General features: G+C 42.3%; 3 protein-coding genes across 8 annotated transcripts; 2 read left to right on the top strand and 1 right to left on the bottom strand.

The window, feature by feature from the left end:
* The first annotated feature begins 14,465 nt into the window (after positions 1–14,465).
* Positions 14,466–25,410, top strand: LOC121878561 (RNA polymerase II transcriptional coactivator-like). 2 transcript variants are annotated; one of them, XM_042384891.1, is made up of 4 exons: positions 14,466–14,665; positions 19,671–19,770; positions 21,358–21,553; positions 22,574–25,410. In XM_042384891.1, exons 1-4 carry the CDS (start codon positions 14,481–14,483, stop codon positions 22,654–22,656), a joined length of 564 nt encoding a protein of 187 aa, XP_042240825.1. In that variant the 5' UTR covers positions 14,466–14,480; the 3' UTR covers positions 22,657–25,410. The 2 variants fall into 2 exon arrangements, 1 of the variants encoding a protein (XP_042240825.1); XR_006091178.1 differs by lacking the exon at positions 22,574–25,410 and adding an exon at positions 19,423–19,480 and having other exon boundaries at positions 14,528–14,665; positions 21,358–21,399.
* Positions 25,411–29,286: 3,876 nt separating this feature from the next.
* Positions 29,287–62,314, bottom strand: LOC121878560 (beta-1,4-glucuronyltransferase 1-like). 2 transcript variants are annotated; one of them, XM_042384889.1, is made up of 6 exons: positions 62,241–62,314; positions 61,485–61,536; positions 46,589–46,744; positions 39,711–40,757; positions 38,597–38,722; positions 29,287–37,855 (listed from the first exon to the last, which is right to left on the bottom strand). In XM_042384889.1, exons 3-6 carry the CDS (start codon positions 46,604–46,606, stop codon positions 37,643–37,645), a joined length of 1,404 nt encoding a protein of 467 aa, XP_042240823.1. In that variant the 5' UTR covers positions 46,607–46,744; positions 61,485–61,536; positions 62,241–62,314; the 3' UTR covers positions 29,287–37,642. The 2 variants fall into 2 exon arrangements, with proteins under 2 accessions (XP_042240823.1, XP_042240824.1); XM_042384890.1 differs by lacking the exon at positions 46,589–46,744.
* On the top strand, positions 47,810–112,347 carry LOC121878559. Of its 4 annotated transcripts, none has more exons than XM_042384887.1 (10): positions 47,810–48,599; positions 104,055–104,185; positions 104,560–104,716; positions 105,043–105,287; positions 106,708–106,902; positions 107,238–107,333; positions 107,675–107,902; positions 109,569–109,718; positions 110,103–110,265; positions 111,132–112,347. In XM_042384887.1, the coding sequence occupies exons 2-10, from the start codon at positions 104,060–104,062 to the stop codon at positions 112,115–112,117; spliced, it is 2,346 nt and encodes a 781-aa protein (XP_042240821.1). In that variant the 5' UTR covers positions 47,810–48,599; positions 104,055–104,059; the 3' UTR covers positions 112,118–112,347. The 4 variants fall into 4 exon arrangements, with proteins under 4 accessions (XP_042240821.1, XP_042240820.1, XP_042240819.1 ...); XM_042384886.1 differs by lacking the exon at positions 47,810–48,599 and adding an exon at positions 69,795–70,376; XM_042384885.1 differs by lacking the exon at positions 47,810–48,599 and adding an exon at positions 97,636–97,714.
* The last annotated feature ends 8,956 nt before the right edge of the window (positions 112,348–121,303 follow it).

Here is a 121,303-nt window from a genome sequence, read left to right as displayed (position 1 = left end):
AATCAATCACTAAATTGTATATTCTTCTGGGACTAGTCACTTTCGTGTTAAGTGCGTCTCTCTCCTCTGATTTCTATTATAATGTAATTTTAATTCCATTTTTTTCTACATTTCTATATTTCTGCATTACTATTTGCTTTTAGACTGACAATACACACTGAAACGCACAGCGCGAACAGACACGTAAACACGCGAAGAAATATACACGCAACACCATGCAACAGAGCAGAAAATATATATTCATACACCATGAATGTCATGTTCATACAACTTACATAACTGGTCGATGGAAAACCTAATTTTGACCAAAGTTTAATCTAAATGTTATCAGGGTCTCAAAACTTGGGGTATTTCAATTTCTCTTTACCATTACAAAACTATTCGATTACATATCAGAGGATCAAGCGATGAAAACTTAACTTGATCTAGAAGCGTGTTTCAACGCCATGAAGGTGAGCCCAGCAGGCTAGAATAGTTGCATTACTTGGGACACCGCCAGTGTTCGCCACAGGTTTGTTTTCTCTGTTATTTAAGAATTACTTACACTTGTTTTTTGTCTTCTATAATCTGCCTCCGTTTTATGACCATATGGGTGATGATAGTGACGTTTAAATAATAATCACAAGTGAAAATGACTAATCCGTACCGTACCGTACCTGTTAGCTACTTGGGTGGTAGTGTGGGGTTTCATGATGTTGTCTCGCACTCAGGATGGGTTGGAGAAAGGAAACTCACAATGCTCTCTCTGTATATATATATTGTATTGGATGTACAGTGCAGCTTGGTGCTGGGAAGTTGCAGCATGGTTACAAGTGTGGAGTAGAGAGAGCTGGTTCGGGAGCGTGCTCAGAGGAGGTGTTGCTTGCTGAGTGGCTGTAGGTAGAAGAAGGGGCAGGTCACGACGAGAGGAGGTCTTATATAGCGGAGGTAGGCGTGGCTAGTAGCCAACCTTAGACCACGAGGCATTGGCTGGGGAATTCGAAAAGGGGTCGGCTAGTCAGCGACAAACGGCAGTTGTAGTTGTAGGGGAAATTTCCACGACAATACTCCCCCTTCCCTCCGGGCGGTGCAGGAGACTTGTTGTCAGCAGGGTTGTATCCCACATGTGAGACATAACGGGCGAGGGTGTGGATGAGCCGGCCGGCTACGGGAGACAACTTTGTCTAGAGACACGAGATGTGGGAGAAGAAGAGGGAGAAGGAGGGTTGTGAAGGCGAGGAATGTGGTGCTTTTCTTGCGGCAGGTGCACAGTCCTCAGTAGTGCCTGGTGGGGTGTGTGGGTCCGCGTCAGGAGCAGGGGCCACGTCAGGAGGAGGGTCCATGGCAGCAGCAGGGTGCAAGACTGGCACAGTGGGTACCTGAGGAAGAAAAGAGGGTGCCCAGAAATGTTGTGGGCGAGGTGGTGCTGCAAAGGGTAATGGTGGGTAGACTGGCGGAGGAGGTGCGGGATTAATGTGTTCAGGGTGGTGGGAAGGCTGGCGTGGGGCAGTAGCCTTGAATGCAGAAACCGCCTGACATAGTGTTTGTAGTAGGTCGTGACAGGCAGCAGGAGTGAGGTGGCCAAGGTCAGAAGTAAGGCGTGTGATGTGCTGCTTGATAGTAGTGGAGGTTATGGCGCCTACCCGTCTCCGTCGATGTCGCTTCGCCGTGTGGTTGCAGGGAGCCTCACAGCGTCTAACGTTAGCACCAAAACATTGATGGTACCAACAGGGGGTAGATACACTGTGCTGGGGGCTGGGGGCAGCGTCTGAGGTAGGACGGGTGTGTTGGGGTCGGTAGGACGTGGTGCTTGGGGCAGGAAGAGGAACAGCTGCATGCTTGGAGGAGCAGAGCTGCTCTAGGGTGTCTAACCCGCGGTGTAGGGACTGTAGCTGTAGAGCCGATGAGAGCCGCCGCCGTGTGGATAAGCCAGTCTTCAATGTTGTGATTGAAGACTGGGAGAGTGATCAGTTTCTCCTCCATCCTGTGTGAGTGCGATTCTCTGGGGGTCACCATTTGTGGGGGTTTCAAAGATGTTGTCTCGCACTCAGGATGGGTTGGAGAAAGGAAACTCACAGTGCACTCTCTGTATATGTATTGTATTGGATGTACAGTGCAGCTGTAAGGGTGGGGGCACGCTGCCACCATTGTAAGGGCGGCGACTCTAACTACTACTTCTCACTACTGAACCACCGAGGCCACCCTTATCTTATACTTCTCTCTGTCTTATTTCCTTCATTGGTTCTGTCTACATATTTCAGTTCATGGTTACTTCATAACCTCAGTTCTTTTGGTAGCATGGCGAGGGCTAGGCACATGGGTACTGTAATTCTGGTATCAAGGTCACTTGGACAAAAATAAAGGTGGATACCGAGGTGAAATGAATACCCCTAATATACTCTAAGAAATGGTTTATTAATATGAAATCAAAGTAGGGAAAAATATGTCATTAACATACAACTCCAAGGTTCAGACCCCTTTGCTTTACTCCACTGCAATTCACTTAGATACTGTACTCTTATTTCTCACAACCTTATTGGTATTACATTACATTACATACAGCTCCGAGGATCAACTCCTTGGCTTCTCTAAACTGCCATTCCACTTGGATATTCTTGTTTCTTACAACATTACTGGAGTTACATGGCATTACATTACATTACCAGACAAACTTACATCTGATACCTTCACTAGACTGTTGTTAGTACATATGAGATGCCCTCACAACACACAACACGTTATTACTGATACCAACAAATTACATGGGTTCACTACCCACCATGGGATAATTATTTTCAGTTAATTATCCCCAAACATATACAACAAACACTGTGGACTATATAACCTCCAGGAGTGTCCCAGGGTAGGACACTGGCGTCTCACAACTGACGACCGCTGTTATGGTCGGGTGTAGTTGGACACGTGGTGACAGTCTGGGGTCACAGCCCCACGATGCTGACTGGGGCAGTTTAATCTTGCTGAATCAGTGACATCGTCCACTACAGCTAACTGCTAGGTATCCACCGACTCCGGGCAGCTGGTGGGGTGTTCAAATAACCCACACACTGGATCTGAGACAAAAAGTGGAGAGCGTTACGGGGAGCATGGTAATGACTCAATCACAACAAATCTTTTGTCTCTCAACGTCAGACGACATTTACGTTACTAGTAATTCTTACACTGAGTAAATGACAATTTCACTGTTACAACATGAACACTGATACTCACAAAATTGACTAAGTCAAACTGAATGGCTATATCGGCTGGAAACACTCTCTTACATACCTGAGACAAAGTTGGAGAAGCGTTATGGGTAGGCTTCTCCCTCCTCGGCATGGGTTTTTATACCCGTGAGTTGCCAGAGATGGCTACTCGCGCATTGACAAAAATTCCATACAAACCAACAGTTACACATTCAAAGATGACCCTCATTTGACAAAGGTCTGGCGAATCACTTAAGTTGATTTACATAAACTAATTAGAGATTGAGTTTGCCAGTAAAAGTGGAATATACATATTGACAACTGAGTACAAAAGGCGGGACTTACGGAGAGGGAGCCTTGGTGTAAAACGCGTTTCTTCCTAGGGATGTTTTGAGAACGTGAAGTATAATAAGAATCAACAGGTTTAAAACAGACCAGCAGTCAATGTGACCATGACACAGCTTGGTGCTGGGAAGTTGCAGTGTGGTTACAAGGTGGAGTAAAGAGAGCTGGTTCGGGAGCGTGCTCAGAGGTGTTGCTTGCTGCGTGGCTGTAGGTAGAAGGGGCAGGTCACGGCGAGGGGAGGTCTTATATAGCAGAGGTAGACGTGGCTTGTAGCCGACCTTAGACCACGAGGCGTTGGCTGGGGAATTCGAAAAGGGGTCGGCTAGTCAGCGACAAACGGCAGTTATAGGGGAAATTTCCACTGCAGTAGGTCATCATGTCCTTAAATGAACTCACACTTGGTGCCGTCTCATCATTGATACGTTATTCCATTGGTTCACAATTCTTTTCCAGAAGTTCACCCTGACAATTTTCTGTACGTGTGACTTCTTTAACTTGAGGATATATGACATTTTTAGTGTGGCGGGCATCTGCTAGTCCAGATATGGATACTCGACTGAGTTATATATTTTGGAGTACTTCAAAATAGCCCTTGATAAAATTGTCAAGAACAATGGGGGGATCCTATACATGTCACTGACTTCCTTCACTCGAAGTCACCACTAGTGGTGGCAGTTAGGTAAAACAAAAATAATAAGGTAAACTTCCATTAAATCACCCTCCTTGCCCATCTATAGTATAAACTAGGCAGTGAGGACGGTATAGCTTCTCTAGGTACTGGCAGTGTATTAACATATTTCGGGGACCAGTCCAAATGATAATAATCAGTGGGGGGAGGGGGCACTTCAATACTGAAAAGTCTTCTGAGGCAAGGTCAATCATCTGTGAATGACTATTGAGACTAAAAATACTATACCTATAAACTATACCTGTAAGTTAAAACAGTATTCTATAAATCATACTAGTACAAAAATTCAGGTGTTCTTGTTGGCAAGACTGATTTTTATGGCAGAGACAAATTATAAACGTCTCCTCCACACAAACAGAGCTCTTACTTTTAGTTTTATCCTCTTCGCCACTGACCGCCTCGTTTAGCCCCTTGGGGCAAGTACTGGGTATGCACTGGCTCCTGAATGTATCTGAACCTACTCCAGTGCTGGTCAAGTCTGGTTTTGAAAGAGCTCACCGTCGTTCTGTTAACGGGTGTAAACAGTGTACCTGTATTGTAAGGGCGAGAGACCGCTGTCACCAATTATAGGGGATTTACTTCCTATAATGCTTTACCTGACTTTCTTTTCTCTGTCCTACTACTTAAACAATTACTGTACTTTCTGACTTCACTTCTGACCTGTGGTAGCATGACTCGAGGGTAGGACACGTGGAAACTGTTATCATGGTACTGTAATAATTGTTTATCAGACCACAGCTTAGAGCCCAGAGAAGAACAGCACATATAAGTGACCGGACGCGCAGGTGTGTACACCCTCGTAAGTTGGCCCACCCTTCATAATTAAAGTGAGATTAAGACCTGACCCAAGAGAAGTCACGGTCACAATGAACCAAAATTCTCACCGCGGCGTCAATATTTAACCCAGTGATATGACCGTGTTACTCAAGAAGCTACCCTCCAGTGAGTACACCTGTCACCTGGCCAGAAACACCCAGATTAATGACGACAACTTCCGGCTGGTCACCGCCAATATAAGGAGCCTGCAGCTCCTTCCACAGACATTATTATTAGAACAGGGAAGGGGCCGACAGCTCACAGTGCCGGATTTAGACCTGTGGAGGCCCATGGGCAGCCTCTTTGTGGAGGCCCCCCTCATTATAACTACCAAGAGGGTGGGGTGGCGAGTGAAGTGAGCCTAAACATCTGGGAGTTCCGGGGGGCGCTGTAAGACCCCCGGGAAAATTTTGAAATTTGAACACTTCTTTGGAGAATTTTGAAGCCATAGGAAAACCAGGTATTCATGAATTTCAAGGAGTAGCTAGCCTAATTTCTATTACGCTTTTTGCTGAACATAGTTTTACGTGATGGAATAGATAAACATGAATTTTAAAGAATGAAAATAAAAATAATCCAAATGAATAAACAAATAAATAAATAAAGTATTGTAATATGTGGAGGCCCCTGGGCAGCTGCCCACTTTGCCCACTCCTGAATCCGGTCCTGGACAGCTCCTTTCCAGAGACAGACAGGGGGAGGTTGGGAGGGAAATTTCCCTCCCCAACACCAAGCCCCAGCTAGTAGAGTCTTCCCACAGGAGACATAATCCAGCACTCTCTTCAGCAGCACCTGCATACATCCGCCAGCCGCTGGGCGTCACACGTGAGTTACTTACTATGGGAAGTGTATCCATTTCATGTTTGTCATTGTCATTGTCTAGTAACGTAAATATAATGATCTATTAATGTGTCCATACCACTGAGTTAACTAATAAATAGTTGTACTTAGAAGTGGTGTTTAGAGGCTTTCCCCCAAAGAACATATATTAACGGTTAAATACCTATTTGGCCATGCTACTAAAACTTTCCTCACTTTACAATCCTACAACTATAAATTCTTCCTATATCTTCAATACGAGTTTTCACTTGTTATAGTACCAAGATATAGGGAGATGTAAAGATGAACACTGTAGGAAAATAATACCCCTCACATACAATAAACATGGTTTATTAAAATAATGCTAGACTTCTGACGACTTCCAGTAACACGCTAGTGCCAATATGAACTCTATGGCAATACTCAGATACTTGTCAACAAGGTACATTACATATTCCACAATCACCCATATTTGGTGTACCTTTAAAAAACATATGCACTGTAAGTATACATAGAGTACACTTGGGCTCCCACAACAACACAGAGTATAAGGGCGGGGGATTTTCTTCTTCTTATCCCTTATATTCCTATTTCATACTTCTTTTTTTCTTATTTCCTTCATTTGTTCTATCTAATTATTTCATTTCATATAGTTACTTCATAACCTCTGACCTTTGGTAGCATGGCGAGGGTTAGGGAACATGGGTTCTGTAATTCTGGTATCAAGCTATTGGACAAGAATAAAGGTAGATACTGAGGGAAAATGATACCCCTAACATACTCTAAACATGGTTTATTAATATTAAATTAAATTTGGTTAAAGATGTCATTAACATATAACTACAAGGTTCAACTCCTTGGCGTTACTCATCTGCAATTCCAATTAGATACTCTTGCTTCTTACATCATTACTGGTTGTACATTTAAAAGAACACCCCACATGACAAGTTACATATGGTACCTCCACTAGAACTGTTGGTAGTACATATGGAGGATGCACTCACAACACATAACACGTTATTACTGGTACTATCAAGTTTTATGGGTTCACTACTCAACATGGGATAATTATATTTCGGCTAATTATCCCCCATCATATATAGCAAAATTACTGTGGCCCATGTAACTGTAAGGAGTGCCCCAGGGTATAACACTGGTGTCTCCAAACAAATGAAGATCGCTGTTATGGTCGGTTGTAGTCTGACCCCCGGCGAGAGTCTGGGGTCTAGTTCCCAGGATGCGGACTTGAGCAGTTTAATCCTGCTGAATTAACGACATCGTCCAATACAGCTAACTGTTAGGTAGCTACCGATCCCCGGCAGCCGGTGGGGTATTCAGCTAACACACACACTGGGCCTGAGATAATGTTGAAGAACGTCAGGGAGAAGTAGTGATAATAACTCAATCACAAACAATCTTTTGTCTAACAACGACAGACGACATTCACGTTATATTAATTCTTTCACTGAGTAAATGACAATTTCACTGTTACAACATGAACACTGATATTCACAAAATCCACTAAGTTAAACTGATTCAACATGGTGTTCGGGGAATCTTACACATACCTGAGATAAAGTTGGAGAACGTCAGGGAGAAGTGACGTCTCTCCTGCGCACGAGCTTATATACGGCTAACCGGCAACTCAACACATGCCAGACATGGCTACTCACGCAATGACAGAAATTACATTTACCTCAATTGCTCTACATTTAAATATGAAACTCAGTTGCCACGGGTCAGGCGAATTTCTTAAGTCGATTTACATAATCTAATCAGAGATTGAGCTTGCCAGGAAAAAGTGAAATTACACACGCTGATAACTTCAGTTTCCCAACTGGGCGGGACTTCTAGACAAGGAGCCTTTTTGCATATACGTTGAGATCTTGGAGATTAGGAGTGTGACATGTTCTTCTCAGGAGATTAATGACTTTCTTAAATAGACAACTGACAATAACTAAACTACAAACATCAGGTTCTCTGATGTTTGGGCAACAAAACAATCTAACTTTAGTAGCAATTGGAAACTCCTGGCTATCCCCGAGGACGAAAACATGAGACGCCCTTCCTACAGTCAGACTCGACTCTCACTTACTTGACAAGTGTTACTAACAACAAAGACAGTTGAAGCTTTCAACATCACTCACAAAGGATCTTGAATGCTTTAACTGTAATCAAACATATCTAAGTTGCCTCAAAACAATGGTGCTTGCTCTCACATTCAAATTTGCTTTATAGGGAGGTTGGATTCAGGAAGTCTGAGAAAATGGCCGGCACCTTAAGCCAAAGAAAACGCGTTTCTTCCTAGGGATAACTCACCAGTTATCCACATGTGTTGCGGGCGTGGAGCATAATATGAATCATCAGGTTTCAAACAGACCAGCAGTCATTGTGACCATGACAAGAGAACCAGAGAGCTTGCTCTTGTTGATAGAAAAGGACTCGTAGCACTGGTATTCCAAATAAATATCAACTTCGCTACTCTGTTACATAGCCAAGAAAACATGGCGGCCTTCACACTATGTTAACTCCAGACACTCATACAATTGGAGATGACATACCAGAATACACAGGCAAAATTACGACCCACGCACTACTCAGAGGTAGACTCATACCAACAGCGACACTGCCTGAGCTGGTGTTGTTGCTTACGTTGCTGGGTCGACCACAGATGGATGGTGGACGCGTCTGGCGCACGTCCTTTACTTTTATCCTCTTCACCAAATGATCGGCTCGTTAGCCGCTTGGGCGATCGGTCACGTCTCTGTTACGCACTGTTGGCAAGTACTGGGCATGCACCGGCTCCTGAATGTACCTGAACATCTCTTAGCACTCTGTGATGCACTATGTCAGGGCCGGGACTCTTATGGACCTTTAGCGTTGACAGTTTATTTCTTATACCCTCTTCTGTGAACGCAATGTGGGTCAGTGCTGTGTCAAACCGTCTGTCCTCAAATGTGGAGTGACGATCGCCCTCCTTAAAGATAGGACTCACACAAGCCATTTTCCAATCACTGGGGACCTTTTGTTCATCCAGGCATTTACAGAACAGGATCTTCAGGGGCTCGGCAAACTCGTTGCACAACTCTTTTAGCACTCTAGGATGCACCATGTCAGGGCCGGGACTCTTATGGACCATTAGCTTTGACAGTTTATTTCTTATACCCTCTTCTGTGAACACAATGTGGGTCAGTGCTGTGTCGAACCGTCTGTCCTCAAAAGTAGGAAGGTTAATCGAATCCTCTCCTGTGAACACCGAGGAAAAGAAGCTGTTCAATGCCTCAGCTTTACCCTGGTCAGAATATGCGTAACTACCTGTAGTGGACATTTCCCCTACAATTACAACTGCCGTTTGTCGCTGACTAGCTGACCCCTTTTCGAATTCCCCAGCCAACGCCTCGTGGTCTAAGGTCGGCTACTAGCGCCGCCTAACAAGGCGGTGGTCACCTATCAAGCCACGCCTACCTCCCCTATATTAGACCTCACCTCGCAATGACCTGCCCCTGCCCCTTCTTTTACCTACAGTACAGCCACGCAGCAAGCAACACCTCCTCTGAGCACGCTCCAGAACCAGCTCTCTCTACTCCACGCTTGTAACCATGCTGCCACTTCCCAGCACCAAGCTGCACTGTACATCCAATACAATATATATACAGAGAGCGCATTGTGAATTTCCTTTCTCCAACCCATCCTGAGTGAGACAACATCTCGAAACCCCACAAATGGTGACCCCCAGAGAATCGCACTCACACAGGATGGAGGAGAAACTGATCACTCTCCCAGTCTTCAATCACAGCATTGAAGACTGGCTTATCCACATGGAGGCAGCTCTCATCGGCTCTAGAGCTACAGACAAACAAAAGTACGTCGCCCTGGTCTGTTCTCTGCCCACAGAAGTCGCCAAGCAAGTATCAGAGACCATCACCAACCCTCCAGCTGACAACAAATTCGTTGCCCTACGGGATGCTCTAAAGACACGATACTAGCGGCCCCACACAGCTGTGCGCCATACGTCCGCGCACAACTCCGCGGCCACACTTTCACTTTCCTCCGGTCTCGTCAACCAGATCAGCGCTCCCCAGAAGACTAACGCCTCACAAGACATGCGGGACTTGCTACTGTCCCTACACAGCAGGTGAGACACCCTAGAGCAGCTCTGCTCCCCCAAGCAAGCAGCTGTTCCTCTTCCTGCCCCAAGCACCACGTCCTACCGACCCCAACACACCCGTCCTGCCTCAGACGCAGCCCCCAGCCCCCAGCACAGTGTATCTACCCCCTGTTGGTACCATCAACGTTTTGGTGCTAACGCTAGACGCTGTGAGGCCCCCTGCAACCACACGGCAAAGCGACATCGACGGAGACGGGTAGGCGCCATAACCGCCGCCAATATCAAGCAGCAGATCACACGCCTTACTTCTGACCTTGACCGATTCACTCCTGCTGCCCGTCACGACCTACTACAAACACTACATCAGGCGGTTTTTGCATTCAAGGCTACTGCTCCACGCCAGCCTTCCCACCGCCCTGAACACATTAATCCCGCACCTCCTCCGCCAGTCTGCCCACCATTACCCCTTGCAGCACCACCTCGCCCACAACATTTCTGGGCACCCTCTTTTCTTCTTCAGGTACCCACTGCTTCTGACGACCCTGCAGCCGGACCTATGGACTCAGACACCCCACCCGGCGCCAATGAGGATTGTGTACCCGCCGCAAGAGAAGCACCACATTTCTCGCCTGTAAAACCTTCTCTTATCCACAAACCTACTTCTCCCACAGATCTCGTGTCTCTAGACAGAGTCGTCTCCCGTAGCGGCCGGCTCATCCACTCCCCGGCCCGTTATGTCTCACATGTGGGATACAACCCTGCCGACAACAAGTCTCCTGCACCGCCCGGAGGGAAGGGGGAGTATTGTAGTGGATATTTCCCCTACAACTACAACTGCCGTTTGTCGCTGACTAGCCGACCCCTTTTCGAATTCCCCAGCCAACGCCTCGTGGTCTAAGGTCGGCTACTAGTTCCGCCTAACAAGGCGGAGGTTAACTATCAAGCCACGCCTACCTCCGCTATATAAGACCTCCTCTCGTCGTGACCTGCCCCTTCTTCTACCTACAGCCACGCAGCAAGCAACACCTCTTCTGAGCACGCTCCCGAACCAGCTCTCTCTACTCCGTGCTTGTAACTACGCTGCCACTTCCCAGCACCAAGCTGCACTGTACATCCAATACAATATGTGAGTTTCCTTTCTCCAACCCATCCTGAGTGTGAACCAACATCACGAAATCCCACATACCATCTTCAAGCCTCCGGTCTGATACTCCTAATCGCGTTTTTAATTTTGACTTTGCATTGCGGTAAAACGCCTTTGGGTTTCAATTGATCTCGCTTGCAACCAGCTTCTTGAACTCCTTTACAGCCCCTCTCTACTCTGCTTTGTTTGGTTTCTGGCTCTTACATACATCCTCCTGTCCTGCTCATCGGTTGACCTAACCCACGTTAGGTGGGTAACAATATACGAAACATGATTTACAGCTGGCCGAAAGAATAACCAACACATAATATCTTAACACAAAATGCTCTACACATAAAGATGCAAGATACCTCCAACATATACTAAATACATCTAGACTATTTCCTCTCACGTTAGGTATACATAACACTGGTCTACAAAAAAATATTTGTTTTTTCTGGCATGAAACCTTTTAACTGTTTTTTACTAACTTTAAGGTGCTGAATCCAAATCTGATCTCAGATTTGCTCCATCACGTAACGTGCCAGAATTTACTGAGCTACCAGAGATTGAGGATATAGACCGGAATTCACCTGTTTCTACTGATGAAGATGAAGAGACTGATCTTTTCAAGCCATCTGGTGAAGATTGTGAAAAGCCAACGTTGTTTACTCAGTCAGAATTGAATGATCTGGTCAGAGATCTAAATTTGCCAAAACAGTCTGCTGAATTGTTAGCTTCCAGGCTTCAAGAGAAACGACTCTTAAAACCTGGCACGAGTGTCTCCTTTTATCGCAACAGAGAAGAGCAACTGCGGAAGTACTTTCATTCATATGACCAGCTTGTTTTTTGTAATGATGTAGAAGGACTTCTTCTCTCCATGGGACTACCAGCATATGATAGTAAGGATTGGAGACTTTTTATTGACAGTTCTAAAAGGAGCTTGAAATGTGTTCTTCTTCATAACGGAAACAAGTATGGTTCAATTCCAATCGGACATTCTGTACAAATTAAAGAAGAGTATGAAAACATTAAGACTGTTCTAGAGAGGTTGCAATACCATGCTCATGAATGGTTAATTTGTGTGGACTTGAAAATGGTAAACTTTCTATTGGGCCAGCAAGGAGGGTACACAAAATACCCCTGTTTTCTGTGCTACTGGGACAGCAGGGCTACAGCAGACCATTGGGTGAAAAAGAATTGGCCACCAAGACATAGTTTGACGCCTGGTGACAAGAATATCATTAACGATCCTCTGGTTGACAGGAAAAACATTGTCCTTCCTCCTCTGCACATAAAACTTGGTATCATGAAGCAATTCGTCAAGGCTCTTGATCATAGTGGAGAGTGTTTCAGATATATATGCTCAACCTTTCCAAGTCTTAGCGACGAGAAGAAAAAGGCAGGGATTTTTGATGGACCTCAAATAAGAACACTACTCAGAGATCCACACTTCCTTGCAACAATGACTGAGGCACAGGCAAGAACTTGGAATGCTTTCTCTAATGTGGTGCGGAACTTCTTAGGGAACAAGAAAGCGGACAACTATCAAGAAATTGTGGAAGAGCTGCTCTTGAGTTTACAAGCACTTGGATGCAGAATGAGTATCAAGGTTCACTACTTACACAGTCACTTGGACGAGTTTCCAGAAAATCTGGGAGAAGTGAGCGAGGAGCAAGGGGAGCGCTTTCATCAAGACATTAAAGTAATGGAAGAACGTTACCAAGGTCGATGGGACTCGAACATGATGGCGGACTACTGCTGGAGTTTGATGAGAGACATTCCAGAAGCTGTACATAAGAGATCGGCCAAAAAGAGGAAGTTTATGTAACTGTAACTTGATCTTAATACTTGCACTATTTCTACCGTACATTAATTGTTTTTTTTCACCCTTCAATGTTACATTTAAATATTATATGTGCATTAACTTTCCAATTTGATATTAACAATTTTTGGTTATAGAAAAATACAAATTATAATGCTGAAAAAATTTATGTATACATGTTTAAACCGTCAATTTTGATCCAAAAGTTTACGTTTCCCAGCAAAAGTGCAATATGGTATATCTCAAAAACCTGATGTGATAGACAAAAACCAAAGTCATATTTGGATTCTGCACCCCAAATTTACTTAAAATCCGTTTAAAAACCTTGTGCCAGAAAAATTGTGTTGACCGGTGTTATTGACTGGAGTCCCTGAGCGGGTATACGAAAGAAAATGGAGGAACTACAATATCCTTATGTGGATAGAGAACGGAGTTTCTGCTGGGGGACACAAACATTTCACATGTTTTGTGGGCGCTGTCGCATAATATGAATAATTAAGTGTTGAACGGACTACTACACAAACGTGATCATGGCAGTGCTATGAATCAGAAGTATTTCCGCTCTATTGTTCGGATGAGGTTGTTAGCCATGGTACCAGCTGTTGCCGGGTGAATCATACATGATCTTGCCTTGTTCATCTTGGCAGAGTGAGAGTTGTGAACTCTTGGAACATTCTACCAGAAAGCGTTGTGACGGCACCGAGTGTGAGCTCTTTCAAGACCAGACTTGACCAACACTGGAGCGGGTTCAGGTACATTCAGGAGCCGGTGCATGCCCAGTATTTGCCAACAGTGCGTAACAGAGACGTGACCGATCGCCTAAAGCAGCTAACGAGCCGATCTTTGGTGAAGAGGATAAAAGTAAAAGTAAAAAGCATTATTTTCTTCTACCGAGTTTGCTGCATTTGTGCATTATTGGTTAAAAATGAAATGCCATTAGTAAACTTTCTTGTTTATCTAGCGTCCATTAATTTCAAATACACAATCCTTCACAAAACGCGTGTTTAGTCTAAAGATAGATAAGTATTTCACGCATTGTACCTCTAATTGCGTATAGCTATTGTAAATTTGCAATTACTAACAAGCGCTTCAACACTTCAGTTGTTGAAACAGCAATACATACTGTAATTATCAACGAGTCAAGACTTCTGTTGAACAAAGTACCTTTGGTGAGAAGTAATGTCTACATAGAAAATAAAAGCAAATACTTGAATATTTATACGTAGCATGAGTTTTTTGGTTACCTTTATTGTTTTCAGAAACCATTCTGAGGACAGTTTTGTCAACTCTTAAAATTATTAACCCGTTTAAGAAAATTAAATCAGCTTAATAAGAACTTAATAATTTAACATACAATTTAAGAATTATCTTAAACTTATATATTTGACAAATACCGTTAAAATATAACTTGCATATTACAAAATTCTTCTTGACATCTAATGCGTGCTATATACTTCTCAAAAATAAGTACTGAGCCTAATGTCATGTGTCTTACCAATATAAAAATTATATATATTATATAATTCAATAAATTTTTCAGACAAAAAATCCCTGAAAGTTTCATACTACAACATATGAAGACTACATTATTGGTGGTATCACTTCCCGCGCCTGTCCTCTCCCGCGTCTTCCTGCTCAGCTCTCGTACCGCGTGCCGCCATTGGATTGGACCTTCAGTAACTCTTAGTTCGACATTAGAAGCAGTACCTGCAGTGTCCACATTTTTACAGGGAAGAATTAGTTTCAGAGTATTACACTGGTAAGAATACATACACTTATTGTATTATACTGCATTGCATAGCGTAAATAAGGTACACCTTACATAGTACAGTACAGTTTGTATTGAAACGGAGTTTTATTTTTCATCGACTCCAGTAACACTGGTTTGCTCCAGTACTCTTTTTAAGTCTAAGAATATGGCACTTGTGATAAGTTGAATTATCAGACAGATGGACATTAAGTGTGTGTGGTAGAAGCAGCATTGCGTTATGTCTTGGTAGAGGAAATTATGAGGTGTAAGTATTGGGGTGGGGGGTCTGCCCGTTTCGTCACCAGCCCGTTTCGTCACCACTATTTTTAAACCGTTTGGTCATCACTGCTTTATCTTTATCCGTTTCGTCACTGCGTTCATTCCCATCAATATATACACGAAAATAACTTGCTTGGGATAGAAAATGGTAAAAAAAAAAATTAATTATTAGACGAAAATTAAAAATCAAAACCTTGTTAATACTCCTGCAATCATCTCCCTGCTCGGTGGTTTGTGAAAATATTTACCAATGTTTAATCGGAACACTTGGTTTACAAAATTGTATTCCGAAATTATGCCTCGGCATTAACAAGGCATTGGATCATGCAAGCATCTCGCTAAGACAATTTATTAAAGACTAAAATAAAAACGTTATTACTCATGCAAGCATCTCACTTACAATTTGACTAAAACGAAAAAAAAAAATACTCCTGCAACCACCTAACATAAACAATATGTGAAAGACTAAAACTTAGTCATGCAAGCTTGGCAGAAGACAATTTTTTTTAGGAAATTAGAAGTGGTGATATTTTTTCTTCATATTCATCCCACAACTTCCAGAGATTAGACTTGTTTGTCATGATTTGCTTTTCATGTGCATGATTTTAGCTTTTGCTCAGACTAGATAAACACTGGAGCCAGTGCATACACAGTACTTGCCAACAGTTCTTAAGAGACGTAACCGATTGCCCAAGCGGCTAACGAGCCGACCAGTGATGAAGAGGATAAAAGTAATATATACACGAAAATAACTTGTTTGAGATAGAAAATGGTCAATACTCGGAAAATATCACCAGGGATATAAATATTGATCCATATATGGTTGGAGAAAAAAATAATAAATTATTTCTTCTATAACGTTTCCGTCAGAAATTTATAGTTCGAAATTTTTTTTTTTTTTTAAGAATAAAATTAGCCAATCGGTGGGAGTATTTTTTTGTCAGTTGTGTGTGCGAATCCGCGTGAGTGTTTGCGACATAATACTCGATTGCCAGTGAGCGTAATTTTTTATTCCCGATCAGTTTCAAGATGGATAATGTTTGAGAAGGGTGTTACATTGGCTGACCGGCATGTTATTCACCCTGTTTTGGAGAATGGAGCAGCCACTTATATTTTTAGGGCTGACGGTGTTATTGCGTCATCTGTAAAGTGTCCAAAATGTAAATCGGAGTGTCCGTATCGTGCAGAACGCTATACATGGTACGTATTGTAATAAGAGACACCCTAGCAAAGCCTCACTTAAGGTAAGTTATATCTTCACTATGCCTCGTATCCGAAGGAAACGTTATAGAAGAAAATTTTTGTTTCTATATCTAACCATATATGACAAGATATTCAGATCCCTGATGATATTTTCCGCATATTGACCTAGAAAATAATAAAAATACACCAAGAAGATTTATTAAAGCCGAAAATAAAAATATTGTCAATACGCCTGCAATCATCTCGTTGCTCGGTGATTTGTGCGTTGGTGCCAAATCGCCTTCATTTGTTCTGTATTTTGTTTACCAATGTTGAATTGTTTTCTTTATCAAATAATTAATATTAATGTACTGTATAATACAATACTTCTCGTTTGTATACATGTATAATTTCTATTCGTGTAAAATAATAAATTACAATTTATCCCTAATACCAGCGACTGTTAGTGGTCAAGAGATGGATTTGATATTTGTAACGAAATGGAGTTTTGGTGACGAACCGGGTCGGTAACAAAATGGGGTGTATCCAAGTATTGTTTTGAGCTCCACCATACTCTCGCCTCGAGCTCGACGAATCTTCTCGTGATCATTTTTTTTTTCATTAGTTTAGTAAACGAGTATAAAAATGATGCAATTTTACTGTTTCGTAGTGGACACTGTCTAAGTTTGTACTGAAAACGAATGATTTTCACCAAAACTGTCAGAATCTAAAAAGCAAAGAAAACTAGTGAAAAAATTTTTTTTCATGGGAAAAGGTTGAAACTAAACTAGGTGTACGTACTAACAGGCCACGTCCTAACCTAATTGGTCGTTTCCTACTTAGCCAGATGTGAAAGGTCAACCGTAATTGGTTCATTGTTTTCCAAATAAGAGCAATGGATGCACATTATGTAAACGAGAGCAACATTGCCTGTCACCATAACATCAAATTGGGACTTGGAAAAATTTGTGATTATTACAACAAATAAATCTCGAATATCGCGCTTGTTTTTGGAATGCCCCACTAAATTCAAGTTCATTCTTTCGTTTCTCGAAGATCTCTATTAAATGGAAAGAGAAAAAATCGTTAAAAGGGGATGGGTGGTTTACGAAAAAGGACTGAATAGAATAGGAAATCATTTTGGTATTTTAGGTTAGGTTGGTTAGTTTTCTTCATTTTATGAAAGAAAAATTGCAGATTTTAAGAATATTTTGCTACTTGCAAGCTACAGAATGATAGAATCTTTTGGGTACCAATTGCACAATATAGTATTGTACTGTTCAGTATTTGTGAGGGATGGGTTCCAAGAAATGGCGGGAATTGGCAAAACCGTGAATAACAACTAAAACTACCTTAGTGCACTACTGTATACCTATACCAAACAACTGACCAGTCGCCGCAGCTCGTCCCCTCTTTTAACTTAACTAATAATAAAACTTTGTCAGGCTCCTCACTAATTTCTGCCTTTTAAATTTCACTCCACTAGCAACACTGACACTAGGCAGTCTTTTAGGGGCCATTTCACAAAAACACTAAAATATTGAGAGTACAACACGAGATGTGTGGGGGTGACTCGTGCTGCGAGCAAAGGCTCGCAATCTAGCCACCAACTGCTTACGGCAAATCGTCAAAATCACGAATTACAAATGAGCGAATGGCAAGGGTTTACTGTACACTACACTGAAGTACATTGGTACTGTTGCCGAGATTTTTTAATCTCGGCTGCCACACTTGACGTCTCCGGGTGGATGGAGTGTATTCATTTCGAAGAACAATGGGAAACAAGATACAGGAGGTCCCCAATTTACGAACGCCTGCCAATACGAACGGGGTTAAGCTTGAAATTTACAGTACTGTACTGTACGTATTTTATTTACCTGATGACGACTTATTTTTTCTTTCATTTGCTGTATTTTGTCTTAAATTAAGTGGTTTTAGATGTATATAAGGACTTAGGTTATGATATAGGGGGATTCTAAACATTGTTTTGTTGGTACAGTATGCATATAGCATGTTTTGACTTGCGTACAAATCGGACTTACGAACGTCCTCTTGAACAGAACCCGTTCATAACCAAGGGACCCCCTGTAATGAGAATTGGGATGTTCTTGAGTTAATAAAGATATATAATACTGTATATGAAAAATATTTGAAGTTCTTGTTAACTCGAACCCCAGTACCAGAGAACAGTACTGTACACAGTGTACACTGTATTGCCTTTGGTAGTAGTACTGTAATTAAGATCAAGGTTCCAGGTTAACCTACCCTATAAAGAAAGATGTCTTAGTGTCCGAGTTTGGTCTATTCATACCCTTTGATCACATCAATTGATGAAATGGTGCTGAATATGACAACTCAGTGAGTGACTTGTTAATTCAGTGTGCAAATTCTATCCCTTTTCTGGGTTTAACTTCTTTTGGGCCAGAATTGTCAAGGGGATAGAAGTGTTTTGCCTTTTGGTCTTATCAAAATGGATTTTTATCGATTTCACATTTTTTAATTTTTTTTATATTAATTACATTAACCACATAGTAGCTAGAGCTTCATCCTTATCCTAACCATTATGCACCCTCAGCCAGTCTTTGAGGGCATCTGGGAGGGCCCATGACACTTCGGTTCAAATTATATTTTGTCAAACTTCTGCCTTCCAAAGCTCAATTACAGTATACTGCACTCCAGACTTGCACTGTTTGCAATTTTCTGCCTCGGTGTTTTCCTGTCCTGTAACTAACAGCATTTCAAGTACAGTACAGGTAATTGTTTATTTTTTAGCAAAGAGTAATAGATTTGCCCAAATCTCTTGTTTGATCTTTCCTTTTGCATTTTGTGCATTAAAATGAGGGTTACCCTTACTAAGGGCAAAGTTCATTAGGAGAAAGGTAGGAGAATAAAGGTTCAGATGAGTAAAAATGTAATGGTGCATTTTTAATCTCTTGTATTTAGCTGTACCATAGCTTTGCTATAGCCATGAATCCCATGCAGTACAATTGTTTCCACAGTTAGGTGAAAGCTTGTATCTACCTTTACAGCATGCTGCACAGTACTGTATTGTATAATTTAACTGAAATTTAGTTAGGGTTAATGCCAAAACCAATTGGAAAACCTATATCCTTAGAATAAATAAATAAAAATATTAATTGGGATAGGCCTTTCCAGACATTTTATTTACTTATCCTGGGAAGAAGCCCTTTTTTGTGTGTAATGTTCATTTAGTCTGGCTAAATTAGTCAGAAATGGCAAGAAATTTCAGGAAATTTTAAGAATGTGTGAACACAGTGAATTCAACATTGTGTTCTCCTGGTCAGGTTGCGAGTGCTGATAGTGGGTGCTGAATCACCGATTGTCAACAATTGACAGAAAGTTGTGAGTTAATAATGGATTCTCTTGTTGGAGTTTTTGAATCTATAAGCTTTTAAAGCATCCTCATTTGTCTTGGCAATCTGTATTTCTACAAATTTACCTATAATTGTGAAATTTATATTTCTTAAATTTCTTGTACCTTAATATTTTATGATGGTTACTAAAATAAGTGTTGCACATGATTTTCTTCTAGTATGGCAAGAGGCAAAGACACTGCCAGAATGGGTAAGCAAAAGAACAAGAGACCCCCAAGTGACAAAAGTGAATCCGATTCAGATTCAAGCTCTGAAGCTGTAAGTTTATCCTTAAATATCCTTTTGTTTTGTGTTTAATGAGATAGTACTGTATATACATAAATTGAAGCTGATTGACCTCTATAAACTAATGGATTTTTTCTTCATATTGCAGCATCACTGTACTGTAGTTAAATTTTACATTGTTTTAATGCAACCGCTGCTCAGTGCATTTTGGTCATTGTGTTGGTAGGTAATAGTCTTCAACAAATGATCCTTGTTAGAATCTTAAACATCTACAGGATATATATATATATATATATATATATATATATATATATATATATATATATATATATATATATATATATATATATATATATATATATATATATATATATATATATATATATATACACACACACACACACAATTTTTTTGGCAAATGAAATTCGTCATAAATTAATATTGAATGTTCAAGAAAGCTTAAAAATTCTGAACAGTGAAGGGGTAAGGCTAGTAGTTTATGGTTGGTGAATGGGTAAGGCTGCTAGTGTGTGAATGGAGAAGTCAGTTGATAGTCATGAAGAGGAGACTTAGTGGCACTGAAGATAAATTTTTCCCTATTACTGTATCGCATATAGTATACTGTATCGCATACAGTATACTGTATCCATTTGCAAATCAATTATTTGATTGGTTTGACAGGAAACCATCATCCATAATTCTTTGGTATTTGAAGTTTTTGTGCAGTGGTGGTGATGCTTACAGATACAGTAGCTGGAAATACAGTATAGAAATTCTTAAGCTAGATTTTTTCCTGTACAGTCAACCCTCGCTTTACGCGGTCCCACATTCCGCGTTTCCACGTTTACCCGGTACCCTGCCGAAACAGGAATGCTCACATTCCGCGGTGCGTGTACCCCTTTACGCAGAGAGCGGCTGGCGAGCCGCGCCATTTTTGGATCCAAACCTCCCGCCATCTCTCCCGCCATCCGCCATGTTGTGTAAGTGGTGCGAGCAGGGTGCCACACGGTCGCCCAGTCATCAAAACATTACCGAGTTCTTCACCCGCCACCCACCACAGCCGGCCCAAGTCAGTGATAGTGATAATTATAGTGAGGATATGGACTTATATGGACTTTGAGGGGTTTGACAAAGAGGCCCTGCAAGCCTCTGTGGTGGATAGTGATACAATTGATACAAGTGATACAGGTGAGGGCCAATAATCTGCCCTCTGCCTCGGAACCAACCCCTCATCCCCGTGTGCCCAGCCATCTTTTCTACTAATGTAAGTGTTAAAAAAACTAATATTATTGATATTTCTCTTATTAATTGTGTGTGCATACCATCATAAAGTTAAGATAATATCTTTACTACAACATAGTTGTGTGTCGTCAAAAAGTGGAGTTTGGGGGTCGGCCCGGTCTCTATTTCAATTAATCCCATATGTTATGTTGTTCACTTTCCGCGTTTCTCACTTTCCGTGGTACCCTGTTGGTTGAATTAACCGCGTAAAGTGAGGGTTGACGGTACTCTACTGTATCAGCTATGCAAATGTTGACAAAAATGTGTTCAATGTGGAAAGTGTTAAAGATTTTTCTACTAGATGGAGATGGTGATTTAAACTTTATTTTTTTATTACAGAAATATGAACCACCACCAAAGATGCCAAAATCAGGTGCCTCAAGTGCTTCACTTCGTCTCACAAATGACAATGGTGAAGGCTACTTTCAGTTAGAGGGAAACAAGCGTGTCTCGATCCGACAGTTTAGGGGCAAAGTGTTTGTTGATATTCGTGAGTTCTATGAAAAGGATGGAAAGTTTCTTCCAGGAAAGAAAGGTGAGAACTAAATATTAATACAATACCAGTACAGTATATGTATTTAGCTTTTGTAAGTAGTTATTAGAATATTGAAAGAAAAACCTCATATTTTTTCTTGAGGTAAATTGAAAATAGTGAAAGAAATTAATGGAAGAATTGAATTATCCTTTGTTAACCCTAGATAGCTTTCGTGTAACTCCTTTCTGTTCCTTGGATTTTAGAAGACCGTTTCCTTCCAAACCTGTATTTCACTTCTACCTGTCACCTTGTAAGCTCAGTCCTTCCCTTATTTATACCTCCCAACTCAGTATCTCCTTCCTGTTGTTCTTTACTTGATTTACTTCAAATACACTATATATTTGTTTGCAATATTCTCATATTTGAATGTTCAAACCTAGTCCAGTGACCTTCTTTAAAGCAAGTTAATATTTCAGTTTACTTAACTTCCTATATAGTACGCCAAAGTCCACTGTATTAGACTCCTTCCTCTTAGATACTGTTTCAGTACTGTTCACATCATTAACTTTAATTTCTTTTTACCAACATTGTCATTTACAATCTTTTGCAGTATGTATGTATGTTCATAATGCACACAGCACTGCATTATCCAGAAAGATGTGATGCCACTGGCTATATCCCACTGTCCATTTCCACCAGCCTCACTTGTCTTAATTTCCCACATTCTATCCATTCATACCATTGAACAACCACAGACAAGAAGATCCCTCTCATCCCTGTTCTCATGTCAAAGTTCTTATTTAACCCTTTTTCTCGGTTTGGAAAGTGTAGGATCCCCACCCACCTTGATAAGGAATGTGGATTGTCATTACCTAGTGGATTGTATGTACAGGTGTTAGTCAATAAGTCAATTTTATTGAATTACTAGGTGGTAGTAGTCATGTTCTATGCGCTGTAAAAATTTGGTTAATGCTTGGCTTTGAATTTATTAATTAGAGTACTTGTAAATTGAGTTACCAGTAATTCTTGTAATTTTTGATTGAATACAGTACAGGTATTCTGAAATTTGTCTCATTGCAGGTATTTCACTGAGTCCAACACAGTGGATCAAACTGAAGGACCTAATTTCATGCGTGGACGAGGAAATTAAGGAGCTTGCATAAGCAAATTACGTATTGCTAACTTTCCTAACAAGATTCTTCAAAAAACTGCGGCTTTATTAGTTATCTGGAGAAGAATTTGATAACTTACTTTCCCGGAGTTTTTTTTTCTGACTAAGAATGTATTATTTTTTTGTTTCATCAGTTAATTTTCTTCTATAAAATTTCATATACTGTACAAGGTTGACAATAATATTTTCCTTTTTTTTTTTTTGGAAATAAAATTATATATTTTTTGGAACAAGTGAAGAAATCTTAGTTTAGGAAAATAAAAGTTGATAATGTGAATTTTGTGTTTTGGGTGTATATGAGCCTTGTGTGAGGAAGTTGATGCTGTAACAAATTATCTGTTTGTTCCTTTTTCTTATATTTACTTATTTCTACTTCTTACATTTCTTAATTCTATTATCTCCTATTTTCTTCTTTGTTTATTATACTTGTAAGACTAGTGAGATGAGGAAGGTTATGGTGGCTGGAGTGGAGGGGACTGAGGGAAGATTGGGGGGTCAGTCGGTTCTCGCATCAAGGGGAGGCCGAGATGGTGGATAGCTGTGTACTGCAATACAACACTTAACAGGATAGATATGGGAGTTATTATATGTTACTGCATAATACCAAGACATTTATAACTCCCTTTCTTAAGAGAGGGATGAATTAGGACTTGTATTAATGGTTACTGTACTTATTGAATACTTAATATGAGGGTTTGACAATTATACTTCAAAACAATAAACCTATCTTCCTAGCTTGTTGACCAGGGTCATCTGACTAGCAATACATTTCGGGATACTGATCAACCTAATAATGTACCGGCATTTTAGCCGCCATTCGAGGTGGTGACACTCACGACACACACATTTAACTGACCAAACACACAGGCTTTTTCAAACTGGGTGGCACAGAGGGACAGCTTCATGACAACATGCCTCATAGGCTTCCTCATTGGCTGAAGGCAGACCCAAGACATTTCTATTCGCTCGAACTTGGCGGGAAACTCCTGACATTGTTACAATACTTCCCCCACAGATAATTTATTACAATGCATTGGTGATGCAGGTTTTGGAAAGGTGGAAATTAATAATTTGATGAAAGAATTTTGCTAAATGGAGAGCAAATTAATTTTAAGGAAATGGAGTTTTGGGAATGCATTATAATTATTTTTCCCATGAATATAACAATTGTTAACTGGAAAAGTGTACAGGTATGGGACCATTTATCCAGCACGATTGGGACTTGGGGGTTGCCTGAGGTTTTTTTTTAGGGCGAGGCCTAAAATGTACAGTAAACCCTCTTAACTGGCTGTGAAGCCTCTTTTCAGATCACTAAATTCGGCCATAAAAGTGGTTTTGCTTGTGCACTAACATTAAAACTTAAAATTGTAGGCCTATAAACTGCTAATAACGGAAGCATATAAATAATACACGTACAGTTATAATGAAAGCCTTAAAAGGGCAAAAAATAATACAAGTTGGGTTAATGAACTGTTTTGCAGTTGCCTCTGATATTTGTATCGGCAACTGTTCTCTGCTGTGAGTCCTTTGACTTCTCCACACAGCTTCAAGGATGTAAACCTGTAGATCTGTAAAACTTTATACAGGAAGTCCCAGCTTAATGTCATGATTATGTTCCTGTAAACCACAACGTTAACGGAATTGATTTTCCCCCATAAGAAATGGTAAAGTACTGTAGTTACATTTCCCAGCTTCCACATAGCCAGCATCTTCTCAATCACAGAACTTCGAGCACGACTTGTCTTTGTTGTACCGGTAGAAGTACCACTTCCAGCATTAGCATTAATCTTGTCTGAGCTGGTCCGGATAATACCCACAGTTGTGGGAGTTAGGCCTAACGCTACACTAATGTCCACAGCATGTTCATCTTTCTCAAAACCGTTTAAAACCTCCATTTTCGTAACAAGGCTAATGGTCTTGCATTGCTACTTCACAACACTAGCATCACTAACTCTTGATGGGTGCTTGGTAGTCATTGTGATTGGATACAGTATTTATAGCAAGAACACTTAAGTACGTACATACGCTGTAGAAGCTTAACAAAGATGGGAGAAAGCTTGGGGATACTTCGTGGGAGAGCGTAGCGTGCCATACCTTAGTAGTCTGTGCTGGGTGACAATGTTATAATGAATCTCTGGTCTTAAAACAACGTTGTCGTAATCATGGGTATCTAAACAGTAGCAATGTTAAAACGAAAAGATGTTGTCCTGGGCAGCGTTAAGCGGGGACTTACTGTGCCTTCTGATAATTTTTAATGGTACAGTAAAAAAAAAAGAAAACAATTGAGTTGAAAAATACTTTGATATTTTTTCCCCACTTTCTGTATGTAACTCAAGTAAAGAAATTGAGAAAATTGCTTATCTACCCAAAATTATGAGCTGAGAAATAACAAAACTTTTACAGTGCTGTAGCTCAAAGATGGTTGGAAATATCCCCACTCGGCCCGGGAATTACTTTTGTCACTCATTTTAAGTACCTGTAATTAGTCATGGAACATAACTAGTTTTTGGAAGGTTCCAGATACTAGGTTGCCAGTTAATGATCCCATAACCTGTAATTACTTTAAATTTATGGTTTAGTTTTGGTTTGCTATTTTTCTCATGAATGACAAATTAATTAATTTTTTTCAAAATCATAAGTTGGTTATTGACATAATGTAATTCTTTCTCACTTGTCATTTCTCCTATTGTGTTTTCACTGCCCTTATGTTTTGTGTAAACAAATCATTAAAAGGAAGTTAACAATGGTTTATCTTTTTCTATTTACATAATGGTTGACAACCCTGGTGCAAGCTAAATCTGGATGATGAAAAGCTGTTCACAAGTGAAAAGTATCCAAGAACTTAATGTTAAAGATATATCTTGCACACATTTGAACTCGGCCGAAGAAGTTCACATTTAATGTATATACTATACAGTACTACTTACAATACATCTGACAGGTCAGGATTAGGGCCACTTTTTGTAGTAGAGCAGTCTCTTAAAAAAGGTAAAAAAAAAAATTAGTTGGTTTTAAAAAAGACCAAAGCTTTTGAAAATTTAATTGCATCACTTCAGATATACTGCATATTGTACCGGTATTTATTTTTTTAAGGGGACATTAATTAGGAAGAATACATCAAATATTTGGGAATGAAATAAGTCTTTCCTTCAAGTTTAATTTTATTGCTTTGATAACATTTTTTTTCAAGAGCTTCTGAAGCACAGATGAAAATTTGATACATTAACTCAAAATCTACCAATCTAAGTGTGATAATCATTCCCTTTCATATTTCGAAAATAATGTTTTTCAAAGACATGGTTATGGCACTCCAACATTGTACAGTACAGTAGTCCATTCAAGTGGTGAAATCCCAAAATTTTATAAAACCAAATAGTACTTTCCTATTATCTTTTATTTGCCCAAACAATAGTACTGTAGGTCATCATTATCTTGAATATTGAAACAGGAGAACATCAGAATGAAATACCCAATCACTAGTTTACCATAATCTTGATTGGTTCACCAAAATTTTATTATACAAACTGTGGTTCAACAGTCATGGGAACTCGACTCACTTGTAAATTAGAATTTTTACCAAAATGATTCATCATGGCTTTTTTGTTTATCCAATCTTAATTTTCACAATTGTTTGAACGATGTAAAAAAAAATTTAATTGGTAAAGCTAAAAACCCTGATAATGAAGTAAGTGAGGTACTACCTTTATAATAGATTCAATGTAAGGTATTCTAGTTGTACAGTATTACTAACATGATAAGGTGACTTATGCACATCATTATCTCTGCCTAAATAAAAAAAATTCTATCTAATAATGAACAAAATAATTCCTGTCAGCAGTTCTGGATCATAGTACTGTACTAGTAGATAGTTACCAGAGGTCTAAATCATACTATCATGTGAAAAGTGTTCATAGATTTTTTTTCTTCAGTAACCTCTTCAAAGTTAACATGTACGTATTAACCCATTGGAAACACAGCCCAGTTATTCTTTAATGAATTACTAATACACAAACCATAAAAAAGAAAGTCGTTCCTTTTCGTTTCCCATTACCAATTATTAAGACGTACTGTACCTACATTTAATGAAAAAGTTTACATGCATTAATTTCTATTATCAAGTTCTTAGTGGTCTATTTTATTAAATTCATTTATAATACATAAAAGATTTGGTACTGGACTCATCTTCTGTAGGAAACTTATTAAACTATTCACTTTTTTTATACATAACATCAATGGTATTTGTATAACAATATACTTTAGTTTACAACCAATAGTCTTAACATGATTATCACATTGCCTAGTGAAAGCAGAGAAGTAAAATGTAATACAGTATGAACAATTTTACAAAATATATTACTGTACTGTGTATTGCACTTGTCATGCACATGTCTACCAAAAAAACTTAACAAATTAAAACAGATTTATCACCCAGGATCATCGACGAGATCACACTCCCTTATGCCGGAGGTACTTGGAGGAGTATTGCGTAGAGATGTAAAGAAAACATGATTTTTATGTTGGGCGGAAAAAAACTTTTTTTCATAAATTTTCCTGTATTTTTGTAGCCCTTTGTAAATTTACATTTTGAGTTGCTTCCAATACAAGATATTATAGTGTTTTTAGAGAATTTACACTTTTATTTACAATAACTACTGTATTGCCAAAAGTAGTATAGAGTACAGTGGTCCCTTGGTTAACAAATGCTTCGGTTAACGAATTACTTTCAACAAGAATCTTCAATTCGGTTAACAAGCAAAAATTCAATAAACGAAATTCTTACAAAAACATGTTAACATGTTTTGGCTTGCTCATCGGCTGGTAGGTTAGTCCGCCAATACAGTAATCGGTTCTAGGCTTACATTCGTTTCCATTTGAGTAAATCTCAAGAAGGTTGTGCTATTCAATATTTTTATATTAAAATTATTAGTCATTTTAACACTTATTTAACATAATTGCAGTACAGGGAACTAGTTTTTGGTATGCCCATCAGCCACTTCACTCACCCACCAAGTCTCTGTTCAGTGGAGGAAACATCTTGCTTCTGGGTCTCTTGAACACAGTAGTTTTACGTTTTTACAGTATTACAATTATTGGTCATTCTGAAATTTATTTAACATATTGATAATATATTGCACAGTGCAGTGTTGATTTAAATAACATAATCTTGAATTACACCTAGTGAAATTAAAATTTTATTGGTGAAATAACTGCATCAAGCATGGTTCCCTGAAAGGTGATTTCTTCTCCATCCCCACTTCCTTCTCTTCTCCCTTCTCCTCCACCCCACTTCCAATTCCTATCATCATCAACCAGGAACCTTCTACATACACACCTCAAAGTAAGTGTACTTTACTGAATTTTTTTTTCACTTTGTATGTACTTTTCAGTGAGCTGGAACCAATTACCCAATATCCCATTGAAACAATGGATTTGGTTCACGAAATTTTCGGTTAACGAACGACCTTCTGGAACGAATTGTGTTCGTTAACCGAGGGACCACTGTACTAGAAAGTACTGTACTCTGCAAAGGTGTTGTACAATCATCAGCAATGTTTTCATATATATTTACTATATTCTTCAGTAAAGTATTTTGATAGTTTCAAAATATACTTTGTGTAAAATAAGTTATTATTAATAAAGAAAAATAATTTAAGGAAAATAAATGTAATCCAATTATATAAGTAATTACACAAATTCAAGAGAGAGAATGACAGGTACAGAACTTGTCAATCCTATTCAGAAAAAATGAATCGTTTTTTTTCTGTAAAAAAAAGTTTTATTCCGCTGGAAAAAGATTTTACATCACAAGAGGACGACTAAGGGATTACTATTACTTCACTGATCAAGTCCCACCTAAAGTCTCATATGATAGCAACAAACAAGTGTTATATAGTAGTATATCAATGTGCAGACTTTCAGCAGGTGAATACATGTGAAGACATTACGTATGGAAGATACTGATGTGCACCTAAGCGAAGAAAGGATAGAGGTGAGGTTAGGTCATAGAATAGTTATTATTAACAGCAGTTGTATAGCCTATAAAAATTGTATGCTGGTGTTAAACTACAGTGAAGTTAAATTGAAACTATGAAGCTCAGTATTGTTAGTATCTTAATGAAAGAAAAAAAAAGATTTACTTTAAAACTGTATAGTAGTTAGTTTAGTGACCTTTAATCTCTTTATCATGGAGATAAAGATATACTGTATTGAGATGGGGCAGAGCATAATGTCTGATCTGTTTATGGGAAGATGGCAGCACATCAAGTTTTGTGTGGTGGCACTCACAACCAATTACAGTACAGGGTAGTACTGTACTTATAGTGACAAACATAACCAATGCTCAGTAAATTGAAATGTGTCAAACTAGTTTTCAGTTATTGAGTAAAAATAATTCTGATACTGTACTTGAATTTATCAAATTTGCACATTTTAAAGCACTTAATATTTTCATGTTCCAAGTGGAAGCTTATTGGGTAGTGGCCACAAATACTGGGAATAATCTACTCACAATGACTGCTGCTGTTGTGCTGTATGCAAACTCTTCATGAATAGGTATTGACCAGAGACAATGGTAAATCAGAAAAGGACAATTAAATGGGATAAAGAATAAAAAATCAATCAGTAGATTCATTTGATGCAATCATTTAATTTCTTCTCAGCAAAAATATGCTGTATTTTATACAAAGCATATTTTTTGACAATAGGAAATAGTACTGTACTGTACAGTAATTTTTTCCAAGAACAGCAAAAATATGTTGCTCCTTATGAAATTGGTTTCAGTGAATTACCAATTTTTTCATGATGTCCTTCAATGATTTGAAAATGGTAATGTGAATAATTGTGATATTTATATATTGAGCAACAAGTTAAAGTGTGATTTAGGTGTATTTGAGGGTGTAGAGGCATGACATCTGGATATGATTTGGTAAAGAACTTTCATCAGTCCATTTGGATCTGAGGATGAATTCTGGGATTCAGAGTAGAGGAATACAACCTCTGAACAGTGATTAGGTTTTTGTGCATAATGAATTGTCTAAGACATATGTAAAACATTGATATACAGTCTCCAAAGTGTTCTTATAATGAGTTTACAATTTTAGATCATCAGCATCTCAATACAGCATTACTCGACTAAAACTGGAATTTTAAATAGGTAAAGGGTTAAGAATCATTAAAAATCAAGGAGTACTTCACGAGTAAATTATCTTTTTCATTTTTAATGAATTTAAATAAAAAAAAAAAAAAAAAAAAAAAAATGGAAAAAAGCTACAGTACAAAAGCCCTCAATTATTAAATCATGAGCCTTCATTCTCTTGATCGTACAGAAAATTTTGTACCTTATTTTTGTTTTTTATGTACAGGTACTGATTTTCTTCCTAAACCAAATACAGTTCTGTACATAATACTACAATTCTTGCATATGAATCCAAGAAAACCTTTTAATACAGGTACTAAGGAAATGATCATGGCATTATAGATTACCAAGGGCTGAGCTTTATCTAAAGTTGATAAATTGAATGTGGATCTGAGTTCCTAAACACTCCTAGCTAATTTATCCAAGGCTATATAAACATATGCAGATACAATGACTACAAAGTTCTCAGTGGAATGAATAATCTTGTAAAAAAAATAAAAATAAAATAAAGAGACCCAGAATCCAACCTCAGTCTCAGCTACAATTATATTGTAATGGCAGGTTCTCAAGATTATATAGACATGATTTGAGTATAGATGAAGTTTATATACATGACTAGGCTATTAAGCCTTACCATGTAATAGCAGAGCAAGTAACATGCAACATACCTTACATATGTACATAACAACAGCATTGTGCGATGATTCTAAGGTCACTTTTGCGAATAATACTAAAACGCTGTCTAGCGGTCATTATGGGTGACCTTCTGTGTTTCTCATATCATGCTATTATTTTTGTAAGCAGTTGTAATCTACAGTCTACAGTGTTTTACTCTTTGAAGCTTTTCCTGTACAGTGCAGGGTGGCTGGAAATGGGCAACCACATACAGTACATTCATTTCTTACTGCAGTTAAAGAAGTGTTCTACAGTGGTACTCTCCCACCACTACAAGGCCTCAAATCTGGTGTACAGCATCCCTGTTGTTTCACACAAGCCAACAACACCCATCAGCAACATGTCCTTCCCAGAAAAATAACTTTACATTAGGCTCTGCAGTCTTTCACAATGCTATCCATACTGTATCTACCCCATTCACTTCTATTTCATCCTTCATCTCTGTCTTCCTTTCTCCCTTCCTTTCACCTCTGAATTATACACTTATAGTACTAATATTTCACTTCCCATTCTCGTGATACTGTGTCCTATCACCAGAGAAGACTGATCCACTCTGCTTTACATTCTTTCCCTTCCACATCTCCTTACAGTATTTCCTCTTCTTAGCACCCTATTTGCTCATTCACCTTGCATCTGGAGTTATGTTTCACACCCATATAATGTTGGCTTAACTATTCCCCTGTACATCTCTGTATTTGCCTCATGGCACAGTTCTCTCTCTCCAAGTATTTCATAATCTACCCCCTTACTTTTTTCTTTCTGGTACTCTCTGGTTCTATTTATCACTAAATGTTGCAAACCAAACATTTGTTTACAGATTACTGCTTGATCATTACATTCTTCTACCATTGCATATTCAATGAAAGCTAGACAGGCATTACATACCATCATTTTATGCTTAAAAATATATTTACTTTTTAACATATGAACTGTATCATCCAAGCTAACAGGCAAGATCATGAAATTTACTTTCAATAATATGAGCTAAACTTCAGTTTCTAACAATACATTACTATACACTAAATTCAAACTTGTTACCAACAAAGTGGACTATCCTGAAGTCCCAAATAATTTTAGATGGCTTAACACATGCAAGCAATTGTGATAGTGGAAATATCTTTAACCTCATATTTCTACTGTGTTGCAGAAAGTGAAAGTGGGTCTCATAAGCAGTGCAGATACTTTATGGCACAATGAATACTAAGCCTCATTGCACAAGGAGGCTATGTGCCGTAAACCCATCACTGCAATTGACCGCTTTCACTTCCCCAACTAAAGTCAGGTACCCATTCACAGCTGGGTTGACTGGGGGTGCCTAAGGTGCAAACCAACAACCTATAGGATAGAAGGCGAGTTAGATCCACTCGGCCGCCACACCCCAAATAATGAAGTCAAAATTTATAATCACACCTACTTCAGCTTCATATGGTCAAATGTTCAAGTGATTAACAGCTTGAAGGTTTAAAATGAAAGAGAATGATATAATGGCAATGAGAGGTTCTGATTAAGCATTAATGTAAAATATACTCTTCGCTTAACACAACCAATACCATCCATACCTAACCGTATTGTCAACAGCATTCTTTTTATCAACAATAACTAAAGACTGAGAAGAATGCCATGGCTCTAGGAACTGGTGGTGGGGAACACAGTAACTTGCTTGGATTACTACAATCTTAAATAGAGAACATTAACAATAACATATATAAATTAACAATATTCTACTTCGGTGGTTAGAAAATGCATGCAGATCTTCCTGTCGGGAAAAGAAATTGTATACTGTATATTGCAGTGTGCCCTTTACATCCTATAAGGAAAGATGAAGTAAGGAAAAATTTTAATATTCTTGGTTAACTTTTAGGGGTAATTTGGATAACTTTAGTCTTATTTTGTTACAGGCAGGAAACATTTTTGAATAAATATGCTTCAACAATGGAGTTATTTGATCCAATGATGCAGATACGGTAACACTGCAAAAGTTTATCTGTGAAACCAATATACTGTATAACAAATCTTGTGTAATTTCTCAACATGAAATAAAAGAATGTTTCTGGCATGTACCTGGATTAATCTTACTTGTAAAATGAATGTACAGTAGTTGCAGAAGAGTGTAGATTTTAACGAATCTTGATTTATGGAGATGCATATGAAAGGCATAATTAAGTTTTCATTTTATCAAGATGGCATTCTTGATGGACACGAGCAAACTTTTTGGTTAGAAAAATTTGTGAGAGTATTTGAGCATTAGAATGTCCTGCACTCCACTTCTAATGCTATCAATTTAGACATACACTAGGCCTACTAAGAGTAGAAACAGGTGTTTATGTCAGGAATGTGGACAATAACAAATGGCACAGAGTCAAAATGGAAGCCTCTAGTCTACTCACATTCAAGGGGATTATAAGAAGGAAATTGAAAAAAAAATCAGAGAAAACACCCAATAACCATCACATACCAGCAAATACAGTATATGCTCGAGTAGCGTATCTTGGATTTCAAAGACTGAGCACAAATAGATCTCCATCACAATGAAGGTGGGGAGCAGCAATACAGGGACAGTACTTAATCCACATTAGTGCCATGCCTCAGCCAAAGCAGACACAAAATGCTTGCACCACTAGTATCAATGATATGTAAGTGTGGAAGGTATCAGTAATAAGCCCGCTATAAAGCATTCCTGACATTCAAGTACAGTACAAAGCAATGACAATGACGGCATTACTCTTACACTAACTTGATCTTCAAAATGTGAAGGAAAACAATGTCTCCACAGGTAAATAAATAATAATAATAATCAAACTAAGATAGCGAAAGAATCGGCTATGGTTTTTCTCTGCAGACTGTATGGGAAAAACTCGGTAGACAACGGATATTTTCAGAGTGGCTTGACAATGTAGTTACAACTGGAATGTAAACAATCTATGACATATATTGCCATACTTACATAAAGAAAAACAAGGTGCCTTAAAAGTCAGGAATCAATGTTATTTTATGTCATATTAGCAAGTACCACCACCACGCTCATAACAAGTTTGTAGGTGATAAACCATTGATGGATCGAGCGACCTGTGTAATGCACTCTTAGAGGTGGTCATCATCCCTAATTGATAGCTACAGTTTCTACTGACTCCTGACATTTTAGTCACCCTATAGTTTAAAATATTAGCATGATTACCTTACAGAAAATGGGATGCAGTACTGTACAGGTATTTACTAAACAATTCAATTCCACTTAAACATAATACGGCAACTTTCAACTTTTCCCTACTTTATTAATGAAAATTTCAAATTTACTCTCCATATTAAATGCGACCTCTAAATACCGTAGTGGAATAATTGATACAGTGAGGTGTCCGAAATGTTTTTTTCTTTAAATAAAGGTCAAATTTTTCAGGGAGTGTGGGACAACGAAAATTGAATAATATGCATTGTAAAAAGTCATCTGCTTTAAATTGACACAAAAACAGTACAGTATAAGAGGAAAATATTGTCATAATGGTTGGTCGTATAATACAAGCACAGTCTACAGCTGGTACATTACCTCACTGTAAGTCATGGTGATCAAGTGCTATGACAGTCACCGTTTTCCTTTTCCCGGATCGGCAGTTTGTAGCCTTCCGAGATGACCATCCCTAATGTGGCACTATTTTAGATGAGTGTTTGGCAAAATCACAACACAATGAGTTCTTTACTGGTTCTCACTAGCACAGAATTTTTGTGAAAATCACAGTAAAGGCCCATGAATTTTCTGAGTGAAATTGTTTTAACAATGGGGAACCAGTCTTGGGTCTCCTTGTATGGTGAACCAATCAGTGTGAGCATAGTGTAACAAAACTTTCTCAGTTAGTGTGCATCGCTTACCCACAAGCTCACAAGAAAACTAAATGTATGAAAATTTTAATTTTTGAGATCAGAAAAGTTCTCAAATGAATACTGTATTCTTATGGTTCCCATTAACAGACATCGATAACAGACTATAATGATGAGACACATGCCTGACTGCACGGAAAATATGATACACGAGAAAAGATCTTCCAAAAGTGGATATCATTCTTGATAGTTCCCCCATTACCAGATTGAAGCCCATTAGCTAATGGGAGGTATCTGTTCAACAGAGTTTGCTACCTGGGAGGTTTTATTGCAATATATCGGTATATATTTTAGTTATTTTTTTATGTACACATGATGGTGTAAACGTATAAACAAAAACCCTGGAAGAAACGTGATGGAGAAGTTACTGGACGATAAAACTTTTAGTTATACAATTGCTGTATTTGCACATTTATCTGAAACACAGTAATACAGTACTATAATGCACTGTACTTTAGTGCACTCTCTTTTGTCTCCTATAAAGTGATTTTAATGAGAAAAACTGGAAGATCCTAAGGTTCATTTCCCAAATGTATATTGATAATAATATGATTACAGTATATAATAACTTTGAAAACATCATTGTTATGCTCCCCTGATCATATTACAGGTGCTGTAGGAACAACTTACATGTACATATGTAACAGCCACGACACGATCCTCTTATTACCGGTAAATCCCAGATCAATTTATCCTACTGTTATGTAAACCACAACTAATGCAATCCATAAACTATCCCAACTATTATTAAATAATTATGAAAAGAGCACTTGGGGGAACGATATCTGGAGGTACAAATAAAGAAGTGATTATGAAGAACAAAAACAATTGTTGTATTCATCCAACGATAGAGCGTGAAGGGCATCGATGACTGACCAAGGTACAGTACTAACACATAGATAATCCTGTACTGTATGTATTACGAGAAAAATACAGTATATATTGTAAGTAGGTAAGAGTTAGTAATTATTTTAAGTTTAACAATAATTATAGAGGCATAATCAACTGTAATAAGAAACTTTTGATTAAATAAACTTAACATACAACTCAATAAATCTGTTTAGATGCATCTGGAAAAGGATGATACATAGTACAACAATTGTTCTTTTTCTTGAGAAAGTTTAAGAGAAATATAAGAGTGTGGAGTAACCATATACCGTACCGTACTGTATACTTCCCCCCCTCTCAAAATTTAAAACTCCGATGCCGTAGTACTGTATATATCTTATAAACCAACATTGTATCTTATATCAGACATCAGTTGGTTAAAAAAGTTCAGTAGTTGAAGAAAATTGAAAAATATTTTGCTTTCTGGTCATACTTCCAATTACAGGTACAGTACAATGTATTCAACATGTAACCTGAACAACAAACTTGCAGTACCCCCAGAAAAGCTTTTAATTGAAATAAGGAATTCATTCCAACATTTTAGATACCCTGTAGTGTAATATCATGAATCACAGGTACAAAGACGACTGGACTGCATGTGTTAGGAACAAGAGAAAAGCTGAAAATTAATGTCAGTAAGAAATATTGTCCATTACGTGAAGTTAATAATGGCATCCCAGAAGTTAATAGTCACAGCTCAGTATTATGAAAGGAAAACAGAGTTTCACAATTTCATCAACCCTGACATTCTTTTTTACAGTTGAGGCAGATAGTTTAAAATTCCTAAAATATGTGCTGTGCCCCCCCCCCCTCCCCCCAGACTTCACGAGTTAGTGCGGTATACAGTAATGATGTGGTCGGTGGCCAACTCAGTGCAAAATCCAGCAAAATAATACCCCATCTACCTTGTCTGACCACAGTACTGACCTCGTGTCTCATAGGCTAGGATTCTAGAGGGCTACCAACAAGAAACAGAGCATTCAATCCAATTAAAAATAAGCTAAGAGGTCTCTGTTTGACTTAATGTTTACACAACCAAATATGACAACGTACAAGAAAGTGACTTGTGCTTAATAGTTTAAGTATCAAATGGCACAGACAAAATCCCTTGGTCATGAATCAACTCTCTCAGTGACTATCATTTTAAAATACGTGTCTACAGCACCATCATCAGATTTACTTATAACCAAAAAAACTTCACATTCTCTAACATTTACTGAAAGCCCTTTTCGAGTTTTCATATTTTAATAGGCTCCTGTATCTTAAAATATTATGGTAAGATTTCCATTCAGTGTTTCAAGGAATCTTACAGCAACAATGATTAGCAAAGAATGCAGAATGATTATCTTTCAACTCTGAGGTGAATCCTGACAAAAATTTATCTTTTTTTAAGCTCTTTTTCTCAGCAGTCTTATAGTATTGAGATTTGTGATTTTGTTTTATTTTCTTAGGCTCCACAAAAGTGTCAGCAGTGCTCTGTAGTATTATAAAATTCATACATTCTTCTTGATTGTCCAGCATGTGCTAACCAAAGCAAATAGTCACCAACCCTTGTACATTCAGCACGAAAATTAGTCAATTATTTTGTGCGCTTACCGATGGTAGAACAATACTTTCGTGGCGTTGCATCCAACCAGGTGGGTGGAGTAAACCACTAGCTGCTGGATGCTAAGAATCAGAGTATTAGTTCATGTTTGGCCACCTTGCATCACGGCAAAGAGAGGCGTGCAGTTTTGAGAAAGATATACAGTACATGACTTTCAATAGAAGTAAGTTTCCTTCAACCCCAATTAATTTAAAATAAAAGTCTTCACCACATCTTATAAGTCTATTCAAAATTAAATAATTGAAAATAAAGGGCAAAAAATCATATACAGTAAGTATAAAACTACAGTTATAGAAGATTAAACAAAATGTATCTAAGACGTGTAACTCATTTAACAGATAAACAAATAAAAAAATAAATCGTGTAAATTCCAAGCTTCCAAATGGTTATACAGTAGTAGAATAGAGCTAACTCGGTGGTTGTAGCGAAAACCCCCAATAAAATATTTGCAACATAATGAAGTGGTTTACCTCGCACTAGCAAAAAGCTCCTCACCACAGCCAGGAAAAATCAAGAGGCCATCAAAAGTTACAACATGAAAGAACAAATAATCCAGAAGGAGCAATGATACCCACAACCTGGGGAAGAAGCTTCACAATGCCCTACAATAAGCACCTCTGTTACCCGCATCAATTTCATCACACTTAGTGGAAAAATAGTGACTTTTCAGTTAACACCAAAGACTGTATTATATTCACATGGAAAAGGTTATGTTTCATTGTCAAAACATTTATATTATGTCACTGATATTACAATACACTGGTTACGTCTCTTTGTGTTAATAATTTATCATCACTGGTCTGGTCAGTGACGACGGCATTTATCACTTGGCCCGAATTTATTTTGCATTTCTTCCATGATCTGGTCATAGATTTTGGAATTCTTGGCAACAAATGGATCCCTCCAGGCATCGTCTTTAGCCTTATTCTTATTCCTTCTCTTGATTCCCGGAGCGTGGACGAGGAACGCTCTATCCAGGATTACCAGATTGTATCCCCTGAGACATAATTCATGCATCTGTTGAGGTGAGACACACAATAAAACAATTGTTAAGTACAGACATTTACAGCAAATTGTGATAATCACATTGAAAACGTCTAGAGTGCACGTACTGAGGCATACAGTACAGTGCAGTACTAACAATGTCACCTGCTTCCTTCACTCACAGCTTTTCCCACTGTTAGTGTTCACGTTTTATCACAAAGATTTCATTTATAAAATGTAATACAGTACAAGCCAATAAACATCAATACTTAAAGTTATGAGTGAGGTGAAGTAAAAGTGTTTTCTTTTTACCTAAACTGAGACACAAATCAATAGGGAAGGTTACACAAGTGGTTGGTTAGGGAGAGAGGCCAGCCATCAGCAAAGCATACTGTACAGTACTGACGGGAGTAGGTTGTACAGTAAACATGGATCTCTTCATATGGAGATGGCCAGTTGCATGGTACTGGACTGAACACGAATATTGTGAGACTGGAGACAGTGAGTGAAAAACTTGATGATGGTAAATATACTGAACATCCTCTCAGGCTGGAAATGTACTGATGGAAAAATTAAGACAGATTTACTGTGGCCTTTAAAAAAAATATAATGGGGTTATATTCAATTATTAAGATGGAAGAATGGTTGATTCCAGACACTTAACCAATTATAGTGGTCTTATATTAATTTATATCCGCATAAATTCACCAGAGTATATAGTACTGTAGTGTATAAAATAACTGGATAATCTTCAGAAGGCAACATATACTATACCTGTGTCATTTTGTCTTGTAAGCCCTCCCAGGAGAGACGTTCATCATAGAGAGGCTCATCTTTGGTGCAGATGTAGATAGGTTCCCACCGGTGGTAAGGGAACTGTCGCTTTACCACTGAGAAGGCCTGTGTGCCAGAACATCCATCAGATGACACTTACTTGAATGCCTTGTAATCACGTTATGCATTGTGAACAGTAAGGGCATAATAATTGCTTATTTCACCAACTGTTTTGGAACATGAGTACGGTACAGTATATCAAAATGGAATACTTATAAATCATTCTCCGTAAAAGAGAAACACTTTTATACTTAAACAAAAGACTCCCGACGAAAAAAATGTCTCGAGTGGAGCTGCAAAAACTTTACAAAACATCACCAACTGTAGTACAATACAGTATTACACCTTTAAGAAGATTCGTAAACAAAAAGGCCAGAGAACGTTTAGAGTGGAGGACTGTGGTCGCCAACCCTTAGTTATGAAGACAGTACTTTTATTGACTGAAGAGACACACCCAATACATGAACTAACCAAGGTTGCATCAGACTACATACATATGGCCAAAACTGACCTTGAAGTATCCTGGAATAGACTAATAAGAGCAATGATTCATGAAACTGTCCTTGAAAACCCTGAGTACTGTACACTAATTTCTGCGGCTGATCCAGGTGAAAACACTGATGCCGTGAAGCCCTTAGACTCTCCCACTTACTTACTCTCTGACTTATAAAAACACATTTTTCCTTCCCTTCTCTTTATCTTTTCAACCTTCAATCTTCTTCTTCCCTTCCTCTTTAGTTACCACGTGAGCAAAATTTACAGCCTCTACTGGAATATCTTTTGAGGTATACCTTCAACCTTATCTGGTCTGATTCAAGGATTCTCTCAGTCAAGAGTTCATGACTATTTACTGCTTACAGTTCTCATATTTATAAAAAAGCTTTACTTTTTAAATCTCGGCATCAAAACTGTATGAGTCGCCGGACCCATTACGTTAGTTATAAAATAAAGATGTAGTTGTACAGTAGTAGTAATAATGAAGGAACATTTTACTGTACTAGCCGGAGAACTGCGGTGATAAGTAAGTGAACTCGTAAGAGGTGGAGTGACATACCTTCAGAGTACCTGGAGTGCCAAGCTGACGTATCCAATCTGAGAGTGCAGGGAATCGTTGGCAGTGAGCACATACATGGCGGTGGAAGTAGACAGCGTCATTCTGTTGGTACTGCTGCACCAGTTCCTCCTTACTGGTTGGCACTACTGAGGCCACCTCAAACACTGGCACCACAAACACCCGGGGTGACAGATTTGACACTCTTGTCTCCTTCCCTGAATTTATCCGTTGGATCAACCCCAAGAACTGTTCCACTAAGCCTTCTGATGGATAAAGTTCCACATCAGATGGTAGAACAAACACTGTGGGGGCTGCCGATCGTGCCACGTTACGAGCAACATTTACTGGGTATGGAAGGCCTTCTGCTGTACGGTACCCACGCACTAACGCAGTTTTGTCTTCACTACAGTCAAAGGTGTCTTCCTTCAGTTTCAGGTGCCAGTCAGCGGCAGGAGGTACATCACGGGGCCAGAACAGGTGCCACGAGACCAGCTCCTTCACAGCAGGAGGGCCACACACACGAAGACGGGCCACTCGTGCTGCAGCTAAGCAGAAGTCTGAATGAGGGACAAAGAGTGCAACAGAGAGAGGTCCTGCCCAGCGAGTAGCAAGTTCCCCTACATGGCTGATCATCTCAGGCGTCGTGTGTGTTGTGTAGGTCACCGACTCATTAACAGTGAACGTGCGAGCGGCAGGTACCCAGTCATACACCACACTGTAGGGGCTGCCATTACCCAACTGGGGGGAATTCCGAAGTTCTTGTTTGCGGCCTGAGGGCACGAAGGTCAAGGTGGAGCACAGGAGGTAGGCAGCATCGATATCTTGGCGGGGCTCGTCGGTGGTTTCAGAGGGGGTATCCACAGAGTCTTGTGGAGGGCAGGCTAGCAGGGCACAGGGCGCGGCTAGGAGCAACCAGGCTCCCACTACCACCGCCGCTCCTACACACGCCCACCGCTGCCACCGCCGCCACGCTCGGGTCCACACCATGCCGGGTAGCGACCCCCCACACGCCCACCATCTATCTCCACTCTCACCACCCGCCACCGCCTGTACCAATACAAATAGAGTAATAATAAACAAATATTACATAAATTTGGTATAATAATGTACACATGGGTGAGCGTGTGCGTTCATGTATATTAATGCTTGCATAATGTGCTTGTATGTGTGCGTGCATGTAGATGTAATTATGTGGGCGTGCAGCTGAGTGCCTGGGACCCCCCCCCCCACACACCTGGAGGCAGGAGGCAGCGGACCACTCAACACCTTGATCAATAACCCGTAACACTATCATGCCTACTGTTGCATGGCGCCCTCCTCTTCACACCATCATGGGGGGGGGGTGGGGGGGGGATGTGAGGTCATGGTCATGGGATGATAGTGGCGACAAAGTTCATGGGGTTAAGTATGTAAATTACTAAATTAAACTTAAGTGACAAGTGATAACATAAAACCACCAAAAAACAAAGAATTCGATAAATCAACTGTGTCTCTTACACTTTAAAATGATATGAATTAATTACCAAATGTTTGAAGTAAGATTTGTTAACACTTTCTCTTCAAATCAATAACAATCACCGCAATAAACGCTTTAAAAAATGTTCTGTCAACGTTTTGTTTGTAAACGTTGAGTAGTTGACGTTTTCTTTTAAAAATTTTAAGGGGTTACTCTAACAAACGTTTCAACACAGATATATTTGACGCTTTTTTAAATATACAGCTATTACTTTTGTTATGAGATGGTCAAGTGTAGCGGCGGTGTTTGTGGTAGAAGTTATGGAGGTGATGGTGGTAGTCATGGTGGTGGAGGAGGTGATAGACGTGGTGGTGGTAGTGATGGTAGTAGTAGTAACCAAGGTGTTGGCAGAGAGGTAGTGATGGTGATGGTAGCGGTGGTAGTTGTAATCATAATACTGGTAATAGTAGTGGGTGGTAGTCATGGTGGAAGGGATATACTGCTACACTGAGCTAGGCTAGAGATGCAGAAGGACAATCAATAATAAATCGATAATAAAGTGGACACAACAACTATAGCGGGAGTCAAAGTTTTCTAGCGAGATATAAAGTTTCCTATATACATCGTCTTGATGGGATGTTACACCATTACTTTTAAATCAATTCTTCCTCACTCGAATGTTTCTGAGTCTAGATTAATAAAAGATTTAGTTTATGATGAAGATTTACATGATGAAGTCTTTATGAGAAATATACATCGTGTGTATCCCTCGTGCATCTAGGACTCAAGGTCAAGCTGCTTACAAAATCCGTATGCACTTTTAAGCTTTAATAACTTTGTATACACATTGGTAGAAATAATCTGTAAATGGTTTATAAAAGGCAAATTTAGATTTTTTTAAGAGAGAGAGCAAAAATAAATAGCAAGTACAGTATATGGAAATCTCTATACCAGTGGTTCTCAACCTTGTTTGCCCCATGCACCCCTTTCACCATATGTCAGAATGTCATTCCCCCCTCCTTTCCAAGATTGTCTGCCTCAAAAAGTGCATTCCAAATAATATGCATACAATACTGAAAATCCTTTATTTTTTCCATATTAGTACATATACATTTGCAATTTTACATGGATTATTTTTATAGTGGAGTTTTACAAATTAAATGCCAATTGAAAATGTTGATGGATTTATAAAACTTGAATAAAAGTAAAATAGTTTTTTTTTTATTTATAATGAATTACTTAACAGACCAAACTGAAGCATAATGCAATAAACAAAAGTTCAATAGAATACCAGGATATTGTAAATTTGTAATTAATTTTATTCAGATGAAGATTACAGTCAATGAGAAACCTGTGATTGTTTTTTCTTCGCCAATTTTGGGATACGCGGAGGAGTGCTTGAAAGGGCACAACGCAGGTCATTTTCTACCTCTAATCTACTACGTTGCTTCGTTTTAATTTGCAACAGAGTTGAAAAGCCTGACTCACAAAGATATGTCGACACAAACGGAAGCAATGCACGGATAGCTCTTTCTGCCACTTTTGGGTAGGAAGCACACATCAAGGGCCAAAATTCTGTGATAGATTTCTCATCGAACATATCTCTTGCTCCCGAATCAGTTTTCCCCGCCCCTGAAAACTTGAATTCCCCCCCTGGGGGGAATTCCCCCCCTGGTTGAGAACCCCTGCTCTATACTGTACAACACAACATAAATTCTACGGATACTCCCCACCGCGTTTCACTTACTGGTCTTACAGCCTGTCTCATAAGAACATAAGAAAATAAGGAGTCTGCAATAGGCCGGTTGGCCTGTGCATGGCAGCTCCTGTCGAGAGTTATTACCACTCTCTATCATCCATGAATCTATCCAGCCTCCTTTTGAAACTTTCAAGCGTTCCAGCACTTACTACAAAGTTGCTAAGCTTGTTCCACTCGTCCACCACCCTATTTGTGAACCAGTTCCTTCCTATCTCCTTCCTAAACCTAAACTTATCCAACTTAAATCCGTTGCTCCGAGTCCTATCCTGCTCGGATATTATAAGAACTTTATCTATATCCCCTTTACTGATTCCTTTCATCCACTTAAATACTTCTATCATATCTCCCTGCACTCTTCTTCTTTCTAGGGAATGCAAGTTTAGTTTCTTTAACCTATCCTGATATGGAAGGTTTCTAAGTCCCGGAATCATTTTCGTCATTCTTCGCTGCACCGACTCTAGTGAATTGATATCCATTCTATAATAAGGGCACCAGAACTGAACAGCATAATCGAGGTGCGGCCTGACATCATAATAAAATAGTGGTTTTGCTGTGAGCTAGAAAATATACGAATGAATTGTACTAAAAATATTACATTTATTTTATATATTTCATTAATAAATTGTTTCTACCATATGTGTAGATAAAGTTATTGAAGTTTAAAAGTGCACTTGGACTTTTTAAACAGCTTATACATAATAGATCTTCGAAAACATCCAATTACATTTTTGTGTAACAACATTTTCTTCTAAGATGTATGATATATGGATTTCATTGACAAGAATTACGCACGGTATATACCTTAATATATTATAAATAGGTCGTCAAGAATTATATAATCACGAATAAATTATAATGACATAATAGTAAAGAGGGTACACACGTCCATAACATTTGGAGCACATAGCCAGAATGGATATATCGATTTCAGTTAAGTACCCGCAGAAAATTGTAAAATCGTGTTTTTCTGAAATGTTTACATCCTCGCGTGGAACGTTGGTCGTTGTCTGGCGGCCAAGAAAATATTCCTTCCTGGGGCGACTTTATGGTCAACCCGCTTCCTCTAACAGCACTCGTATGTTAGTCACCAGGCAGGAGTGAGTTAATAACTTTCACCCTAAGGCGGATAATATTACTAGATATTCCGCACGTTAATTTTTTGTCTACTATTAAGCGAGCGTACATGTATTTAGTATACAGTATAGTATAAGTTTAATTCTTATATTTTATATGGATATTATTTTTATGCCTGAGTTTAAGCCAATCAGGTACATTCTTAAAAGTTTATTAACGAGGAATATTCATCATAAGTATTGACATACTATCAGGGGCCAGGTACGTCAACTCCACCAGCCGAGATGGTCGTAATGAACCCGGGAGGCGCCTCACACAAACACATGGCCTTGACCTCTCGAGCAGCACTGTGTCGCCACCTTCAATCTGTAGCGAAATCAGGAAGATCTAGAGGTGAGAATTTTGATACGTGACGACTCAACTTAATGATAGGTGAGAATCTGTGTAGATGTTCGGTTAGGTTATGGACAAGTATAGTATATGTGGTTTATTTCTATTTATTTTCTTACCTCTCTTCCTTGTAACTTTCTAACGGCTGTCTTTCACCACACTCCCTTTTATTTCCTTCCTTTCTTCGAGGTCTCTATACCCCTTGATCAACCCCTCACAGCAGTGGGATGAGATGAATAAACGAGATTTCAGATATTGAAAAGTCTCCCTTGCTATTCCATACGACAAACCGGGGAAAAGACTGAATCACGCTTTTCTCGATATTAATTCTTCACTTAAAGCTCTAAACACATAAAATAAAATATAAAACAAAAACCTAACCCGTGAAATATATCCCACTAACACACGAAAGGGGTTAGGGGGTTACATAGACACTGTTCTTAAGAGCGCGAGACCCTGACCATCGACAGGACTCAAGCCAGATGCTCACTGGCATAGTGCACTCACCGCCCACCTCCTCCACCCACCTCTACTTGTGTTCTCAACCACTAGGGTTCCCCCCCCCCCACCACCTCTAGTGTCCTCCACACCGCCGACAGACCACTGGAGGCCTTTCAGGAGAACACTTGACCGGTGCAATAAAAATGAGGTTCCTGACTAAAGTTACCAACTGCCGGATCGGTATTCATAAGCCTCCTCACTGAGTCTCACGCACATACCACACGCAAGCACCTAGACGTCAATATAGATGACAAACTGAGCTGGCAAGCACACGTCAGTACAATCGTCAAATCCTTCAGCTATCGTCTCCACATCTTCAAGACCCTTGGATTTCCTGCGTCTGAGCTCAATAATATTTTCACAATCTTCTTAGTTCCTAAACTCACCTTCGCTTCCCCTGCTTGGTCTTCTTTCTCAACTCTTAACCAACCAGGACTTTTTTAAAACGCTCAGGATTATTCTCTTCTCTTATACCACACACCAAGAGGCGCTAAGTACACTGGCCCTCTCAACTTTATCTGATTATCAGCGTGACCTCATTTGTCAGTCTTGAACAAAGGTGCCACACCATCCTCGCCACCGGCACTCGCTACCACCTAAGGTCCCTCATCCGCGAAGTGCTATACCACTGCATAACCGCATCCAGCCTCTACGACCTCGTACTGATAGCTACAATAACAGCCCCACTCCAACCAATGTACAAATCTTCAACGCTTCATATATAGCTTGTGTTTTCACTCCTTGCCTTTTGTACTTTTTGTGCTGCAAATGCACCAAATTTTTTTTATTAAACGCCACTTATGTCCTTAGGGTATTTTCAGCTTATGACTGCTGTATTTGTCAAGAAACCATTAGTTATCATTATTATTATTACTCTTACATACACACCAGTACCCAGCAAGACGACATAATCGTCTTCGTTACAGTTTAATAAATCTGACGTTAATAATATCTAGGTTAAGGCAACACCATGATGACACCCTTGCCACCTGGGTTATATTGTACAGTACTAACATTACGTGCGACAACAGGTCAAGTCATTAAGCTCAGATCACTTAATCAATTCATGCACAGCTTAATAACGTCCATTAATAAGAAAATATTGTTATAATACTTCCCGACACCATCTACTTACAAATATAATATTTGTAATTAATATTCCTATATACACAGTGAGTGTTAATGACCACCTGCAGGTGCGGGAGTCTGGTGGTGACTGAGCCGTGCTCGTTACACCTAGCATGTGGCCTCGCGTCCCGGCACGTTGATTTATGTTAATGACTTACCGATCACTGACTCCATACATGATATTTGTACGTCACTCATCACTGTATTGTCTGTAATATACTGTATATATATATATATATATATATATATATATATATATATATATATATATATATATATATATATATATATATATATATATATATATACACACACACACTATATAAACGCGTCAAAAGCGTCTTTTTACGCCAAAAGAATAGCATTATCTGATATATCGTTGTGCACCACTAATAAATGTACTTGCAACATTACAGCCTCCAGACTGACTGTTCCCTGACATCTCTTCTGTAAATTACTGAGAAACAAAACAATACGTTTGTACTCCTCACAAGCCACAAGAAGGGCAACTGACTACTTGTCCATCCTACACACACCGCCACACTCCTACGGACACAGGGAGGAACCTACCTTGTGGTTGAGCAACATCCAGGGGGTGCGGTAGACTGGTCACATCCTCAGGTTGCATGCTGGACACCTGGCGGCCGCGGGGAAGGCGTCCGACTTTCTGTTTTGGCAACTCTGCCATCTACTGCAGCAGTTCTGCAGCGTCCGCAAATTCTGAGTCTGGAAAAGAAGTCACTAATCTCTCACAGTTACTGGCAGGTTTTGCGCCTTTACACTCCAGTAACTGTATAATATTTTAGTAGTGTGTAACTCCTTATTTTAATATTGTTGTATTATGAGCATAACACGTATATGGGAGCTTGTATTACCGAGGTATTTATTTTCTGGGGACTCTGGGATCAATATCGTCGTACAGGGATCGCTCGTACACACCATTCACTGGCCCCTCTACCCCTCGTAATCAATATCACTCTGACGTCATTTCTGGCAGCCACTCACAACCTTAAGATTTCTCCCGCCAAGTTTTATCATTGGTGGATGAGCTGTTCTTCTGTACTGTTGTGCTGTGGGCGCCTCAGGTTGTCTTGTGTGTGTGTGTGTTGCAGTGCTACATCACACTACGGTTATAAACGCCAATATAACACTACTGTCATACAGCTTAATCAGTCCAATATAAAAAAGTGGCACTAAAATTTGTGATAAATTTATCAGTATATAAGAATCACATTGTAACAAAAATAATATGTTCGCAAGATGAGCGGGGCGCCAATAAATGAACAGCAGTTTGTGGAGAGCGCTTGCGCACCCGCTGGCCAGCCACCGACCACAGTGGACTAATATTGGCAACCTAAACGCTGGTAGCAGACCTGAAAACAATCAGCTGATATCTAAGTCACTACCCCTAGCTCCCTCCACTCCGTCCCTCTGAGCTGTTCATCAGGCTGACGATGTGACGGCTGGTAGACGAATGTTTAGGGAAGACAGCTGCCAGACTACAAGACTATAAAGACTTGTAATTCCGTGTTTTACTTATAAGATGCTGACTCCTTAATACTTCACTTATACAGGAAAAACAAAACTTCCATTGAAGATGTTCTCTCATGGTTATATAAAACATTAAAGTAGTGGTTTTAGTAGGAAGTTAGTTATAATAGAGGCACACATACATACATACGCAATCACTTTATAACCATAATACTGAACATTCTCCCGCTTAGACTAGCCGCCACGTTGTCTTAAGAGAAGTTTTAAAGGTATATAAACATGAGGGAGGAGGCCGCATGAGTACTCCTGGCTATATACACACACATGAATACCTCCGTTTTTATGAATCAACTCCCAACCTCCATCACAGAAAACGGGCATCGCCAAACACAGCCAAATGAAGAAAATGGGTCTTGTTTGGAGTCAGTTGGCTTCTGGGTTCCTTTCGGTCCAGCCCCAGTGAGTTGGCCCAGGCCAGTGGGTTCAGACAGACCTCAACCACCACACGGAGAGGATCAACACCGCCACACCTCCGTTCCCGCGCAAACTTAAAAAAGTGTTTACCCTAAATACATAGTGTTCCGCAGTGACCTAAAACAGTGAGGTGTCGCTGGGAAGAACTACGAAAGAACAACAACTAAATACACCTTAAAAAAATAATTAGGAAGTGAAATGTAAACAGAACCTGAGGTATATTAAAACAGATAAGCTTAAAGGTGCGTTAGAAAGAAGCTAAGTTGCTCCTCAGGCGCACGTGATGCCTAGACGAGAAATCCGTAATAATAATAATAATAATAATAATAATAATAATAATAATAATAATAAAACAGTCAAGTTCTCGATAAAGCAACACGATTTTAGTTGGGATTATTTCCGCTTTGGATCTTAAAGTCATGGACGGTGTTGAAGACCGACAGAGAGATCAGTTGTGTGGAGACCGATAGAGTGGAGACCGATATAGTGGAGACCAGCAGAGGAGACCGCCTAGAGATGAGTGTTGTTGGTGCCTTCAGACAACAAGAGTAGAACAGCCACCGACAGACAGCGGCCCAGCACACATTACCTCCCTCACTCGTGTACTACTGACAGGGTAAGTCCTGCTGGGGAGAGAGGAGAGGGAGATGGGGAGGAAGGGGGATTAGGAGGGAGATGGCTAGGGAGGCGGGGAAGGAGGAGGTGGAGGAAGGATGATGGGGTGGGGGTGAGAGGGGTATTATCGTCTCCATCACACACACACACACACACACACACACCACACACACATACACACACACACACACACCACACACACACATACACACACACGAAGATTTATCAGTGAAATAAACTTACATTGACAACTTATGTAATATGAATAGTTAATTAAGTTTATATTGTATAATAATAATAAACTACGTGCATAATGTATAGGAATATCTATGAAAACAATTAAAAGAAAAATAAGAAAATACATTAATATTCATATTAAAACAAATTATACCTCAAAATAATAAAACTGATTAAAAATAAAACCATATCTTATCAGTCTTAATAATCACAGAAAATAACATTATATAAATAACAATGAAATCACGTCACGCAACCACTCGCCAGGTATAATTAATTCACAATAACAACCACGGCCTCTTTAAGACTGTTAGCCAATTGCGACGGTTATTAATTTCCTGGAATATACATATTAATAATAGCTGTATTAATAATGTATACAGCGGTGGTAATGATGTGCGTGTGTGTGTGTGTGTTCCCAGTTTCTTACGGTGAGGACACACACACACACACACACACACACACACACACACACACACACAAAAGCAAGCACAAATACACTCAACCACTTAAGATTGTTCCACCATTGGCAAGCACAATATTTATCGATTACACCTTAACTAATGACTGTTTCGTGCTAACTGACTTATAACTGTTAGTATGTTTCTATATCTGTTACCACTTACCAACAGAGGCTAGTACAATATGTTTATTTGTGTTACTTGCTATTACATGTCTATTTATTTTCGTCGATTCGTTAGTATACTTTCAAACAGGTACTAGGAGGAGAGCGGGATTGCTAGCTAGGGTACATTACTAACCTGCAGATGGTGCAGGGTACAGGGTGAGGGAGGGAGGTCAGCGTGGCCCTATAATCTGCCCTATCCAGCCCTCACCCTCTTGTGTTGGCCCCCTCACCAAAGCCAAGTACTGAGGCCCCCTTCTCCTCTCCTCCCTCCCTCCCTTTTATCCCTCCTGGTTGTTACTGTTGTCTCCCTACCTTGGCCTGGGAGGGACATTAAGAGGAAGAGAGTGAGGGACAGTGAATTGGGAAGGAAAGTGAGAGAGAGAGAGAGAGAGAGAGGAATAATTGAGAGGGAGGGGGAGGGGGAGGGAAGGTGGGATATAAGAGGTGAGAGAAGTTAACCTCACCTTCCTCTCCACTTAAAATTAGCCACACAACATGATAGCGTCCAGGTGTGTGGTAAATTTACCTGTATAACTCAATAACATCCACAGGGGTCCGTCAGTGAGTCAGCTTTAGTTCAATAAGTTCACTTGGTCCGTCAGGCTAAGTGATCACCCTCTCACTCAGCTGATTGTCTGACCTCAAGGAACATCTCTACAACAGTTTGGACAATTTCTATCAAACTAGGCATACATTTAGCCTTGGGAGACTCACACCGCATATACGTAGAAAGGAAATGACTCACATCTTCCAGCAGTGATGAAGGTAGTGTGTGTGTGTGTGTGTGTGAGCGTGTAGGTGTTGTGTATGAGCGTGTAGGTGTTGTGTATGAGCGTGTAGGTGTTGTGTATGAGCGTGTAGGTGTTGTGTATGAGCGTGTAGGTGTTGTGTATGAGCGTGTAGGTGTTGTGTATGAGCATGTAGGTGTTGTGTATGAGCGTGTAGGTGTTGTGTATGAGCATGTAGGTGTTGTGTGTATGAGCATGTAGGTAGGCATGTAGGTGTGTATGAGCGTGTAGGTGTTGTGTATGAGCGTGTAGGTGTTGTATGGCATGTAGGTGTTGTGTAGCATGTGGGTGTGTGTATGAGCGTGTAGGTGTTGTGTATGAGCGTGTAGGTGTTGTGTATGAGCATGTAGGTGTTGTGTATGAGCATGTAGGTGTTGTGTATGAGCGTGTAGGTGTTGTGTATGAGCGTGTAGGTGTTGTGTATGAGTATGTAGGTGTTGCAATAAGGTTAGTCTTGCAACAGGGTATGTGCTTTGTAGAAAAGTGTATGTTGCAATAAGGTGTGTGCGTGTGTGTGTGCGTGTGTGTGTGTGTGTGGTATAATTACCCCCGCGCCACCATTATAGCATCACCCTCCTCACCCCCACTACGCTCATCTATTTACAGTACTGTTGTGGTCAAGTGCTTCCTCCTCCCTCAAGCGCCCCGCCACACCCGGAAATGGCCACATATCCAACCACCACTAACTCTACATCTAAAGAAAAAAAAAAATGAAACACGAACTCTAAAAAAAAATAAAAAAAAAACACGAATTCACCTGAAAAATAAACTCCTAGCGTATCATAACCTAACCAAACGCTACCTTAACCTAACCTAATGTAACCAGGTAGCATAAGGTTGTTTAATCATCAGGTAAAATAAGCTTCAGGGGGAGGGAGGGGTAGGGAAGGCTAAGCTTCATGTGATCCAAATACCATAACATACTGTGCATTAAGCTTATCTATGTTGGTACTCTGAGTCTTATTAACAAGATATATGTTGTGTAGGTTGAGCACACGATACCACCCGGGCGGGCTCTCGGTAGACATGTGAACCTCAGGCGGCCATCACACGCTGCTGGTGCCTGCTGGGAGAGGGTCTTGTGGTAAGGAAGGAAGGGAGGGAGTGAGGGAGCGAGGGAGGGAAGGGAAGGTGGGGGGAGGGAAAGGTAGGTAGATAGGAAAGTATAAGTATGGAAGGAAGGAAGGGAGGGGAGGGAAGGAAGACAGGGAGGTAAGGTAGGTAGGTATGAAAGGGGGGAGGGTGGAAGGGAGGGAAAGGAGTGGGTAGGTATGGAGGGAAGGAAGGGAGAGAGAGACAAGCCGCACATCACGCTGTACTCTCTAATATATACGTGATTGATTTAATTAATTCTCCCCAGGTAATTACTTCAGCCAAGGAACACACACACACACCTGGTCAGCCTTTCACCGGAGCTTTAATTAGGATCTGGCTAAAGTTATCCTCACTTATCCTGTCCTAACCTGATCTAACTTACTGTAACTTATCCTTACTTAATCTGGCTTTAGTTTAAACCTAACCTAATCTTACTTCATTTAGTTTTAACCTAACCTAACATAAACTACCTTAATCTAACCTTAACATAATGTATTCACTTATATTCTATTCTAACCTAACGTGACCGAACTTAATCCCAATGACTTAACCTGACCTGACCTGATCTTACCTTACCTAACCTAATTGAACCTAATCATAATCTGACCTGATCTAATCTAACCCAACCTCACCAGACTGACCCTAATCCCATTTGACCTAACATAATCTAACCTCACTGAACCTAATCATATCTGACCTAACCTAACCTAACCTGACTGAACCTAATCATATCTGACCTGACCTAACCTAACCTAACCTAACCAGATTGAACCTAATCGGGTATGAGCGAGTCCCCAGCCAGCGCACTTAATACTTTATACACCAGCCATAAAGACGTAATCAGCTGGTAATATAATGGAGTGACCGAGCCATTAAGGAACCAGCCTCGTGCACCGCTAAACAAGGGTGTACCAGCGTCGTGCACCACTAAACAAGGGGGTAGCAGCCTCGTGCACCACTAAACAAGGGGGTACCAGCCTCGTGCACCACTAAACAAGGGTGTACCAGCCTCGTGCACCACTAAATAAGGGGGTAGTAGCCTGTGCACTACCAAATAAGGGGTACTCCAGCCTCGTGCACCGCTAAACAAGGGTGTACCAGCGTCGTGCACCACTAAACAAGGGGGTAGCAGCCTCGTGCACCACTAAACAAGGGGGTACCAGCCTCGTGCACCACTAAACAAGGGTGTACCAGCCTCGTGCACCACTAAATAAGGGGGTACCCAGCGTGCACCACTAAACAAGGTAGCCTCGTGCACCCTAAACAAAGCAGGTGCACCACTAAATAAGGTACCAGCCTCGTGCACCACTGAACAAGGGGGTACCAGCCTCGTGCACCACTAAACAAGGGGTACCAGCCTCGTGCACCACTAAACAAGGGTGTACCAGCCTCGTGCACCACTAAACAAGGGTGTACCAGCCTCGTGCACCACTAAACAAGGGTACCAGCCTCGTGCACCACTAAACAAGTACCAGGTGCACCACTAAACACCAGCCTCGTGCACCACTAAACAAGGGTGTACCAGCCTCGTGCACCACTAAACAAGTGCCAGCGTCGTGCACCACTAAACAAGAATTACCAGCCTCGTGCACCACTAAACAAGGGGTGTACCAGCCTCGTGCACCACTAAACAAGGGGTACCAGCCTCGTGCACCCACTAAACAAGGGTGTACCAGCCTCGTGCACCACTCAAGGGTGTACCAGCCTCGTTAAACAAGGGTAGCAGCCGTGCACCACTAAACAAGGGTGTACCAGCCTCAGCACCACTAAACAAGGGTATGAGCGTCGTGCACCCTAAACAACCAGCCTCGTGCACCACTAAACAAGGGTACCAGCCTCGTGCACCACTAAACCAGCCTCGTGCACCACTAAACAAGGGTGTACCAGCGTCGTGCACCACTAAACAAGGGGTACACCACCTAAACAAAGGTGCACCAAAAAAGGGGTACCAGCCTCGCACCACTAAACAAGGGGTACCAGCCTGCACACTAAACAATAAATCGTACCAGCAACTGTGCACCACTGAAAAACCAGCCGTGCACCACTAAACAAACCAGCCTGTGAGGGGGTACCAGCCTGTGCAGGTACCACGTGCACCACTGAACAAGGGGTACCAGCCTGTGACCACAAGGGGTACCAGCCTGTGCACCACTAAACAAGGGGGTACCAGCCTCGTGCTCCACTATACAAGTGCCTCTGCACCACTATAGGGTACCAGCCTGTGCACCACTAAACAAGGTACCAGCCTCGTGCTCCACTATACAAGGGGTACCAGGTGCCACTATACAGTACCAGCCTCGTGCACCACTGAACAAGGGTACCAGCCGTGCACCACTAAACAAGGTGTACCAGCCTCGTGCTCCACTATACAAGGGGTACCAGCCTCGTGCACCACTATACAAGGGGTACCAGACAAGGGTGTACCAGCCTCGTGCTCCACCATACAAGTACCAGCCTCGTGCACCACTAAACAAGGTGTACCAGCCTCGTGCTCCACTATACAATACACGTGCAGGGGTACCAGCCTGCACTATACAAGGTGTACCAGCCTCGTGCACCACTATACAAGGGTACCAGCCTCGTGCACCACTAAACTACCAGCCTCGTGAAACAGCCTTAAACGTACCAGCCTCATGCACCACTATACAAGGGGTACCAGCCTGTGCCCACTATGCAAGGTACCAGCCTCGTGCAACACTATACAAGGGGTACCAGCCTCGTGCACCACTGAACAAGGGGGTACCAGCCTCATGCACCACTATACAAGGGGTATCAGCCTGTACACCACTATACAAGGGGTACCAGCCTCGTGCACCAATACAAGGTACCAGCCTCAGCACCACTAAACAAGGGGTATCAGCCTCGTGCACCACTAAACAAGGGGTACCAGCCTCGTGCACCACTAAACAAGGGGGTATCAGCCTCGTGCACCACTAACTCATTAAAACTCATGGCAATACCTCATCACATATTCATGGTTATTCATTACTCGTCACAAATCACTAAACAAATTCATGGTATTAACTCGTTATACTCATCTACAACAAGTACATCATACACTCATAAGGTCCTCCTTACTCACGGCATCAATTCATCATACTCGCGGCACCAACTCATCATACACTCATGTTTCCTCATTATTCACGGCATCAATTCATCATACTCACGGTACCAACTCATCATACACTCATGTTTCCTCATTATTCACGGCATCAATTCATCATACTCACGGTACCAACTCATCATACACTCATGTTTCCTCATTATTCACGGCATCAATTCATCATACTCGCGGTACCAACTCATCATACACTCATGTTTCCTCATTATTCACGGCATCAATTCATCATACTCGCGGTACCAACTCATCATACACTCATGTTTCCTCATTATTCACGGCATCAATTCATCATACTCGCGGTACCAACTCATCATACACTCATGTTTCCTCATTATTTACGGCATCAATTCACCATACTCATGTTAATAAACCCATTAACCACACTATACTCTTCCTCATTAAAATTCATTAACTACCAATCATAACAACGCCTCATTATATAATCATCAATCCTCCTTCAACTCATGGCAGGTCATTATAACCCTCATGACCTGGGTACTTCAAGACGTAAATTATTATCCTGGCCATGAAATTCTCTCATTAATGATCGTATCGTGTAGAAATAAGACACTGGACCACGGAAACTATGCCTTCGATTAAGTAGGTTGTGTAACATATGGGGTAAAAGAGAGGGAGGGAGGGGGGGATGTAGGAGGAGGGATGTAGGAGGGAGGAGGGGGGTGGAGAGGAGAAGGAAGGGAAGAGAGGAGGGACGGATATGTGTTATTATTGAGTCAATTCAGGAGGTTCGAGGTTGGGTTCAGGCTGTTGTATTTTTGAATGTGTGTGTGTGTGTGTGTGTAGGTAGGTGTGTGTGTGTGTGTGTGTGTGTGTGTGTCGCCAAAGCAGATCGTGCATAATACTTAAAGAGAGGCACATCATGTTCAACATCAACAGAATAGAAGAATACACACAATAATATTAATGTGTTTACGACCGACACACACACACACACACACACACACACACACACACACACACACACAGTCAGATGTTTCTCACCTTCTGTGTGTACTGTACGTGACTTACACATGATATGACCACTGAACCCTACGTGCCACACAACTACCATACTGAGAAACTAACTAGCCTGTCCTTAAATACCCAACACAATAAATAAGCTTAGGTCATGCTAGGTCATAGTAATTAAGGTCAGAGGACATGTAGTCGATAAATTAACAATAAAAAAAAAGTTATTCAGATGGTAATTACCCCCAGGGCGTGAAAGAGGTTGACTAATTACAGGTGAGCAAAAAAAAAGTAGCCCCGTGTTAACCTGTGCCGTAATGGTGTTCTTGTTTGGTCAACTCCCTGGGCACCTCGGCGTCTTCCTCCGGCTCACATTACCGTCTAGGAACATTAAATCCGGACTGTAATTAAGACTGAGTTACAACGTTTATTAACCCGAGTTACACCTATGACACGAACCATTACTCTTGATAAATGGTTCCTTCACGCCCACTGATAGTTCCTTCACGCCCACTGATGGTTCCTTCACGCCCACTGATGGTTCCTTCACGCCCACTGATGGTTCCTTCACGCCCACTGATGGTTCCACGCCCATTACCTGCCTCTAATGGTTCCTCCACGCCCACTACCCGCCTCTAATGGTTCTTCACGCCTACTGATGGTTCTCCATTACCCGCCTCAATGGTCTTTCCACGCCCACTACCCGCCTCTAATGGTTCCTTCACGCCTACTGATGGTTTCCTCCACGCCCATTACCCGTCTCTAATGGTTCCTCCACGCCCAGCTCACCCGCCTCTAATGGTTCCTTTCTTCACGTTTACTGATGGTTCCTCCACGTCATTACCTGCCTCTGATGGTTCCTCCACGCCCACTACCCGCCTCATGTCTTTCCGTTTACCGATGGTTCCTCCACGCCCATTACTCGCCTCTGATGGTTCCTCCACGCCCACTACCCGCCACTGATGGTTTTTCCACGCCCACTACCCGCCACTGATGGTTCCTTCACGCCCACTACCCGCCCTGATGGTTCCTTCACGCTCAACTACTCCGCCATTGATGGTTCCTTCACGCCCACTACCCGCCCTGATGGTTCCTTCCACGCTCACTACCCGCCAATACGGTTCCTTCACGCCCACTACCCGCTGCAATACCACGTATTTCTTCATGCCCACTACCCGCCATTGATGGTTCCTTCACGCCCACTACCCGCCTCTGATGGTTCCTTCACGCCCACTACCCGCCTCTGATGGTTCCTTCACGCCCACTACCCGCCTCTGATGGTTCCTTCACGCCCACTACCCGCCTCTGATGGTTCCTTCACGCCCACTAACCACCTTTCATTTATCTTGGACACTAGAATCAAGAAACATTTCCTTTCTTTCCTTCTTTCAATGTGTCCTTCATCTCTTAACCCCCCTCATGACGTGCCAAAGATCAGGCCAAGTGTCACCTTGACCCCTCCACAGTAAGGTCAAAGGTCACCTGGGCTGGGACTCTTGATGGTCATGTAAAAAAAATTATCTGGGTCACAAATGTCGAGGTGAGAGGTTAATTCTTCTCTTCTCTTCTCTCTTGTTGTCCTGTTACCGTGTGTGTGTGTGTGTGTGTGTGTGTGTGTGTGTGTGTGTGTGTGTGTGTGTGCCTCGCCTACATCATCTTGGTGTTGTAATGAACTACCAACACGCCACCCAACAAACACACAAGACACACAAATACACAAAGAAAACATGGACAACACGCACCATGTATGCAGGGATGCAAGCAATCATGAATACACGTAGACACAGGACACACACACACACACACACACACACAGACAACACTCTCGATCACAATATAAACTTACAAATAGACACAGACAGAGACAGAGACACGGACGGATATACTTACAAACAGACAGATAGACGGACACAAACGGACAGACAGAGAAACAAACGGTCCGGTAACTCAGGAAGATAAGTAATTCAACACAAATTTGAGAACTAATTTCTAGACCAACAGTTGACGGGGAGGGGGAGGGACGGGGGGGGGGGTGACCTTACTGGCTGGATGGGACGGGCATGTGTTCCTCATCGTCCTCAAATGTCAACGAACGACACTTGGAATACCTTGGACTGTGGGGATGACGGGGGACCTTTGTCAACCTTTTGAGTTCATGTCCTAGTTCTTGGTGAGCATTACTGATCAATGATGTGTTGAAGGTCACGCTGCTGTTGTTGTTATTATTTTAGTGTGTGTTTGTGTGTCCCTTGATATAACAACGACGCACACCTTATTAAAACACACTCACCACACACACACACACACACATACACACACACACACACACACACACACACACACACACACAGGGTCGACCATTAGGGCCACTAAGATCAACATCATTATCAGACCAACATCCACTCCACTACAATTAATATAATCAGCTGTTTATCTTTCACGACGACGGTGACACGACAAAGATGGTCAGGAATTGTCAACAACATCCTCTCCTTTTCCTCAATCATGTAATTCTAAATAAACGACAGACTGAAAACGTAAAAAAAAAATAAATAACAATAATGGAAAATTGGAGTTAATACATATTATCACTGTGGATAATCACAATAACCGGAGTGGAGTGGAGTGGTGGCCTCCAGTATAATAAACGTGTTTTTAATCATGTTACTGAGATATAATTCACCATCTAAAGCAGAGTTTCATCAACTGTAGAACAATCATATATATGACCCATATATATGACCCAGATGTTGCCAGGTGTCCAGGGAATTTTGTCCACACCTGTACATAGTCCCTGAGGATGGTCTGAGGCAGGTGGTGAGAACAGGTGGTGAACGCAGGTGGTTACGGCAGGTGGGATGCTAAGAGATGGTGCGGGTTATGCCGTAGATGATGGCGCCGGAGTTAAAACAGGCAACTCCACAGGTAACGTCGCAGGCGTTGACGAAGGTGATGACGCAGATACACCAGATAAGTGAGAGAGAGGCAGGGCGAGGAAGGTCAGGCAGCAATTATAAATGACGGCCTTTGATGGCTGACGTTGACTGTGTGGCTGTGAAACATTAATCTCACTGCTGTTATTACATCATTGTGTGGCTGTGAAACATTAACCTCACTGCTGTTATTACATCATTGTATGGCTGTGAAACATTAACCTCACTGCTGTTATTACATCATTGTGTGGCTGTGAAACATTAACTCACTGCTGTTATTACATCATTGTGTGGCTGTGAAACATTAACCTCACTGCTGTTATTACATCATTGTTGGCTGTGAAACATTAACCTCACTGCTGTTATTACATCATTGTGTGGCTGTGAAACATTAACCTCACTGCTGTTATTACATCATTGTATGGCTGTAAAACATTAACCTCACTGCTGTTATTACATCATTGAAACATTAACCTCACTGCCACAAGCATTGTGGCGGCTGTGAAACGTGTGTGTGCTGTGAAACATGCTGCTGTTATTACATCATTATGTGCTGTGAAACATTAACCTCACTGCTGTTATTACATCATTGTGGCTGTGAAACATTAACCTCACTGCTGTTATTACATCATTGTGTGGCTGTGAAACATTAACTCACTGCTGTTATTACATCATTGTGTGGCTGTGAAACATTAACCTCACTGCTGTTATTACATCATTGTGTGGCTGTGAAACATTAACTCACTGCTGTTATTACATCATTGTGTGGCTGTGAAACATTAACCTCACTGCTGTTATTACATCATTGTGTGGCTGTGAAACATTAACCTCACTGCTGTTATTACACATTGTGTGTGTGTGTGTGTGTGTGTGCGTGTGTGTGTATTGTCTATGATAACCTAAACGACATTGACCTTAGTTATTGAGGCGCAGTAATACATTATAATATCAACATAATCCTCTTCCTCACACACACACACACACACACACTGTACCTCTTAAAGAACGTAATTCCTTTAATTACAATACCTACAACTAACAAGAAGATACGACACGTGACAAATTTTTTTACGTAATGCAGTTTACATGGTGCCAAGATGGTCGTGTGTGTGTGTGTGTGTGTGTGTGTGTGTGTGTGTGTGTGTGTGTGTCGTATTCTCATCGCGTTGTTGCATTTATCTCCAATAATAATTAAATATTCATCATCTTCTTTTACTTATTATTATTAACATCATTATTGTTGTTTTATTATTATTATTTTTTTTTTTATATTATTATTATCATTAATTATCATTTCTATTATTACTATCATTCTTATTACTATTTTCTTCTTCCTCCCCCTATTATTATTATTTATTACTATATTATTATTATTATTACCATATTATTATTATCATTATTATCATCATCATCATCATCAACAAGACCAGGTGAAGAGACCAGGTAAGATCAAGCATACAGAGCCAGTCACTTACCTGGCCACAACACCTTTAACAAGAAAATCAGATAATCACATAATTTACCACCTAAGAACACCACTACACGCATGTAGGATATAACGAGGAAAATATTCAATGAGATGTTGTGTTTTATGGTGACAGCCTTCAGACCCACGACACTGTCATTATGTGTAGACAATTATGACAATCTCAGACATGACAAGGTGGAGGGAGAGGGGTGTACGGGGGCCCGGGGGGTGTAGGGGGTGACAGAGGGGTGTAGGGAGGTGACAGAGGGGGGTGTAGGGAGGTGACAGAGGGGGTGTAGGGGAGGTTGAGGGAGGAGGGAGGGAGGAGGTGTAGGAGGGGTGACAGAGGGGTGTAGGGGGAGGTTGAGGGAGGGAGGGAGGGAGGGGATCGTCAAGGTTATGTATCTGATCAATGGCAAGATAGTAATGCATACATGAGAAAGTGTGTGTGTGTGTGTGTGTGTGTGTGTGTGTGTGTGTGTGTGTGTGTGAGTGTGTGTGCGCGTGTGTGTGTGTGTGTGTGTGTGTGTGTGTGTATAATAATAATAATAATAATAATTAACGGTTTATTGAAAAACTTCTGCAGCCCGAAGGCTGAAAATATATATTGGACAAAAATGATTTATTACATACAGAGACATCGGGTAGGTGGGTCGATTAACAAAAGCTTTCATTATTGAAAGAAGAAGGAACATGAATTGAACATACAAATTATTATAGTTTACTGTTGATGGCCCGGGCCTGGGCTGGTCATTGAGTCACCAGGTGGTGTGGTGTTCACGTGGTGTAGTAACTCGTCCTCGGGTGTTGGTATGAAGGACCTCACGTGGTCATGGAGACACTGGGTTGGTGTGATGTTCACGTGGTGCAGTAACTCGTCCTTGGGTGTTGATATGAAGGACTTCACGTGGTCATGGGAACACCATGTGGTGTGTGGTGGTGTCACAGTATCTCACTCTGCTGGGTGGTGTTGTGTTATCTCGTAGTCAGGTGCATAGCCGGCCCTCTGTTGTTCCCAGGGTGGATTAACACCGTCTGGCCAGATGATGGTTCTCAAGGGTGCTTATCTCACTGGTGGGTCACGGCTCTCACTGGTACTGTCTAGTGCTGAATTCACTGGCTTAAACACTATTCAATACTGATCCCACTTCTTTCCGAAACGAAATTGTCACTTTTGATTATGTCGATATCCCAGTGGTGAGGATGGGTCGGGGAGAGGAACTTCAGGAATGGGGCCGAACATGGCCAAGGGGGGCCGCTGCTCAGCAGGAGCAGCGCCTGATTAGTCTTGACCCTACGGTGATCAAGGATGTAGTGTGTGTGTGTGTGGAGAGGGGGTACTACAGGGGAGATGTGACCCCCTTCACCACCTCCAGGTCCCTCCCCCCTACCCTCACAACATCAACCTCTCCACCACCACCCTCCCTCCCACCTCTTCACCGCCACACCCCTCCCTCCTACCTGTCCTCCCCCCCACCTCTCCACCACCATCTTCCTCCCCCCTACCCTCATCTCACACTGTTTTAAAACCCTTTCCCACAGGTCTACTATAAATAACTCACTGTTTACATTATATTCAAAGATTATCCTAAATAACCTCAATGTCTGTACGGTGAGATAACGACAATAATACACTGGGGTACTCACCATCAAGACGCTGGGCGCTGCTTGGTCATATCTGTCTGCTTCTGTACCTTACCTGTTGGGGGAAGAGAGAAGTGATACTCTTAACTCTCAATGTCTCCAATTGTGTGTGTGTGTGTGTGTGTGTGTGTGTGTGTGTGTAATAATAATAATAATAATAATAATAAACGGTTTATTGAAAAGCCTAAGTCTGAAGGGTGAAAATATACATTGGACATAAAATGACTTATTACATACATTGGTGGTTTAACAAAAGCCTGTGTGTGTGTGTGTGTGTGTGTGTGTGTGTGTGTGTGTGTGTGTGTGTGTGTGTGTGTGTGTGTGTGTGTGTGTGTGTGTGTGTGTGTGTGTGAGTGAGCTGTGGGTGACGTGGTAGTGCCAGCTGGGCCCACACGTGCAACTGACAAGGAGGAGGAAGAAGAGGAGGGGAAAGAGCAGGTGGAGGGAAGGAAAGAGAAGGATGGGCGGGAGGTGGAGGGGGTCAGGAGGAGGTGGAGGGAAGGAAGGGAGGTAGAGGGAAGGAAGGGAGGGGCCGGGAGGAATTTGTTATGTTTACGTGCATTATGTCACTACCGACTCACATCCTCTCCGTCACTCACTCACGCACACCGACGCTACTCCTTCCCTCCTTCTTCACACCGTTAACCTTCTTTCTGGCTTAAATCACCCAGTTCACACACACTATCCTATTCCACCACCTCACACAACGTACACTCGGTCATGCTACACAGTATAGTAAGTCGATCGCCTCTTACTCACACGTGTACATCACCACAACGGCGAAGAACTACCACACCCACTAGATGCTGTGAGGGCACTACTGTTGCCCGCATCTCACCGGCTAAATATAACCTCCACCACCAGCGTAGTTGGCCATCCCCATCAACCCTCCGTTTTCTATCCCAACCCCGACGATGTTTTTTTTTTTTTGTTTCTTTTTCGCTAAATATTCTAATTCTGTGTGTTGGTGACCCAGTGTCTAGAAAGCACTTACCTTATGTACCCAATATTTTTTAGTGTGACTGTTGGGTTAGGTTCGGGAGTTAGGATAGGAGTTGTAGATTAGGTTATGTTTAGTGTGTTAGGCTAGGCTAGGTTAGGTTAGGTTAGGTCAGGCGTGTGTTAAACGTGTTGATTATTCAGTATCCAACAAACACACAGCTATACTGCCTCACCTCCTTCACTCACCTGATGTAGTACAAGAGTTCAGATACATTAGTAAAGGGATGTGTTGTTGTGAGGTGAGCATTCTTACCATCTGCGTGTGTGTGTGTGTGTGTGTGTGTGTGTGTGTGTGTGTGTGTGTGTGTGTGTGTAAATTTTATTGAAACATCCTGTACTTCTAAACGAATAATTGAGAACAAACTTAACCAATTCTCTTAAACTACAGCATTAAGATGGTAACCCCGATGGCGTCTAAATAGCTCCGAGACTCTACTATATATAAACACGAGTACGTAGTCATTACTCCATTAAGATACGATAAGATAATGGTGGGAATATTTTAGAACTGAGGAGCTTGGCAACACGGAACTGAGAGATGGTTAAAAAATGGTTAAAAAATATCTGTGGCACTAGCTCTATATGTCACTACGTCACTGAAAGCCGAACTGACTGACTGACTGACTGATTCACTGACGGAGAAACAGAAACGTATGTGTTGTTTATAATGTTATCCCGTGGAGAGATCCGACACCACTATGCTGGCAACACTACTGTAACAAGACGCTATTACTGCCACAACAACACATAAGTATAACCATTACAACACGCAACAACAGCCCCCACAACACAATAACAATAACATCCACAACACATAATATATAACTACAACACAATAACATCCACAACACAATAACAATAACCACAACATCAATACCATAATAATAATAATAAAATAACATGTAAATTAGTATCACCACAATATATAAACAACCACAGTACAGCACCTCCATCACTATCTCCATCACTATCTCCATCACCACCACCAACATCACCAACACCATCACAATCACCACCACCACCAACACCACTATCACCACCACCGCCACCACCGCCACCACCAACAACACCACTATCACCACCACCAACACCACTACATCACCACCACCGCCACCACCAACAACACCACCACCATCACCACACAACACCATATCACCACCCACCACCACCACCATCACCACCAACACCACCATCACACCACCGCCACATCACCAACAACACCACCATCACCACCACCACACCACCACCATCACCACCAACACCACTTATCACCACCACCACCATCACCAATAACACTACCACACCATCACACCAACACCACCAACAACACCACTATCACCACCAACAACACCATTATCACCACACACAATCACCACCAACACCACTATCACCACCACCACCATCACCAACAACACCACTATCACCACCATCACCACCAACACCACCAACAACACCACTATCACCACCAACAACACCATAATCACCACACTACCACCCTACTGCCAAAACACAAGATCTTAAGTATAGTAAATTACTTAAGTGGTCAAGAGTGCCAAGGTTACTACCCCTCTTCCTCACCCCTGGCACTTCCGAATGGCACTCACACATCAGGAGAAAATGGCATGCAGTTTTTACCCTACAAATTATATTATAAACCATGTGAGGTAAAACTATAGAGTGAGTAATGAGGTGGACACACACACACACGCACACACACACACGCACACACACACACACACACACACACACACACACACACAGGTAGGGAATACATACGGTACTGTAATATTTGGGTGACCTCAATACTCAAGTTTAAAAGGTCAAAGGTCAATCACCTATTAGATCTCTTCAAAGACAGACCTTTAACACCTCCAAGCCTCTAGAGTCAACGATGTGGATTAATTTTGACAAACGAGGCTCTGCGGGAAGGTTAAATTGAAAGCTCAGTATTATGACTAAATTAGTAAGTTGTGTGTCAGGAAGGTGGCTGTGTGATGATCCCCCACCCTCCTGATGACCTGTCCACCACCACCACCCTTATGAATCTGTTTCGCTGCGTCACCTGGTGTTGTTCTGGCGTCACACAGGGATGTATTAGCGTCACACCACTGTATCTTCTTATCTGCATCTATAACTGGTATAATCCTCTAAGAAACCTCCCCATAACTGGTATCCTGACAAACCACTCTATAACTAGTATAATTCTCCACTCTATAACTTATAATAACCCTCTGACAAACCACTCTATAACTCGTATAATTCTCCACTCTATAACTTATAATAGCCATCTGACAAACCACTCTGTAAATCACAATTGGTATAATCTGACAAGCCACTCAAACCACTGCATATAATAATAAATCTCTCCTCTATAACTAACATATATAATAATTTTCCCTCAATGTTCATCCTTTCAAACTAGACACTACAGCAGGAGGATATTACAGTAGCTCAGTCCACAACTCCCTCTACTCAACGTCCCACTACCACGGTAAAGATATGTAATTTTCTCTTCCAATGTCAACGTGTGTGTGTGGGGTGGTCATTCTGCCTTTCACCTGTAACTCATAAGATTAAGGAATATGTGGTGGGTGAGGGAAGGAGGGTAGGGGTAGGGGTAAGGGAGGGAGATGAGGGAAGGGCGAGGGTTGGGTAACGATAGGAGGGGGTAAGGGTGGAAGGGGGAAGAGGGAGGGTAGGGAAGAGAGGTGAGGGAGGGAAGGAAGAGAGGGATGGAAGGGTAAGGATGGGGAAGGGTAGGGGGAGGGAGGTAGGGAAGGAGAGAGGTGAGGGAAGGAAGGAGGAGAGGGATGGAAGGGTAAGGATGGGGAAGGTAGGGGTGAGGAGGGTAGGGGGGGGAGAGGTGAGGGAGGGAAGGAAGAGAGGGATGGAAGGGTAAGGATGGGGGAAGGGTAGGGGTGAGGGAGGGTAGGGTAGGGAAGGAGAGAGGTGAGGGAGGGAAGGAAGAGAGGGATGGAGGAGTAAGGATGGGGGAAGGGTAGGGGTGAGGGAGGGATGATAAGAAAGGAAGTGAGGGTGAGGGAGAGAGAGGGGGGAGATAGTGGTGTGAATCTGAAGCCCACAAGTCTACTTCTGTCTCCACTCACACAACTAAAGGCTTAAAATGACAAGTTGAATTCTCTTTACAGCGTCTATTCATCAGCTATAACGCAGAAATATTCACAAACACGATCTAGGTTGATGAAACAATGCATAGAACTCATCCAGTATTAAAAATAAATAATAATAAAAGATTAATATCACCAAAATATCTCACTATCTCCCCTCTCTCTCTCTCACTCAGTCTCTCTCTCTCTGTTTCTCTCTCTCTCACGGTCTCTCTCTCTCTAAAACAAGACACATCCGTTCCTCATTCACCACCAGGAAGTGAACATCTGTATCAGCTCCCTCTATCGCCCACAGGAGTCCATGCATCACGCTAATACGGATAATTACATACAACTAATCACAGGCATTGAGCGGCGCTACGCCATACTCGAGAAATTAAGCGACAGAGGCTCCGTTTTCTATGTCGTGTTTGTGGTGGTGGTTGTTGTTCTTGGTGGTAAATCCGAATTCTCGAACGATGTGTTGGATTTGTTGCTTTGGTGGCTTTTTTTGTATAGTGATTGGAGTTTTTCTAAGGATTTGTGGTAGATTCTAAGGAGACTGGGAGGATTTTTAAGGATTTTGAGGAGATTTCAAATGATTGGAGGATTTTAAGCAACGCTGATTGAATTGAAAGGAACCCTGGCGTACATTAAGGAACCCTGGCGTATATTAAGGAACCCTAGCGTATATTAAGGAACCCTAGCGTATATTAAAGAACCCTGCCGTAGATTAAAGAAACCTGGCGTAGATTAAAGAAACCTGGCGTACTACAAGGAACCCTGGCAGATTTCTAAATGAACCCCGGCGGATTTAACGTAGCGAGGTAGTTATAATGGAAGGGTCAGGCCAGGTCACCCGGGGTCGCGGGGGTAATGAGGGGTTACCTGGTTAATAGAGGGGTCGTGGTGAGGGATACACCCGTGTGCTGACCCGCCCAAGGTCAACCCAGCAGGAGGTAGGCAAGCAAGAGGGAAGGAACATACATGCAGGAAGGAAGGAAGAGAGAGAGAGAGAGAGAGAGAGAGAGAGAGAGAGAGAGAGAGAGAGAGAGAGAGAGAGAGAGAGAGAGAGAGAGAGAGAGAGAGAGAGAGAGTTAAGTGGCGGTGCAAACAGGAAGGAAGAAAGGAGGAAGTCAGATAGGCAGAAAGGAATGAATGAATGGATGAAGGAAGGAAGGAAGGGAGAAGGTATTATTATAATAACAATAATAATAGTAACAAAATATTTCCTAACACGTAATAATGATAATGAACACGTAGGCACTAATTAAGGTCACCCGCTGAGCTTGTAGAAGCATGTACCTGGGTCAGCTAAGGTGAGGGCGACACTCCCTCACTCCACCAACCCGTTCCACTCTCCCTCAACCCCCCCCACATCTCACAAGACAGGTGAGGACTAGCTAGCGGCTAGAGGGTCACGGAGATAGTGTACGAGGCCGCCTCACCTTGTCGGCTTAACAGTAGACGAGAAACACGAGATGGTGGTAGGTGATTATCCCGTGTGTGTGTGTGTGTGTGTAGGTTCAACAGGAGACGAGATCTTAGTGAACACGCCACCCACCTACATCATCCCTCACCAAGGTAGTCTTACAGGTGATAATAATACTAATAATAATAATGATAATAATAATAATAATAATGCCGCTCCTCCAACAATCTCAAGATATATAATAAGACTCTCCCATATTTTCCCCTCTTTCTCTTATTTTCCTTCATTTCTCTTCTTTCATCTCAAGTGTTTCAACTACTTAGGTCATCAAGCATCATTCAATGTCTTTTAGTTTCAATATTAAACAACTTAAAAAAAAAGCTCGATTACTTTTCAATGTTGTCACAGTGTCAATATTCTGCCTCATTATACAAATGTAAAAATAAGCCCCGCCCAAAATCTCCCACGAGGGCTTGTGATTGGTTGGACTGAGCCTCCTAGGGATGCGATGACCTGGAGCCCAACTAGCCGTCAGTTGTCAATCAGGGGGAGGAGAGGACGTGTCTCGCTTATTTTCAAGATGTGGGATAAACAAACTGAGGAGTACTGTGTTGTTGGTGCTGCTGCTGCTGGTGTAGGTAATTGGATACAACTTTACGTAACTCAACCAAGTTCTATTACTCAACCAATTTTCTATCACTCAAACAAATCTGACATACAACCTCGTCTGTCACTCAACCAAGTCATAACCACTCCTACACCCCCAGTTGCTGCTACTGTTCGCTGGCGTCAAGTTGATTACGAACGACACGAAACTCGTATCCAAAAACAATCTAGTTCAAGCCTTCCTTAACTCTTTTTTTTAATAAGTCGTAAGAGAATGAAACGAGGAATAAATACAGTCGTTGTGTAGGTAAATAACAATACATTTTATCCTGTTAAACATTGAAATAATCTACAGTTTGTATCTACGTATTAGTAAAAAAAAATACAATTGACTCATTTAGGCCACCGACTTGACAAGCAATGGGCAAAAGAGGGAAATACTCCAGTGTAATCCATGTGACAGTTTTGTGACAGTATTTAAGCTGCGGAACTGCCTGAAATTTGCTACATAAATGCTGGTGGGTAATCACTACATGAATGTCCAGACATTACCACATAAATGTTGGGCATTGTGCGAAGTAAGTACTAGGAATTTGGCTACGTAAAAGCCAGATATTTTACAGGATAAAAACTGTGAAATTTGTAACGTAAAAAGTGGATACATTACCAGATTAATGCTGAATATTCTGCTAGTAATTGGTTGATATTCTACTGTAAAAAATACTAGGTATTTAGTACTCACAAATTCTGGGTATTAGGCGCGGACATAGAGAGGTTTTGCCGGAGCTACGTTCTTATGGGTAAGAAAAACAGCCAGATGTTTGACAGTGACTGATGACTACCACAACACAAGCAGAAGAAGTGGGGCAGTTTTACCACGACAAATTCACATCATCCTGTCAGTCGATATTCGCTGACACACACACACACACACACACCGGCAATGGTCCTCTGGGTGTAGCTTCTATAACGGGGATCACCTGAAGAGTCGCCCCCTTCCCCCACTTATTCCACAAGAAGGTTAACCACCTTAACGCCGCGGTGTTGGTTGCAATCCAAAAATTTTTTATTTGGGTTAGGAAGTGAACGAACGCCAGGCGATGTTAACTGCTCGATCTGGCGATTATTTTTTATAGTAGAGTCGACAGTCTCAGTGTGATGAGAGCTCCACCAGGAACTCCCGCCCCCATAACAATTTCACGTTCGGAGTTAGTGGGCGTTTTAGCGGCGGTAATGACAGTGTGTTCCCCCCTCTCTACTCACCCTGTTTCCGGAACTCTTTTGTGAATCCTGATAACACACAGGTGGGCGCCGGAGGGATGGATTGATAGGTAAGGGAGTATTTATATGTGTTAAATCTGGCCTGACGGTTCCCCTCACGTGACGCCTCCTGTAGCGGGAGTGAGGAGGAGGGGGAGAAGGATGGTCACGGGAGGTTCTGGTGGTCTTGCATTACCCTACGCATAGTAACGAAGGTGCTGGATCCCCACTATCAGGTCCTCTCATCTTCACTACACCATTACCAAGTCTTCCTATCGTCAGTCTCCTCTACTTGTTACTTCTTCTTATGACATCAGAAACCACGAAGATGAAAATAAAAAATAAATAAAACTCACAAAGGCGTAGAGAAACTAATGGTAAATGGGAATATGTAGTGATGCGTTCTCTTAATGTCTGCCGTACATAATTCTACCATTGAATAAGGTCACATATAATCTACAACCCCTGTTTTTTCTCGTTCATTTTTTCTTTTGTCATATGTCCCTTCTTTCTCTGTCAAGTGCCCCTTCTGTGTCCCCTGTCATGCACACTCTCTCTCGTTATGCACATCTCTTCTCCTCTGCTCTGAGCACCTCCGTCCTCTTAACCACACATCAATGTACTTTCGTGTCACGCATTTTTCTCTTCCATACTCCAGTCCGCTGTCATGCGACCCTCCGGCACGCAACGTTCACTTTACCACGCGCCTCTCTATCGCATCATATGTTTTCCCTGCGCCTCTCTCCTCTTCTTCCTGCAGCTATGCGCCAGTTCTCCATCACGCGCTTCACTCTTCTCCCCCTGCCATGTGCCTCTTCTTTAAACACCCTGCCATGCGCCACCCCTTTGCCATGCGCCCCTCTTCTCCTAACCTGCCATGCGGGGTGAACAAAGACGAATCGATCCCCCGAGGATGTAAACACACGGGTGGCCTCCCTGGCTGCGTCTCCACCTGCCCTCCCGGCCACCTCCTGCACAGTATCACCGGCGTTGCCATGGTAGTGTTGCGTGTTCCCCGTCGCCCTGGATCCCTGAATCACCCACACCAACCACATCTAGACCCTAGAAATCCCAAACACCATCCTGAAGACGACGAATCCCGTGTCATAAACAGAGAAGTCGTGCCCTGAATACCCGCCGGTGAAGACGTTATCACTAGAGAAGAAGATTTCGTGCAAATTACGTGAATGACGGTGACCACACATCTAGGGATTAGCCCCCACCTTCCTCTGTGAATATCTAGCTTGTGACTACCACTTCCGGGGTATATAGAAGGGAAAATTACGTAAAATGATATGAACACAGATGACAGTACGTGTAGCTAGCTGGCTGTTAACAAGACGTGTGGAGTGTGTGTGAGTTATCTACAGCGAGGAGGAGGAGGAGGAGGAGGTGGAAGGGGGGGAAGACAGTGACCATGTGTGCAGCAGTAGCAGTCATCGAGGCCGGGAGAGGGAGGCCCGCACCACACTGCCCCGTCTCTGACAGGTAAGCCTGCTGGTGCTGCATGGGTAAAGGGGGTTCCAGTGCCCCGCTGTGATGCCTCAGGGGGTCACGGGGGCCCCAGTAAGATGATACAAGGTAAGCACTGCCTCACAACACCACATAAACCAGTAATTACACCCCAGGGCTCGGGATCCTCAATAACTCGTACGTTAAAAATTTCCCCTAATTAGAGAGATGAGAATGGACCTCACCGGCTCACCTCTGAAGCAACGACACACAAATTAGATAGAAAAAATGGATCCCAAATTGCACCAAGACTCTAGATTAACTACTTTAATATATTGTAGCCGCCAGGGGGAAATATGTAAGGCAGGAATCTTAAGTGTGTTGGCCTACTACACGTCTCCGTTTTCTGTGTGAGCCTGTGCGTGACCCACCACCACCACACTGCTAAAAACCCTCACCTCTCTCTCCTTCACACACACACACACACACACACACACACACACAGTAATTCCCTGGTCACCTTCCTATTAGTGCTTCTCATATCACACCCTCATCTCACCCTCCACACATTACAACTTTATTTTTTGTGATCTATACTGACCGTGAAGTATGGACCGCTGGCTGAGTGACACATACAACCACATTGATAGATGAATAGGCAGACAGAGACATCCTTATACTATCACCACACCCACGGTACCACTACACCCTCACACCCACAGTACCACTACACCCTCACACCCACGGTACCACTACACCCTCACCCAGTACCCTCACTACACCTCACACCCACAGTACCACTACACCCTCACCCACAGTGCACCACTACACCCTCACACCCACAGTACCACTACACCCCTCACACCCACGGTACCACTCACACCCTCACACCCACGGTACCAATTACACCCTCACACCACGGCACCACTACACCCCTCACACCCACAGTACCACTACACCCCTCACACCCACAGTACCACTACACCCTCACACCCACAGTACCACTACACCCTCACACTCACAGTACCACTATACCCTCACACCCACGGTACCACTACACCCTCACACCCACAGTACCACTACACCCTCATACCCACAGTACCACTACACCCACACCACCAGTACCACTACACCCTCACACCCACGGTACCACTACACCCACACCACCAGTACCACTACACCCACACCACCAGTACACCCAGAAGCCCTACACCATTACAACATTTAAGGGCACATGACCTGAACACCTGTCTTTAGTCATGACACAACACAGGTCCTGAAGGGCATAACCATTAACCTATACAACACCTTCATGTCTGGGAGCTTTAATCATAGAGTCATAGTAATAGTTTCTTGTTATTACTTCTATTACTACTATGCTTATTACTATTAAGACATACTACTACTACTACTACATTTACTCTACTACTACTGCTACTACTACAATTGATATTACTAATACTATTTCTACTATTACTACTTCTACTAATACAGCAACAACAACTTGTACTGTCATTACCATGTATTATTATTACCTTTTATTATTATTATTATTATTATTATTATTATTATTATTATTATTATTATTATTAATTGTGTTAACGTATGAACGTTTATCAAAGACTCGTGTATTTAACTAACTTAGAATACGCACCTACAAGACCTTAAGTGATGTTAAATCGTAGTAATACATCACGACATCAACAACCCACAAGACCTTAGTTTTTAAAGCGCAGTAATACAACCCCTCCCCCCCTCCACCTCCCTCTCCAGTCTTGATACACAATAATGAGAGAACACGAAGGGTGGTGGGTGGGTGGGTGGGTGGTGGTGGTGGTGGTGGTGGTGGTGGTGGTAGTGGTGGTGGTGGTGGTAGCGTGTGTCAGGGGGAGATGCTGTCCCCGCCAGCCTTTAATTCAAAGTGGATTATCTTATTCCTTAACTCGGGAGATCAAAATTGTTCAATGGGATTATATCTGTTGATACCGAGGCCTGAGTCACGCTGTGGCCTGGTGACTCTTTAATGACTTGGTGACTTACAATAACCTAGTGATCCTCCAATAACAGTGGTGACCTGTATGACCCAGCAGGGCCAGTAAATTCAACTTTGACCTCCCCCCCCGCCACACCATGACCTACTCCCCCCTCCCCCACCATCATTGTGACCTAACTTCCCTCCACCACCGTGATCTATCTCTCCTTCCCCTCACCACTATCACCATGACCCCCACCATATGACCTCTCCCCCACACCCCCACTACCATTTGACCTCTAACCCACACCCACTCTCTGCATCACCATGACCTCTTTCCACACACCATCATGACCTCTTCCCACACCCTCCAACACCATCATATAACCCCTTCCCCACCCCCACACCACCACACCCACACCATATGACTCAAATTCACTACCCCCACCCTCCAATACCATCATATAACCTCTTCCCCCACCCCCACACCACCATGACCTACACCATATGACTCCACCCCTACCCCTACCCTCCAATACCATCATAACCTCTTCCCCACCCCCACACCACCATAACCTACACCATATGACTCCACCCCCTACCCCCACCCCTCCAATACCATCATATAACCTCTTCCCCCAACCCCCACACCACCATGACCCCACCCCTACCCCCGCGACCTCACACAACCTCCAGCCCAACAGATCCCCGGAAATAAGATGAGGGTTATCATTGTTGACGTAATAATAACCACTTATTATACTATTGGGCGCGTTATTGGTATATTGGCTGGACAACACAAAACACGCAGCGTTAACATTTTGTGAAGCCTTGGGTGGTTCTCGGGTTTATCTACTTCGTTATTGTTGTTATTGTCATTGCTGTTGTTATTGTTGTCGTGTTGTTCTTGCTTCTTGTTATTGTTTTGGATGTTGCTATTGTCGTTGTTGTTCTTGCTATTGTTATTGTTGTTATTGGTATCGTGATTGTTTTTGCTATTGTTATTGTTTTGGATGTTGCTATAGTCGTCGTTGTGTTTGTTATTGTTGTGATTGATATTGAAATCGTCTTCGTTGTTGTTGTTGTTGTACTTGTTATTGCTGTTACTATTATGATTGTTGTTGTTATTATCATTGATGGAGGGGCACAGGTAAGTCACGTGATCCCCGCATCTTGTTGTCGACGGTCGTAGTTTCAATTATTATTTCACTGATAAGATTCACGTCTGGTGTGTTATTTCCGCCGAGATGACGAGGACCCCAGGAGCCACGCACCGCCCATCTCCGACCTGCTGGGGGGTGGGTGGGTGGGGAGGGAGGAATTTCTGGTGGAAGGAAGGAAAAATTGAAGGGTCTATTTTTCATGCTGCATTGACCCTCATGGACGAATGGATGGATGGAAGGATGGATGGTTCAGTGTGTGTAGTGTGTCAAGGAGGTCACATAGTAGGTCTGGATATGGTGACGGAGACAACGAGACAGACAGACAGACAGACAGATAGACAGACAGATAGACAGATAAACACACTAAAAAATTTCCACCTCATCCATCACCTCAACAGACCATCACACACACACACACACACACACACACACACACACACACACACACACACACACACACACACACCTGCCACTCTTGTTACAGCCGTGTACACAAAGGTAGTCACTCCTCGTTATCGACTCACCACATCACCTGACACACACACTCCTCCTTCTTACCCTAATGTCCTATTTGTGTATATAACTTGTCACACATTAGCGAGTAACTCTTAACACGCACGCACAAACACTCATACGCACGCACATACATACACATAAATACACATACGCCGACATACCCCAAATACACAAACACATACATAGAAAGACACACACCCAAACACATACATAGAAACGCACACACAAACACACACACACACACACACATGCACAAATATACATACAAAACATATACACACACACACACACAAATATACATATAAACACACACACACACACACACACACACACACACACACACACACACACACATCTACTTTGGCTACGAGTGGAATTTCTACACACTTAACCCACCATCACCCAGTGTTACGACACTGTACGTATACACACACACACGCACACTCACACAGATACATTCAGTATACACTGTACACACAGACACACACACACATATACACAATGAGTCTTGCCAGATGTATACCTACTACGGTGAGTACAGTATTGGGAGGGCTGAGTACAATACAGTCTGATAAGTAATAATAAAGTGTAAGTAACAATGAAGTCTGATAAGTAACATTAAAGTATAATAAGTAACGATTAAGTCTGATATGTAACATTATAGTCTGACAGGTAACAATTAACTCTGATAAGTAATAATAAAGTCTGATAAGTAATAATTAACTCTCATTTTGTTAACTGGATCAATTAAAGTTGTTCGACTCATGATAATTGCTCCGTCTGTCTCTGGAGGGAGGGAGGGAGGGAGGGGGGGGGGAGGTAGTTTCTCTAAATACTGACCCAACACGCTCATCTGTGTGTGTGTGTGTGTGTGTGTGTAACTCTTGGAGGAGCACCACACACGAAAGTGGCAATACTTTCGAGTTAGCCCGACTGCATACCGAGGCAGACAAGTGCCAATGACTGAAAGACGCTGCCTCTGCCCCTCCCGCACTAGATGTAGCCCCCCACATGTGCAACTTCTGTGAACGACCCTGCCGGTCCCGTATCGGCCTCTTTAGTCACCTCAAAACTCACCAACCTTGGTGACATCCTGAATAACTCATATCATTGTATCATAGCTGCATAATCGTTATACTCGATTCCAAATGACAGCAAACTTGTATGTATGTATGTATGTATGTATGTATGTATGTATGTATGTATGTATGTATGTGTATAGTATATATGCATGTTTGTGTGTGTGTGTGTTTTTTAGTTTTATTGTAATTACACATAAAACATAAATTAATGGCCGGTATATTATGCAGCAAGACAAACACACTGACTCACCCTGCAGGAAGATCACGACCATTCCGCACATAATCTTATAAAACACTAATTGATCCAGATTATACTCATTTAAACATCTTACCTATAATCTCTTTCTTTATAATCGGGACGAGTTTGTTTTAGCGATATTCACATGAGTTATAAGAGAAATTATTAATATAAGACTTTGATAATATTACAAAGTTCATCGTGGATTTGAAAGCGACGACGTGGCCCAGATCGACGAGACCCAACTAGACGTGGCCCAATTCGACGTGGTCCAACTCGCTGTGGCCATGCTCGACGCACACAACTCATTATTACCAGTTAGTTAGTTGGATTAGTTGTACTGTACAGCTTATTGATAAAGGTTGTAATGGTGGTGATGGTGGTGAGAATTGATGTTGTGGTTATTACTATTGGATGCTACACACACACACACCTACATTAATCTGTATGTTCACTGTATGTTCCTTTACCTTTCTCTAATGAAGGCTTTTGTTAAACCACCAATGTATGTAATAAGTCATTTATGTCCAATGTATATTTTCAGCCTTCGGGCTGCAGAACTTTTTCAATAAACCGTTAATTATTATTATTATTATTATTATTACACACACACACACACACACACACACACACACACCACACACGCACACTCTAACTTCCCATTTCCTCCTATACTACCACTACACCTCCTCCCACACCCACACCAGGTAAAATTCACTGCACCTCACCTGCTAATTTAACACATTAACCTGTTTTAACTACGGCGGGGTAAGTGGCACCTGGGTTAATTAGCCGAGTGAAGTAGTTAGTTATTTTATGAAGGAGGTGGTGGTGGGGTGTTGGGGAGGTGGTGGTGGGGTGTTGGGGAGGTGGTGGGGAAGGTGGTAGTGGGGCGGTGGTGCGTTGGGGAGGTGATGGTGGGGTGGTGGGGATGTAGTAGGTGAGTAAGTGACCACGTGAGTAAGTGACCACGTGAGTAAGTGACCACGTAAGTGACCACGTGAGTAAGATGGTGAACTAACGTTGATAATTTGATAGATATTTATTAAGTAAAATCGTCATACATGTTTACAGTGATTCAGCATGTATGATAATAATAATAATAATAATAATAATAATAATAATAATAATAATAACTCAGGTAGCAGCAGGTGAGGCCTCTGGGTGATACACCATCATGACACCTGCGGCCCTGTGACAATAGTTGACCTCCTGACCTTCAACTCTGACCTATCACGACCCGAATCAATAAGCGTCAAGGGATGGCCCCCATCATGTTTATGTGTGTGTGTGTGTGTGTGTGTGTGTGTGTGTGAAGGTAAATTGTACACACCCACAATCACACCTGACCTCTGACATAACACTCCACCAATACAGGTATACGAGTACCTCTCCCTCTACCTAAACAACACACAAGATCACAAAACAAACGAGTGACATATTTCACATAATACCAACTACCCCTTCCACCCTACCCCCAGAGACCAACAGAGATGGTAACATGATCCACAAAATAGTTTCCTGAAGGTGTCATCAACTTTGTCCCCTAAACAAGCAGTGGGGGAGGATGGTATCTTTCCACATTAAACACACACACACACACACACACACACACAGACACACACACACACACACACACACACACACACACACAGACACACACACACACACACACCAGGTATGCAGGTCAGCTCATTCTCGCCTCCCACCATCCAATATAATAATTTCAGTCCCATTCTTATCGCCCTCGTAACTCTTCTCTGAAAATCTATATTATTGACCTCTGGTGATGGTGAAACTTTGTTTTTTTTTTTTTTTTTGTCTAGTGTTTGGATTTTGTTATGTTATGCATTATTGATTTTATACATACATACATACATACATACATACATACATACATACATACATACATACATACATAAATACATACATACATACATACATACATGCATACATACATACTGTACATACCCACACACTTAAAAAACTCATATAAACATATACACACTCACACACACACACACACATGTAAATGAATACACATTAAAAACCCACACAAACATACACACTCCCACATATGACCTTCACCTCAGCTCTCAAAAATACCAACCAACATTCCACGACATTACAAATTACTGTTTTAACACACACACACACACACACACACACACCTGCCTAACCTAACATAACCAGGTGTGTCTTAACATAGTCAGGTGTAAGACGTCAATAAACCTGAAGTTGGTGGTGGTGTTCTGTCCAGGTGGTATCATTCTGGTGGTGTTCTGTCCAGGTGGTATCATTCTGGTGGTGTTCTGTCCAGGTGGTATCATTCTGGTGGTGTTCTGTCCAGGTGGTATCATTCTGGTGGTGTTCTGTCCAGGTGGTATCATTTCTGGTGGTGTTCTGTCCAGGTGGGTATCATTCTGGTGGTGTTCTTGTCCAGGTGGTATCATTCTCTGGTGGTGTTCTGTCCAGGTGGTATCATTCTGGTGGTGTTATGTCCAGGTGGTATCATTCTGGTGGTGTTCTGTCCAGGTGGTATCATTCTGGTGGTGTTCTGTCCAGGTGGTATCATTCTGGTGGTGTTCTGTCCAGGCGGTATCATTCTGGTGGTGTTCTGTCCAGGTGTATCATCTTGGTGGTGCAATTTCTGTCCTGGTGGTATCATTCTGGTGGTGTTCTTGTCCAGGTGGGTATCATTCTGGTGGTGTTCTGTCCAGGTGGTATCATTCTGGTGGTGTTCTGTCCAGGTGGTATCATTCTGGTGGTGTTCTGTCCAGGTGGTATCATTCTGGTGGTGTTCTGTTCAGGTGGTATCATTCTGGTGGTGTTCTGTCCAGGTGGTATCATTCTGGTGGTGCAATTCTGTCCAGAAGGATAAAATTGTCTGGCATATTGTCTGGTGGGTTTTTGTCTTTGTATATCTTTTGGCCAAGTTTAGGTAGATGACGTCACGCCTCGCCCATTGCTTCTTGTATACCGCCCACACTTGTCTTAGGATCTGTCAAGTCACGCCCACATCTCCAAACACCCACCCACAGATTAAAACATCCATCCACACCATCATACACTTACCCACACCACCAAACACTTAACCACATCACCACCAACTAATCCACATCCCCACCCACACCACCAAACACTGACCCACCCCACTACCCACTTGCCCAAACCACCACCCATATCACCAAACATTGACCCACCTCACTACCCGTTTACCCACACCACCAGCCACATCCACAAACACCCAGAATAAGCCTCAGATGCAGTAACCAATCACCAACCAATCACAACCCAATCACCACAATTACCAACCAATCACAACCAATCACCACAATCACCAACCAATCACCACAATTACCAACCAATCACAACCAATCACCACAATCACCAACCAATCACCAACCAATCACAACCAATCACCAACCAATCACAACTGTACCTCACGCAGCATCTAAACACTGACTCAGCTCTCCACACCACGATTTATGTATCACCTTAAGATTAGGCACCGCAGCTTAATTTACAGGGGGATTAGGCACCCCAGCTTAATTTACAGGAGGATTAGGCACCCCAGCTTAGTTTACAGGAGGATTAGGCACCCCAGCTTAATTTACAGGAGGATTAGGCACCCCAGTTTAATTTACAGGAGGATTAGGCACCCCAGCTTAATTTACAGGAGGATTAGGCACCCCAGTTTAATTTACAGGAGGATTAGGCACCCCAGCTTAATTCACAGGAGGATTAGGCACCCCAGTTTAATTTACAGGAGGATTAGGCACCCCAGCTTAATTTACAGGAGGATTAGGCACCCCAGTTTAATTTACAGGAGGATTAGGCACCCCAGCTTAATTCACCGAGAGATGAGCTTATATATTTCACCAGAATATTAACCACCCTAATGCTAACTTAACCTAACCAAACCCAAGCTAACTTAACCCAACCAAAACCCTCCCAGGTAGCGTTAGGGTATTTAATCTTCAGGTGAAATAGGCTAGGAGTGGCTAATCTTCAGGTGAAATAGGCTAGGAGTGGCTAATCTTCAGGTGAATTAGGCTAGGAGTGGCTAATCTTCAGGTGAAATAGGCTAGGAGTGGCTAATCTTCAGGTGAAATAGGCTAGGAGTGGCTAATCTTCAGGTGAACAGGCTAGGAGGCTAATCTTCAGGTGAAATAGGCTAGGAGTGGCTAATCTTCAGGTGAAATAGGCTAGGAGTGGCTAATCTTCAGGTGAAATAGGCTAGGAGTGGCTAATTCAGGTGAAATAGCTAGAGTGGCTAATCTTCAGGTGAAATAGGCTAGGAGTGGCTAATCTTCAGGTGAAATAGGCTAGGAGTGGCTAATCTTCAGGTGAAATAGACTAGGAGTGGCTAATCTTCAGGTGAAATAGGCTAGGAGTGGCTAATCTTCAGGTGAAATAGGCTAGGCGTGGCTAATCTTCAGGTGAACCCAATTTATTTACCCGAATCGGACCAATCAAAGTTTAAGCAGCCATCAACCCTTGAATGAAAGTTACTCAACAGGTAGAATAATCATTCAGGTTAATTCTTCAAGTGTTCTCTTGCTCCCCGGGTCACTATACGATTAATAATGTAATTAATCAGGTGTAAAAGTGTGACAAACCCAAAGTGCTCCCTCCCTCTCACTCTGTCTGTCTGTCTCGTGTGTGTGTGTGTGTGTGCGTGTGTGTGTGTGTGTGTGTAATGTTTATTTGAATACATATATGTGTGTGTGTGTGTGTGTGTGTGTGTGTGTGTGTGTTGTAATGATTTGAATACATATGTGTGTGTGTGTGTGTGTGTGTGTGTGTGTGTGTGTGTGTGTGTGTGTGTGTGTGTGTGTGTGTGTGTGTGTGTGTGTGTGTGTGTGCGTGTTTGTACGATAAGTGGGGAAGTGTATGTGCGTGTGTTATGAGACAGAAAGATAATGTATGAGAGTGTGTAACTGTGTGGTAAGAAGTGTACAGGTGGTTTAATTCACACACACACACACACACACACACACACCCTCATGTCTATTATAAAGAAGGGGAAAGGAGGGGGTGAGTTTTTCTCCTACTTGCTACACGTTAGGTCGCCCCCATGCTATAAACACCTCCCCTCTCTTATGTACAGTAAACTACCTATTTCTTTCCTCACCTGCCCTAACACATGCTTGAGTCCATGATATTGTAGTATAGCAAAACACCATATATCTCTAAGTCTAATTCTAATATATTTAAGTTCCTAACAGTAATAGCGACTCCAGGGGATTTTTTTTCTTTTCGTATTGTTTAATATCTAACGGACAACTCGAAATAACGGACTTCCCCTCTCTATACGAGTCCGCTAAAATAGAGGATTCACTGTAAGATATAAAAAAATATTATTATATGACTCATTAGTAAAGACTGTCTCAGATCCGTGTATTTCCCATAGTAAAATAATAATAATAATATTTATGGGCGGATGTAACAACTGGTCAAATGTTATTGTCCTCAGATATGACACAAATGTATAACAGGATGTAGATTAGTATCCTTTAGTGTGGTGGTGGTACTGTTGCCTGCTGGTGGTGGTACTGTTGCCTGATGGTGGTGGTGCTGTTGCCTGATGGTGGTGGTGCTGTTGCCTGATGGTGGTGGTACTGTTGCCTGCTGGTGGTGGTACTGTTGCCTGCTGGTGGTGGTACTGTTGCCTGCTGGTGGTGGTGCTGTTGCCTGATGGTGGTGGTACTGTTGCCTGCTGGTGGTGGTGCTGTTGCCTGATGGTGGTGGTGCTGTTGCCTGATGGTGGTGGTACTGTTGCCTGCTGGTGGTGGTACTGTTGCCTGATGGTGGTGGTGCTGTTGCCTGATGGTGGTGGTGCTGTTGCCTGCTGGTGGTGGTGCTGTTGCCTGCTGGTGGTGGTACTGTTGCCTGCTGGTGGTGGTGGTACTGTTGCCTGCTGGTGGTGGTACTGTTGCCTGCTGGTGGTGGTACTGTTGCCTGCTGGTGGTGGTGCTGTTGCCTGCTGGTGGTGGTGCTGTTGCTGCTGGTGGTGGTGCTGTTGCCTGCTGGTGGTGGTGCTGTTGCCTGCTGGTGGTGGTACTGTTGCCTGCTGGTGGTGGTACTGTTGCCTGCTGGTGGTGGTGCTGTTGCCTGCTGGTGGTGGTGCTGTTGCCTGCTGGTGGTGGTACTGTTGCCTGCTGGTGGTGGTACCTGTTGCCTGCTTGATGTTGCCTGGGTGGTACTGTTGCCTGCTGGTGGTGGTGCTGTTGCCTGCTGGTGGTGGTACTGTTGGTGCTGGTGGTGGTACTGTTGCCTGCTGGTGGTGGTTGCCTGCTGGTGGTGGTACTGTTGCCTGCTGGTGGTGGTACTGTTGCCTGATGGTGGTGGTGCTGTTGCCTGATGGTGGTGGTGCTGTTGCCTGATGGTGGTGGTGCTGTTGCCTGATGGTGGTGGTACTTTGCCTGCTGGTGGTGGTGGTACTGTTGCCTGCTGGTGGTGGTGGTGCTGTTGCCTGCTGGTGGTGGTGCTGTTGCCTGATGGTGGTGGTACTGTTGCCTGATGGTGGTGGTACTGTTGCCTGCTGGTGGTGGTGCTGTTGCCTGATGGTGGTGGTACTGTTGCCTGATGGTGGTGGTGCTGTTGCCTGCTGGTGGTGGTGCTGTTGCCTGATGGTGGTGGTGCTGTTGCCTGATGGTGGTGGTGCTGTTGCCTGCTGGTGGTGGTGGTACTGTTGCCTGATGGTGGTGGTGCTGTTGCCTGATGGTGGTGGTGCTGTTGCCTGATTGTGGTGGTACTGTTGCCTGATGGTGGTGGTGCTGTTGCCTGATGGTGGTGGTACTGTTGCCTGCTGGTGGAGAGGTGGTACTGTTGCCTGCTGGTGGTGGTGGTACTGTTGTCTGCTGGTGAGGTGGATCAATGCTGGTGACCACTACCACACTGAGGCGGCTCAGCAATGGCCTCTCAGTGAATACATGAAAGTGAAAGGTGTGTGTGTGTGTGTGTGTGTGTGTGTGTGTGTGTGTGTGAGTTTATCCAATATCCCTGACGGCATGTTGACCCTTTCAGTACGATGATTTTACCCCTTGAGTACATTGTCATCTTACTTAAGGGTTGAAGTCATCGTACTCAAGGTGTTAAATAATCGTACTCAAGGGGTTAACTCATCGTAATCAAGGTGTTAAATAATCGTACTCAAGGGGTTAACTCATCGTAATCAAGGTGTTAAATCGTCATACACAAAGGGTTAAGTCATCATACTCAAGAGGTTAAATCGCCATGCTTTTGGGGTTAACTCATAGTACTCAAGGTGTTAAATCATCGTACTCAAGGGGCTAACTCGTCGTACTCAAGGTGTTAAAGGGCAATGCAGATACACCACACTGTATACTTAACCTACGACCTACGGTAAACCAGGAGGTGAGCTCTGTATACACTCGGCCATCGCACCAAAAGACTCACTATACCGTGTACAATATTATATGGTGCCTGAACACTATCCCTCGACCACACACGTATGTAAGCTAGAGCTGTGGTATCACGTGATTGCTAAGGCCATAAAACACTGCCACGTGAATATTAAAGTATGGATGACATGGCAATTAAAAATATATTTATTACATATCGTAGAAAAAACACGTCAACGGCCTACCATAAAATATGATTTATGAGGATCTATATGTTATGTTATGTTATGTTATGTTATGTTATGTTATGTTATGTTATGTTATGTTATGTTATGTTTATGTTAAAGTATGTTTATGTTAAAGTATGTTTTGCTATGTTTATGTTATGTTATAAACTGAAAAACACGATAGTCCTCACATTACGGTCAGGGGTGTACAAGTTTTGCCAATCATATCTACAGATGACTGCACAAAAGATACTGTCATTGGCTGGGAGCGCTTACTAGTGTTCAAACATGGGGACTTCATGCTTGATTCACCAGTATAGCTCCTCTAGCCAATGGCAATAGAGGTTAGGTTAGGTCAGGTTAATTTAGGTTAGGTTAGCTTAGGTTAGCATTAGGGTATTTAATATTAAACTGAAATAATCTGGGACTAAACATCAGGTAATCCTCAGACACATAACTACGGTCACAATAAAAGCCTCTCCCGTCACTCATAGACACACGCACATACAGACACACACATACACACAGACATACACACACACACACACACAAACACACACACACACACACACACACAAACACACACACACAGACATACACACATACGCACACATACATCAGAGCGCGGGTGTCAGGCGAGCCTTGTGATCTGTGAAGGCAATGAGAGACTCAGACCTGCAGACAAATGTCGTAAGGTGAGGGTGACGACAGGTACCAATTAATTATTATTACCAGATAGTGGTAGTCACGACACACACACACACACACACACACTACCACGAAATACTTAAAAGGAGAAAATTCAGAGTTTGAAAGCTGACACGATATGTGTGTGTGTGTGTGTGTGTGTGTGTGTGTGTGTGTGTGTATTAACCACTTACACTTCCTACCACATATACACCTCACCTCGTTACCTCAACACACAGATGACAGCGGCGTGACTTTATTAACACGCGTTTTACTTCCACCAGCACAACAACGGGCGCCACTAACTGTTTTCTTACTTGTCTTTGATTATGTGGTATTATCTCGTATTAACCTACATCCCTCTGATCTGGGAGTCAAGCTTAGTTCTGTTGTGATGAATCGTTTCTAGTGTAATGTGTGTGTGTGTGTGTGTGTGTGTGTGTGTGTGTGTGTGTGTGTGTGTGTGTGTGTGTGTGTGTGTTGTGAGAGATACTTTATTTCACTCCTCTCTCCCTCTCTCGGTTTGATATTTAATTAACAAACAAATGTCTCTATAACCTAAAAATTTTAATGTTCATTCTGAAATTCATCGCCTTCCCCCCACCCCACCCCAAGTACTCAGGCTTGTAAACCTTAACCTTGCTGACTAAATTACCAAGATATATCATGCAGAGGTTCATGGAAAGCATCAGACAAGTACGACTAACAAGAAAAGTTTTGAGGGAAGTAAAATATTAACGGTAGCAAGTTTGTGTTCGGTTTGTGACAGGACGTCTACTACCCTCCACCACCCACGCCAATCACCCACACCTACGAGGACGTCTACTACCCTCTACCACCCACGCCAATCACCCACACCTACGAGGACGTCTACTACCCTCTACCACCCACGCCAATCACCCACACCTACGAGGACGTCTACCACCCTCTACCACCCACACCCCCAAGGACGTCCGCCATCCTTAGCTACCCACACCTCCAAGGACGTCTACCACCCTCCACCACCCACGCCTCCAAGACGTCCACACATACACGAGGCACCTCCCCAACACGAGCCTCCGTCACTCTCCCGTTGTGTGTACATCATCAATATTCCAGCCGGACGCCATTGACGCGGTGCTAAGCGATCATTTATTACGTGGCGCGAAGGTCAGGAGGTGGAGGTGTGGCAGCTTCAGCACGCACACACACATCGACGTCTCACGCAATGCTCTTAATGTAGTTCTTTGTTCAATTTCCAATTTTACTTGTATCTGGATAACTATAAATAATGTTCATGGTAGTGTAACATATCTATGGTTTTGAACACAATGTGCCTGGCAGTGTAACAAGATATCCATGGTCATTGTACACTACTCATGGTAATGTGCATGACAGCATTACATGTACAAAAGGTCATGATAAGCATAAATGTCCTCAGTAAACTTCGTGACCTCTCGTACGTCTATGGGAAAGGGTCGCGGAAAGGGGACGTGATTGCTGCCCGTATCATCATTGGGTATGACTTTGCTTGGGAGATTGGTATCCCCGCATCCCCTGAGCAACGCTCTTGTGCACTATGCAGAAGACCCGACAGCAGCACCCTTATCCACTACCTCCTAAGATGTCCCCACACACAACGCTTCCGTGACGCCTGCTGGACCACCACTCCACGACCCCCTGACGGAGACACGATGATCCGCCCCATACTGGCCAGATATTTTGTAAATAACATTGATTATGTGTTAAAGGAATATCCTTCCTTCCTTAGGCTTTAGTAAGCCCCTTTATAATATTTATACTATATATACTTGTCACACTTGCCAGATGCTTCTGGTGTCATTATACAGGGGTACCTAGTGACAGCACTAGGATTCCGCTTCCTCTATCAAGGAATAAACAATTGAAATTGAATTGAAATTGATAAGCATAAACATATGGGGATCTACGCACACTGATCATGAGAGGTGTAGCCTGACCACAACACTGCCTCCAACACACACACATACACACGTCCTGACAGCAGCAACATAAAATGCGTGACGGTGTGTGGGTGTGCATGGCAGCGTCAGATAACTGTGCTCGTTATATCTAGTCGTGGCGGTCAAGATAATCCCTTCAATCTATAATCCATCTCCAAACGTGACCCCAACACGACACATCTGACTAATATCTCCTCCCAACACGACACATCTGACTAATATCTTCCCCCAACACGACACATCTGACTAATATCTTCTCCCAACACGACACATCTGACTAATATCTTCCCCCAACACGACACATCTGACTAATATCTTCCCCCAATACGACACATCTGACTAATATCTTCCCCCAACACGACACATCTGACTAATATCTTCCCCAACACGACACATCTGACTAATATCTTCCCCCAACACGACACATCTGACTAATATCTTCCCCAACACGACACAACTGAGTCATAATACCCTCCCTCCTCCCTACACCCTCCCTCCTCCCTACACCCTCCTCCTCCCCACCCTCCCTCCTCCCCACACCCTCCCTTCTCCCTACACCCTCCTCCTCCCCACACCCTCCTCCTCCCCAACCTCCTCCTCCCCCACACCTCCTCCCTCACTCTCCCTCCTCCCAAAACCAAACCAAACAACCTAACCTAACCAAAACCAACCAAACCAAACTAACCTAACCTGACCAAACCAACCAAACCAAACAAACCTAACCTAACCAAAACCAACCAAACCAAACTAACCTAACCTAACCAAAACCAACCAAACCAAACTAACCTAACCTAACCAAAACCAACCAAACCAAACTAACCTAACCAACCAAACCAACCAAACCAAACTAACCTAACCTAACCAAAACCAACCAAACCAAACAAACCTAACCTAGTAGTAAAGAAAGACGCAAGACGAGGACCTAGGAGACAAGGGGAGCCATTCAACTCGTGCCAATCCCTCATACGCGTGGAGTTGATTTTTTTTTTATCAAGCCAGCCATAACATCACAGTGATAAAACAGTATTATTTTCCTATTAGCTGTGGTAGTAACGATAGCTCCACCCTTCTCCGCCCTACGATGTTACCTAACTGCTTTTTGTAAGTTATGACGTCACGATCTCATTGGCTTTGTTACTACCATAATTCTCTGTCTATCTATCTATGTCTGTCTGTCTATCAATCTCTCTCTCTCTCTATCTCTCTCTCTCTCTCTCTCTCTCTCTCTCTCTCTCTCTCTCTCTCTCTCTCTCTCTCTCTCTCTCTCTCTCTCTCTCTCTCTCTCTCTCTCTCTCTCTCTCTCTCTCTCTCTCTCTCTCTACACCACATTTAATTCTCTCCTCCATTATCTCGGTCTGTTTATTTTCCTTCTTTATCGTGTCTTATGTTCAGTCTCCTTTATAATAATCACCTCTTTTTTTTTTTACACCAATAAACCCACTAAACTTGTTAATGGTGCTGATGACTCCAAGTACAGCATTCTCTAACACTCTGCCAATTACTGATCAATACTTTTTACGCCATAAGTTCAGCTGGCAGGACACACACACACACACACACACACACACACACACACACACACACACACACACACACACACACACACACACACACATACACACACACATACACACACACACACACACACAGAGTCCTGCTGGTCCACGATTCCTGAGTGTTTATCAATACTGTCATGACTTTGAGTTGCTGAATCATAAATACTGGGACTCAATGGGACATATTCAACTCCTCAACACATCTGGGGAGAATGGAGTCTCTTTTAGAACATTTTGGACACACAGGAATGTATTTGGGATCTCAGGGACACAGGGATTTGTTTATAACCTTTTAGGACACAGAAATCCTTTAAATGGGATTTCTGAGATTCACAAAGGAACGTCCTCAATACTTCTGGGATATATGGGATCTTATTTACGATATCTGGGACATAGTGAGTTATTTAGGACACACAAGGATATAGTACGACAAATCCAGCTGTTAAATCCACTGTCAGTAATCCGTAATCCATCGGTATCTTTTAAAAGGATTTATCGTCTTAAGGTCCAAAAGAGTTCGTGTGAGTCGACCTGGATACAAACTTCATATAGGCGACCACCAGGTAAACAAACAAGAGCAATTAATACCTGACTCACCTGTGTGATTGTGTGAGAGAGAGAGAGAGAGAGAGAGAGAGAGAGAGAGAGAGAGAGAGAGAGAGAGAGAGAGAGAGAGAGAGAGAGAGAGAGAGAGAGAGTTATGCAGCTTAATTAATGATGTGGTGGTCTAATATCTTGTTATTGTTGTTGTTGTTGTTTGTTTCGTTGTGACAAGTTATAATTCGGTCAACTGTTTAATTATACTATGAACACACACACACACACACACACACACACACACACACACGCACTCTCATACACACTTATACACACACACACACTCTCTCTCATAGACACACACACAACGAACAAGTAATTACAGAGAGAGAGAGAGAGAGAGAGAGAGAGAGAGAGAGAGAGAGAGAGAGAGACCACACACACGATCTCTTAATCATAACCGGTTTAATTTATGATAATTGTTGGTGGAAAATCTTTTGAGAGATGAATCAATATATTTTTTTTTATGTATTGAGGGACGAGTTGTGTTATTGTGTTGGGGCACGGGTGACCCTCCTCCACCTTCTCTTCCTCCTCCACCTTCTCTTCCTCCACCTTCTATTCCTCCATTTTCTCTTCCTCCTCCACCTTCTCTTCCTCCACCTTCTCTTCCTCCATCTTCTCTTCCTCCTCCACCTTCTCTTCCTCCTCCACCTTCTCTCCCTCCTCCACCTTCTCTTCCTCCTCCACCTTCTCTCCTCCTCCACCTCTCTTCCTCCTCCACCTTCTCTCCCTCCTCCACCTTCTCTTCCTCCTCCACCTTCTGCTCCCCCTCTTCCACCACCTCCTCCTCCTCCTTCTTCTTCTCCTCCTCCTCCTCCTTCTTCTTCTCCTCCTCCTCCTCCTCCACCTCTTCCTCCACCACAACCCTCACCCTGACACACCTAGACAGACAAAGAAAGATATTGGTACACACACACACACACACACCAACAAATACAACAACAAAACCACACAAAAAACACCTTAAAGTAACAAGAAAACAATAACAACAAAAGAGACATGGAACAAAGACATAAACAAGTATAAAAGAATCCGACAAAGACACGTTGAGACAAACAGCAGGAATACCGAGAACTGGTCATGGCTGTGGTAGTGAGTAGGTAATTGTTTGTCTGATGGTGCACGAGTCACTCTCCTCCTCCTCCTCCTTCTCTTACTACTATTCCTCTGCTTATTTCCCCTTCTTCTCTTTCCCCTCCTCCTATTTCTCCTTCTCCTTATACTCCACCTCTATTTCCTCCTCCTCTTCTACCTTTTCCTACTCCTTCATCTGTCCACTTATCCTCCTGCCCCCATCTCTTCCTCCTCCTTACGCTCCTCTTCCTCCTCCTCCCCCAGGTGTGTTAGGAGGTAAATCGTCCGTCCGGTAACCCAGGTGAGGGTACGCAGAGGTAAAAACTCATTCGGGAGGTTGAAACAAAACAATGTCCGGATAAACACGAAAAGGCGACGTATATTGAGCTCACTAACGCAACCGAAAAAAAGAAGGGGAAGGGGGAAGGGGACGGTAATGGTAGTCAGGAATTGATGTTTTTTGCTCTTTATTTTTTTTTAACTGTGAGGTTACCAAATACCACAAGGTGCGTGACAGCTCTATGCATGCTGGTCTTGATTGACTAAGTAACCGACTGACTGACTGACCGACCGACTGACTGATTGACCGACTGACTGACTGACCACAGGAGCTTCATAACACTTACTGAACATTTTCTTTTTCATAATGGCACGTAATAGCACCTTTGTGGCTGTTATGTAGCGAACACACACACACACACACACACACACACACACACACACACACTGTCTCTCTTTCTCACTTATACACCGTTTATCTGTCTGTCTGTCTTTTTGTCTTATCTGTCACATATAAACACATACCCACAAACACATACATTCACACAAACGCGTACAAACACATTATCACTCTCCAATTCACTGTCTGTCTGTCTGTCTGTCACAAACACAATATTAATCACTCACTAAACGAATGAATATTTCTGTCTGTCAGTCCGTCTAGCTGTCTGTCTCATACACAGTCTTATTAGTTCTTTCAATAACTTACTGTCAACTCGTCTATATGTCTGTCTGTCTCTCACACAGTACACCCAGGTGGTATGTAGTGCGTGTTGTTGTTATACCGCGTGAACCGTCTGTGTTCGTTATGTTACAAATTACCTTTATAGAGCAGGTAAAGACGAGAGACAGTTAAGTACACACACACACACACACACACACACACAGCTAGGATCCTCATCAAACTACGTAGTCAATAAAAAAATAACGAAGAGAGGTACAGTAACTTCCAAGAACTGTAACGATAAAATACAAATTATGTATCGGCCTTTGAGATATAATACAGAAATAACTAACAAGTATAGGACAAAAATGTGTTGTTGAGGTGTAAGGAGAAGTATACGTAGATGATTTAGTTAAAGATCTTGGTGATAATTGTGATTTGAAAAAAGGTAAAGGAATGATTGATGATGATGATGATAATAATAATAAAACCATAACAAGAATAATAATAATAATAATAATAACAAAACAATAATAGCAAGAATAATAAAAACAAAACAATAATAACAATAATAATAACAATAACAACAATAATAATAATAACAACAATACTAATAATAATAATGATAAACTAAAATTAAATATCCATGATTGATGAGATTATCCCGAGACTCGGCAGGATTCACCATATTATCCAGGATTCGTCAAGCGGGTCTTATTACCGTGTTCGCTGAGCCAATTCCTTGATTACTGTGTCGAGTTGGGCCACGCAATGCCTCCCTCCCCTCTCCCTACCTAACCCCCCTTCTCTCCCACTCCCGAAACCTCCTCTCCCACCCCTCTCCCTTCCTCACCCCTCTCCCTATCCCTCCCATTCCCCTCTCCCTTCCCGAACCCCTTCCTACCCACTCCCCAACTCTCCTCCCTCCTCTTCCTCAACCTCTCCCTTCTTCCTAACTCTTCCCTCTCCCTCCCCTCCCTCACTCAAGCCCTTCCCTCTCCCTCCCCTCCCTCACTCAAGACCATCCCTCCTTTCCTTCCCTTTTCCTATGTATTTAATTACCCATCTACCTACTTGTTTATCCATCTACCTCTTCATCTATACCATCTCTTTCTACTCCATACCTGAAGACAGTGATGTAAGTCAGGTGTGTGTGTGTGTGTGTGTGTGTGTGTGTGTGTGTGTGTGTGTGTGTGTGTGTGGAGTACTTTTATGTCTTCACCACACACACACACACAGGTGAATAATTAACCTGGACCGGGATAATCTACCTCATGGAGTTGTGTTTGGTGATAAATTATTCAGCTGGGGCAGTCATGCTACCCTCCCTTGTTAAGAGAGAGAGAGAGAGAGAGAGAGAGAGAGAGAGAGAGAGAGAGATGGTGGGTGTGGAGGTGAAAGAAAGTGTACATTGAAGGACTGCAATACTAAATTTGTGCCAAGAATCGAACCTTAGACCTTTCACTTATCAAGCAAAAACACAAACAGGCAAGCAAGCAGACAGACAGACGGACAGACAGACAGACACATAAAAATATAAGCAAAGGATTTAACTGGAAAAACACACAAAATTAAAAAAAAACAAAAAAAAACATTCCTTTCTCTCCGTTTACAGACACTAAACACACTAACCAAACAAACACTGCTGTATCTAGGTGAAGGTCGCTCCTATAATTAACTAACACGTAATACTGACACTTAAACACACGTCCACCACCACCACCACCACTACCACTGCTAGCTTGGCCACAACGGAATGTATAAAGGTCGAGGTGATAATGGACGACTTGCACCTTATCACAGTAAAGAGCATTCCGGTGGTGGTGGTACTGATGGTGGTGGTGGTGGTGGTACTGATGGTGGTGGTGGTGGTACTGATGGTGGTGGTGGTGGTACTGATGGTGGTGGTACTGATGGTGGTGGTGGTGGTACTGATGGTGGTGGTACTGATGGTGGTGGTGGTGCTATTGATGGTGGTGGTGGTGGTACTGATGGTGGTGGTGGTGGTACTGATGGTGGTGGTGGTGGTAACGATGGTGGTGCTACTGATGGTGGTGCTACTGATGGTGGTGGCACTGATGGTGGTGGTACTGATGGTGGTACTGGTGGTGGTGGTACTGATGGTGGTGGTGGTGGTACTGATGATGGCTACTGATGGTGGTGGTACTGTTGGTGGTGGTACTGATGGTGGTGGTACTGATGGTGTGGTACTGGTGGTGGTACTGGTGGTGGTGGTGGTGGTGGTGGTGCTACTGATGGTGGTGGTACTGATGGTGGTGGTACTGATGGTGGTGGTGGTACTGGTGGTGGTGGTGGTGGTGGTGGCTGAGAGGAAGGAGATAGTGACAATTGATGTGTCATTCTCGAGGTATGAATGAGTGTGCTGGGTCATTCTACCAGCCCCAAACACACACACACACACACACACACACACACACACCTATCCTCATGCTCAGGATAGGTTAGGTAAGGTCACATTTGGTTGGGTAAGGTTAGGGATGGGTAGGATTAGGTAGGATAGGTTACATTAGGTTAGGGTAGGGAGAGGAAGGAGGGTAGGGGGAGGAGAGGGAGGGGCATAGGAAGAGGGTGAGAACAGGAGAGGAGATAGGAGATAGGGAGTGAGGGGGGGAGTAAGAAGGGGGTCATGTGTCTTAGTTAGGGATTACCTACAGGTAAGTGTTAGCAGTGTGGGTGTGTGTTACAATTATTTTTACATCTCACCAAAAAGTGTTCTTAGAGAGGGGGGGCGTAATAGTGTGTGTGTGTGTGTGTGTGTGTGTGTGTGTGTGTGTGTGTGTGTGGAGTGAGTGTGTGTGTGTGTGTGTGTGTGTGTGTGTGTGTGTGTGTGTGTGTGTGTGTGTGTGTGTGTGTGTGTGTGTGTGAGTGTGTGTGTGTGTGTGTCTGTGAGTGTGTGTGTGTGTGTGTGTAAGGGGGCAGCATCAGTGGGCCGGTTAAGGAGTTTTGTACTAACATAGGAACTCTTATGGCAGGCTAATCATTATATAGCGATTTAAAGGCATAACACAGGATCTGGGTGAAGGTCACACCTGATTGATCATTGGTGACCTTGTTATGATGACCTGTCTGGGAGTGATCACAAGGTCACGTTCACATCACCAGGAGGGTTTTACTTCACCGAGACAAGTCGTATAGCCTCACGCTCAACATTAATCCCCAAGAGCCAGTTAGTGTACGGGGTTCGTGTTAGCGGGGTTCGTGTTAGCGGGGTTCGTGTTAGCGGGGTTCGTGTTAGCGGGCAGTTTGTGAATGTTGAATAATTAAGACGATTACACAGCACACGACTCGCATCACTTGTAGAATCTGCAAAACACTGGCTGGGGTCTGAGCGGCCGCCTCTTACCCGGAATTAATGGATATAAATGACCAGAATTATTGCAGACAACACAGAAGGAGTTGCTGGGCCAGCTGGGCTCACTCGGTGCCATTCACTACCTGTTAATCTTCATTATTCTCTGATGACTGTAACCTGAATGGTGTTTACCTTATGCTCAATGAGTGGTCAAAGTGGTGCTTGACTTGTGCTTGGTGAGTGGCCTAGCTGTGTAGCCTTCATCTTGTACTCAACTTGTGCTTGGTGAGTGGCTGTGTAGCCTTCATCTTGTACTCAACTTGTGCTTGGTGAGTGGCCGAGCTGTGTAGCCTTCATCTTGTACTCAACTTGTGCTTGGTGAGTGGCCTAGCTGACCTACGTATAAATTACAGACATTGATATAAATCTTAATTAAAACTTTTAATCTGTATGAAAGAGCCACATCACTGTACTTGAGTGTGTTTGTGTGCTATATATTGCGCGAGACTGTGGCCCTCACACACACACTGTTGCCATATTAACTCCAGCACAACAGTAATTTTCCCCGAGGCAACATGGCATAAACGTGCGTCGTTCGTAATAAGCTAACACATAACATTTACCTACATTACCATAATTTGCTCTACGCATTACGTTTACTGTAATCCATAACTTTTACTGTAATTCTTGTTATTCTCTTTTTTATCGCTAGTAACACCGTATATGTCATTAATGTCACCCATAATCAGGTGGTGGTTGGTCGTTTTGTTTGAGTGCTTTGAAGGGTGTGTGTGTGTGTGTGTGTGTGTGTGTGTGTGTGTTGACAGATCAAAGTTTAAGGTATTATGGGTACTGTCTCCTCAAATCAACCACCCTAACGTTACCTGTGGATATGGGTAGATTAGCATATGGTTAGGTTAGGTTAGCATTAAGGTGGTTATTCTTCAGGCGTAATAATCTATTGGGACTAATCTTCAGGTTGATCAGAGTGTTGTATTATTTTGTCTTTACATTATCTAATATAAACATCTCTTAGTCTTAATGGTCCAGTACTTGTTATATATTACTGCATGGGATGATTTACTCACCTAACCTAACATAACCAAACCTAACTTAAACTAACCTAACCCAACCTAACCTAACATAGCCTAATCTAACCTAACCTAACTTAATCTAACCTAACCTAACTTAATCTAATCTAACCTAACCTAACCTTTCCCACATTTTTATGGCTTTAGCGACGCGTTTAAGTGAGTCATCCCTGTTTCGTTTTCTTTACAAGTTCTTGAGCTCTTTGATACACGACCCATCTCTCCCCCTTGAAAGTCGCCGGCACACGCTCCTTCTCTCATTAACATGTGGGTATAACTGGGCACCGTTTCTCCTCACTGGCATGAATCATACCTGGGGCATAAAAGGGGCACCGTTTCTCCACACTGGCATGAATCATATCGGAGGCATAAAAGGGGCACCGTTTCTCCTCACTGGCATGAATCATACCTGGGGCATAAAAGGGGCACCGTTTCTCCTCACTGGCATGAATCATACCTGGGGCATAAAAGGGGCACCGTTTCTCCACACTGGCATGAATCATATCGGAGGCATAAAAGGGGCACCGTTTCTCCTCACTGGCATGAATCATACCTGGGGCATAAAAGGGGCACCGTTTCTCCTCACTGGCATGAATCATACCTGGGGCATACTTCTCCTACCTAATGCGAACACTTCACCAAGAACACTCGAGCACTGCCACTCCTCAACCAGTCACTCAACACATAGTCGCATCTCCGCACTACATGATATATCCTCAACACGCCAGCCAGCCAGTCAGTCACCCAGCCAAACAGACAGACAGACAGACAAACAACTGCCACCGTCTTAAAAGTCACTCGGGTGTTGATAAGATGTTTTGGCTGGTAAGATACAATTTCCGGGTTGGTTATCACTTTAGCTGTATTTTTCGCCTGTTGGCCTAAGCCTCAACTTAACTTGAAATCAATATCACTCACGCCTCCCCAGACTTGTTGATACCCCCTCCCACGCCCTGGTGCTGGACAGATACACGAGGTGGCCAGACAGTCCCGATTCTCTGTGGCCTGATACACAGCTGCCAGGTTGTGAGGTCTTGGAAACACATCAGCCAGCGGGGTTCTCTATAACATCTGAGAGGAAGATATGCAAGAAACACCGCCGGAGCAAACTCAACACAAGAGGTCGTCCCGCTAAACAAAGCCAAGACGTGCGCGAGGTTGACCCAAAACAAACAACATAAACCAAGTGGACAACGTAAGCCATCCTGACACACCAACAATGGCACACGCGACCTGCAGGAGAGACGGGCACGGCGCCGTTGTGCTTGCCTGCCTGCCCCCTGGCGTGGCCTTGGGACATCCCTTGGGGTTGCATGACGGTGAGATAATCTGTCTCTTGCTACAGGACGTCCTCCATCACACACACACACACGACTACCCTCTGCCCTTGATGTAGACTTAACCCAGTATGATAAAACAAAATAATCATCTTATTAAGCTACATCAGTGCAATTACGAGTTTAGACGTAATGCACCACAGGTTGAAGTATAATCCCCCAACTGGTGACTGTGTCTAACTGCACCCGTCTATATGACCTCAAGACCTCGTTCTTACTACACAATTACCTTGATATAATTACAACAATATACATACCTTGATGAATTCATTCTGTGTTATGTATGGATTCATTTCCTTATGTCGATATTGTACTGGGTTAGATTAGGTTAGGTTAGGTTAATTAATGTTATGTTAAATTAGGTTGGGTTAAATTAGATTAGCCTTACACTGGTTAATCTTCAAGTGAAATAAGCTGGGATGAGTAATATTCTGGTGATCCCAATAGACAATATAGGTAGAGTACTTTAATAACTGACTCCACCACACAGGTATTATCAGAACACATACGATACGAAGTCTTTAGTTAAGAGGTGAAAGAAGATTATTAGGAGTTGAAGGAAAAGTGGTGAAACTGAAATACAGTAGGAGTAGAAAGAATCTGGGCTCAACCAGATCGCTCACCTGAAGGTATTGTACACCTGAACATAAAAACATAACATTGTTTACACAGACAAAGACGCCGAGGTATGTCATTAGCCCTTTATACCTGGTGGAGGGGAAGTGAACAGGGGAGACTAAGATAATTAAACATCGTTCCTTTATATACAGGTAAACCAATATGTTAAAACACATACACACATTGTTCTCTCTTTCCCTCTCAGACACACATATATTGTTCTCTCCCTCCGTCTCTCTCACAGATATACCCATACACACATTGTTCTCTCTCTCCCTTCTTCCCTCTCTCTCTCTGACACACAGTACAAAGCATGACCACCCAGGTGTTATGCAGGTGTAACCAGGTGTTGTGCAGGTGTTGCCAAGTGTTGTGCAGGTGTCGTCAGGTGTTGCGCAGGTGTCGTCTGGTATAGTGCAGGTGTCGTCAGGTATAGTGCAGGTGTCATCAGGTATAGTGCAGGTGTCGCCAGGTATAGAGCAAGTGTCGTCAGGTATAGTGCAGGTGTCGTCAGGTATAGTGCAGGTGTCGCCAGGTATTGAGACCTCCGCCCCTGACACACACTAAACTTAGGTTTGACGTAAGAGATTTCATTACTAATTCAGGTGAAGCCGAATGTCTCACCCCACCACCTGCTGTTGGGGGGGGGATGATGGTGGTGGTGGTGATGGTAATGGTGATGGTGATGATAGTGGTGGGTGGTGGTGATTATGGTAGTGGTTGGTGGTAATGATGGTGGTAATAGTAAAATGAGTATTGTGATGATTGTAGTAATGGAAGGAATAAAGTAATTGTGGAAATGATAGTCGGTAGTTAGTAATGGGAGACGAGTGAATAACATAGATGATGGCAGTGGTGACGGTGGTGATAATGGTGGTGGTACTGGCAGTGGCTATAGGTGGAGTATAAAGTACAGTAGAGGCTATAATGACTGCATAACTCACTCCATCCTCATTAACACCAATAACCTTACTGTATGCTTAGATCCTTAACCAAAGATTCGTATGGTTAATATATCATCACCTAAGATTTAACACATAACTGGGGACCAAAAGAGAGAGAGAGAGAGAGAGAGAGAGACTTTCTTTTACCTCCTCTTCCTCCTTTTTTTCTCCTTTCTTAACCCCCTGATTCCTTTCATTTTCTTTACTCCCCTTTCAAGCACACTATTCTCCCTCCTTCACTCCTCTTCTCGTTCTATTCCTCTTTCCTTCGTTCCCCTCCTCCTCCTCCTCCTCCTCACTTTCATTCCCTTCCTCCCCTTCTCTCCTGTTAATTTTCACCCTTCCTCCCCTCCTCCTTCTCCTCTTAATCTTCACCCTTCCTCTCCTCCTTCTCCCCCTCCCTTCTCACCCTTTTCTACTGTCTCCTCCTTGACTCACCTACATATTACCCTCCTACACTCCCCTCCTTCTCCACCCCCTCCCCTAACCCATTGATCGGAGAAAGTGGCACAAGGGGGGGAGGAGGGAGTGAGTGAGTGAGGGAGGGAGGAGAGGAGGCAGGGTCGGGGGGATCACCTGGGCTGGCACTGGTACACTAGACACGGTGCCACGATAAAGTTCTCTCTCTCTCTCCCTCCCTCACACACATCCCTCCCAGGCTTCCAGCAACCCATGTCGCCCTGTGAGTACTGATGTAAAGGTTTGTGTACAGTTTTTTTAATGAAGTGACACAAAATATACGTAACGACCCAGAAAGATAACTGACAGTAGAAATATAAAGGGCAGTTCATCTTGTGATTTGTTGGAATGAAGTTATATGTATGGGTAGAAGTGAATATACTGTACTTACACATATCACTCTAATGACAATAAAAACGAACGACTAAAAACAAAGAGATAGAAAAGTAAATGCCCAGCAGCCTCGTGTGTTGGTGTTGCCGCCAAAAGTGTTTTAAGTGTTGTGCCTCAGACTCTTCTCTCTACCGTGTGTGTGTTCTACTGATAAGGTCTGTGTGTTGTGTTGAGGCCGAGTGACACTACGAGTATTATCCCTCCAGTGAAGTTTTTGTTTTTCATATGTTCTAAAGTTTGTTTTACATGGTGTGCTTTTTAAAAATTGAGTTGTTGAAAGACTCAGCTCATTACGTGAACATTTTTTATTACTTCAACTTTTTATTCCATGAAGAAAGGTAGACTGTTTTACTTTTTTTATCAGAATTTAACAGTGACTGAGGCTTCTCTATATGGAGCCCAAGTAAGCAAACCAGCAAATGGGTACGGAAGAGAACCCGCATCTAAAACTTACCAATAACTTCAATATTTAACTTTACCATCTGCAGCTAACAGTTAAATAATCAGCTTCGGATTAATTCCAATAAATCACCAAGTCCTGCGATCAGCGTGTGTGTGTTGCGTGTTGGAGATGATCAGATTTACCTGAACATACCTGTACAATATATAATAGAGAGATCAATACCACACGTCCTCAATCTGTGGGTGAGAGTTCGGCCACGCCCCTTCTGTGATAAGTCGCTGTCATCATGCTGTACACGTTATTATAAATCAGTATAATCGTACATTTACAAGAACGAATACTGACAATTCTAAAGAGAGAATATAATAACCACCATCAGATGTGAGAAATACAATAAAGTATTATAATATGCTCGAGAAAGTGATAAAAGCAAATAATAATGCCAGTGACCTTTCAACCAACGTATCAACTGAGCCAACAACACGAGAAAAACTAACATGACTTATAAGCAGCGGCGAGTTTATTTATTCATTTATCTGTTTGTGTGTTTCCTGGTGAGTTACTGACAAACAAACAAGACGAGTAAATGTAAAAAAAAAAAAAGTCACCTCTGGCTGTTGGGTTTCGAATAAGATACACTTCACATCTCGGATCATAGACGGACAACCGACACAGCCTTCTGGGGTACAATCGATCACTCAGAGTACCGTCCTCATTATCTATATCTGAGGGTTGGCGACCACAGTCCTTCCTCTAAACTTTCTCGGGCTGTTTTTACCAATCCTCTAAGAGTCTAAGGTTTTGTATATTTCTGAGGCAAAGTTTTTAATTCCATTCAACCATCCCTATCTCTGCCTCCCCCGGGCCCTCCTTCCATCAACTGAACACTGAAGAGAGATCAGCGTGTAGGTTATTCAGCCTATCTGAGGGCCTCGAGTATTCTCCCCACACTGTCAGCATGTAGTCTACTTGTTTTGGCTTGGGTCATGCCATAATATGCTGAATATAACTTAGTCTTCAGTTTTCAATCATGGCCGCACTGTACATGCAAAATATATTTCACGCTTGGCTCTTTTGGCACCACACTTAGCAATTATTTCTGCTCGAGAAAGGAACTGCGTAGTTTGGATGCAAAATAGCAGTTTACGACACCAAACGCGAAACAACCAACCCATTTTTAATCTCAACTGGACCCAAACTCCGTCAGCGCGTAAAGACCAAAAAATACTTCCTTTAGTCAGGACTGGTATACATGGAGTTGCTGACGAGGCTATAACTAGAACCTAACCTACTCTTCAAAGGTTAGGTAAGGGTAGGTTACTGATGTACCTTCGGTGAGCGGCTAAAAGCTACGTTAAAACTCTCCGAAAATCCTTGACTAGTCTGCCCCCGAAAACATGAGTCATTCCTCCCTACGCTCACCTGCCGCCTCTACCCCGAGACCCTTTCCTCCCAATTTCACGAGCGTGTTATTTGGCATTTTACAAGTCTCAAATTTCGGATTTTTACAATAAGGAATTTCTGCGTAAGATTTTCCAAGAAAATCCCGGAAGGAAGAAGCGTGTGTGTGGTCCTTCTTCTGGTCATGCCACGGTGTGTGTGTGTGAGTGTGTGTGTGTATGTATGTGTGTAAATAGATCCAACACGAAAAGGCGTGTCACGGATAAAAATGCTACTGGACGATTTCCCAGGGAGACGGGAGGATGGGTGGTGGGATAGGAAGGATGGTGGGGTTCAAGAGGCCGGGCTGTGGGTAGGAAAACCAGTTTACAATGGACAGGAAAGGTTCAAAGGTAAACAACGTCCTGTACTTCAAAACTATTTATACCTTACGTAAAATAAGCCAACAATTAAAAATAATAATAACTGGTAACTTCCATGTAAAATTTGATATAGCTTTTCAACTTGAAAGTACCAGTCTTTTAAAAATTATATATAAGTTTTTTCACCATTTTTACTACCAGTTGTTAGGTAAACAATATTATCCTGAAATCACAAAGTTATACAGCAGTTCAAGATTAGTAAATTACCACAGGTCCAGCTTTTGTATATAATTATTTAATGAAAGGGCGGCGAGCGACACACACCATGGCACGATAGCCACAGGATGACTCTGCTTAACGTTATTTTATATATTCACAGTAAAAGTGAAAATGAAAATAATGACACTAGTAATACCGGTAACAATAAAAATAATAATAATAATAATAATAATAATAATAAGCAGGCGTCAACCAGTCATGCCAGGAAATACTCTGGCTCAGTACGTGCAGTCCAGGAACACGGGGAGAAATACAATGGGAAGCTAAGAGAATATCCACAGACGACCCTCCACTGTCTACTCAAGTTTAAATAAATTCAGGATTTTGATAACCGGAAGCGTTAACTGACCACTAGCATTATTACCTCCCTGGAGATCCATCTTTTGAGCCTAAATTTAGCTTCCAATCATCACTGTCTTTTGATCCTTTTCCAGCTTTTATCATCCGTTTGTGTCGTGTGATAGGTCGTAAATGATGGCCACAAGACCTTACCTCAAACGAGACCTCTGCCATCATGCCCTTATCGTTTCCGATTAACGAGTCAAATACTACAATTGCCCTGATATATAAATAGTGAAAATAGTGACACTACAGTATATATAATACAATAATGAGACAGTAGAGATAAACAAATAGAAGAAATTTATATACTTAGTGCCTAACTACTCTTAAAATATACAAGTAAATCTTAATATTAACCCATTTTACGAGAGGCTGTCAGAAATACAACTTGTCCCACATTTAACCTCTTTTACGTCAAGTTACCGTCACAAAACTAGGTTAATGACCCAGGGAGAGTAATCATGTGTTCTCAGGACGTGTAATCGTGGTTCAGGAGATCACTGTGTTCTCCCCAGTATCCCGGGTATAGTTGTGAGGGGTATTAGTCTCGTTTTCTGTTACAGCCGTCACGCCCAACATGCGACGAATTAATCACAACGTCTCATGTCACTGTCTTGTTCCTGTGAGTCATCCAAATGCATAACGCTGACCCATTCCACGGCCTGGTGCTCACCGCATATCTGAGGGTTGGAGATCACAGTTCTCCACTCTAAATGCTTTCCGCCTGTTTTACCAATCTTCCGAGATTTAATTCATCCATCCTAGTCTCTACTTTCCCCTGGCACTCCTACCCTCATCGTTGCCCATTAATATTTTTGTTATTATCCTCTCATTCCTTACTATATGAATAAAGTATCTCATTTTCCCCTTTCTGTAAATTTAAAATATTTCTCTTGAAGTTTTTGCTAATTTTAGTACTTCTTCATTTGTTTTCCTGTCAGGCTCAACGTTCCTTATCTTTAACATTCTCCAATAACAACATATTTCAAAGTCATCTTAGTAAATTGACCAATGTTGCTAGACGGGTGACTGCCAACCTCTTGTCGTGGGAGACATCCTTGACACTTAAAAAAAATCGAAACCATTAAAATCCGTTAAGGCAGACTGATCACCTCAGGCGATTTAAAATACCATTAGTTGCTCCTCAGCTTTAATAACTGGTGTCCTTTTTTATTTATTTAATATTTTTTTTCTCAAAGCAAGAAACGAGCAGCCACCAGCACTTCCGTCATTACGTAATTACTGCTTAACTGGAGTGAAAAAAAACTTTTTTTATTCGTCGTGTGACCTACTGTCCTCTGACTGCTGCCAAAATAACAAATTTAATTCAGACTAAGTCTCACTGCAATATGTATTTCCTTTAGGACCTCTTTATGTTTCAGCTGGTTTACCAGATGGATGTGTTTTCATGTCTCAGTAACAAGGCAAATTCAACGCACAAATCTGAGAATTCAGGCCCTGGTTCCTCTCACACCTGCACACGATAATGTTATTGAGTCGCCAAATGTCTTAAGGTCACCTGAAATATGTACAGTATGAGCCAGAATTCCATTCCCGATTGTTCTATCACAAATTCATATGTTGCTCTCAAATTACAACTAAAGGTTATGAGCATCTAATGTCCAATTAGACACCAAAACCAACGTTACTGCGTCACTAAGAATCTTAGATTATATTAAAAATGTAATGGTCTAAATTCCTCTACCAGCTGCTCTTTCGATAAATCTGTTCTTTTCGACGTTCAATCTAAAGTGAAGTATACTACCAGGCAACATCCAACACCAAACAAATATATAATACATTACGTCTCTGCGTCACACTGTATTTTAAGGTCAAATGAAATATACATCAACATGAATTCCTGTATCCACTGCTTTTACAATAATTCTAGTATCACTTTCATCATCCACTTCAACGATAATACGAAAATATTTACTGCGCCGCGAAATTGTCAAGGTCGGGTAAAATATACATCTACCCGAGATCTTCTGTCTACTTTCTCGATCTACTGTAGTATTTTGATAATTTAATTCTGACAAAAAGTTAAAGTATTTTATTCCAACGCCCAGAAATATGCAATTCTGTTCTAGCGTTTTGAAGTACTGAATGTTATAGGCAGAGGACATACTTTGTATAAATATCATCTAGGGCCTCGAATCTTAACACCGTAGGTTTGTATTTTTAGTAATGATTACTCCTAAGTAATGGATTATGATTTATGAACGCATAATGTAAGTTTTTTCAGCGCGTTCATAACTGTCACGCCAAAGGAGCTAATGCTTATATTTTTTTTTGTACTGACAGCTTCTTTAAGGTTGAAGAAGCCACGGGTTCAGAAAACTGTCGCGACCAACTTTTTTGGAGTGAGGGTTGTAAACTCTTAACACTTTTTGCCAGTGTTGTGACGGTACCAAGTGTGAGCTCATTCAAGACCAGACTTGACCAACAGTGATGCAGGTACAGATACATTCTGAAGCTAGCACATGCCTAATACTTGCCAAGAGTGCGTATCAGAGACGTGACCGACCAACCGCCCAAGCGGCTAACGAGCCGATCAGTGGCAATAAGATAAAAGTAAAATTAAGGCTGTGACCTCTTATGGAGCAGCAATTTTATCACTGTGGTTAATCGTACAAACAAATCTCGTCACGTTGTTTCACTCAAGGTTAGATTTTTTGAGAATCATTCAATTCTCGGTCAACGCAAAAGAGAACTTGAGGATATTTGTCACAATCAGTGTGATGAGCCTCCGCCCAATTTTCAGCCGCACTTCCTTGTCGATAAGTATCTGTTAGTACATACTTCTCCACCATATGTAGTATGTGGTGATGGCTCAGAGTTTGTTGTCGTATTTGTACCCTTTACACATTATAAGCGGCTGAACCATCCACACTCAGCTGTTCACAATACTATTTAGGGTGCAGGCACTCAGGCGTAAATATGTTGGAATATTACATTTTGCGTAGTTTACCAGAACAACTGATTACGTTTTCTAACATTTCCAACATAGCGAAATCCGTTTTTTGTTGTTTATCGTACACCCCTAACTAATTTTGGCAACATTAATTCTGAACATAATTTATAACAAAAACTTTCGATAGCACAACTAAATACTTAACCGCGTTTATTATATACATAAAAAGACTTTATAGTTATATTAAACTATACTTCCTATAACTCAAACTAAACCTTTAAATATATTATAAGTTCCTAACCTAGACTTCCTACACTTATAATATTAACGTGTATATAACTTAAATTTCTACATTTCAAACTGATTACTCAACAATAACGATTATGACATGCAACAAAGATTTTTTACAATGGAAACTTTTATTAGCGATAACTAAACAATTAACTGTGATTCATGAATGGCGTTTCAGACGGGATGCCCAGTAGTGGATGGCTGTCGTCAATTACCAGACACTTCAGCCGCACGCCCACGCTGCCTCACGCCCACACCGGAGAATGTGGGCCAACTGGTGGTAACGGAATTGCCACCGTGTCATCTCAGGTATGCTACCCGACTCTATCTTACACCCCACCAGCAAGGTTCCGAATTCGCGCGGAACATATACATCAATCACTTTTAAAGGCATTCTATTATCTATATTTCTAATAATTTCGCGTGGACTGTATTTCAAGTTAAATAAAGAATTCAATTTGCATTTAGGAATTTCCACGATATTCGTGGAGTCGCTTGGTACTTTTACTATATCTTACATAATAATTAATTCAACGATTTTTTTTATATGCCACTTTACTAAAGCAAATAACCCATGTTATTAGACTCCCTGGACCCAAATTCTATTTTTCACACTCAGGACATAATCTATTCATCTTCCTGGCAAGAAAAACAAAGACTTCAGAATACATGTTCCCTCACAGGATCCCCGGAATGTTACTCAGTCTATCACCCCGCCGAGTCGGCCGACCACACCGTGGAGTCTGGACACGCTGGACGACGAGATCCAGCGGGCGCACGGCACCACACCACTTACCGGCAACGGCAAAACCTCACATGCATATTATGACACTCATTCCGGTAGGTCAACTAGATGAATAATGGGCTTATTGATGGCTAGCATTCACTACCGAGTACTTCACATATATTTTGCCTCAATTTATGTGATCCTTTGCGTGAGTATAAATGTTATGTGAGTGTGCACGTACGGTATTCAAGTACATTATGCATAAATGCGGTATATATGTCGAATAACTCTATAAGTATCTTTTCTATTTAAATTATTTATCAGTAATGAATATTTTACTTTATAATTTTCTAACCTATTAATTACGAAATAATTCCATATAATGTTTTACCATTAATTTTTCAACACTTGAAAACTATAAGTTCTTTACATGGTGCAGGATACGTGGCGGCTCCCAGCATGATGGAGGGATATGGACATGGCTCACAATCTTATCCCCACTCCTCCCGCCCTACCTCAGCAGCCTCCCGCCCATCGTCGGCAGCATCCCGCCCTTCTTCAGGTGTTTCCCGCCCAGCTTCTGCCGCTTCCCGTCTATCTACACCAGCGCACTCCTTGCTTCGCGCCCAGACCCATGCGCAGACGACGGCCGCCGCGGACTCCGCCGTCCCACTGCCCCAGCAGGTTTGTTCGTTGTCCTTCAAATAATTGATGAAGTAACGTCATATCTTAAGTTAAAAGTTCCGAAGGCTAAACAATATCATTTGTGGGTTACTACCCACACATGCACAAGTAACTTGAGGTGCTGTCATGCCTAGTACCGAATTACGATGTGATCCGTTTTTGCTAAAATCAAGCAGTTCAATGGTGGCTTCTCATCACTAGTCATGGAGGCAACATGGATTACTTTGTCTTTAAACTAGAATTAGGCCACCCAAATTTTCATTGAAACTTGTAACCTAGAAATTTGTAGTCAAAGGAACTCGACGAATGTAACAATTTTGAAAGATAATGGCGCCGATAAACTTAATAATTGTACTCCGTTATTTGTTTAACAATGTCAACGGAAAAAAACAGGCTGACCTCATTTGTATAAGTTCTACAGTCCTACAAACCAAGAGAAACTATTTCATGTACGTACTTTATCATACGGCATTAATGAATGAGGGTAACTCATAATATTTAGCTAATGAATAACTTGGTAAAATTTTCATTTTGCACTTACCGTAATCTCTGTTGATGGCAGCTTGAGTCCTCCAGTCACACTATCAATTTATTTTTTAAACTGATCCTTTTGAACGTCCCTGGTTCAGTTTTTGTCACTATTTCAATAGTTAATATCTTATTGAGTAACTTTCTTTTAAAATTAAGCGGCGCACAAATTAAGAACACAGCTAATATCAAATTTTCTACAATTGCACCACCGTCCCCCTTTGTTAACCTTCTGCTAGGGAAGACGTGTTAATTTTGGCGCCTTGCTGGCAGTAGCGAGGAAGGAACGTCCAACCTGCGAGTAATTATAAGGGAGATTATTATTTTTTAATTTTTTGTGAACTATCGGAACTGAACTTTTCTTAATTTATTACTTTATTTTTATGCCGGGTGAAATGAAATCAATATTTCTAAGAGATGTCCAGAAGATTAGATTATATTGCTGAATAATTATTGTTCCACAAGTTTGCTTGTCTTGGAATCGTGTCTGTCCGTGGCACCCGTGAAAAGGGTGCGTACCTCTCAGTATAACGTCTGGGGTTAGTGTCGTAGACTAGACACACGTGAGAAGGGTGTTGGTATATCTCTCTATCCACCATATCTTGAGTTCATGGTCTGGTCAGGACACACGTGAGAAGGGTGCTTGAGTACCTCCCACTATTATGTCCAAGGTTCGAGTCCAAAACTACACCAACGTCACCAGAAGTACACATCCTCAGACTATAATTAAGGAGTAATTTTTAGTATACTTATGCTCTTAGGTATTAATAATGCCTTGTCCTTTCTGAGTGTGACACTGCGATAGTGAAAGTGGGCACCTGTCCGTTATATCTAATGATATGCCTGTGTATGTAAATGATATTTATGAATACGTATTCTGAATTTGTAACAGGTGGATGAAGGGGAATTATACCAGAGCTACCCGGGGGAGACCTCCATGGAGTCACGGGGCCACTATTACATCCCGCCCGTCATCCCTCCCCTCTACGACCGCCCAGTGGCCGCCCCCACCCCCGCCTCCACCCGCTGCAGCACCCCCGTCTGGGACCTGGACGGCGAGAAGAGGGTCAGGTTCCTGGAGCCAGAGGTATAATCGCTATCAAGCACTGAGAAATTATTGCAACTTCCTTTCTATTCCTTAGTTTCAGTATGTATTGAAGTTGCACTAATTTCTGTATATCTAAATCTAAGACAAAGAATTGATAACGGTTTACTTTTGTACGACTATTTCCTATAAAATACGTTCATTTAGAATCCTAATTCATGTACCATACAGGCTGCACTCACCCCACGTTCAGAGCAGAATGTACAGTGCAAGACTGTTTATCAAGTAACAATAATCCTTTCAATATATAATATATGTCACTGAAGAAAATATGTACACGGGTATGTCTAACTGCTGACAAATATTGTATAATGCAGGTGGTGGGCGACGTCCCGTCTCGGCCATCTAGTGTCAACTCTCAGTACTCACAAGTGCTCAAGAACTCCACCAGGTTCGCTTTCCAGCCTTCACAGGTGAGCTGGATTACCTTTTTACCAAACATCCGTCACATTTCTGCATCTGCAAGGTGTTGGTACACTAAAAATTACAACAACAGGCTTACAGCTCACCGTTTATTACTCTATGCAGTACGAACTCTGATATTAACTGAGATCTCTTAGTTTATGTTTGGTCATGAGACAAGACTTCCATAGCGCCCTTGAACTCTATTCTAAGTCTTCCCACTAAGACTGACCTCCACTAACCATTATCCCATCTCAAGCACTGTTCCCCCACACTGACCATCTCCCTCATACCTCTAGTTACTTTCCCTATGGATTATTTCCCGCCCACTGACCACGTCTCCTTCCCCCAGCCACTGAGTGGGGAGGTGGGGGGCCATAACCTTCGCTTCTGCAACTGTCCCTGTCACTTCATCCCGTCTGGTCGTCGCAGCACGGGCGTCCAAGTGAAACGAACTGACCCCGAGCCTCCACGCCCACGACACTACCGCCTCTTCCTCACCCCCACCACCCAGGGCCTTGATCACCTTACCCTTGGCACCAAGTCCCTCAGCCTGGTGACCCGCGCCTTGCTCTCACAGGTTGGTACATCAATTTCGTCAGCTTGGTGGCCACTCAGGTAGATACACCAGGTAAAAAGGTTCCTCAGCTTAGTGGCCTCGTGCGGGCTCTGCAAAATTCGTGCTCCGTCTCCCTTAGCCTAGTAACCTACCCCTTGCTCTCGCTCGGTCACTAGGTTAAAGTAAATGAGGGTATAGGGACATCTTTTCACTCGTCACACTTAACATTTAGTTTCACAGGCAAGGCACACATTGAACTAATTAATGATATATGTATTTAAGCAAGTTTAAAGACCCTCGTGCCCCAAATCACCAGACTCTGTCGTGTTGTGTTTATAAGAATAAGTCCAATAATACTTTTGACCAATATAGTGATCATTATTAGTGTTGTTTATACAAGAGTCTTATGACCTTAGTGTACAGTATAACTGGTATGAATACGAAAACGATTCATTAATTTTATAAGTTTAACAAAAGATTAATGAATGTCCGAATGTAAATTTATTTATACCTTTTATCAGAATTTATGAATAAACTCAATACAAAATAAATATAAAAAGTTTAATAAATTTATGGGAACAAAAGAGTAAATAAAATGCTTTATATAAGTTTATCAATAATTGGAGCCTCTTGGTAAATGTTTTAAACATTTTTATTTTGTACAAAAGTTGTGGACACCGAAAAAAGTTATATGCCTTTTAACTTAATCTCGATATATTTTATGAAGGTATTATCATCCTTAACTGCCAGATACACAATGGATCCCGTAGTTAGCAAGTCATGGCCTGACGATTAGCACTGTCTCTTATGAAAGTTACTGTGAAAACAAAAGCAAAATTGATTAAAATTTACGACAAAAGCGCACCGATCATTTAAATACGCACCTATATTCTGAAACATTAATTTATATCTTAATTATGATTCAGCGGAGGAATAACTAGGGAGGTGTGCGGGGCTGCGGCCTTGTGAAGCCATTTACTGATTACTGTGGTTAGTCATATCTCAGCCTCGTGACGCTGCCTGGCTCGTCACAGCCCACACGTCGCCTACTGCTACCTGGCTCTCTCCCCCTGGTATCTTGCCCTGGCTGTTCTCTCTCTCTATCTCTCTCTCTCTGCTTTGTCTTGCCCTTTTTATCGTTTTGCCCTTTTTAATCTAGCTTCGTCTGCTGTCTTCCTTTTTCTGTTCTCTTGTCAGACTCTCACCATTTTTTTTATTTCATGACTATTTTACCTAAGGTACATAAATTGAGGCTGACTTACCAGTGTTCCTTATAAACTGAATGATTTTTTTGTACAATTTCCCATGATAATTAAATCCTCAGTGACTCGCCGTTCGTATCCACCCGAAGGTTTTCTGGAAGTAAGTTTCAGCCTACGAGGATTTTTACGCTTAAGGTATTCTGAGTGATTTCGCAAACAGCCAGTCCAAGAGCTTTTGAATTCACTCTTAGTAGGAATATAGTGAGTAGTAGTAAGGTTTAAAATGTACACATCAACACTGACGCAATAAACCGAGTAGGTAAGTTTTTTCAAGATAAATTTTCCTCTTTTCGTTATTTTAACGTTCCTTCGATGTTATAATCCCTTTCAATCCTAGTTTAGCAAATGTATGTGTATACGTGTGTGTACATCCCCAGTCGGCCTTTCTATACATACATACGGTAACTGAGGCTTATATCCGGCAGGTGGGGCTGATGTTAGTGGTGGTGGCGTGGTGGGTGGTGGGGGCGGCCATCTTCTCTACTGTGGAAGGCGCAGCAGAAAGTGATACTGTCAACAGAATGGCCACTCTTAGGACCGACCTAGTGCTGGGCCTCGCCACTGAGTTAAGACAGGTGCGTTAAACTACTAAGCCAAGACATGAATACTGTGGACAACTCTCAATCACACACATAGGGCACTTGCAAGACATGTTAAGGTAAACATTGCTACAAGGACGGCGACTCATTTTGGACAGCTTGTTTGAACACCGACTTTAGCTCTAGTGCGTGGACTCATGAAAGCTCACAGCATATCAGTGCTATGGAGGCTAATATCAGTTTCACGATAATGAGGGAATGCCTGCCAGTTGGTAGGTGCAACGGCTCCTATTACTAAAGAACTCCTCAATTGACAGAGTATACATGGTTCAACTCCTGTAGTAGCATTTTGCATTGAAGATAACACTATTTCCTAGTTGTAGGTGTTGTGGACTAAGACGGAGAGGTGTGTGCCTGCAGGTGTTGCCGTACGAGACTGTGTGGCGCACCAAGATAGAGACCTACATGGAGAGGCTAGAGACGGCCGTGCTGGACGCGGCGAGAGCTGGCTACGCCTCCAGGGCTCCTACCTGGACTATGTCTGGAGCCCTTCTCTACTCCGCCTCCCTCACCACCCTTGTCGGTATGTTCTCTAAGAGATTTGGCCTATAATGATACTAGTGGGAACAACAGTGGAGGAAGGGTATAGAGGACGGCCAGCAAGTAAGTCAATTATAAAAATAATAATAATAATTAATAATAATAATAATAATAATAATAATAATAGTAATAGTAACAATAGTAATGATAATAATAATTATTATTATAATAACAATTATAATAATTCATTAAAACCATTATGCAAATTTACTATTGGTTTGGCAAGACCAGTACATAGGCTATCACAGAGCCGCAGTGTGAAATTCATGGCTGCCTGGAATGATCCATTTATTTCTGTAGTGGGATTTAAATGCATGTGAACCTACACTGTAATTATTTGAGGCTACCGGCAGTATATTGACAAAAGATGAAGCAACTGATGTATTCTAATATCTCGCTAGCCATCTACGGTACAGTTCTAGTGTTTATCCTTATCTTCTTTAATTGTGTAACGCCACTAAGAACATCAGGAGACGTAGTTGTGACCTTCCCCGAGGCCTTGTTTACCTCCGTGCGGTTTGTCGCAAAAGATCAACCAATATTTTGTAGTTTAATTTGAATCACTTCTGTGTTACTATTTACCTATCTTGCTTAGTATCAATTAGATATTATTATATGCTTAAAACATCCCTAAAGACTATGCAAATGGTATATATATAGGTTTAATGTTAACTGTATCTACATTTGCTGTATTCTTGTACTTCACATAGATATTTATCAATAATTGTAGGGCGGACTTGTACTATACCCATCAACCTGTATGCTAGTGATTACTGCTTCTTTAATGATAAATGTTGCTAAGTGACGTGTTGCCACTGTTATGATTATGACCAGAGCCTCCCTCCCCAGGTCCCAGTGGCATGACGGTCCGCACGGGCTTCAGTCGCATTTTTGCTGTACTCTTCTCTCTGGTCGGGGCGCCCCTCGTCCTTCTTTTAGCCATCAGCGGTGCCTTCACCATCCGCGAAGGAGTAGGAAAGGCGTGGGCGTGGCGCTGTGGGTTTGGCAAACAAGCAAGGGTCGCAGATGGACGAGGTCAAGTAGTGGAGGGGCGGGCAGGACAGTATGGCAGTGGGCGAGGCGGGTCGGCCGCTAGTACCCTCAACTTGGCCGGTCGACCCCAGAGCTCGACCAGTGCGGGTGTTGGCCCCGGAGGTGAACAAGGTGTCCGTATCACGCCTAATGGTCCAGGGGAACTGCCTGGCTCTATAAGGCCACCCAACAGTGCCAAACCCAGACTCTGGGGTGGAACAGCCGACATCCAGCAGCAGTCCCGCGTACAAGCGTTAGACTCCACCCTCCGTTCCAGCAGTATTCTTTCCTCAACACTAAGAGATACAGATCACAGTAGTTCCTCTAGTGCCACTAACAGTGTGTCAGGCAGTGCTCAAAATACCCTGTCAAATAGCTCTCAATTCCGGACTGTTGGAGATGAACAAACCATGGGTGTAAACCCCGCGATACAGAGACGGGGCAGATATCCACCTCCTCCCCGACAGGGCTCTAGGCGGCCCCACGGCGTGCCCTGGCCCGTATACCTGGCCCTGCTGGTGGCCTACATCTTCCTAGGGCTGGCTATCTTCGCACCCATCCAGCGATGGAGCTTCCCGTCCTCTCTGTATATCCTGATGAGTACACTGATGACTCTGGACCACGACAGCCTCGGGGAGAAGCAGCAGCTGGGATCTAGTAGGATCATCGTGCCCTACGTGGTGTACATGCTGCTGGGGTTGGTGGTGATGGCCACCCTCGTTATAAGCGTCTGGTCCTCCATCTGTACCTCACTCGTCAACACTGGCAAGTATCTGGCCGTCGTCAGACCCACCGCCAGATAACATTGTCTCACACACCTCATATGGAACTAGAAAATTTTTAACACTATTTTTACAGAATGTTTATATCATGTAAAGCATGCCAGCGGTGACCCTCATGGTGTATCGATTTGCAATTTTATAATGGTGTTTGCTAGTGAGGCGAGGGAGGTTGTGGCCGGGAGTGGCTGAGCTGTTGTGAAGACGTCCCTCCCGCCTCGGTCACAACACGTGAAATAAAATGGATAAATTCATGTACATTAGTTTACGTCCCCAACTTATTAGTTTTCTTTATCACTTACATTGTCTATACTCTTGTACACATGTACAGGTAAGTGGTACGAAAACACCGACAATGAAACTGGCTAAAACAAAATCCGTATTAAAGAAACTGCTGACTTATTACAGCTTATTGATATCCAAAACTTACCTCTAAACAGTTAATTAATCAAGGTTTCTAACAAAAACTTTCATCTACGCAACTGACGACTAATTATAAGCAGCTCTCAACAACTGCCGTCCACCAGCCATTTGAACGTTTATCTCAGTGCATTAAATAATTTAATCACCCCAGACACCCCATCGGGCCCACCAAGACAATACAAACTATGCATTACTTCCCCAGTCGAAAATCCACACGTTCGAGCAACAACCCCAACCTTATCATCAGCGGGTGGTTGGGTCGGGTTCAAAGTACCGTACAGGCTAGGGAATATCCTGCATGCCCGGGTAAGCAATTTTCCAAGTGGTGAAGGAGGTAATGGAGCGGAGATTCAAGGGGTTTTAAAGAGCTTTGTTTCCGTGAGATGGTTTGATTGTGTGGTGGCGGTGTGAGCGTTGGGACGTTACGTCTTGAGGGACCAGTACATTCTTTCTCTCCCTAGTTTTCTTTCTTTCCTCCTTTTCCCTCACCTTTCTTTCCTTTTCTTCTTCCACGTGCACTAGTTTTCTCTTTCGTTGCACAAACGGCAAACCCTCACCCCTGCCAATAATCATAAACACTGCTCAACAACCTTGAGACGACTGGCTGATGTGTGTTCTTAGTCATGACACAATTGGTAAACTTACACATGTACTGAGGCTATAGAAGGATCAACAAATGAAAACATCTCAGTAATAAGCTACACTTGTATAATTTTTAATATCAGTTGGATTAATTCAACTGCAGTTGTAATACAGATGATTAAATTAACAATGAAGAAAATTTACACAAGGGGTTGTCTACTACGACCCATATAACAGACCACAGACATGGCGTACATTATCTGTAGTTAATATTTACAGTACACTGTTATTCATATTTATATCAATAGTCCCAGATTGTAATAAACGTGACACAAAGGATACACATTTACCTCCAATTTCTTTCATAAATATTGAAAACCAGACGGTATGTGTAAATTATGGTAAAAACAGCTTGTACAGATAATCTGATAACACATTTAACGGACTCATTTAAGCTACGGCACAAATATTGCGTCATAAATAGGGTAGAAAGAGTAGCTACAGTAGATGCGTTTTCTCATGTTGAAGTTCTTACTAAACTGAGAATATTAGGCAGTAGACTCGTCGCCCATATGGTGATCGACTTTTTATACTCGTGAGTTAAAACATTTATGGGTGCAGTTTTGAGCAATTTTACACAGACAACTTTTACAACTAAGGTAACCAAGTCGGGTGTGGACGTGCAAGGGCATGATGCTGCAGTGCGAGTGGGTGGAGTGGGCGTGGGAAGAGTGGGCGGAAGGCCGAGGGTGGGACACTAGGAGGGACTGAGTGGAACGATCCCAGCAAAGTTGGTAAGCTCTTGGAGAACGTCTTTTCTAGTGGATGAGAAACGAGGGCGCCAGGGTCGGTCTTCATGCCTCCGTTAACACCCATGTGGTACTCAAGGCTGCCCATAGGCCTAGTGTAGAGTGGAGAGGGCGGCTTGATGATAGGCGGTGGGGAGCAGCGCACCTGGTCGTCGGTACCATCGTGTCCACGCCCTTGCCCAGTTGTACTCACCTGACGGGCGTCTGAGGTGAACCCCGTCATGACAGAGGTGACAGATGGCGTCGGTGTCATCCCTGCCAGCGTGGGCGTGGGGGCGCACATTTTAGACGTAGGAACGTGAAGGGAAGAGGTTGTGGGTGGAGCAGCAGGCGGGAAGGTGAAGAAGGAGGTGGTGGCGGGCGGCATGATGGGTGGAGTGAGGGGCAACGGTGGCAAGATGGTGCGGGATGTGGGCGTGAGGCTAGGCGTGGGTGTCAAAGTGGATGTGAGAACGGTAGTGGGTGTCTCGTGTTCTCTCTCACGGTCTCTTTTGTGCTTAGTACGACGGTTCTGGTACCACACTTTGACCTGCAACAACAAATAAAATATAAAATAAACACACGTGGACATATAAACACACGTCAAAGATATGAAATTAAAACACATGCACACCCACATCAACACACACACACACACGAAACACGAAATGAATGAATGGATACGACGATCTCCGGCCGTAAACTGTCCATCCTCTCCCCTACACCCCCAAGTGCCCCTCCCACTGCACTTACCTTCACTTGGTCTCTAGCTGACTTCCTCACCCCTCCTTGTCTTTAGTTTATCCAGCTACCTCATTGCTCTTCTTCCTCCCCTCTCATCTGTCACACTCCTTGCCTACTCTTGGCCCTTATCTATCTCTCACCTGTCCTTGTCTGTCATTCATATGGTCGAATTGTATATTCATTCCGTCACCCCCCAGTGCTCCTACTCACCTGTGTCTCAGAAAGGCCGAGCCTAGCAGCTAGGAGGGATCTCTCGCGGCCTACTAAGTACTGGTTACGGCGGAACTCCCTCTCCAGAGCGTTGAGCTGGTCCCCACTGAAGGTGGTACGGGCACGCTTAGGGCGGTCCAAGTCTAGCCCCTTGGGGAATACCAGCTCCCGTACCTGCCCGTTGGCGTCTGTAAGGTAAATACTATATGAGTTAGCTGTATTGACATTCACTGAAATATAACCAAAGCGTAAGAAAAGGTAATTAACGAGAGATAGAAGAAAAAGTACAGAGAAGTTACATCATTAGAAATGCGTTTCGGTTTAGGTTTGTGCTCTGTTCTGTTGACTATTTGCTTTTTTTTGACAGTATTGTACTCTTCACTATCTTCTATCGTTTAAAACTAGGATTTTACCTGTACTACTAAATAAACACAAATACGGCATCGTACCAACAACTTGCTTTGGGGTAAACGTAACAATCTCCAAATTAAGTGAAGAATCTATGTAATACCACATAAATCATAACCCTGAAATCCCACCATAGAAGATAAAACAATTAAGATCAAGGGCACTTTATATTTCGACCGTAAATTACGGTCTTCTTCAGCAGTATGATTACATCCATGTTGTTATAAATAATTAATCAAAGCGTTTAACTTTCATTGTATTTAAAATTCATCAAGGTAAGACTGTCTCTCGTTCATTAAGCGTAACAACATAAAGAACTGTCACTTTACTTTCGGCCAGGACCCCGCCTCCAGTCAAGTGGTTCAGACGGGTTGGCTCATTTAATCCTCTCCCGCCGCTGTAAACCCACACCACAACCTTATTTTGTTTGTTCTATTATCCTCTTAATTTAAGTCACGTTCTTAATTACAGTCGGAGTTGATCCTCTTTGTGTGCCAGACGGGCTCATTAAAAGGCGTTTGATCCTCTTAGCTGATGGCGAGTCGATGTTAGCTGGTCTAGCCTATTGGGATTAGTTCGATAGTTATCTGTTTCTCTCCGCTGAGGTGTAGGAGTTGACGGCTGCCTCGCCTCATCGTAAAAGACATTCTTTCGCAATGTGGATTAAATTAACCCTGGAAATATTTGTTTGTTTGTTTTCTTTACTGAATAAGTAGGCGACACACGCTATGAGGACTTTTTACTGGTGATATCTGATCTACCATCACCCAAAACAACAGCTGGCAGAGTACACCGACCATGAGGTAAGACCAGACTCCTGTATATTATTTTTGCGGGATCATTATTGATATATTTGTTTTAATGCATAAAATGTATATATAGTACATCAATGAGAAAATAAATAAACTGCATGACAAAATTTACCCAAACCAAACATACTGTAACCCAACAAAAATAACTTTAGAGCGTAAGGTTGAGTTGGACGAAATTTTAAGAACGGTATTTCACACCATCAAAACATTGGTCAGTCATACTTATTTATTTATTACTTTTATTATACTATAATAAAAACATATTCAGTATCAGAATTATATTCTTTAACTGTCAATCTGTATCTGCTTTTTCTCCAAAAAAAATGTGTACAGAAATGTTTATCAAAAGCCTTGTCAGGTCTAGTGAGCTCCCCATAACTTGCATACTGTGTATGAGGTTCTCGGATTTCATGGCATTGCGGCTTAAATGGTATTTAGCCCTCGTATTGCATTACGACATTTGTGGGCTAAGATTCGGAAAAGAACAACCAAGGAATTAGGGAACTCTATATTGATTTGTATATTGCGAGATCGAGCAAAAAAATGTTGACTAGCGATTTCGTCGGAAATATATATTTTTCGAGTTATCTGACTTCGATTTCAGTTTTTTTTTCGTGTTGGGTTAGGTTAGGTTTACACAACGGGGGTCAGGTCCTTCTGGTTTCTTTGGTTTGGTTAGGTTTGACATGTATACTGATATTTGAGTGTTGTTAGGTTAGGTTCTTGATCGTTTTGTTTGAAAAAAAAATAATTCCTCCACCATTTTTGGGGGAATGTTCTTGATAAACTGAAAAAAAATTTCGTTTGAAAAGTTTACTCTGTTCCTTAACCCGGGCACCTGTTCTTAAATATTAGAATTTTTAAAGTTTTCTGTAATAGGTTAGGTTAGGTTATGTCATGTTTGATTAATTGTGAAGTTTACTGAAATTTACAGCGCTCATATTAATAATTTCTTCTGCGTCATCAAAATGTAATGTTAAATATATAGCTTATTATAAAATGCAATCGTTTTCATGTAAATTTTAGTTGTCATAATACACTGTATGTAAAACAAATAATGAGCAAAATGTATTGTTAGCAAATAAGAAAAGAAGATTCTAAACGGAAACAATTTACTGTATCAGACTTTGGTGAGATGGAAAATTATCCGGAGGACTAAGTGTCGAACACTCCCTGTCCTCATGCTAAGAGGCCTACCTACCACCCTAACTACTGTAGTGTCCTAACCATAACCCAGGGTACACTAACCTAGACCAGGGTTTTAACCTAGACCAGGGTTTGAGGTAACCTAAGCCTCAGTAATTACCCGCTCCTGGGCCAGTGGCGCCACCGTCGCGCTTTGATTCCTGGCCCCCACAGACGAATGTATTGAAAGCGTTTTCAATACACCATTGCCCATTGTCCATTATCTGTTAAAACCATTAACATTGTGCATAGTTTGTACAGCGGCCCAAACCGCCCGGGTTGTTCCCATGAAAGGACGCAGTATGGTCACCATCCCAGCCTGCGCTCTCGCCTACCCTCACATCAACTATTTGGATCTATTTATCATGATAACCACTTTTAAGATTAAATGAGATGCATCATTTTGTAGTTTTGAGGTAAGAAATGTCGACAGAACCATATATGACGAAGTAGAAGGTGAAACATTCAGTATTATGATGGGAGTTGGCAACGTCATAGGGCATAAGGCGGCAGATGATACAATAATGGCGCCAACCCGCTGACTGACGCGTCGCTGCTCTTTTCTTGACAAGTTTATTTAGCGCAGCTCCAGCCTCTGCCCATCATGGCCGCCAACCACCCCACAACATACCAAAATACTGTGATTTATGAGGTCAAATCAATATATATATATATATATATATATATATATATATATATATATATATATATATATATATATATATATATTATTTTCGTACTAGACCACCACACAGAAACACATAGTCATACCCAAATAAACATAATGGAAGGTGCAGGAATGGTAAGGGGGAACAGCGCCGGGTGAGTTGGTAGCAACCAGGGTAGGTAGTGAGTCCCACACACACACCAGCCGTAATTTTCTGGTGAAAGGCTGCTATAATCAGATACAATCAACTGAGTTACATTGAAGAGGACAAGCGGGATCAGATTTTATCAGCAATGACATGGTTTGGTTTCCGATCCGAGGGAGCTTAAGCTGACAAGTGAGCGTCGCAGGAAGGGGAATCAAAGACTCACGGAGGGGAAAAAAGCGTAATCAAAATATCTATAATAGGTCTACTCAATCCTTCCTTTACATTTTGTAACTCTCGCTTTCGTGCCTAATCCCCCCGCTTGAACAAAGACGTTCAAAACTGTGGTTGTGTTTCATAGCTCAGAGTTCTTCGAGCATTACGGAAAATGTGGGATTTGAAGAAAATGGTAAAGACACAACGAGCACACGACAGGCTAACTACTGTCTGAATTCGCGATAGTATTTCAGCTTCAGTGTACCCCAGTGTTGGGACAGCTTTACAGCCGCCCCTCCAAAATTACGCGGACAAAATTGGCCTCAGTATTTGACAAATTGGCCTCTAATGGATCTCCAAAACCTCCCACAACTGTCGACCATCGAATTAGACGGGCTTACCTCCCCCATCACGATAAAGACACTCACATCCTTTTGGTGGTCGAGATTTTCGCCCTTATCACCGTACACCAAGAGGGAGGAACTCAGCCCATACTTTAAACACCCTTTACAGTTTGTTCGCGGCCGAGGAGGATTGTGGGACTGTCAGGCGATTATATTACAGTGTACTTATGTATTTGTGCGCCGCTCCCTCCTCACCGCCCGAGACGCCTTGTCCGAAGACATCCATTATGGTTTTTTCCCGTTCCTTTGGTATTATCGGTTCATTAAGGCGATAACGTGATAGAGAAACGCCTGGGGGTCTTGACGCGGTGGGCGGACACTCCACAACAATACCCGGCGTCTCCCAGGCCACTCAGGAACCTTTCTTGAGCGTGTCCTCAACTGGCCGAAAATTGTCCGCATTCGTATGAGGTACACAATGAGGCTGAATGGAAGATTATCCAGTATATACAATTAGCTTACATTTCACAGAGAGAGAGAGAGATTACGAATTACTTGTCGAAATTTCAGAGTAAAGGACACATTAAGACCACAAACCCTGGTACGGAAAGGAATACAAGATGCCATGGCGCCCACACACACACACACACACACCTACCCTTCATCACACGTGCAAACAAATACACACACCCATCCTCTTTCACACACACACATAATCCTCTCTCACACGCAAACAGACACATACCCATCCTCCCTCACATTCACACACACACATCCCCACATACATACATACATACATACATACACGCACCCACCCATCCCTCCATACACACATATACACTAGGTACTCTGTGTGTAAGGGTCAGGACCTACACTACCAACAAAGCCTTTTTCAGAATTTCCCGCAAGAGAAGTGTCGAGGAGGACCCTAAAGTTCTCCCTCCCCCCCCCAGGCCCAGTGATTGTGTCTCTCTATACACTAACTGGGGCAAAGGCGTCGTGGTTTATATAAACATTGTACGATTATTCCCTTAAAAGCGCAACTGACGTTTTTGCTAAATTTTTTTATATATTTTTATAACTAACTGGAGCAGTGTTCATAATATGGTAAAATTTGCTTCTTTCAATAATGACGTTGTATACAATCTAAACACACTATACCCATTTTAGATAAGGTTAAGTTAGTAATAATACTTAATTTACAGTGTAGGGTTGAGTCATGCCCTTAGCAGGATGCTGTCCACCGAAGGATGGAGCCGTCAGGGACAAGCGCCCAGTGCAGCAATTATGGATATGTTTTGATCCTCTTTTTTTTCAGTCTTTCGCCCTCTGTCCCTCGTCGAGTCTGTAGTCTTAAAAAAGTTATCAGGTTTATAAATTTTTCCAAAACTGACGACGAGAGAATTCATCAGTTGTAATAGTCCCACGGTACGGTTACGTCTCCATTTAGAACATGTCTCCGCCTCAGCTTAATCGAGTTTGTGTGGTGGGTTCTCACGTCTTCAGTTACGAGAAGAGTTTAACTTTATGGACCTTTCAGAATCCGGGCCCAGAGCGGCAATAATTATTATCATCTTCCATTGTAAGTTTATCAATGGCCGCCGTCTTGGCCAGCAGGTTCTTCCCTTGTGAGGCGATCAGACAGGAACATCTTTCGAAACTCTAAAATGCCTTAATTGTAGCATGCAATAATACATCTTTTCAACAGATAAACTTCCTGTTGGTGAAAGGAAAACTTTCTTTCAATACGGATCTTCAGGATCATTTATAAACTTTCCACAAAGGATCTTCAAAAACATTTATATAAAAGTTCCGTTCATATTACTTGACAATAATTAGTCATTTCCTAAAGGTGGTCACCCAGGGGGTCGTCGGGGAGCGATTCGTCAATACCAGATCATAATTTTTTTCGCCGTCTGACAACCATAGGATCAAACCCTTTGAGGCCCGTCGACGTGGGTGTTATTGCCTCAGATCCTCTTTGTGCTCTCCTCTGAGATGAGGACCCCCAGGGCGCTGCTGAGGGGCAGTGAGGGCCGTGTCCTGGGTGGTGGTGGAGCAGAGAGGGTGACGGTGGTGGTGAAGGGACAGAGAAGATGGTGGTGAAGGGACAGAGAAGGTGGTGATGAAGGGACAGTGAGGGTGATGGTGACGGGACAGAGAAGATGGTGGTGAAGGGACAGAGAAGGTGGTGATGAAGGGACAGTGAGGGTGATGGTGACGGGACAGAGAAGATGGTGGTGAAGGGACAGAGAAGGTGGTGATGAAAGGACAGTGAGGGTGGTGGTGAAGGGACAGAGAAGGTGGTGGTGAAGGGACAGAGAAGGTGGTGATGAAAGGACAGTGAGGGTGGTGGTGACGGGGCAGTAGGTGGTGGTGAAGGGACTTTGAAGATGGTGGTGAAAGGACAGAGAAGGTGGTGGTGGTGGTGATGGGACAGGGGACGGAGAGGATAGCGTCATATACACACTCCTGGATGGCCCTCACACGCAGGGGTGCACTAAGGCAGACTGCAGTATTCATGCTCAACAAGTAAACATAATGTGTGGGAAAGGAGGGTTGGGGATCCGAGTGTCTGTGTAGAACAATGACCACCACACTACCCCACCAGACAACGACCCTCTCCCCTCTCTCTCTCTCGGGTGTATCCAACGCCCCCTAACGTAAGTGTAACATAGGTATACCC

The sequence above is a fragment of the Homarus americanus genome, unplaced genomic scaffold (assembly GCF_018991925.1).
Source record: "Homarus americanus isolate GMGI-L3 unplaced genomic scaffold, GMGI_Hamer_2.0 scaffold41027, whole genome shotgun sequence".
Taxonomy (NCBI): Eukaryota; Metazoa; Arthropoda; class Malacostraca; order Decapoda; family Nephropidae; genus Homarus; species Homarus americanus.
This window is presented reverse-complemented; position numbering and strand designations above follow the sequence as displayed.

What these genes read in the sequence shown, in the direction of transcription:
- LOC121878561 (XM_042384891.1), top strand. Translation starts at nt 14,481, where the DNA reads ATGAAGACTACATTATTGGTGGTATCACTTCCCGCGCCTGTCCTCTCC. An exon ending in AGTTTCAGAGTATTACACTG is followed by an intron (nt 14,666 to 19,670) that starts GTAAGAATACAT and finishes ATTTTCTTCTAG; the next exon opens with TATGGCAAGAGGCAAAGACA. An exon ending in GTTTCTTCCAGGAAAGAAAG is followed by an intron (nt 21,554 to 22,573) that starts GTGAGAACTAAA and finishes GTCTCATTGCAG; the next exon opens with GTATTTCACTGAGTCCAACA.
- LOC121878560 (XM_042384889.1), bottom strand. An exon ending in GCACTCCAGGTACTCTGAAG is followed by an intron (nt 38,723 to 39,710) that starts GTATGTCACTCC and finishes TCTGGCACACAG; the next exon opens with GCCTTCTCAGTGGTAAAGCG. An exon ending in TACAAGACAAAATGACACAG is followed by an intron (nt 37,856 to 38,596) that starts GTATAGTATATG and finishes TCACCTCAACAG; the next exon opens with ATGCATGAATTATGTCTCAG.
- LOC121878559 (XM_042384885.1), top strand. An exon ending in CCGTCCCACTGCCCCAGCAG is followed by an intron (nt 105,288 to 106,707) that starts GTTTGTTCGTTG and finishes AATTTGTAACAG; the next exon opens with GTGGATGAAGGGGAATTATA. An exon ending in CTCCCTCACCACCCTTGTCG is followed by an intron (nt 110,266 to 111,131) that starts GTATGTTCTCTA and finishes CTCCCTCCCCAG; the next exon opens with GTCCCAGTGGCATGACGGTC.